This window comes from Serinus canaria, chromosome 1 (assembly GCF_022539315.1).
Source record: "Serinus canaria isolate serCan28SL12 chromosome 1, serCan2020, whole genome shotgun sequence".
NCBI lineage: Eukaryota > Metazoa > Chordata > Aves > Passeriformes > Fringillidae > Serinus > Serinus canaria.
The window spans coordinates 77,238,931-77,383,109 of record NC_066313.1 but is presented as its reverse complement, the minus strand read 5'-3'; the positions used below and the strand labels follow the sequence as shown (position 1 = coordinate 77,383,109).

The 144,179-nt window shown below is 39.7% G+C and overlaps 6 protein-coding genes across 10 annotated transcripts in view; 2 read left to right on the top strand and 4 right to left on the bottom strand.

The window, feature by feature from the left end:
- The window catches only part of SLC10A2 (solute carrier family 10 member 2), a 9,152-nt gene extending 2,664 nt beyond the window's left edge, over positions 1 to 6,488 (top strand). Inside the window, exons 3-7 of the mRNA XM_009085340.2 lie at positions 1,742 to 1,860; positions 2,994 to 3,082; positions 5,192 to 5,367; positions 5,934 to 6,091; positions 6,364 to 6,488. Of these exons, the coding sequence (XP_009083588.2) occupies positions 1,742 to 1,860; positions 2,994 to 3,082; positions 5,192 to 5,367; positions 5,934 to 6,091; positions 6,364 to 6,488 (667 nt within the window). The remainder of the gene's footprint in view (positions 1 to 1,741; positions 1,861 to 2,993; positions 3,083 to 5,191; positions 5,368 to 5,933; positions 6,092 to 6,363) is intronic.
- Positions 6,489 to 67,189: 60,701 nt separating this feature from the next.
- LOC103812303 (protein-lysine methyltransferase METTL21E-like) lies at positions 67,190 to 82,162 on the bottom strand. The gene is made up of 5 exons (XM_009085339.4): positions 82,030 to 82,162; positions 80,247 to 80,331; positions 71,122 to 71,279; positions 68,530 to 68,647; positions 67,190 to 67,614 (listed from the first exon to the last, which is right to left on the bottom strand). Exons 2-5 carry the CDS (start codon positions 80,314 to 80,316, stop codon positions 67,190 to 67,192), a joined length of 771 nt encoding a protein of 256 aa, XP_009083587.1. The 5' UTR covers positions 80,317 to 80,331; positions 82,030 to 82,162.
- A 1,716-nt stretch (positions 82,163 to 83,878) lies between these two features.
- On the bottom strand, positions 83,879 to 98,942 carry ERCC5 (ERCC excision repair 5, endonuclease). 3 transcript variants are annotated; one of them, XM_050969776.1, is made up of 16 exons: positions 98,808 to 98,942; positions 98,535 to 98,635; positions 97,703 to 97,878; positions 97,106 to 97,221; positions 96,916 to 97,008; positions 96,029 to 96,146; positions 94,981 to 95,124; positions 93,934 to 94,141; positions 92,523 to 93,671; positions 91,920 to 92,152; positions 91,430 to 91,549; positions 89,751 to 89,964; positions 87,807 to 87,951; positions 86,782 to 86,982; positions 85,855 to 85,939; positions 83,879 to 84,515 (listed from the first exon to the last, which is right to left on the bottom strand). In XM_050969776.1, exons 2-16 carry the CDS (start codon positions 98,620 to 98,622, stop codon positions 83,982 to 83,984), a joined length of 3,624 nt encoding a protein of 1,207 aa, XP_050825733.1. In that variant the 5' UTR covers positions 98,623 to 98,635; positions 98,808 to 98,942; the 3' UTR covers positions 83,879 to 83,981. The 3 variants fall into 3 exon arrangements, with proteins under 3 accessions (XP_050825733.1, XP_050825737.1, XP_050825738.1); XM_050969780.1 differs by having other exon boundaries at positions 85,903 to 85,939; positions 98,808 to 98,898; XM_050969781.1 differs by having other exon boundaries at positions 96,029 to 96,089; positions 98,808 to 98,894.
- Positions 98,943 to 100,303: 1,361 nt separating this feature from the next.
- On the bottom strand, positions 100,304 to 114,509 carry BIVM (basic, immunoglobulin-like variable motif containing). 3 transcript variants are annotated; one of them, XM_030234012.2, is made up of 11 exons: positions 114,487 to 114,509; positions 112,732 to 113,332; positions 111,691 to 111,817; positions 110,678 to 110,773; positions 110,489 to 110,593; positions 108,595 to 108,689; positions 107,294 to 107,426; positions 104,986 to 105,057; positions 104,038 to 104,121; positions 102,767 to 102,863; positions 100,304 to 101,793 (listed from the first exon to the last, which is right to left on the bottom strand). In XM_030234012.2, the coding sequence occupies exons 2-11, from the start codon at positions 113,219 to 113,221 to the stop codon at positions 101,503 to 101,505; spliced, it is 1,590 nt and encodes a 529-aa protein (XP_030089872.1). In that variant the 5' UTR covers positions 113,222 to 113,332; positions 114,487 to 114,509; the 3' UTR covers positions 100,304 to 101,502. The 3 variants fall into 3 exon arrangements, with proteins under 3 accessions (XP_030089872.1, XP_030089871.1, XP_050825750.1); XM_030234011.2 differs by lacking the exon at positions 114,487 to 114,509 and adding an exon at positions 114,395 to 114,479; XM_050969793.1 differs by lacking the exon at positions 104,986 to 105,057 and having other exon boundaries at positions 114,487 to 114,508.
- Positions 114,510 to 117,484: 2,975 nt separating this feature from the next.
- Positions 117,485 to 126,452, top strand: POGLUT2 (protein O-glucosyltransferase 2). The gene is made up of 10 exons (XM_030235058.2): positions 117,485 to 117,692; positions 119,102 to 119,307; positions 119,701 to 119,906; positions 120,662 to 120,739; positions 122,759 to 122,931; positions 123,857 to 124,094; positions 124,671 to 124,880; positions 125,244 to 125,333; positions 125,870 to 125,974; positions 126,202 to 126,452. Exons 1-10 carry the CDS (start codon positions 117,520 to 117,522, stop codon positions 126,217 to 126,219), a joined length of 1,497 nt encoding a protein of 498 aa, XP_030090918.1. The 5' UTR covers positions 117,485 to 117,519; the 3' UTR covers positions 126,220 to 126,452.
- A 979-nt stretch (positions 126,453 to 127,431) lies between these two features.
- On the bottom strand, positions 127,432 to 132,548 carry TEX30 (testis expressed 30). Its single transcript, XM_050981834.1, has 5 exons — positions 132,475 to 132,548; positions 131,226 to 131,456; positions 130,173 to 130,224; positions 128,885 to 129,096; positions 127,432 to 127,795 (listed from the first exon to the last, which is right to left on the bottom strand). The coding sequence occupies exons 1-5, from the start codon at positions 132,490 to 132,492 to the stop codon at positions 127,622 to 127,624; spliced, it is 687 nt and encodes a 228-aa protein (XP_050837791.1). The 5' UTR covers positions 132,493 to 132,548; the 3' UTR covers positions 127,432 to 127,621.
- Positions 132,549 to 144,179: the final 11,631 nt, after the last annotated feature.

Below are 144,179 nucleotides of genomic sequence, written 5' to 3'. Positions count from 1 at the left end.
TTAAGTTCAAAATTGCTCCAATGAAATCAATGGTAAAAATCTAAATTTATAATGCTATGAACATGAAGAGGATTTCTGTTCCATGATGCTGACAAAGGGTGAAGTTAATAGAAAATGCCTTTAAAAGGTTATTCTTCACGTAAAGACCTCTACCTTAGGTCAAAGGCTTTTGGTCAGTACCTTTGCAACAAAGATGCAGGGACCACAGGATACAGGAGTACAGCAGATTGTCAAGGCAAGCATCTTCTCCTCTCAATAGAAGAATAACATTAGAAGTCATGTGGATGGCTTCTGGAGCCACCACAGTATTATAGAAACCTACCCATCATATCAGACAATGTTTTGGTTTTAACTGTAATGTTTTAGGATTATACATTACAACCCATGGTCACTGTCTATACTTCTGCTTCAAAACATCTCTGTGCAAATAGACCACAAGTTAGAAAAGGAATTAGTTTTATAATTAGCATTAAAATCATAGTCAGGTGAAGTGTGATGTTTCAATCTTTATCAGTAAATCAAACCCAGCTGATATCCTCTAATACTCCCCCATAGAGAAATATCTCTTGATATTTCACAAAAGCAACTGCTTCTGTGGAAACAGGGACTGGGGTTAGAGGATGGCCAGACTTTGTAGGTGGAGGTACATTCAGGGACAGTATAAAGATACAGGAAATACAGGTCTAGGAAACATGAGGGTTTTTGGTTTTTTTTTCAATTGGGACTTCATCAAACCTTAATTGTAGCCTGTAACTCTTTTTCACTGTAGGAGATTTCTATAGAGCCTCTTTTGCCAGAGGCTCCTGCAAAATCCTATTCAATGACTCTAAAGCAGAGAGTGGCTGGGACCAAAATGAATGCAGATATTCCTGTGGGTTGTGCATTAATTTTTCTATATTTCTCTGGATCTGCTCAGTTTTTTGGGACAGGATCAGTAGACCCTTTTCTGAGAACAAACAATAAAGAGAAATCTGAAGTGAGGCTCAGAAGAAAGCTTCCAAAATCTCTTAACTAGAACCCTCTCTCACTATTTTTATACCAGAAAAATGAGATTTGCATGCATAATTTTATACACTTTATTCCAATTCCAACACCTTAAAATAAGGAGTTTCCTCCTTATTTTAGATGTCTTGCCTTTTCCTATTTCTTCACTCCTGTAGCAGAATGCATCTTTTTGTACAACAGAAAACATAAATATCTTTGCAAAATGCAGCAACAATCCTTATGCTAAGCCTCACTGAGCAATTCTTGGCACCTACTTTTTGGCCTAGAGCAAAACAATCAGAAAAGGGGATTTTATTATATCACATATCATAGACAATGCAATGGATTTCTATGCTATTGACTTGAGAGTGAAATTTTAACACTCTAGAACTGCTGGTATAATGGAAAGCTCCATTTGATGTCCATCTCTGCCCCTGTTCCCTGCTTGCTGTCCTCTCTGAAACCAGCCAGACAGGCAGCATGGAGACAATTTTGCCAACAGTCCTTTCTGCTGGCCACCTGTCTGACTGCCTCCTTTGTACCAAAAGTTATGGTTCTGTGGCTGCAGAACACCTTGACTTTTCATGTTCTTTTCTTTTCAGCAGAAGCCATTCCTTCCATTTAGGTTTTCTCTGACCTGATAAATTGTCTGTAGCCAGCAACATTTCTTGCACAAGGTGTGAAATGATAATAAGAAAATGAGAAAGACTATGGGCTAGCATGAGATGAACTGTCACTGTAACCAATTTCTTTGCAGCATCAGCATGACAACTTGCTCCACGCTGCTTGCAATGGGAATGATGCCACTTTGTCTCTTTATTTACACCAAAATGTGGACTGATGCTAATGCAATTGTTCTCCCCTATAAGAGCATTGGTGAGTCCAGCAAAACAGCACTTTCCCTTCTGTCTATCCTCCATCCAGGGACAACCACCTCTATATCATCATCCCGCAGTCAGGAAGAAATCACCTCAGATTTTTTAAAAATATTCCTCTTTCTACTTTTTATAACCTTCATGGGCATTAGGCATCAAAAAACACTTCATATCATCCACAACTCTGCAAAAGAAAGACTTGAAGCCATTATAAATATTGTACAGATAATGATGACAAGATTGTGCATGTTTTTCTTTCCAAACGGCTTTGAGACCTACATGGTAGTGGGATAAAAATTTAGAATAATTAATATAGGAATAGCTGCTTCTTCTGGATGAAAGTGTTTATAACAGCTTTAAGACACAATCCTGCAAAGTGCTAAATGCTGAGGCCATAACCTGGCAAAATACTTGAGCACACATGGATAATTAAGCAAGTGATTAAAGCTGCTGAGTCTCTTTGAAAAGCTGCAATCTACACTGCCAGGAGTGGCTTCATTTGACTTCCTGTCTAAAATCTCATTCAGCTACAAAGAGAAAATAGTTAAAGTATTTAGAAATACATGCTCCAGTGCTTTGCAGAGCTGTGGCCCTAGTGCTTATCAAGTGCAGCTCCATGTTGTGCTAATCTTAAAAGCCAGCAGAATCACTTTCACATTCTTCAACTTCACTTCCCATTGTCCTTGGGGAAAAACAAAAATCCAAAACGTCGCTTGTGCTTTCAAAATAAATCCGGGGGGGGGAAGGCCAAAACAAAAGAATCTCTAAACGGGTTGCTGATACGGTACAGTAGCAAAACACCTGCAGACAAAATGAACATTTAATATAGCTACTCACATCCCAGGATAGTGATGATTAGCACACTCAGATTTCTGTCTGCCTTTCTGCTGCAGGTGAATGAGCATGTAGCTCAGCAGAATGGCAATTACTTCAACAGGCTGCCAAAGATAATAGAGCCTATAGAAAAGCAAGTAGGCAGGTGTGGGTAGAGTGTGCATGCGTGCTCCAGGGCGTGCACAGCAGAAACCTCCCCTGAAGGGCTGATCCAGGCCCACAGTCACTCATCAGGGTGTCTGTCTTGGGGTGAGCTCTTGCACCAAACAGGGTCTTGACTTCTCTTTTCTTTTTTTACAGGACTTTCTCTGGTGGCTCTTGTAATTCCTGTTTCGGTGGGAATATTTGTCAACCACAAATGGCCTAGTAAAGCAAAAATCATACTTAAGGTAGGATATACAAGGCTGAAGTATAAGAAATTATGGACAAATTACGGAATCCCTGTGGGACCACTGAAGCAGTACATTGCTATTCATGATATTAGTATCTGACTTCATAAGACCAGGAAATTTTTCAGCAGAAAACAAATGAGGTGCTGTGGAAATGTATTGCTTTTCCCCTGCACAAACATGCATGAGTTGCATGCACTATTTGAAACCATCATAATCTAAAGAACCTACTTTTGTCTTTGGCTGCAACTATGTTAGTAATTGTGTTCAGTAAATAATGTAAACTGAAATTGGAAGGAAAATCATTCAGGTCCATGGAAAGCAGTTTTTCTCTGCAAAACAATAAAAAATAAAATCATTCTGGATCAAAATGCCTTTCTCCTTTTAAGAGAGTTTCCTGATTTTTTGTGAGTCAATTTTTGAGTTTGAAGCCAATTAAGCCAATTTTTATTAAAAACTAATAAACATAAAATATTCCAACTCTTACATTAACCTTAACAAACTATTCACAAAATACAGCTACCTTTGCAAGATGGTTTCAGATACATAAAAATATGGGGATTTTGGAAAAAAACTGTTCTCATCAAAATAATAGTAATAATAATCCTGCCACATCCAGGGTGACAGCAAATTAATCATTCTATACATTTGGTTTAGGTTTAAAGAGATCTTCAGATGTGCTGAGAATTCTTGGCCTTTGCTAACCATTCTCAGTTAACAAATAGATTATCTAAATTTTCTTAAAGAAAACTAGTCTGGTCCCTTGTTTTTCTGCCTATATTTGGTATCACTTCTTTGCTATTGGCTCAGACAGCATAGAGCACAAGTAAAGTCATTTTAAGTCAATGCATTTTCATTAAACTGCCAGCTTACCACATTGCATTTTTAAATGCATTCCCATCCTACTATTTCTGTTTATTGAGCTGAAGGGAAAGCATGGACTTGTACCCACATGTAAAGAAACTCTACTTGATCTCTCAGCAAAGCCCCATTTCATTTCCTCTTACTGAGTGGGTGAGCAACCCACAGCCTTGAGAGCTTACTTCGTGTAGGACAATGAAGCATCAAGTGAAGATTGAGCCATAGCTGTCAGATTAAGGCCTATATAGTGAGAAATTCAGACAAGAGAACCAAGACAGTGTGCCAGGTGAAAGAAGAGCTTGTCATGGCCAGACCGTGTTTCTTCTTCCGAAGTACATGTGGTTAACAGCTCAGCCAAACAAAAGCACTTGTTCACTCAGTGCTCTTAAAAATGCTTCAGCCAAAGACTGATGGAACCACCTTGATGGCAATACATGTTTTAGCTGAGAAATAGATCCTGGTAAGCTTAGACTAAGTGTGTCTCTGAGATCCCTGGCAACATAGCCTGTAATGACAGACGTTCCACTTGGGTATTGAAAAGAGAGTGAGTTATAACCTTTTAGGCAATCAGTGGTAAAGATCTCAGTACATTCAGTCACAAGAAATAGGATCAAGTGCAGTGCTTAGGTCTGTGTGGAAGGGCTATACAAGCTCATAACCAGTTTTCAAGCATGAATTTTTAGCCTCATTAAAGATTTACCCCTGCACTTGGCAAATAATTTCCTAGCACTTGCTCACTAGCAATCCAGCTTCTAATTAGCACACACTGTACTAAACCTCAGAGTGATTCACCAAGGGGGGGAAGGAAAAGGCAGTATTCTACCTAATAGGCTGTCAGTTTCTAAACAACTCTGGGGAAATTTTTCAAATGTGTGCACCATTCCTCACTCATATCACATCTATGAAATTATTTTTACTCTCCAGCCCTAAGTACAATTATAGTCAAGGCTTCAAAAGACTAGTTTTACAGATATCTGCCATAGAAACATATTGAAGCTGTGTCTTAGTCTAGAGCTGTAGTCACACCTTGAAATACATCATACATCTCCTGTTTGTTAAAATGGCAACTATCTCATCTCTCTGCCTGCTTTGAATTGCTGCAAACACTAGGGTTTGTGTTTAACACGACATTTCAGTGACTCATGTTTGAGACCATGCTTGTTTCCATTAAATTTCCTTGAGGTGTCATTTGTGCAGTACTCTGTGATTCTGTGATTCTGACTCAGTCCCTCTTCTTTTGCTTCACAGGTAGGTTCCATTGTGGGAGCAGTGCTCATCGTGCTCATTGCTGTGGTTGGGGGAATACTCTACAAAGGCTCCTGGGTTATCACACCAAAATTATGGATCATTGGCACCATATTTCCAGCAGCTGGATATACTTTAGGATTCTTTCTGGCTCGTCTAGCTGGTCTGTCTTGGAACAGGTAATGCATAGCCTTTATTCAACTGTGTAAAAAGATTTTATTCAGGGATTAATCAATGTTGAGAATGCTCCCTAAACATTAGTTATGTGACAGAGTCACTGGTTCACTACGCCTGCTTTTTGTGATACTCTATGCAGACAAAACTTTTCTCACCCACATTTATTTACAGATTCTGACTATAGCATTTCCTCCAGCCCTTCATATGTTTTTTTTCCCTTTGTGTGCCAATGTCTTGCACTTCAAGCAAGGGAAACAGACCTGACTTGTAACTGGTTTGGAACTGCAGTAAAACCTCTCATGTAGATGCAGCAGTCTACAATCACTGCAAGAGAGGGAGACAGTCAGTGCCACATATGTGCCTTGAGGGTGGTTCACCATCTTCTACAGATGGTGAACTGCCAATAATTGGTGGTACCATCCATAGGTGGAGTGTTTTGCTGACTATGTCAGCTGAAGGAAATTATTTTCTTAGCTATCCTTTACATTTTTTGCTTATCCAGATTAGCAAAAAGCATAAGGACCCGCTGGATGCTATTTCCCAACTGTCTCTGTATTATTCCCTTTAGGTGTCGCACAGTGTCTCTGGAAACAGGCATGCAAAACACTCAGCTGTGTTCCACTATAGTACAGCTCTCATTCACTCCTGATCAACTTGAACTGATGTTTACTTTCCCACTCATCTACAGCATTTTCCAGCTGTTTTTTGCACTAATAATTTTAGGAGGTAAAGTACAGTAATTTTATTTTATAGCAATATAATTATCATTATTATCACCAGTTTAACTTTTCATGTATATTAGGAAAACAAGAAGGGATAAAAAAAAATGAAATGGATTTCAAAATGAAATTGTAGCTTTAAAAAGACTTTCTGGAGGTGTTGAAATGTTTTAGCAATATAAGGAAAGAAATGTTGCATGGATATATGTTACTACAACATCTTTTTCAGGCAATTTTTATCATTATTTTATTTAATACTGTCCATATATTGATCCTCAGGCTACCGTCTTTACAGAAGACGCCACGTCAAAACAAAGACAGACGTTGAGAAAACACCACAAAAAGAGGATCCAAAATCAAGTGCTAAAACAAATGGAGGATTTGTATCAGATGAGATGAAATAGACAATTACATCTACTTCCATCAGCTGTGAAAACAAATAATATATGGTTTATTTAAAACAATTTTTTCATGGAAAATTCAGTTTTTTCATGGAAATATTAAAGAAGAAGTTCTGCTGAGATTGTACGGCGAGACTTTAAAATTATTAACTTAAGAAAGATCTATTTTGATTTTTAACTTAGTTTTTGCCACAATCATAGAATCTGGTTTTCAGGATAATTACCTAAATTATGGGTTATTTTACATTTTATTATTATGGATTATTTAACAAAAAGCAGAATAGAGGTGGGCTATTGCTAAAAAGAAGCGGATATCTGCAATCCCAACTCCAGCCCATGATCCTGCAAATCCACCTGCTAGGCTCAGCCCCACGCAAAACAAAAATAATTCTTGTGAAAGCATCTGAGCAGGAACAGGAGTTGATATGGAAGATCTGGTAAGGCTGAATATGAATCAAGCATGAAATTGGACCAAGCCAATAATGAAATAAAAGCTTCATTTAGGTCAGTCTGGGCAGACTAAAGCACTGTATTAATTGCTTGAAGCATTAATTTATTCTAAAGCTATAATTTTAGCAAGTGCAAGGCACCTTATGACTCCATTATTTTTCCCAAAGTAATAGAAAGTAAAAGAATGTAGCAGCCTTACCTCTTAGGTCTGGGTCTTTTAGGTGCTGGAAACAGGAACAGAGAGACAAAGGTGAGGCCTTAAGCCTTGAGCAATTTTAGTGACAGCAGTGACAGCTGCATACAAAGGAGCAAGAAGAGGTTCTGGAAGTGTAAGAAATTATCAGCTTCTGCACTGAAAGGAAGGCATTTGAAAATGGAGCAAAAAAATGTCCCTGATTCATCCAGGACTGCTTCAACCAATCATAACATGAGACAGCAATGCTTGGAAAGAGTTATATATTTTTGTTATTTTATGAGCTAAATAAATTTGAACCTGCCAGATGTATATGGCATGTAGACATTGGTATAGTTGACAATTTTATATCAACCACGAATAGAAATAATTGGATATGCACATACATTATATATTGTTTGTTTCTGAAAATTCAAGAGGAAATCTCCCCTAATTTTGTGCAGAAAATGAGTACAATTCTAAGAGAAAGAGTGCAGTAAATTCCTTGTGGCTGCAAGTTTTTAAGGACACACTCAGTAACATTGGTCCTGTAGCTGTTTTGTAAAGAAAATATCCAGAGAACTTCTGGAAAAAGAGTGAGAGGTTGGCTGACTAAAAACTTCAAGAGTGATCCAATTATCAGCACATGGAAACAATATACCTTTCTGTCATATTCAAGTAGACCTTACAAGGTATGGTGTGTTCATGTGCAGGTTTTTTACAAACACAACTGAAATTGTGGAATTTAAGCTCCCAACGTGCATCTTTCCACTGCTGCAGAAGCATGCCCAGTACTAAACAAAGATTAAATTATTGTTGTCTACCATATGTTAGGGAAAGGGCCTCAAAATGTTCCTGAGTTCTGTGAGGCTTGAAGCTGCTTTACTTTTGGCAGGGAGATCAGAATGATCATAACTTCCAAGGAGGAGTTCAACACTCAGAGGGTGTTAGGACACAACAAGCTGTTCTGTGTTTTATGGAACAAAGACTAAACAAAACAATGTGGCAAAAACTGTTATGTTATGGAGAAATTATAAATTTTGAAAAAACACATTCATCAAGAAAAGGATGAGCTGTTATTTGCAACATCTGTACTAAAAGGTTATTGTCTCGCTCCTGCATCCATCGAAAAATGGACAGTGGAACTTAGGATCACGTCTTTCTTACACACAAAGCTGCTACTCTTCCCCCATGCTTGCTGAACTTCAATGTTTCTGTGTATATTTCAAGCAGATCTTGAAAATGTGTTGAAGAATAATAGTTTGTCTTGCTTATACTCTGTGTGTCTGTGTGTCTGTGTGTGTATTTAACACAACTGTAAAAACATTTAACTAAATAAAGTGAGAAACTGTTTATAATTTTGCCCACTGGAGTAATTTAAGGTGAAAATAATTGAAACCAAAACTAAACATGCATACAAAGTTTATAGTTTTGAGATGTAACAGAAGCATCTCATGTTATGGGTCAAATGGATATGTTTAATGATCCTAGAACCATAGAAGGTTTTGGGTTGGAAGGGATATGGAAATGTCATGTAGTCCAACCTTTCTGTGATGAGCAGGGATATCTTCAACTAGATCAGGTTATTCAGAGCACCATCCTCCCTGATCTTGAATGTTTTCTTGTAAATCTCCAGCTGTAGAAGTCTGGACAACACCAGTATCAGATTGCTTGTGGTGCTGGGGTGGGCTATCTCACAGTGGTGTAAGGAACCATTGGGGAAGATGTGTCCTCTCCCCAAAAGTTTCCAAAAAGATGTTTGGGTATATATGGACCTATAAATGCTGGGATATGGGCTGTTCAGTTGCAGGGGTCTGGTGGCCTCCAGATAACCTTGCAGTGATCATCAAAATACTGATATTGTCAAAAGAAAAACCCTGGACTGCTGAGATCACCTTGTTCACCCTGCTCAGTGTCACCTCCTCACATTCCACAGTATAAAGAAAGGCTGTATCTCTGAGTCACTGATGCTTTTTAAACAATCTTCTTTGCCTGGAAACAACCTGTGGATGGGACATTGCAGCTTGTGCAATTTAAAAGAATCGTGCAGCGTTGTTCAGGCTAATAAATACCCATTTTAATTAACTCTTACACATACTGGCAATCAGGAACTTTCCACTCTTAAGAAGTTGTACAGGCTCTAGGCTACCACTGCAAGTTTACTTTTAGATAATCATTCGTGTCCAGAGTGCCTGGGTAGTCCATGACTTTGCTGCAGTTCAGGTTCTCAAGCTGTTGCAGTTAAAATGCGATGAAGCATGTCTAAGGACAAACACCCTATAAGCTGAAATGACACTTGAATTAATGCCTCACTCATCCCAAGGTCTGTAGGATAAGGCCTGCAAAGATGCAAAAATCACACTTGCCAAGCCAATCTTTAGCCATAAATCTGGATCACAGAATCACAGAATCACAGAATCAGGAGGTTGGAAGAGACCTCCAAGATAATCAAGTCCAACCTATGCCTAACACCTTAACTAGACTATAGCACCAAGAGCAATGTCCAGTCTTTTTTTGAACACATTCAGAGATGGTGATTCTACCACCTTCCTAGGAAGTTCTGAACATCTATTCTGATTCCTTATTATTTTTCTTTTAGTTCTGTTAATAAAGGTTTTATATATCCTTCAAAGTTTTGAGCCTACTTTGCTCTCATCCTAATCCTTATCTTGCAGCAGAAAATGAGTAAATAATTCCAGTGGGTGCACTGGTGTTTGGCCAGTGCTAGACCCACTACATTAATTGGTGCTTTGGCCAGGAAACTCGGATTGGCAAACCAAAACCTCTACACTTAATTGGTGTTTCTGCCTGGCTGAACCAAAACTGCCAAACAAACTAATAAGGTTTTGATGTTCAAAACCTGCTTTTATAATATCTGCCAGTCAGTATAATTTTTTTCAGCCACAAAAAAGAGAAAGAAGCTTTTTTATTTTTTTTTTTTTGTGGTCCAACCAATTAGCATACTGTACTCTTGATGCAAATCTAAAAGAATAATCAGTATTCCCGATTTCCCAGAGTACAGACCTTCACTTATTGGTATCTGACCAGAATCTGCTCTCCACAGATTAATTCTCGCTTGCTTACATCCAAAATTAAAGCAAATAGAGTTTAACGGTAACCAACCAGGCCTGACTGGATCTTTCAAGCCAGAACTGAAGGGCAGTAGAAGTAAATTTCTTCTTCTACCTTGTAAGAAATATTAATTCTGCTCCAAAACATCTCAGTTAAACTGAACATTAAAATAACTTAAAATATCAAATGTAAAAATAACTTTTACTTGCCAGGATATCTGCCAATCTTCAAACTGGAATTGCAGAATATGGATAACTGAAGGTTCTGAAGAAGACCTAATTTTCTTTTCATTAATAGATATGTGCTGAGGAATTGTATTACCCTGTCCCTCTAATTTCCATTAAATTTAGCCATTAACAAGTAAGTTTCCAGAATCAACATTTCCTCCTTCCCTAGAAAGAAGCAGTCAGTGCTGTCAGTAGGAAAAAAAAAGATATGTCTGGAGAACAAGCCATCACACTCTTCAGACATCTGATTTAGGACAGGGAGAATTCTGGATGGAGACAAAGACATTGTGAAGAATCAAGCATGAAATTCAGTTGCCTGAACACAGGACCTAGTGTGATGTGAGGTGGTGCCCTGAGTTGTCCTGCCTGGATTTCCACTGCTCAAGCAGGAAGTCACAAGTATTCTGTAAGCCCTGTGTCCCGCCTGCACCCACTATGGCCCTACAGCAACTAAAACAGCACCACACACTTGTTTAATCAGACTAATCCTCCTTGTGATTTGTAATTCATCCTTATCTGCAGGGTTTCCCATGATATGTATTAATTCTTCCACGGTCAGATGAAAGGTCAGCACTTCACATGGCATAATTGTTGTAAGGCCATAAGAAGACCCTTGTGATATATTGTAAAATACTTCAGAATTTATAAAAACAAACACCTAAAGTGTTACTTTCAGTTGCCTCTAAGAACTGACCAGAAGTATATTTCCTTAAGAGATTTCTCCCAGCCTTGCATCTCCCCCTAGAACTACACGGAACTTGAAAAGGTCTAGAAATAAAATTCAGTAAGGACATTTCAAATTATGTCCATGTAAACAAAGAACGTACAAAAAAGTATTAGTGATATATCTACTTGCTCATAATGGACTTAATGTAAAATGATTCAATAAATTACCAGTTTCTCTCCAAAGATCATAAATCAGTCTACTACCTTAGTAGTATTAGTAGTAGTAAGTTGGATTTAGGAGAGCATGAAGCTTTAGAAATATTAAATTGAAATAAAGGACATCCATCATCTTTTGGACTTCAATTATTTGGGGATTCGGCCATGGGGAATTAACTTTTGCCTTTCTAACCACCAGTTGAAAAATCTATTGCAATCACAGCAAATACTTTAAAATTCCAAAGAAAAGGGAGGGAAAGCTCAAGACTGAAAAAACCTCTTGACTGCAGCAGGGAGTGGATCAGCTGCTTTAAGAGTTTCATGTCCTGCTTACTACATATCCTAGATATTGTTATGAAAAGGTTTCTGTTCCAGGCAAACAGAACCCAGTTAATTTCCCTTAGAGCACACAAGGCTCATGCACCGTTTCTCATTCGCTGCTATTGTTCCTGGCTAAGAGAAATATTAGCAATTACACACCCAGTGTTACTCAAGCAAATTCAACATTGCTTCATATCTTATAGATTAAACTTAATTGCTTCAGATATACTGATTAGGTCTGCTGATCAGGTATCATTAAGGTAATTTGATACATTCTTTCAAATACGACTGCAGACCTTCTGTCTCCTTCTTCTGCAATGAGTTCAAGTATTACTCATTTGGGAGTTTTCACCACAGTTTTTAAATATGCTTTCCCCCATCTGAATTCAGACTAGAAGTGAGGAGGTCATATTGAGATGGTAAGGCCCTGATTAAATAATTTGATGGTACAATTAATTCCCCACAAGTGGAATTAACTGCAGGGGATTAATGAAAATGTCAGGGTTACAGGTTGTGCTGGTGATGTGTTTCTAATGTCAGCAGTAAATCTGCTGTAGGTAAAGCACAAATTCTTTCCATGAAAGGCTTTTTCTTTAAAAATATACCCTGAACTCATAAAATAAACCACAGTTAGTATGGAACAATTTTCCATAAAAGTGCACCTACTGAGGAAACCGACAAAACATACAGCTTGCCTAGAAGAACACATATTTCAGGTTTAAGATATCCAATGATTGCTAAAAAAAAAGATAAAATTAATGCACAAGATCTAAAAAATAGGCTTAAGTAAAAGATGAAAAAAATATTGATTTACGGACTGTAAATTCATTGCTAGCAATTTAATATGATGCTCAAGGTAAAGATCATAGGATAGTCTTTAATAACAATTTGCTGGAAGCTGCAGAGATATGTGCCCATACCTCTTACACCCTTTTCTAAGGCACATACTTGTATCATTGCCAAGTTAACTGAAGATCTGAGGTTCTTGTGTTTGTTTGTGCAGTCATCTCCAGTAAACATTAAATCCAAGGAAAAACATAAGCTGCTTTCAAATATTTTGCCTGTTGAAAGGGAAATAATATCTAAGTAGAAGGATGGAACAGGCTATACTGAAATGAAAAATGCAATGATGTGGGCAAAAGGAGAAAATTCAAGTAAAATTATTTTGTGAAGACATACCTAGCTGTCTGTAGAGGAACCAGTCTTCACATAGATTACTTTCTCTCTATTCTGTATCACTTCATCTGTTCTGTTGTATTTTTCAGAAATCTTCCACAGAAACCATTACAAACACAAACTAAAACCTGCCACAGTCAGAAAATACAAAACAGCCAGACTGTTTACAATATCAAAACCACAAAGGATGTTTGGATATCCACTGAATATGGTCAGACTAGTTTACAATTGAAGAGAACATATCCTCCTCCAGTCTTTGCAGTCACCCAGGAACACAGTGGTGCTACAAAATGTGTAGATGGTTCAGCTGCATGAGTTGGGAGGCGTGGAATCAGGGATGGCTGGGAGAGGAATCTGTGTTCAGGCAGTGGTGAGCAGAGAGCACTATTTCACCCCTTGTGCTCCAGCCAGCTGGGCTACACCAGCTGTATTTGTACCATCCATGTGGGCAGTGGAGCAGGATAAAGCAGACACAGTCTCTGTGCTTACTCTTTTCCTCTTGGTTCCCTGCAGACCAGAGCCAGACAGCAAGCCACTACTCAGGCTTGTGTGAGCAAGAGAATAGGCTGGGCTCAGGCACAAATCCAAGCTAACGTGACAGTAGAGATGAAAGTTTAGGCTATCCCTTTTCTAGTAAATAAACTGGGGAGCAGTCTCTGACCCCAAAGCCAAGCAACACCATCTCATTCACATGCACAAAACTCCGCTCTCTTCCCTCACAAGCAGGAAAAACACATTTCTGGCTCCCTTCTGGGAACATTCCCCTTCATCAGCCCTAGCCTGGCGCCACTCAAGAGTGCCAGGTCACAAGAGCTGAAGCTGTGCCAGGAAGGGTGCAAACAGTCACAAGACAGCCCTCAAGCCTGTGCCCTCCTCTTGGCTTATTTACTGATGTAGATGTGACAATACATGCCCAAACCCATTTTTTGGTTTTAAACACTCAAAATTGTCTGGCTTTAGAGGGGGCAGAAAATTCAGGGTAAAAAACATGTATTTTCCCCTATTGTTTCCATGTAGACTTCTGGCAGCTCTGACTCATGTTGTTAATGATAAATTAAGCTTTAAGTAGATATCTCAGTCAGAGTAATTTCAGCTTCTGTGGAAGAGAGCCTCCATTTATACAAAGAAATGAACATGTTCATTCCAAAAGAATACCATATCTTTGATGTAGTGTTGGGTTGTGGGTTTTTTACAGTTTAGTCATGGTGCCATTTACACTGCACTTTGAACATTACATATTTTTATTGTAAATAAATTAATGGCTATGAGAGGGAATGAAAGTGATCCCTGGAATTAAGTTCTCAAAGAAGAATTTCTACTTTTTTACTGTGTTATGAAGGCTAATTGCATAGCATGAGCTATTTATGTTTAACTGCAGAGAACTACAGGGCCAGGTTCAGAGATGATGTGCTGTCTTTAGGCAGGTTTTTCAAAGACTCTGTGACTCACACATTTACATTAATATTTACTCCTGCATGTGCTGTAAGTTCACCCCAGCCAGCAACCAAGTTCCATGCAGCTCCTTGCTCACTTTTCCCCTCTTAGTGGAATGGTGGGGAGAATGAAAGAAAGGTAAGATTCTTGAGATTAGAAGAGTTTAATAATTGAAATAAAGCATATTAAAAATAATGCTAATAATCATTATTATTATTATTATGTTTTATTTTTATTATTACTGTAATGAAAATGGGGGGAAAGGAGAGAGAGAGAGAGAGGTGAATAAAACTCAAGCAAAACAAGTGATGCACCATATAATCACTCACCATCCACTGGCTGATGCTCAGCCCATCCCTGAGCAGTGATCATCCCTCCCAGCCAGCTCTCCCCAGTTCATACACCAAGTGTGAGTTTCTATTGTATGAAATATTCATTTGCCTGGTCTGGGCCAGCTGTATCAGCCATGCTCCCTCCCTCCCTCCCTCCCTCCCTCCCTCCCTCCCTCCCTCTCTCCCTCCTTCCCACCTTCTTGTGCATCTCCTCAATGGCAGAGCACAGGAAACTGAAAAGTCCTTGACCCAGGGTAAGCACTACTTAGCAACAACTGAAACATCAGTGTGTTAACAATGTTATACTAAATCCAAAACACTGCACTGTACCAGCTCCTAGGAAGAAAATTAACTCTTTCCCAGACAAAACCAGGACAACATTATAAAAATGTTGACAGTGGAGTTGGAAGATTAGTGCTGTGAGACTACTCTACTACTGTCAGATACATGAATACCACTGCAAAAGTGAAAAACTCTTTGTTGCACTTAATGTTAAACTCTTCAGAAAAGATACCTGAATTCCAGAGACATATTACAGTTTTATCTAGGAGTTCTTCAGACATTTAAGTAATACAAGCATGCAGACTCTGAAAGTGCTTATAACATCATTCAGGTCAGAAACAAGTTTACTCCAAAGCCCAGCAAAGACCTGGAAATGAGGTCTTCCATCACCAGTTGCTCCTCAGAGCTTCAGTCTCAGTCATGTTCTTAGCAAACCTACTTGAATCCCAGAGCAACAGGGTGTTTCTGCTATTTTTTTTTTTACATGCAGCTGTTGTTGATGACCCATTTCCTACTTCCTTGTCCTCCTCTCAGTGTGCATCAGCCAAATCACCTTTGCTTTGGAAGAGTAGGGGAGCAGAGGAGCAGAGTTCCATTTCCTCTTCCATCCAAGGAGATTTAAATCACATTTCTCAATTCCCTCAAACAAGCTCAACCACTTAATTATTTTTATTACTCTTGTGCTCAGAATTTAGCAGCATCCTTAGCACAGAGCCTTTGAACCAAGATGTCCTTGCACTTCTGCTCTCAACAGGCTTCCACTGTGTCTCTTCTCTGAGGGACTGTGAATTCTCAAAGCAGAAGTCCTGTGTTTCTAGCAGCATAGAAACTTTCCCTAGGGGTAGTAAAACTGCTTACATTCCTGAAAATGATGGAAGAGTGCAGAGAATAGTTTGTAGGCACCCAGGGGAATGTGCAGAGCACTGTATGGTACTGCTCCCAGACTCCACCAGACTGAGCAAGCAGCCTATGCAGATTTTGATTTATGCACAAAATTAGATATGGAGGCATTTGTTGAGGCCTATGTTTTATCCCCTTAGAAGAGAGCAATAATGCTAATGGTCCTTGCTGTAACACAGGACTGCAAGATGCCAGAGAGACAGGACAAACACCACCCCCTGCCTCTGGGGCTGCCCCCCAGAGACCCTCTTCAGCCAGAGGGAAAGTAACCATGAGCACAGCCCAGCTGGTGGATGGTAGGAGAATGACCAACAATCCTACAGCTGCATCCCAGAGCTATGTGTGTCACCAGCAACCCATGTTAGCCATGGCACCTCAACTCCTGGCACATTCCAGTCTGTGGGAGGAGTTTATCCCCTGCAGAAGGAAATGTTGCTACATGACAAGGTGGCCAGGAAGAAAGCCTGCACACAGGGCTGCAGTTCATGCCCACTGCTGGTTGTTTTTGCAGTACTTGGCAGAATTGGCAAAGGCCAGCCCCCAGCACTGTGGGCTTGAATCAGGCCCTGTCCTCTGCTTTAATGGTGTATACAATGAGACAATCTTCCTCCTGGCTGTGCAAAGGTACCTGGGCCTCCAATTAAGATGTGCCTGAGCATGTACCAGACCCATCACAGATAGCCCTGGTCTCCTCAGGAGATAAATCTTCCACCCAGAAAGGCACTGTTGTACACACCAGCTCTTTGTCAGCAATCGACAGATAATGGCGTGTATTTCATGGCACTAAACAACAAAAAATAAATCTAGACACAGCCAGAGAGGTGTAGAGAACACTTCTGTCATACTTCATGCAGATTGGCCAGATCACTAGCAGGAGGTGGACAAAAAATTTATCCATTCCAGAAATACACATGTGAATATACGAGTAAGTATGAGCATAAAGGGCAATACAAGGAGAGAAAAGAAATGAGGATGATGTCAGATATCAGATATCAGTGAAGTGCAAGAAGCTGAGCAACCAGATTAACTATTGATGGAAGTAAAGTCTGAGCAGATAGAAACAGAATGGATATAACACAAGGAAATTCAGGAACATTGATAGCAACACTGCAATCCAACCAAGAAGTTTTTGACATGAAACTGACATGAGGGCCCAGAATTAACAAGAACAGTTTTTAGACAAAAACAGCATGTGAAACCTTTCACATTGACACCAAGAACTGCCAAAGAATTAACATTTTTCCATATTCCTTTTTTTTTTTCTATGAAAATGTACCTTCAAAATTTAGAGATCAAAACAGATGACGAAGTAACAGCTCCAAGTTTAATATTCCTTCTGTCTTTAACTACATGCTGAATCAAGTAGGGTGTGCCACACACTTTTGCCAGTGAGTCTCATCTTTACAACTTCAGAGATAAAAATGTCTTTTCTTATCAGATAAATTTCAAGAGATATGAGACAAGAGCTCGTCTAAAAGATGCACTTTGGATTAGAAAGTGAGCAATGGACAACTGCTAAATGGTAAAGAATCAAAAGAAAATAATTTATTTTCTCCTTCAGCCTGTACCCTGGTAATTATACAAATTACATCAGAAAAAGTCAGATCCATGTAGTGCACTGCTTCACTGACTGTGACACAGACTGAGCTTCCACAGAAAAACAGTGTGCTGCAGCAAACAGAATCTATTTATTCTTAGGGAAAAGCTTAGAAAGCAGCTTAAACAAATATATAATATTTTAGCACAATTTTACTGTGTGCTCATTAAGCAGTACATTGCACAACTGGTTTTCTCTTTCCTCCCTAACTCTAAAATTAACCTTGTGGAGGTTGATCTGATTTTTGTGTGGAGAAAGGTTTTGTACAGATGATTGGAATTTGTGCATTCTGAGTTTAGACTAATTTTAGATCTCAACACAGATAATTGAAATCCTTTATTGCATTTTAATCAATCCCTTGACATTTTCGCCTAAGTGATAGTGAGTACTCCACCTCTTAAAGCACTATACTAAAACTTACTATCTTTTCAGAACAAGAGTAGATTTTGGCTGCAGAGATTTTGATGTGAATTCCGCATTCTATCCTATACCACCAAACTAAACAACCTCAATTGTCTTTAAAAAGCAAGTAACTGTGGAGTTAAACTCATTGGTCATCTCAGACCTGTCACTTGCTATTTCAATTGGGAAACAAATTTCTATATTGCTGCATTTGTTTTTCCTTCCTTCCAACTAGCTTACATTATTTTGTCTTGTCTCCTATTTTTCATTCTATGTCCTGAAACTTAACTTTTGAAATCATGTGAAATATTTACACAGAAATCAGAAAATATCACCATTTAACATGACATATGATGGGAGTGGGAAAAATGAGCTCCAGTTTCATTTTGCATAATCAGTTCCTGAGATCAGATGGTTTCCCTGCCCAGCAGGATGTGCCAGCACAGTGTGTTCAAATAAAAAGAAGACCATAAATATTATCTACAGCAAAATGTGTGAAAAAAGTTATTGCTTCTTTGCATATCTTGTTCTTGAAAACTGGTACTAGAGATATGAGATAGCAAGGTGGAGCACAAATCCAGGCACAGATTGGTTTAATTTTTAGCTCTGTATGACATAGGTGTAGGGTTTGCTGATAGTGTATTGTCAAGATGCATCTGCTTCTACTAAAGCATTTTTATTTACCCAACTCAATGAAATACCAACCCAGACAAACCAAGAGGAAACAGATATTCAATCAACCTCATGAACATATCCTTGGCCAGACTGCTGTGGTGGATGTGAACACAAGTTCCTTCCCTCACTGGCTTTGCCTGCACTGCAAGATGTCACCCTGCTTGTTCACACAGCCCAAGGGATGATCATCCCACATGGCCAAGGGTCACAGAATCACAGAATCATTTAGGTTGGAAAAGACCTCCAAGATCAAGTCCAGCTGTGAACCCAGCTGTGCCAAGTCCACCACTGATTCCTGAAGAGCAGATACATCCCAGGTACTGGGAAAGATTCTCCTCATTCCTCTTGAGGAAGACATCACTTCCTTGGGCTTAGCTGTAAACAGAACCATACCCTGGCTATATAATATTAAATTTGTTGATGTGGGGCCAGTTTCCAGAACAGTGTGAAGAGTGCTGTTCAATCTGTGTATTTCACAATTACTACCACCAAGAAGATGGATGACATACTCATTCCCTTCTCCTACCACCAATAAAACCATCTCTAAACACTCCAGTTCTTGGGGGCCATTTGACTCCTCTTCATTTGCTCCCCCTACATCTCTGTCCATGCATCACCTTGAATGCTGAGGTTTTATTGCAGGGCCTGGAATGTCATGCCAGATCGGAAGATGGTGCGACACCATGTTTGTGATGACGTACACATCTCAGAGAAGACATTTTGTCTTCTTCATATCTAATCTAAATGCTTATACTGCAGGCATTATTATAAGTGTTTCATTATCTTATGTAATAATCTACAAAGATTGCAACATGATTTTTCCATTAGATTCCATTGCCATTTCTTCTGGTTTTGCTGACTCAAATGACAGAAGTCTCCTGGGAGTGTCTTTAATTACACATGATTTTCAATCTGAAGAAGTTCAGTTTCCCATGCCCTGTATGGCTATAGCATCTCAACGTCAAAAATAAATTCCTTTTTTTGCTGAATTCTCTCTTCACTGGTACTGATACTTCACAATTGATACTTTTCCACAGAATCCACTATTCTAATTTACTGTCTTTCAATCTTTTATTTACCAAAAGAATCAAGATCTAAACATTTGTGCACTTTTGAACCTATCATCTAGCCCTACTGCATGCATGCCCTGACATAACTACTGCAGAAGCCTTCAGTTGCACACCAGTTGCCCTTTCCATTTTCTTCTGTTAATTGCACCCAACCTCATTGCCTATCAGAGCAGGTACCTGCTTCTTTTAGAACAATGAATGAGCTCTGCACAAGAGTACAAAAGATACAACCTCCAGACTTTGGAGAAATTTACTTGTAGGGTGGCACAGACAGCAGGCAAAGCCAGGCAGCTGGCACTTAGTGCTCTCATGTTGAGCTAAGGCAAAAAGAATGGGAACAGGTCCATTTCCATCCAATTATGTTTTATGTTTGCAGACCTGTCCTTCAGAGATTTTGCTTTTGTCTTTCATGTTAATTGGCCAAAATGGCATAAATCAGACCTGATCAAAAGCACTCAGTGCGCACTAAAAGAGGGAAAGTTGAGAGGGGAAGGTCAGACATGTAAAGGTGTGATACAGTCAGTGTGAGCCAAGTTGCTAAAGGGTTAGCCCTCTAAATGGCCAAGTTAAATAAGATACAATTGGTGCTAAGTTAACTTCCAAGAGATCCCAAGTGTGGGCTTATGAATGCCTGGAGGGACACGTTTGCTTCAATTGTGCTGTATTTAACTTGGCAATTTAAATGGCAAAAGTCCTTTCTAACTTGGCTCTTGATGCAAATATCACACCTTTATATGGCTTAGCATCTTTTGTAAAGCAGATTTTTTTTGTTCATGTTAATTAGGTATTGCCATATGTGTGTATATGATAGTCAGACATACAGGCACACACATAAAATACATGCATCTATTAGATATCAATGAAAATTCTCATGGGGTAGGTAAAATTTTCCTACTTCTGGCATGTAACATATACTCACAGGTTTAGTCTTGAGGAAACTGTTTTTTCTTAAAGCAAGTTGCTAAGGACCTAGATAGTCCAGGGAGAAAGGGAACTGTAATGAAGGCTTGTAGAAAGAGATCCTTTCTTATTTGACTTGTTACTTCTATTATCTGGTAATGTGGGGGGGGGAGAAGGAAGTGGGGAGGGAAGTGTCTAATTAGAATTTCAAATGAATCACCAAATAAAGAGAACTGGCTTTTGCAGTGAGATACCTTTTCCTGATATCTCAATTAAAGATTGATGAACTAAAGATTGAATGAGGTCACAATGCAGTGCTAAGGTGGGCATTGTACAGGTGTTCTCCATCATGGGAACCAAATTCAAGTGATTAAGGGCTAAAAAGGTAGTGGGATTAAATTCTGTTTTAGTAAATCCTTCCCTAGAATTGACATGACTGAGGACAGAAGCTGTCTATTTCTCACTTCATCTCTTAATTTTTACTGTGATATGTAATAACCTCCACTAGTATTTGCTGTTTTAGTAACCCAGGTGTTCTTCTCTAGCATAGCAATAACAAAGTAATTGGAGGTAAATTGATCTGTATTGATTTTTCTAGAATGCCAACCTCATTTAACCTCAAATTTTAAATTGTACATTGTTAATTGTGTGAGCTTAAATAAAAGCACTTCAACCTTCTGATTTCTAAAGGAGCACTTTTCTCTGCTAACAGGTATCCTTTTCAGATAATACAAATTTAAAAAATACAAGTTTTATGTTTTAGTTTATACTGATCCAAATGAAGGAGATACAAGAGAGGAGACATGGATTTACAGGCTGGGAAGCTGTGTTTTCTGTGAGAAACCAGATTTGTTTGGGCACCTTTGCTCTGGAAAATATTTTTTTCCATGATGAGCTATTCCTCTGTTATTTATCAAGTTTGAAAGTTAAATTTCACTTCCCCACCTTGTCTCAACGAAAATACTGAAGTTAGAAGGCAGATTACAGGTTGATGACACTGCTACAGGCTGTAAAAGAAACTGATTTGAAATGAGATGCCTTGTTAAGTGTTCCAGTTCTAGTCACTTTTATTTAACCACTGCATTCTTCAAAATAGGCTAGGAAAGCATCATCTCAAAATGGCTTTATCAATGACCTTTTTTAGGGTTGGGGAAGTATTCTTGTATCAGTTCAAAAAGCATGTCATATTTGGATGATATCACAACCTACAAACAGTAGACTGGGCAGTTTGTGTTTCTAGTCTTGCTGGAGACATCAAAAGAAAGTAAGCAAAGAAATCTGTTTAGACAAGGTACAGGATTTCATTACCTTTCATTGTGTTTTATTGCGTTGTCCATATCATCAGTTATAATCCTTGCTATCAGTAGAATGTCCAATTACAGGAAGCTTCAGATACCAATTATTTGTTTAGGTGGGCCATTGCAGTTGCCTAATGCACAGTATTTCAAATAGAAACGTGTTTCAGATAGAAACATGTATTTCAAATAGCACATAATATGCCCATTTGATATTTAAGCAGTCATGGCTGTTCCAAAGCCATAATCCTTTACAAAGCAGCTGATGTGGCAGCATCGTCCTCAATATTTTATGCACAGACAAATAGACATTAGGAAAATGGTTTGAAGGACAGTTTAGGAGCTGGGTTCAGTTTACTGCTTAGTCAAGTGGTTTTGGGACAACCTGGCAAGTTATTTAAGACTACACCCAACAAACAAACAACAGGGTTCAGGGACATGCCAAGGTCACTGCCTGAACTCCACATGTGACACAGAGGGAGAGGAAGGCAGTAGAAAGAGAGATTCACAGCAGCAGTTTCTGGAGCCATGAGGAAAGTGGCAGCTTAGCATAAGACAGTAAGCTTCAAATCAGTGGAGAAATTAACATACCCAAAATTACTGAAATGAGGAAATAAGACTCTCAGACACAGATATCAGCCTCTTCAAAATTATGTAATAAGATGTTAATGTACAAATATTCTGCCTTTTTTACTAAGGTTTTGTGTGTAAAATACATTACAGCTGGGGAACTGTAATAAATGTATTGTGTTTATGAGTGATCCATACTCAATCTTTTTATAACTTAGAGTACTCAATGTTACAATTTAAGACAATATTAAGGCTCTAATTTACTCCTGTGTGGAAAACCAGTAGCATTAGATTCCTTGAAACTAGTTGAGGAAATTTTACTATATTATATTACCTTAGAACTTATGAAACTTTAATACTCATCTTTCACTTTTTGAAATCTTAATTTGTAAGTCAAAAAAAAAAAAAAAACAAATTTTATTGTTTAAAAAAATAGATATAGAAAGTATTATCTACCCTGCTTAAGAACTCTAATGAATGTCCCTCATTCATTAAGAACCTCCAAAATTAGTACCACACAGCTTGGGGAACAAGGAGGTAGTAAAGAAACAGTAAACTCATTAAAAAACAAAACCAAAAACAAAACAAAAACAAAAACAAAAACCTGTGGAGTTTCTTAGGTTTGTGAATCCAACACTTATTTTTTCTAATCTTCCAATTTTTGGTTTTTTAGGCTAAATTATCCTCTCTGTGATTCAGCAAAAATGGGTAAGTGTGAGCTTTAGATAGGCAAGCTAAGTTATCTGAAGATAACATCTGTCTAGAGCTATCTAGAGAAAAATTGGGTCCTCCTACATGATTTTGCTCTGTCTAGCAGAAAGGGAACATGAACATGGATGATCCTCTGATCTACTCAATTGAGTCAGAGAGGTGAAATGGAGATGGTTCTTCCTTTTTGACATTCACTTGTCATGAATGGGCAGACAGGCAATACAGACATATAAATGGTGTGAGGCACAGTATTCTCTGTAATAATCACTGGACATTTTTTTCATTTATACCTACTACATCACAAAGCAACCATGGCCTAAGGAACTGTTCTGAAGGGATGCCTTGTACCATCCCTAAATATCTTCAAGAAATGGAAGATGTGTTAAAGCAGAGAGCAGTGCCCTTGCATGTGTCAAATTCAAACACTGGAGATACTTCACATCAAATGGTAACAGCCATAAAGCATGGAGAGAGCCATCTGTTTCCCATACTTGAAAGAGGTGTTGAAAAGGAAGCTTTTTTTTTTTTCACTTAGCTAAGATTATGATTTTCATGAGGCCGGAGTGTATGCCGAAAACAAGCAGAAACAAGATGCCCTGTCCTTGGGAAGGTGACAATTTGAACTCCTATTACTCTGATGTGACTGGAGGAAAAATAATATAGGTAGGTGAGATAAACCTCCTGAGTGCTATAGTTTTATATCAGAAAATTAGGTGTGGGCCCTATTGTTAATCTCTAGATCCTCGCTATCCAGTGTTTGTGGGAAATGTGCAGCTTGGAGCATTGCCATGGTCCTGCGGTGACAGTGAGAGACTGCTGATGCCAAGCCACGAAGGAGTGCTAGAAATAACACCTGCTCTCCTTCAGATGGAGATAACTCTGTGAGAAAACTGTGACAGCTGTTAGAGATATGGGACACAGCTCTGATGGATAAGAGCATTCAGAGGGCAAAATTTGCTCTAGCAGTTCTGAGAGCACTTGATAACTTCCGTAGCACAATATGGCAGGAGATCAAAGGCAAGTATCTTCCAGAAGTCCTTTTCTGTCAACAATGTACTTGGATGGTTTCAGCTTTCTGTAAAGAAACTGAAAATAAAACAGAACCTAAATTATCTGTTCCCATTGCTTGGCAAATGGCCTCATGAGATATTCCCATGGATCAGGAGTTCATGTTTGCTCTACCATTCTGCCTCCCTAAAAGAAAGGCATCAAGTCAGCATTGGTGATATTCTTTTTTTTATATTAGAAATATATGTATATTTTAAAGTATCTTACAACAAAATACAAAGGGAGTTAAAAAAAAACCCAAACAAAAGGGTTGTTAGGGCCAACAAATCTTTTGGGGTAGCTTAACACAATTACAATATCGGAGACACTCTTATATACTTAAAAAACAATCCTTGCGCAGCTTACAGATGGAAAGAAGGAACTTCTTTCATGCAGCCATTTCTAGACCTCCATGACCAAGTCAACATGGCATTAGTATCAGCATGTTTTTGTATGGCCACTTTTCCCAGTGATATGTATAGAGAAAAGTTTGCTGTCTTCAGAAACTCTAAAGACCTTTGTGGCTTCAAAATGAGTAGAGGATAAGGCAGTACTTTCATGGAACATCTTTTCAGTTTCTAAAAGAAAGACCATTTTCTAAAGAATCATATTCTAGCAGTAAAGGGAAAACACCTTTGTTATTTCCTAAGTACTGACAGATCACGGCTTAATGTAAACCTGTGTAAATATATGTCATGGTTTGACTTTGGCACAATGCCAGTGCCTCCATGAAAATACTTCCTCCCTGGTGTCTGCTGTGAGATGTGATCAGAAATAGAGCAAAGCAGGCTCTAGTTTAAGAATAAAAGGGAAAAAACTTTATTAAGCTACAACTATAAAAGAAAACGTACAGAACTAAGGATGAAAACTTTCTAAAAACATTCCTCTTATTCTCGCTAAATTTCTAATACATCTATCTCTCATATCATCAGCTCTCTATCACTACTCTTCAGATAATCAATTCTCAGTTCATCAAGGAGAGAGGAGTTTCTCTTGTATCATAGGCTTCTTCTGGAAACACAGTTGAAACTTCTTGTGTTTCTATGTCACACGTGGCACCGCCTGGAGATCATTTTGCCATGGTGACATTTTCTTTCTATGCCTAGTGCTCTCACCACTGTGCATGGACCACAGCTGCTTCTAGGGTTTTTCTTTTATAAAGGGTGCTTTGCCCAGTAGAATATACTGCTAACATCAGCTGGGAAACTTTCCTTTTTTTATCCCATTTGTAGGAAATGAATATCTAATCTGGTAAACTCTGAGGTTAAGTACATCAGAAAGCGTGTTAAACATTAAGCGTCTGATGATGTTTGAAAACCACGGTCACTAGTAAGAGCTATAAAAGGATTCCATAAAACCACATTTTAAAGAAAACTTGCGTTGAAGCCAGGTGAAGAAGCAAAGGATCTCATAATTATTGCTTGTTGAAGCAAATTTTGGTTTTAAAAGAAAAAGAATTTTTTAACATTAAGGAATTATATTTTCACACATTTCCTACCTAGTCATTCACTGTCAGGCAGCTTGTAGACTTATTTTCCCCTGTGATTTCCCATGTTCCTGTGAAACACAAGTATTCCACTGTATGCTATACAATGACTACCCTAATAGGCTTCGACACAACCATTCTTTCATTGTTTCAGTCACAAAGAAATGAACAATCATACAAAGAAGAGGATGATGATGTCCTAAAACCACATGGTTCCATCAGATACCCAAAGCTAAGCCCAAGCCATGGCGGATGAGAGAAGCACACCCTGGGTAGGGTGAGCCTTGAGGCACAGGGCCATGAGTCACTGGGCACCACATGGCATGGAGTGTGCACCACCCTATGAGACCCACGCAGACGGAGCTACAGAAACTGCAAAACATAATGCTGGCTGTCTACATATCTCTGTAAATATAATGCTTGGAATTTATTACCCAATAAAACCTGACCAAAAGGTTACTATTTGAAGGACAACTTTGCAAAAAAAAATACATGCATCAGATACAACTTTTCTTTTCTGTATTTTCTTCTTGTTTATATTGCAGGATTTTATAAAGTAAAGGAATGTTTTCACTGTAGCCCCTAACATAAAAATAAAGACCTTTATAGGATTCTCACACAGCTGGTATGAATTCTTGCTCTTGTTTTGTACTAGTTAGTTCATTGTAATGATGGCCATTCCTCCCAGTTTGTGCCTCTTATGTTGAAGACAGAATTAAGGCAGGCAGGCTTAATTATGTTGAAGACAGAATTAAGGCAGGCAGAGGTCCTGCTGTGATAATTGTTCACCACCATGGAGCTGTGTTGAATCCCGTCTCAGGTGGAATTCACTGTATCCTATAGCAAAATAACTATATGGTTGTGTTTTTTCGTGATGTTTCTCCTCTTCAAATAGCACGTGGGACAAAGGAAATTCAGGATCTGGTCATTATGTGGAAAATCTAGACAGCATACTTTTGGCAGTGGGGGAAATGAAAGAAAAAAATTCAGCAAGAAAGGTTTCTGTGAGGATAGAAGCAACAAAAAGATGTCTAAGGAGACTGAGATTTTCATGTTTTAACTGCAGAAACTATGCACCATGTAGTCACTCAACCCACTCAATCCCAAGTGGGATAGGGAGGAGAATCAGGGAAAAAAGGCAAGGCCCATAAGTTAAGAGCAGTTTAGTAATTGAAATAAAGTAAAATACAATAGTAAGGCTAGAAGAAGAAGAAGAAGAAGAAGAAGAAGAAGGAGGAGGAGGAGGAGGAGGAGGATTGAAAAGTGAGACAACAAAGGAGAGAAGGAAGAATAAAACCCAAGAGAAACAAGAGAACAAGAGATGCACAACGCAGCTGCTCACCACCCCTGACCAATGTCCACCCCATCCTCCAACAGCTTCTGACTACCTCATTTTATGTACCAAGAATGAGATTCTGTTGTAAGGAATATCCCCTTTGCCAGTTTGGATCAGCTGTTCTAGCCATGCTCCCTCTTGGCTTCTTGTTCATCTCCTCACTATCAGAGTATAGGAAAACGAAAAGTCTTTGATTTAGTGTAAGCACTACTGAGCAAATACCAAAACACTGGTGTATTGTCAACATTATTCTCATGCTAAATGCAATAAAAAAAGACACTGTTGTGTTCAGTTTTTTTATTGCAGCAAGTAGGAATAAAATTATCTCTATCCCAGTTGAAACCAGGACAGAGAGGTAAGAAGGAGAAACATGAGGTCCTCAATCCCTTTTTTAATTTCAATTTTCACTGGTAAGAGCCCAAGGGCTACAGGCTAGTCCGCCTTACCTCAGGCCCTGGGAGAATGGACTAAATGTGTTTAGGAGTCTTCTCCAGTCATACAAAATATAAGATGACTGCAAACTATCAACATTAATTTACCAAGGTCAGATCATGCCTGATTAACCTGACTTTTTTTTGTGATTAGATGACTGGCACTGTTATAAGGGGAAGGGCAGTGTTATGCCACACACTTTGACTTTGCCAAGGCCATTGACACAGTGTTCACAGCCTCTGTATCACCAAATTGGTAAGATATGTGCTGGATGAGTGAACAATAACGTGGGTGGGAAGTTGGCTGGACTGCTGGCCTCAAGGAGTTATCGTCAGTGGTGCAAATTTCAGCTGGCAGTGAGTTAATAGGGACATCCATCAGGGATGGATGCTGGGGCCAACACTGTTTCGTGTCCCCATTAACACTGTGGGTATACTCTCTGCAGTATACTCTCTGCAAGTTTGCAGATGGCACCAAATATATTGCTATTCAGAGCGATCCTAGAAAGCTGGAGTTTTGCTGGCTGTCAGCAAAACTTTTAATATTTTAATAAATGATCTAGATTCAGGACTAGAATGCAAGTTAAGTAAGTTTGCTGATGATACTAAATTGGGAGTGGGTGTGAGCTCTCTTGAGGGTAGAGAGTCCTTACAGAGAGATCTGGATATATTCTGGGTAAAGAGCTGGCCAATCAGCAAACATGTGAAATTCAACAAGAACAAGTGACAGGTTCTACACCTGGGATGGATGTAATCCTGGTTACATGTACAGACAGGGGAGTCACAGGCTGGGGAGCAGCCCCATGGAGGTTTGGGCTGACTGCAAGTAAAATGTGAGTCAGCAGTTCCCCGGCAGCCAAAAGTCAAACGTACTCAGAGGTGCACCAGGAACAGCATCACCAGCCTGCCAAGGGAGGTGATTGCTCCACTCTGTGCTGCACAGTGCAGCCCACCTTGAGCCCTGTGCTCAGTTTGGGGCACCTCAACATGAGCAGAACACCAAATGATGATCATCCAGAGGTGTGCAAACAAGCTGGTGAAAGGCCTCAAGGGCAAGACTCAAAGGAGTGGCTGAGGTCACTTGGCTCATTCAGCTTGGAGAAGGCTGAGAGGGATCCTCAACACAGCCAGAAGCTTCCTTAAGGGGGGCAGTGGAGGACAGGTGCTGATCTCTCTGCTGACCAGTGATAGGATACAAGGAAATGGGATGAAGCAGGGGGAGTCCAGACTGGACATTAGGAAAAGGTTCTTCACTGAGGGGGTGACTGGCCACTGGAACAGGCTCCCCAGGGAAGTGGTCATGGCTCCAAGCCTGTCAGAGATCGAGGAGAGTCTGGGCAATGCTCCTAGTCAAATGGGTTAGCTTTAGGCAGTCCTGTGAGGAGCAGGGATTGGACTCTGTGATTCCTATGTGTCCATTCCAACTAAAGAAATTCCATGAAAAATAAATGCAGTCCTGCATCTCGAATGGCAACAACCCCATGAGATAGTACAGGCTATAGGGCACCCATTTGGAAAGCAGCTCTGCAGGAATCAACTTCAGGGGCCTGATGGATGAGGGAAAAATGTATCAGCACCTGCAGCAAAGACCATCAGCATCTTGGCTGTAAAGGTGCAGAAAACAGATCTAAGGAAGGACTTATGTGAGATTTAGGAAGTTTCACACTCAGTCTTAATTGTCTGCAATGAGACAAGTTTTTGGTGGGCAGCCTTCTGCTGCGGTACTGGTGTCAGAATTGCAATGGAAAGGGTTCCCCCACTTTTGATTGCCTGAGTAGCTAAAGGTCTTACATAATGAAACCAGGGGTATTTGAAATATTGAGGCTCCATGCCTTTGATTTGCCCTCTACTATGAGCCTGAGCCACAGAAACTCTGCTAGACACAGCTGACATTGCTGTCAGAGCAAGGAAGTTGTAATAGGAGACATAGTCATACTGTAAATATTTTATTTAATGTTATTAATTCATTCTATTTTAAATCATTATTTCAATGTCTTTTGCTACAGAGCATCATTATAATTTTTTTTTTATTTTTGTCTGCAATGAGATTTAAAGACACCTAAATCCACTAAACTTTTATATGTTTAATTCTGTGTTGGATACATCAGAAATGGGGACTTAAACAGCACCTACTCTGTCCTGTATTTCTTATGGTGACAAGCAATCAGGCTTTGCTCTCCCGGCACATTCAGTGAGACTCCAGTCCCCCAGGATCCCTGAACTGCCAGTGTCTAAAACAGACATATATTGGCACTGCAGGTATTTTCTACCTGGCTAACTTGACAGCATGGCAAGTGTCAGGACTCAATGCAGAACTCCCAGAGGATGCTGATCGTCTCATTGACACACTTGCAAGGGAATTTTGTCTCTCCATTCCTCATCTGTCAGAAATGCTGTTCTCATTCCCCATTGCTCTCAGACAAGATCCTAGTTCAGCTACAAATGCATGCAATTGCTACTGCTGCAGTGTTATTGGTGCAAAGCCTAAGGGATGGGAGGTGGAGAGCTTACATATCAATAATCACTCCTAAATCTCTGCACAAGTGTGGAGCTAAGAGCATATTAAGGACTATTAAGAAGCTGAACCTCCATCTGTTTGAAAACACGTGCTTAAAATTAAGGTTGTTAAAATAAGAAGCCACTTTTGCATTAAATAAATTTAATTTCACCTTTTTCTTTCTTAGAAGACTTGACAATTTGAAGTTTAGCCTAACCAGTACATGAAAAGTGATATGATGTGCTGGAGTGGGTCTGAGTCCAAAGGCCTATCAGCAGAGACACCAAGAGCTCTGAGCTTTTCCAAAATCACCTGTAACTGATCATATGCAAGACAGACATCTTTCATTCTTAATCTCTCTAAAATGCATTTGTTATACAAAAAAAAAGGACACATTCTTATCTTAAAGGCATCCTTACCACATCAATGTACCTAGAAAGCATGCAGATGTTCAATTAACAGAAATCATTCCGTTCCCTTCTGCCAAATTTATTGATGATCCTTAACCAGTGACAATCCAATAAAAAACTATCCTATGAACTGTGTAAGGATATTCCCAAGAACAAAAAAGTAAAATATAAACATACTTTATTGTACGTTATAAAATGAGTGAGAAAGACTTTACTGAACTACTGCAGCTTATCACAATCTTATCTGCTTAGAGAATCAGCTGGCATGGCTTTCCCTTAGAACAGCAACAAAAAGCACTGAGGAGCACAGAAATAAGTTCTTCTCTAGATGAAGAATTTGCTTTATAAATCTGTAGAAAACTCAAACTTTTGAAACCTGAATATCAGAAATCAAGGGCCCACATAAATACATAAGCCTGCCTGAAGAAGTGACCTGGTTTTTAACTGATAATGAGCATCCACTTCTTCCTTTTGTTCCTTTGACCAAAAATTCAACATATACCATGAAATTTGGTGCACCATGCACATAATAAAGGTACCTGAAAATCAGACCACTTGCACTTAAAAATGTAAACTTTTGCCCTGAGATAGTAATATCATCTTTCACAGGTACATACTATAATTTCTGTCATATTGTTAATAGTATGCAGGGTATTTATGGTGGTGCTACAAATTCCTCTCTATAAAGGAATTCTTCCTACTTTCCTTCTGCTAACTTGCCTTCTAATAATTTCCCAAGTTTCTTTTTTCTTTAAACTTATTACAAGATAAGTGATGTACAGAAGACATCATCATACTTTTTCTATCATAACTGTTGTATTTTGGGGGTTTGTTTCTGTGGAGTTTTTTTGTTTGTTTGTTTTTTGGGTTTTTTTTTTAATGGAAATCAAACGAATCAGTACCAAGATTGAGAAGATATAAAAATGAAAACATTTTGTTTGGTTGGGTTATTTTTTTAACATATGGTATCCAGGTAAAGAATTCCAACAGTTCTTGTTTTCAGTAAGAAATTTCTGTTTCATCAATTGTTAGAAAATTTGTCACCACTTACTCTCAGTCAAATACTATGGCTTTCTCACAACACTGCTTTTTTTCTTCTCCACCACACTCCCCATGCAGCTGACTGTGCATTTCCCACACAGAGCTGTGCTGGAATGTCCAGGACCTTTTATTCCCAGCAACCATGGGGACAGTTTGTCACCTCTGCCAAAACATTCTCTCTGACTTCAAGAAGAGAGACAATGACATGGTAGTGTTCAAGTGTTTGCACTTTCTTCTGCAAGAGTGTCCCCTTTCCTTCCACAATAGTTAGTAAGGCTATAGCATGTTAACTTAAGGTAGAGGAAACAGTGTTTTTTCTTAGGAGGTGCCAGCACATTCATTTTCAAAGCTCACATTTTCTCCCTTTTTCAAAAAGAAATGACTGGGCAGCATTCTTGTCAAAGCATTTTCCTGACCCACTCTTCTTTTCATAACTTCTACAGGGCTAATTGTCTCTGTGTCACAAGGCTTTCAAGGTGTCAGTACTGAAGTTTTTATCTTTCTGCCCATAAGCCTTAGAACTGGTGATCCTAATAAATCATCCTGAATTGTGCTGCAGTACTCTCACAATGCTATATATAGTTCTTTTGAAACTTACAGAACATTTTTTAAGTCAAGTTCATTGTACTGAGTTGTTTAAAAACCAGTTTAGCTTCTCAAGCTGTAACCTTGAAACAAGCCCAAATAATACTTTAAAATAATTTCTCAAATTAGCTACCTATTACAAATTCACCACAGATTTCATACCAAGTGCAATGTAATGTAAAATGTTCAAATGCTTAGTTTTTAATGCAATGGAAAATTTTTCAATCTATAGCAGTCTGAAGATACAGAGTGGTTAAAGTACATCACTCTTGAACTATGAACAAAGAAAATTCAAAAATTTTTAATTAATTTCTATATTATTGTGGGGTTTTTTGAATGATTGATTGGAATCATTTATGTAGTGCAAGAGCAAAATATCTTTGTCCTTCAGATGAAAATAGGAGTTATGGTTATGTTTTCTGACAACAGTTTTATCACTTTGCATAGAATCTTCTAATTTTACCCATGTAGTCAAGAAAAAGTTGTTACACTTAAAAACCTGGGGGATTTTTCTGCTGGTCATTCATCTGAAGTATTACTTTTATGTTTTGACACAGTGAGCTCATTTTTTTGTTTCCACCTGAAGACTTTCAAAATCATTTTTAGGAATTCATATTACTTGTGTCTTCATTCTTCAAATCACATATTACTTGTGTCTGCATTCTTCAAATCACATTTTTACAGCTCTGGAAATTTGCTGTTAAGAAGTATCATTAAAACTGTGTCCACCACACAAATCATCATGTCTAGTTTGCATTTCTTATTTAATGAAGCAACCATTTTTGATTCCTAGAAGATTAGAGATGTTTTGGAATAGTTGGTCCAATATTAATTGTGGTCTTTTTCTACTGTAGCTCTTCCTTCATGTCTCTTTTTGCCTATGGATAGTGCAAAAACAAACCCCTGAAAAAACTTTAGAAGTAGAAACAAGCATCAAAATAATTCCCATAAATTATTCAAGTCTAAATCCAGTGTTCTTCTGCCACTAAAAAGTTTTACCTCTCAACTACTGGCACTAAGATGGCACACTGTCAACCTGAAAATCACTAGTTTTTTTTTAAAAATATTCTGCTTGTATATAGACAGTCATTTACACATGTAGATATAAGTTGAATTCTCAAACAGCAACAAATAGAAACATTGATTTATGCAAGGTAGATAACAGAGTTAAAATTCCTGCCATTGGATCTAAAACAAAAAAAAAAACCAAACCAAAAAAAAAAACCACACACAAAAAAACCCATCAAACAAAAAAATCAGCTACTGAAAGGGAGAAGTCCACCACTTGTTCCTCTCAGAGTGAAAGATTTTGTCTGAAAGGAAGGCCACCATAACCTTCCTGCAAGGATGGATGGAAGCTGGTACTATCTCTGGGCAGAGCCAGGTAGGCTGCTGGACAGCTGCCCCACCAACTAACCTGTGGCTCCTGGGGGCTCTGTACCCTTCTCCATCCCATTCAGAGGGATCACACCAGGCATTTGAGCTAGAACTCTGTGAAAGGATGGAGAGGAAAGCCCCAGGGGACTTCAGTGTGAGGGGCTCAACACCTCTGAATTGTGAGTAGCATTTTTTATGGTTTGTCATTGTCAGGAAAACAAACAACTGGTTTTTTAATGTTGCAGTGGCATTTCAAAAGAAGCAAAATCATCAATTGCCACATCCCCACACCATAGACTAGAGGACAAATTGTATGTGTGTGAATCAGCACACTGCTGACCTGTTACTACATTTAAACATTTCAGATTCTTATAATTCCCAGTCTAGCAGAAACTTTCCTTTCTCTCTAGCATGTTCTGGCACTCTTCCACTAGTGTGTCTTCTTCCATGCATTGAAATTTGCTGATGTCATATCAGGAGAGATCGGAAGATGTTTGCCTATGACTCAGTGCAGAAGGTTGCCTTTCCCATAAACCTTCCCCCTTCCTGTACTTTTCTGAAACTGACCTCCTTAACCAGCAGTGAAGCTGACAGTTATGAAACCTAGAAGAAAGTTCTAGAACTAAAACTTTCAACTTGATCATAATTTTGTGAAAACATGTTCACTTTCAAATGAAATATAAAAGGGTTAAAGACTAACTTTTAGTGTACTATTGGTATATATAATTGTGCCAAGGAAAGGAAAATTGAAGAGCAATATTAATGTAGAGAAAGCATGCCAGATTGAATCTTGATCTCCTACTGGTGTGAGAGAGTAGCCTCTATAACTGATAAAACTAAAACCTTCATCTGCTATACCTCTGTCTCACAGTAACTGTAGCCATTTACATCATCCCACAAAATATTCCCCAAGACAGAGATGGATCTTTTGATGTAACCATCTAGGTCTCTACTAAAAAAGAAGGAAAGGTGATTGCAAAGGCCGCAGTTCCACTTAGCAAATATTGTCACTCCTTTTGAAACATGTACAGGGACATGAAATATCAGATACTAGCAAAACAGACATGGTACAAGCATTTGCCTTGTCATTCTGGAAAATCACTGACCAGCAATGAACGTGGTGGAGAGCTTTTCCACCATCTGCTTTTGGACACTCAGTATTTCAAATAAGCCTGTTTTTTCTAAGTTCCCTTTATGCATAAGGGGATAAAATTATTAAATTTATAATATAATAAAATTAGCACCACTTTGAAACTTATCCAGCTTCACTCCAGAGCCCCAGACAGTGGGAGCAATAGCTGCATTGCTGACTGCCACAGGCTTTGCTTTTGTTCATGCCAAGTGTCCCTCCTGCTGAGGAAACATGCCATGGCAAGATACCACAAGGCAGGTGTATTTCTGTATGCAGCCTCAGAGCCAGCCCTCAAAATTATATTTCTTCTTTCAATCACTCCTTAACCTCTCTCTCTAAAGGGAGTCTATATTTAGACTAAGAGGGAGACTTAGACTGAGTACCTAAAGTTTTAACACCCAAAGTTAGAACATGTGAACTATCCCTGAGCTTCAAGAAAGGCTTTCAGAGCCCATTCAGAAAATATAGAGAGAAAGTATAACATTAATTTGAAGCTTCGTTTCACAGAATAATTATTTTCTTATTTCTTCATCCTCTCATGGATGCATGAAAAAAGAAAAAATTTTGGGATAAATTTCTTTCGTTCACTTTAAGGATATGTTGTCAAGCTAATCATTACACAAGTTTCAGCAATACTGCCTGCACTGTGCTATCCTGATTTCATCAACTGTTAACTCTATAAAATCAAAGCAGGATAAAGTTCAAGATATGCACTGATAAATGCTCAGTGAAATAAAATAGTACTATAGCTACTGTTCATTGGAATTTAGAGAATTTAGAGGTCAGAACTGTCCAAGGTTTACATTCTCAGACACATTACAAGCATTGCCTTTGACAAAAACAAAGCTCACATACAAAGACTCTATCTGTCTGTACTGTTCACAGTGGTGAGAATTTAAAACGAATGTGAAACTTAATTTAGCTTCACTGTGCATCTCGTGGTTACAAATGCAGCACCACTGTGCTCTAACCTCATCAAAAAGTGCTTCAAATTAGCTCCTTCAAAAGAACAGTCCTACATAATTTTTTGGCTTTCATACCCGTGAGATCTGGAACTTGATGCATGGGCCCCTGGGATAAAAACTAACATTTGTTGTGTGTATTCTTTTAGACACGGCATCAGCTACTTGATATTACATACTCACAGCTAATTCAGGATAAGTGTTAAGGACTAACAGGTTTGTGTACAAAACAGTTATGATTAACATCCTGTAAGATTTAGCCATTATTGAGAAGTATGATGTTAAGCAATTAATTTAGTGAAGTTAAATTTTAATGTTTAAAGCTGACCTAATTTTTCAGCCTTCCGAACATTCTTATCACAGTGATCATTAATTTCCTAAGGGGTTTGTGTTCATTTGCACTGCTGTCTGGCTTTATCCCATACCTTGAAGTAGGCAGAATTGTTACTATTAAATTAAATGAAAGCAGATCCAGAGTAAGTTCACTGCCTAATATGTTTGAAAATAGTCACTTTTCCTTCACTTTACCTATCTTCTATCTTTCTCTCATATGCTAATTCTCATGCATCTTTTTCCCCACCATTGGAAAGGATGATCTTTTTCTCTCACTGAAGCAAAAAAATTTCTCTATTTCTCTTTTATTTTTGTTGTGAATATAAATATATTCTTTATGAAAGGCTGAAGAGAAGCTACCCATACAGGTGAGTGCATTGATGACTTACTTAGCCAGAGATCCCATAGAAACATGGGGTTGGAGTGCAAGCACCAGCCAAGATGTCTAAACCAGCAGAGATGAATTACACTGTGAAAGTGGGGATTTCTCTTCATTAACTGGAAAAAGAATTCAGGCACTTAACTTTGAGGGGATTCAAGTTGGCAAAACAAGTGCTGCCCGGAGTAAAGAACTGATGAACATTGCTCCGTAATGCTGTCAGGAGTTCAAGGCCACTCAACTGCTGTTTAAGTGCAGGATAATACAGGAACCAGAGTGAGCTGCACAGGCTTATGATGGATCTCTTCATTTTGTCATCAAATTTCTTCCTTCTGGGAAATACTGGACACTTGAGCTTTGGAGTCCTCACATAATTGGTGCTGGATAATATGAGACACTGAGACTGGCAGATTTCATGGGACTGGTGACAAACAGCATGAAACAAAATTATTTCCTATCAGCTGAAAATGTCTCAATATCCTGTAGGCAAAAAAAAATTGACTGAGTCATATGATCTTTTTATCATTGCTTGAGAAATGCATCTGAATTGTTTTGAGACCACTGTGTTTTCATTAAAAGGAGATTTCTGTATTGTTACAAAAAATGCATATCTTTGTAGCAGAAGGGTCAAAACCTCCTGATAGGGCTGTATACTGCCTCCTCTAATAATATTCCTGTAGCTTTCCACAAACCCATATTTCACTTGACTTGAGAAACTAAGAAGTCTCAGTTATCTTCAGTCATTTTTTTTCACCTCTAAAGACGTAGAAATGCATATCCAGCTCAGCAAAGCAGTAATCAGTATAGCATTTGGGTACCTGAGAAACAGTAAGGTAGGTAAACTAATTTCTCTTTTTCTCCTTCAGCAGCACAAAGACAGCAAGGGTGGTATATGGTTTCTATTGAAATGCTAAATCATCACATATTTCATGACCTTCCACTCTGCATAAAGTATGCTCTATAAAACAAGTTTTTGCTGATACACACGTCTTGAACTGTCGTGAAATGAAAATCTACGCTGTATACCCAGTTCTCTCCTCAAGGAAAATGACAAATTTGAATGCAGTAAGGGACAACACTGGGATGGTGCAACATTTATCTATTTAAAGTAGACTCAGAACAGCAAAGCTACATGTATGCTTACTTCAGCAGAAAATACAGGGCCAGAAGCAAATAACTTTTGGGGCTGATCAAAAGCACTTAGAGCAATAAATGTTGCCATAATAAACTTTCTGAAAAATGAGGATTCAGACACAGATTCACCCTTACCTGATGTGTCCAATGTCTACAATCTGCATCTAAGTTAGTCATCCCAAGTGCCTGGTTAGAGGGTGTATTTTCAGACATGATTTGTCCATTCTACACCTAACTTCATATTTAGGATGGGAGGTGTTGGTTTCTTCCTTGTTTAGACTGGAGATATGTGTTTTCCTCCCTGTGGCCTATGAGGGACCCATCCAAAGACGTCTCTGTATTACACACACACACCTGACCCCTTACTGATGCTGAACTTAGGTACCTTGCACACCGTGATTTGTCCTTCTTACCTTCTCCCAGGCAGTACTCTTGAAACTGCGCAAGGCACAGAGAGAATCAGAATTTGGGAATATATTTCATCTTGGGTCATGGGTGACAATTTGCCAGTGACATGGTCTGCGAGTGCAGTTTACAGGGTCACAAATATCAGCTTTACCTGTACTGCCCTCCAAGGACAGTGGAAGACCTGGAGCTCAGTGATGCCTCCCACATGTTCACACAAACTGAAGCTCAGAGTAACCGTAAAGGTATCCTGCCTTTTTGGTGTTACCACAGTGTTAAAATTAGTGCTGAGTTTCATGTTAATACATAAATATTTATAAACATTTCATCAGAATTTTTGTCCCATGTGAAATTTTCTTTAAGTGGCTTTTAGGTTACTTTTAAATATAGTGTCACATTTGGGGGGCTGTCTAATATTGCAAACACATTAGCAAACTGAGTGCTGTCTCTTCCACTGGGACTAGGTGAGAATTAATCTCTTAATGCACAATACACAAAGCCAAATTTAACTTCTAATTTGCCTTGTTCCTTAACATAGGAGCAAGATAGGAAAAAAACACTTTGGAAGTGCCTGCTAATTGGTGCATTTTATGCTCACCAACAAAACCAAGAGTGCATAGACAAGGGACTGGTTGGTTTCTGGAATTAGTGCCAACATTTCAGAGCTTCCAAACTCCAAGAGTTGTTTTGTAGACGTGAAGTTCACGACTTACCTCCATGCTGGGTGCTTGCTACTACTGGCCCTGATTACTGGTACTACTAGTAGTACTACTGCCTAGGTACTACTTGCTGCAGGTGACAACTGCAGAAAACCAGGGGAGGTAACAACTGCTCTACCCAGATCAGAGAGATGGAAAATAAGAGGCATTTTGTGAGAGCAGAAATTGCTCTGAGGAGAATCTGGAAAAGGTCTGATCATCATTTGATGTTGTTAAGTCTGGAGAATGACGGTGAAGGAGATTTTGTCTGGGAGTTCTGTTGTCTTTGGGCAGAAGCTCTGCTATCAGGCTATTGCCCATGGAGCTTGTCTTTGTGGAGGTGACATCAAAGCTAATCCTTAGACCAGAAAGTATGGCTTGCTGGGATGAAATTTCCAACATATGGAGAAGTGAGACAGAGGAAAGGGTTTCTCAGCAGTCATTCTCCTTTTACACACTCCAAGTAGCCTTTTTTGCCACTCACTTTTTTTTCATGTTTTTGCTTGGCTTTTTGTTTGGAGTGTTTTCTAATTTAATGAAGAGACTATGAACTGAAGGAACGGTCTGCATTTTGCTAGTGTTACTCTGTATTGAGTCCCAAGAGGGAAGGGAGTGCCAAAAGTTAATTTATGCAAGTTCATTAGCCCAAGGTTTTTTCCCCTCTTGTGTGCACAGGACTGACCTTTCCCAGAAGCTGCCTTGACTTGTGCCTGGTCTGTTGTCACTACCTCCTTGATTCTCTAGTTTTTCATGCTGTGGATGTGTTTTTCTCTGCATTTCTGGCACCAGCAGCAGATTCACGCCCTGCATTAAATTCACAAGCAGCAATTCACAATCTTAGCATTCCGAAAGGTAAAGCATGAGCATCAGTTTGTCAGATAAAGTCAATAAATGCTTGTGATTCAGCAACAAAGGCCAGCCATGTAAACAGAATCCCAGCAGGCAATGCCAGCTGTAACACCCTTCATCCTGGGATCATGTCAGGCCAGGATAAAGCTCAGCCTCCAGAAAACTGCAGTCACAAATATGCTGCTTGCTGGATCAGCAAGAAGAGTTTTCCTTTTCCAGGAGACCATGGTAAAGGAACATTAGTTGGCACATGCCCATCAATCACTGTGCAATCAGGATATAACCAAACCACATGCTGGCTAATAACACCACAAACAGAGGGAACAGCCTGATCAAAGTGTTTAAAGAAAAATATGTTTATATCATGGGTCACCATGAAACAGCTCCCAAACAGAGTTCACTAACACCTTGTAACTCCAGCTAAAGGTGATCTTCAGAGCCCAAGGTAGTGAGCTGGAGCTAGCTCAAGGTTGCCTTGAAAGTTATCTTTCCAGTGCTGTTTTATCCCAGCCACAACCTTGAAGAGAAGTGGGTTAAAGTGTCAAAGGCGGCCTTCTAGACCTGCTGCAAGCAAAGAACTTTTTGAACAGCTGCTAGAAGTTTCCACAATGAAATGGAGAGGAAAAAGACAAGCAGAACAACCTTTTAAAGAAAAACAGAGTATTTTCAAAAATGAGGACACTGTGTGGTAGCATTGTTTTTCTCTTCAAACTCCCCTCTCTCTCTCTCACATCAACTTCTTACATATGGTTATCAATTTATGTCTGAAATAATGCATCAAATATTCTACATCTTATTTCACTCCCCTTACTTTTAAGTATCTGTCCTTCTCCTAGCTGCTGAATACATGTGTTAACAGTGGCATATAATTTTGTAAATATCATTTTAATATGGACATCTAAATATCTGATTATTCTTTAGCTATAAAAACCCCCAAATAGCTTTTCCAATTTTCCAAAAATTTGAGTTTTACTGTCCATAATTTTATATATAAAAGTCCGTACATCTATTTGCCATTTCAGGTTATGTATACATATTAATAATAAAAATATTATAAAAACAATTCAACAGCAAGAGCAATTCACAAGTAATAGGTGTTTCTTAGTGATTAAATATCAAATGCATCAAAATTAATAATTAGGAAATTGTTAAAATACAGTAATAAAGGCTTGTGTACTCCAAAGTTAGAAGCTGACAGACTAGAAATTATTGAATATCTAAAATTAAAATGCCAAAGCTGGATCTGCTAAATAATGAGAAACCAATTGACTCAATTACTTCAGAGGAAATGAGTTCAGCAGTATAGAAATAAGCAATCAGGTTGATGGGTATCAAATAGAATATTTTATAAATATTTTTTGGAGAAAGAAGTCTTTCAGAAGGGGAATATATCATGTAGTAATGCATGGCCAATGAGATGAACTCTTACAGCTGTGGTTTGTAAGATGAGTGAGCTAAAACCTCATTCAGAGTGACAACATTTCCCCTGTTTAATTAAATAATTAATTTATTCTGCATCTAAGTCCTATCAGGTATCTTAAAACAGGTCACAGATAAACTGATTCATAGATATCAGATTGATTCACTCCATGACCAATTTATGACTGATAATTTCTGTAAATTATCTAATTTATTACAGCAAGTAAATAAATTAAACATCTCTTCTACAGCAATCCTGGCTGATACATAGAAAACCTTTAAAAGGCAATTTACTCATGACCTGAAATGAACTGAATTTCCAAAATGTCTTACTTACTAATTCATTATTACTATATTCTAATGTCATTGCAACTGTTTTTTCTATTTTTTGCCCATGCATCCAGTGAAGATGGAAGGAGAGCTTTTGGCCCTCCCTCCTTAAATATTTGTTTTGCAGCTCAACAGGAGCAGCACTGAGGAGAGCAGTTCTTCCTACTTTGTTTATTTCTTCTTTAGCTGATGGAGAAAATGAGGTATTTAAAAAAGCCTCAGAAGTCCTGGCTGCTTAGGCTGAGTTATCTCAGGTTTCCCCTGCCTTTTCTGTGATGAGTTGGAATGCTCATTATGTCACACAGACACATGCAAGGGATGGAGCTGTGCCATGTGCCAACCCTTGTCAAAACAAGCCTGAACAACAATGCCCTTGTAAAATGTGCTGTCATCCTGACATTTGCTCTCTAGAAGGGGGGGAAAGGCAATGGAAACAAAAGGCTAGTCTCACAAGCCTGCTGAAGGAGGCAGCACAGGTCGTGGGCAGCAGTCTGACAGTTACAGCATGCACATTCTGGATGTGTGGGACCCACCTAAGGGATGTCCCTGCTCCAGAGGAGTTTCATAACAGCCAAGCTGTGGGCTGCTCCTTTATGGTGTTGTAATCCCTCCCCTTGATGCCTCTCTGTTTTGTGTCATGTTCTGAAATACTCCAAGCAGAATGAGAATGAGTCAGTAAGAGGGAAACTTAAGCCCCAGTCCCCTTCCTAATTTGGTTCATTTTCATTCTTGGCCTATATTTACAAATCCAAGTGTCAGCAGAAGAGGCTGAGGCAATGTTGTCAGGGGACATGTGTGTTCACCCCACATCCCTGGGAAAGACCAGAATGATTTTAAGCAGGAGAAGAAGGTGAGCCTTTGACTGCAACAGTCTGAGTGAGGCAGAGATGTAGCCCCAGGACAGGGAGGCCAGCCCTGCCTCCAGCAAGCTGGCAGCTGCTCTGAGGCAGAGTGAATAAAAACAATCCATCAGCAAAGGGAAGCAGAGCAAGGTGGCATGATGTAACACAGCCTCAGTCTACCAGCCAACTCACCGTTTTCAAGGACTAACAGGCTTCCAATCAGAATTTGAAAAATAAAGAGGATAAGACATTGAAATACTATCAGCAGGCAAATCACAGTGGTCTGAGGAAGAAGAGGCAGCGTGTTTCTCCTCTTCTGGCAATGTGATATCTGTCCCCTTTTTGTCTTGGCATTATAAGAACTTAACCCTGAAGACAAATGTGGGAACAACCATTTCAAAAAAGATCAAAGTAAATTCCTCTGACTTTTCCTTACAGCATGCTGTCATTTTTATGTAACCCAGTCTTTCAGCAAAACTGAGACAAATATCCTGAATCATTATCAGCCACCTTGAAACAGTAGGGGCTTTTTTTTGTAAATATGTTATTCAGAGAAAAACACTTTGCCTAGGTCTAATCAGAAACTAATTAGAATCAGCATACACTTTCCTGCACAGTTACCGTGTCATCTGGAACGCGAGATGTACAAACCCAGATCTAATCAAACTGGGGTGCTTAGCATTGGGAGCATTATCATCTGAAGAGTCTTCTGCTGTCAACAGAAAAAGAAATAGCAGCATGATTCAACATACCTAGTACCTTGAACAATCCTCTAGAAATTATTATTGTTCCTCCTTGACTACAGAAGGGCTCTGAGAATGTGATTTATTTGCATGAGCACTGGTAGCCAACTCTATTTTGGATGGCACAGAGAATCCACCCAGCCTGCACCTGCCCCTTTGGGAGAGCACAGACTCTCCTAAGCCTCATGGTATATCTGTGTGGCCCAGACAGGTGTCTCAGGTACCCCAGAGAATCCTGAATGGCAACCATGAGCTGCACCTTAGCTACTTCTGCATGCTTCAGGTGGGACCTGAAGTCATCAATGGTGAGCCTAGGCCACTGGGACACTGCTAGAGGCTCAAGTGAAGAGCATCAAAAGCTGGAGTATGGCTTGAGAGTGGCAATTGAGAGAGTCAAGGAGCAAGGGAGCTGCTCAGGACGAGCCATGAGCATGGAGCTGTTTGCTCTTGAGTGAGGCGCTCCTGAACAGCAAAGGGACTGCTCCGACAACAGCGTTATAAAGTTTACATGTCAAACTCTGCCTGAACCCACTTCCAAATTATACCAAGCCATGAAGCCATCAGACACATAAAAATGCAAATTCCATTATCTGCAACATTTTTTATTCAACAGCTATTGACATTATCACAGTTATATAAAGAGCACTTAAAGAGAAACAACCAAAGAAAAAGCCAGAATGTGCAAAATTCTGATCTTTGGCCACCACTAAATTCTTCTCTGTCAAATTTTCTTGCCTGATGAACATTCCCTTTGTCCTTTTGGTGCTCTCTTTCGGATAAAGCTAATATTTTCTTGTATCTAAAAAAAAAAAAAACTTCAGTTTTTCCATTACTCATAGAAGTAAGACGTTCATATGAAGCAATTCATTTTGCAGCAACACACTAGACTTTTAAAAGGAGATATGAGAGGTTTTCCATCTTATGAGGATCGATGTTGTTGTGCAACCAAAAGAAATTTCAGTCAATTTTTCAAACCATCTGAAGTCCCATGTATTGAAGAAAAATCATTCAGCACATATAGTTTCAATTCAACTGAAATTTATGATTTTATATGACTCCAGTGATATTTGTAATACTGGCCACCAAAGACTGTCACTGATATTTTGCCAAGCAAAATGCAACAATCTTCCAGGCTAATTGCAGATTTTATTTAAACAAATGTGCAAGATATTTCACTCTTTGCACAATTGAAAACTGTTCACCAGATTTACAGTCAGTAGGTAGTGATGTATAGTATACATTAGGGAATTTCAGAGCATATCAAGGCACAGTTCTATCCTGCCACAGCACTATCCAACTCAAGGATCCTCAGGCACGTTACTGAGCTGGAAATCTATGCTGTCTGCACAGAGAAGCAGTATCCTGTCTATACTGACTTTTATTTGGGCATCTATAGCAGATACCTCAAGTCAGGTCCTGAATTAACCCCCACTTTGTGTAATTCTGAGACCAGTAGAGAGGTGGATAGAATGTTAATGCTGAAATACTTGTGGACCAACAAAGACTGACACAGAAATAGGAAGAATGACTGCAAAGACTTTCATTCATTTGTTTAAAGTAAATATATCAGTGTGTTGGTCCTCTGTGTTCCGGAACACCAAAACACCGCTCGGAAATTATATTTAAAACAACTTCATTATTCACAAATGCTTCAGCATGTTCAACTTGTTAGGACCCCTGTGTGTCTGATGAAGGTGACTGTGCTTTGACCACAAGGTGCAAGGATGGTTGTTTGTCCATCACACTGAAAAGTAGAAGGAAGATTGTTGGCACGTGACATTGACCAGGCACAATCTGCAGAACTACCTGAAGAACAGCAGCTTTGCAGTGGTCTGGCCTTTTTAAACTCCAGCCTGGGATAAGAGAAACAGCTAGATGCAGGATTGTTCTTAAACAACAGAGTTGTTGCTGGTGGAACTAAGAAAGAGTGTCACCTTTGATGAGAATGAAGGGCAGAGAGACTTTTGAGAAGTCGCAGGAGCACCGCTGTTGGAAGCCAAAGAAGAGAACATGATGAAAACCCTTGAAGATGTCAGACTGTATACTGTGAAAAAAACCACAGTTTTGCAGATATTCTCTGCATGGGCACCCACAAATCACCCAAACACATTGGACACAAGCCCAGCTCCATGCCCCAGGACCTTGGCTGGCCTCCAAGAAGCACCATGAGCAATTGGATCAGGTGAACTGCAGAAGGTAAGAGAAAGTATAAAAGAATGTGTAAGTTATCTGCTTGCAGTGAAGTTTCAGCCAGCAAGAATACTGATGCACTTCCCCTTGCAACAGCCACATATAAGTAAAATGAATCAAGTATTAAATGTTAACCTGCTGAAATGCATATACTTAAAAACTGTACATTAACTTTTAGTTGTGGCATTTGTGCCCCATGACAAGACAACCTGAGTAGATTTAGTTTTGCCTTTTTAAATTATTATAAAATTTCCCTAAAACTTGTTCCTCAGACAAACAAAAACCTAAGGGGGAAAAAACAAGGTCAATCCAAAGCTAACAAGAGCCCAACAAAAAATCCTTTGAACAGACCTTGAAGCTGAGTGATATACCAGAGCTACTTACTAGGGAGATAGGCAGTGCATGTGCTTGATGACAATAATAATGCTGTTATCAACATGAAAATGTTGGGTTTAAACTTAATCTCTTCCCTGATAAACTCTACTTTCACCAGCCCAAGGATTTATAGCTAAAAGCCTTTCAGACACAAACTTGGGACCAAACTGTGTATCTGTTTGTCCCATTTCTATAAGGATTTGAAGACAGTGCATGTGAAATGCAAATGCTTAAATTCCAGACACCAGAAGCCAAGGAGCAGAGCTGAAGGATCTGAGAAAGTCCCTTAGGAGCCATACAGTGAGTAAAATGCCAGGGCAGCCAGCTGTGCTGAGAGCTGGCCCAGGGCTCAGCAGCTCTCCATGCTCAGAGCAGCAGCTGAGGCAGCAGAAGTGGGGGTGGCAGTATCCACCCAGCTGCAGCAAACCAGGGGAACAAAAGTAATGAGCAGATATTTAGCATTCACACAAGGTCTACAGTCTTGGGAGGAAAATAAAAGCCTTGTGCTAAAAAGTTCAAAAGTTCAAAGACAGTCTTTCAACTTTTTTCACCAATATATGAAAATCCTTTTTGCTTTTCCTTCCCTAGGATGCATACTTATTTTGAAAATCACATTAAAAAGTCTATTTCTGCTTCCAATTTTTACAGGGTTGCAACATTTTTTGTTAAATTATCGCTAATTATTGTAATCAGTCATAGAAATGTCATTTCATTTTTGCTGATAGAAAGACATGTTCAAAACAGCTGAAATCAGAAGTTTGTTTCTTGTACATACACATTCCAGTAAATTATCCATCATTTTAAAGTTTTCCCCAACTTAGTGAAGTGAGAGAATTCCATGAACAAATCTGGTGATTAGCATGGGGTGAAAAAAATCTAAATCAAAGGTGAGCCACAGCTACACCAGGAGGAATGGAGTGACAAAGGTAACACTGCTTCCCACAAATGGGGAGTCAGTCATGGAGGAATCAGTCAACATCCTGCAACTAGGCCATAAATGCCTGAATACACGCTCTGCACTGAAATGCAAAGGTACACAGAGCTTTCTCCAATGTCTAGGGAAAGAAATGGCAGTGCCTTTCTTCCACTTTTGTATAGCCTGTGATGAGGAGAAAAATTAGTATATAACACTTTGAGAACAAAATTCCTTTCCTGACAGTAAGAATAGAATGTACAAATTATCATGTGGGTTTTGTTGTTGGTTTGCCAGTAGTAACATTCAGGTTGCGACATGCAGCTTTATAATACAGTAAAGTTTATTTTGTATAGATTTTTTTATTAAAAATTGCCTCCCAGGTTGCTTTGCTAAATATTGGACTAGTCTCAGTTAATCAATAAATACCGCTGCAGGAGAGAGAGCTGTCAGATCTGTAAGCAAGGAAAACAGTTTCCAGGTGGTTTGAGCACCAGGAATTGCCTTCCCCTTTCAAATGTCCACTAATGCGTGATTAGGATGCGCTCTTGGAATAAAAAGAGTTTGCTAAAGATAATTTTGTTCTCTGTGGCATTTAACCTGATCTGCTTCAAACCAGAAGCTGTCACCATCCACATACTTGATGCGAGAGAGCCCTAGAGCAACCAGGAGGAATTTGGACCATTCAGCTGAGGAGGGAAAGCCATAGACTTCCCATGACAGCTGTCCAGAGCCCATCAGTAACAGTGCAAGGGCAAAAAAGGGTGCAAAAAAAGCTGTGCCCTCATTTTATGTCACTGCTGACCTTTTTGAGCACTTGCCTAATATGCAGGATATTTTCCTCCAGGCCCAAGTGTTCAGGGATTTATCTTCCCAGTTCTTCTAGTTAGACATGGAAAAGTGAGCATTTTCCCACAGTAGTGCTTTTGGAGAGAGATTCCCCCAATGTAGAGACAGCAGGAATAATCCCTTTAAAAAGTCCCTCAAAGCATACAGTATAAATCCATGAAAATGGATCTAATCTGGTCAACAGATGTAACCAGCCTCATATAAACAAAAGAGATTTTCACTGTTACTCTCACATTTTTCATGATACAATACCTGCAGATATATGTGTAAAATTTTCATAGGCCTTTTCAAATTAAGGCAGAACTCCTGCTGCATCCAGGAATCCTTCTCCATCTACCTGGGCTTCCTTCTGCCATGTTTTGCCATGATCCTAGACATGCACAGGTTTACAGCATGTTTCAGAAGAGACTTGGCCTCAAGAATTACCTTTTAAAAGGTATCCTTTGCAGGCAAAATAGGCAGCAAGGGAGTCACATAATATTATATTTTCATGTAGATTAGAAAAGTATCAGCAGCATCTTCATTCAAGCCCATTCATTTTCAGATGATAACCCTCTGTGGTTTTAGGTTCTTTAATTAATTTTCCAGGGGTCAGTGCACAGACACAATTTACTAGATCATAGTTCAGTTCTATTTCAAGTACAAAGTCTAACAGGAGCCCATAATAAGTGAGGTAATTTCTGAGTTCCCCAGACAGAGGAGGAAAGATGAATCTGACTCCATGTTCTTAGATGTTTAATTTATTATGATATTATATTTTATTAAAGAATGCTATACTAAAACTATAACAAAGAATAGAGAAATGATACTTACAGAAGGCTTAACAAGATATCAATGAAAAGCTCTTGGCTCTTCAGAGTCCCAACACAGCTGGATTGGGATTGGTCATTAAGACAAAACAATTCACATTAAACCAATCAAACAACCACCTGCTGGATAAACAATCTCCAAACCACATTCCAAAGCAGAAAAACATAGGAGAAGCAAGTGAGATGATATTGTTTTCCTTTTTCTCTGAGGTTTCTCAGCTTCCCAGGAGAAGAATTCTGGGCAAGAGGATTTTTCCAGAAAATATGACAGTGACAAATAAGCATGCTCATTCCAGTTTCCCTTATGGTGCTACCCTTGACACTTCCTATAGCAGTGCATTTAAACCAAACTAGGCCAGCCCTATGTGATCAATTGTTTCTACATTGTAAATCACCAAGGGATTCTTTACAACAAAGCTTAACATTTGAAACTGTTTGTGAGGGTTCCTCATTTCCCTCTTTTAATTAATGTACCCTTATGCACACATTCAGACTACTAAGGAGAGTTAAAGTAGGCATTTGCACAGCCACAAAAGCAAGATCCCAGAATGTGAAGTCCTTGGACACTCTGCTGGTGCCCCTGCTAAGGTTAGCCTGCTTTTTCTGCTGCCAACCACAGCAGAATAAGAACTTAGAGTAGGAGTAAATGGCAAACACTGGAGGATGGATTAATAGCTCTGTGGCACTTTGAAGTCTATATCCAGGAGTGAAAATGAAGTGCAGTTAAACGCCAAGTATCATAGAAGTCACCAAACATAATTCTTCTCTTCAAAAGTGAGTTTAGAAGTTGAAGTGGGGAATTAACTTCAGACTGGAGGTCTGTATTTAGACTTAGCAAGAAATCATTGAATAGAAAGAATGGCAACCCTGAGACACAAATGAAATGAGCTGCCAAGCAGATTTTTCACAGTCATGATAATTATTTTTGAAATCTCACAGCTTGATTTTCTCCAAGTAGAAAGCAATTCTCCTCACTATTCTCTTTCATGACAACTTGGGCATCAGCTCCCACGAAACTGATTTTCACTTGCAGTGGTATTGTTAATTATTATAATGAGATATGCAAGTATCTAAGGCTCAAAAAAAAAAAAATCCAGATATGGTGCCTCATTGTCTATTTAATTAGAACACAATAAGTGTAGAACTTAGCCTTTTCAATGTTTTGCAGACAATTTTCACACGTGGTAAGTCTGTTAGAAATTTCATGCATAGCTAGATTTAAAGCTTCCCTGATGTTTGTCAGATACAGCTGAAGTAGTGATTTTGTGTTGCAGCTATAATTAGGTGGCATATTGCCATGATTTTCCCTTTTGCTCTCTTCTTTTTTGAAACTCAGATGTCAAAGCAAATTATTGATCAGCTGTGAGATGTAAGGTCAGTTATAGGGAAAAAAATTAAACCTAAATTTTCATTAGTTTTTCATTTAAATTCTCAAGTTCCTGAAGCATATTGTCATGCAGACAAACTGGCTCCCCCACTCAGATCCTTTTCTTCTCTCATTCTCAGGCAGCCTGTCATTGAAATGTTCTCACCTGGGAAGTAATTGCTTTTTTCAGAAGGGATCTCGGTGACTGTGTGTCCTCCTCACAAGAACTATCACCCATTTGGGCTTTTTGATTCTTCTGACAGCAGAAAAGGCAAGAGCTGAAAGGAGAGATAGTCTGCACAGTGTTTGAGAGATGGCCAGTGCTGCCTGGGTGCAAGCAAGGGGCACCCCAGGAGGAGAGCAGACCATGGGATCAATCCCCACTGTCCCAAAGAGCTGTCCACAAACCTTTGGGCAGCAGTTGGCACCTTGTGCTGGCAGATGCTCTCACAGCTGCTTCTCAGAGATCATGCCGAGACATGGTTAGAGAAGCTGACTCTCCTTTTCTCCACTTCTGCATAGTTTTTCAAAATCAAGGGCAGGAGGGAGTGGTAGGGGATTTCAGAAATGTCCTTCTGCTATCTCCAGCTGTGCCCACTCTCCCAGTGCCCAGATGAGAGACGGGGTGGCCTTCTCTGGACTTGCTCTATCACTTCCCTTCACCCCCAGCAGCAAAGAACACAACCCATCTCATCTTCAGGTAGACATTTAAAGCAGAAGAGGTGAACCACATTTTGTGAATTTCAAAGGTGCTTGGGAAGTCTTCTATGGAACAGAAAATGTACAAAAAGACAATGCAAGTGTCTGAAATTATGCAAGATATGTCCCACTCCAGAGTCCAGAGATAAGGATTTAATTCTTCCCTGCACACACTGTGCTAATGTTTTGGGAAATATACTTTCTTTGGTACCTTTCATAATGACAGACACAAAGTGGAAGTGAAAAATAATTTGCCTTTGCTTTCATTTTCAATCTCTTTTCTGCACTTTTTAAAGCCTTTGTTCTTTCTTGCAGAAGCTGAATTGTCCCAGAGGGGGGAATTACACCACCCATTCAACAACAGAATTCTGCATTTCTCCTAATATCTAAGTATTAAAATCTAAATGCTTCTTAATAACAAAATTGTATTTTATACTATATAGCAGTTATTTTATTAAGGTAATTATATTGGTAATGTTAAATAATAATACCCTTAGGAATACATAAATCTCTGATTTCCAGCTTAGTTTGCAATTTCTTCTTTTTTTTTTTTTTTTTTTTTTTGCATCTCAATGGCTCAGATAGTTACACTACTGATAATTTGAAGGTTTCAGCAGTGTTAAATCAAATCCTAACAATCTTGAGACTTGTCTGAAACCCAGAAGTAGTTGCCTTTCTTTTCTGCTTCTGAGCTGATTGATTCAGGCTCAAACTCCTTTAAGTTGTACTGGGTGGACTGAATGCCTTTCTGCCTCCTTTCTTTGCAGTACCCACCTCTCTGGTGTGACTGCACTGACCAAATGTCATGCTCATTTTGCAGGGTGAAGGGCAGTGGCAAACAAATCCCAAGGAAAAAAACCTTACCACAAAGTTATGTGATGTTTAAGCAGTTACAGTATGACAACACCACCTCCCTGAGCTGCAGCTGTTATTTCCCACTCCAAACACAAGCAGACTAATGATTTGCCTCCTCGCCTTTTTCTTCATACCTCTGCAGCTTGTCAGTGAATCCTGTACTATTTCTAACATTAGTGCTGTCTTGCTTTCAGTCTCCTGCTGAACAGCATGTCAGTAGGTGGCAGCCCATGGCTCATTAAGGCGGTTCTGCGGTGCTAAATTCATAGCACAGTCTGGATTTACAGCTTTTTCAGTGGACAATTTATTATTTTAATGCCTTTTTCCACCGTCTGTTATACTGGGAATGATGGAGACTAGCAGTAATGTGTCTAAATCCAAATTTTACTGCAAATTGCCCAATTTTATGTTCTCTAAACTGTGGCCCACAGTCAGACATTATTATTCACCATGTACAATGTGTAGGGAAAGATTGGCTGGATATGTATGATCATGCATTACTGCAGTAATTCCCAGGGGGAATTGAAAGGAGCAGTTCAGGACACACCTCTCAACAATTTTTCAACAAACGTGGAAAGATCTCTGATTGTTTTTGAGAAGGAATGAAAAATAAAAGATGAAAATCCTCTGTGATCTTTTCATACTAAGAGGGGACCTTTCAGAAGCACGTCCAAAATTGTGCACGTAGCAACAGCTAGAAACAAGCCCTGTTAATTGCACACCCTCAGTGACTCAGGAACACAACATCAACAGCAATCAGAGAAAATGCCTCCACTGCCCCTGCAAAGCAAGTAAAGAAGGGACATGAATTTTTGCTGAAACAATGGTACACACATAAGTGTGTGAATGGTTGTGGGTATGTGTCCATCCGTACCCTCTTTCTGAGTCTTTGTCACACCCACTGTTACACGGTCAAATCTTGTCAAAGTGCATTGGGAGGATGATTCATCCTCCCTGGTGGATAGCTCAGACCTGACAAACTGTTCATTTGAGGGTGGTTTTTTTCAGTTTATAATGTTAAAAATAGGAATGTGCAAGTTGCCTCATAGGATGGCCACATCACCAAGCTCCCAGTGGAAACAAGCTCCAGCAAAGCAAGGTGCAAATGCAATAGAGCATTTGCTGGGTGGAAAAAAGACCCTGAGGACAGCCCCAGAAGGCAGGGAAAAGAGGAAGAACAGGAAGGCAGGTCGTCTGTCCTGGCATGTCTGTCCTAGAAGAAAGGGAGCCAGGCTTAGAGAGGAGGCAGTTTCTTCTTTCCTTGCCTTGTGTAGAGCTGCTGTGATAGATAGTGAGCAACACTTCCCCCTCTGTGTGAGCATGAAGCATGGAAACACATTCATTTTTAGCATGGAGATGTCCTGACAAACACCATTACAGAATTCCTGACTTAGCTGGCAATGTTTTCAGCCTTGCAGCAGCCAGAAGAGAAGACTCACCTCCTCTGATAAGCAGAGGATTTCATGCAGCCTGTATGACTGATGTGCCTGAGCCCTGAAGCTGAGCAGGGCTCTGACCACAGCTTGCATGACAGTGACACCTGCACAGCCTGCCTGCACTTCAAAATCACCCCAGCAGAGACAACATATTCCCAGAGAGCTCAGAGGAATAAAAGGGAAACAACAAAACAGGTAACCAGGACTGAGCTTACTGAGGGGGAAGAGAAAGTGAGAGACCAAATTGTTCTTTCAAAGGCAACCTGCCCTGAAGGAGCCAAGAAAGGACTTGGTAAAACTGCTGGCACAGACTGACTTATCCAGTTGTCACTACCACCCCCTCTCTTATGTTTCCTGACCCACAAAAGCACAAGCTTAGCACTCAACCAGACTCCGAAGCAAACATAAAGACTTGCTCTAACCTGCTCATCTCCCCCATCTAGAAGTTGGGTAGATTATTCTGTTGCCATTTTGCTCAGACTGATATTGATAGTGATAGGAAGACCATGAGCAAGCTGAAACCTCACAGACCCAGCAGGTTTTGGTTGTTGTTCTCAGATATGCCACTGGGGCAGACCTAGGTCAGCATGAGATGGTGGGTGCCACACAGCCTTAGTGGAGACTGACCTGTATTTTAGGCTCCTCAGGGAGATCTAGGAGGGGAAGGCAGCTTTTCCCGAGGCTGTCTGGTATCCCTGTCAAACGTATGGTAACAGGTCAAGCAACAGTCCTGGAAAAACTGGGAGGAACTGGAAAACAGATTGGAAACATTGGAGTGCCTGAGAAAAGGCAGACTTCATAGCACTCAGCAGGAAAACCATATTTGACTGACAAGAAAGCAGTGGCAGGAGTGCAGAGGCTTGCCCAAAATCACTCAGGCAGTTACAGATAATTAGCAAAGTTGAGCTTCAAGTACATCGTCCTGTGTTTGGTCCTGCTTCTCCCAAAGATGTTGATGTGGTATTAAGGACAGACTGATGGATAATGTCTTTCAGATGCCAGGTCTCCTGTTTAAAGCATGGCTGGTTTTTGTAGAGTTGTCAGCCACAGTTTTTAATCATGATCTAAGGAGCTGATTTTCCAAATTAAATTGCGAGTTAGGATCAAATGTTTTCTTTTCTACAAACTTCCCTTTGAACTCTCCTACAGTGAAATACTTGTTGCAAACCCCTTAGAAACTACCTTCTCTTCCTCTGAAATGCTTATTTGAGTCTGATATTCAAGTTGAATGGTAGAGAAAGGATGTAAGCACAAAACATTTTGAAAGCAACAGTTGGTTGGTGAGGTGTTAGATAAATGATTTCTGGTTTCACTTTGAAGAAGAATGAAGGAGCTTTCTCAGTAGTGAGCAGGAGCACCAGTGGCCACCTGCACTTGGGACTCTCCCTTCTATGTGTCCCTCCAGACCCATCCACACATATTTCTCCCTCTTCCAGGGAAAACTGCTGCACCTGGAGACTTCCCCATCCCTACTTCTACAGTAGCAGCATCCAGACTCAGCTCACGCTCTGCATTCAGCCCTTTTTCCTGGCAGCCCTCATCAGGCCTTTCTGAACAAAACTTGTACTACTGCTCTCTGCTTCTCTCAGATGTGCCTCAAGCACAGACTCATACAGCACAGGGAAAATTGTAGACCGCAAATAAGGTCTTTTCCCACACTTGACTTCCCAAGAAATTAGCCCAGAAGGCTAGTAAATCAGATGAAAATCCAAAGTCAGCATTCTAAATGTCTCAAATTTCTGCCAGCTGGAAGCAGTAGAGCACATACCTTGACCCTGACATGGTGTCCTTTGTACCAGCCTCTCCCTTCTCTCCGTAATCCCATGACACAAGTTTGTGACAGAAAGGATTTAAGAAACATTTTTGTGTCAGAGGGGTTGTACCTCTTAGGGTACCAGTGCCTAACCACAGGACTAGCTATGAACCTATTCTCCTATTTCTCCTATGAACTTATTCCCCCATTTCCCCACCTTCTCCACACATCCTTGCTGGCATTTTTACCTGACACACCTATTGTGCATGGCACACATGCAATGAACTCTCCTGGAATAACATTTCTCTGTTGCCCTCCGAGCTCTAGCTCAGGACTCAATCCTAATCATGTATTCAGTACATTTTTGCACATAGTGAAGCCAAATATGTTGGTGTTAAGCTCCTGGCAGCTCCTTAGAGGAGTGAGAGCTGCTGTGCAAGTCCATGAAGACACCAAATAACTCTAGCTGGTAGCACCAGCCTTACTTAGCATCAATACTCCTAAAAGAGGGGTTAATGGGCACCAGTGACAGCCCCATTCATAACCTTTTGAGCATTTCTAACAGGAACTAAAGAGGCTTTTTGGACTTTCTGTCACCAAATAATAAGGCAGTGCTGATCTGAAATGGAAACATCAGGGTCTTAAGCCCTTTCCGAATTTGTTGCCTTTTCCTTGAAATACAGACATCATGCACTGCAGTGCTGCATGCCCATCCCTACCCCACGCACCTTGCAGGGCTGCTGTCCTCTGCACAAGCCAATTGCACTCATGAGATGCAGGCTGCAGTGTCAGTATACATGCAGGGGATGAATCCAGGGGATTCCACTCCATTATTTGGTGGTCTTTGCTCTTAATACACCACACACTATTCTTGCAAGCCCGTTGGCCACACTTTGCACAATCAGTGTCTAGACGTGTGCTTGAAGGTTATTTGCACAAAGTATCAGATGTCAGTAAATGTAATAAACAACCAACACTTAAGCATGCATGAATTTTCTATTAAATTGGTTTGTTGCCACCTCAAAGAAAGAGATGTGAGTGAACACAGCTTCTCTTTGAAATGCTCACTTGAAACCTTTTCTGCCGTGCGGTTGCCAGCTCACCTCCCTTACAGCAAGCATCTTCCCAGGAAACAGGCAGATTGCTCCTGAGATCTCCCATGTTCCTGATAGCACAGCTCATCTTACTCACCACAGGGCAAGACTGTCACCTAAAGGTGGGTTGGGAAGTGCCAACCCTCATTCCCTCCTATGCTTTCTTCTGCACAACTGAAAGGAGGCAGAGAGGGGGAATCCCCTCAGAGCTAAAGTGTAAAAGGAAACTGAGGCTTGTGCCTTGCACAGGAGGAACTCAGGCTTCAGTGATTTTAGTAGATGTCAATCTACTGGAGCAGATCCTTATTCTCCCTGTATTTTCCCTCACTTGTGTTTTTCATATTAACTGTTTATTGACTATCTTTAGCTAGAGGCTTTTTTTTGGGTCAAGAGCTATAATTTCTAGTGATCTACAGATCTCTGAGATGCACCTGTTAGAGTACAAGTGACAGGAAACCATTCTGGTGCAAGAACTTCACAAATTCTGAGTCTTTTAAAAGTTTTTGCATTCTTCAGCCATATTCTTATGCACCATTTGAAGCCAGGGACTGACTGAGCATATGTTAAAGTGCTCTGCTGCAGGAAACCATTTTGTGTATTACTGCCAAATTTCATTCTTCCCGAGCTGACTTTAAACTGGATGGCTCGACAGCTGATGGCAGGACTGCTGCAGCAGCACAGAGCTCAGGGCAGGATAAAAGCCATGAAGTCTAACCACCTTTTGACATAGATTTTGCAGCCCTTTTTGGTGTCACTGCTACACATGCAGCAGGTAACAAGTTTCAGTGAAGGCAGCTCAGTGCTCGTTAGAGTGCCAGTTACAGTGCCTGCATATGCATCAGTAACCAGGAGTAATGAGAGCTGGTTTTAGGTCCTGGTGCACCAGGGCTTGCTGTAGGCTGAGCATTTAATCTAACTGCTGGGAGGCAGATGTTGCACTTTTACCATCTGGTGGGGCAAAGAAGGACAAAGGTGAAATTTTGAGAAACCACAAAACCCCAGTTATTATGCTTCCTGTATCCTCAGGGTTTAGATATCCTAAAGAGGTGGCCAGCAAAGGGATGCAGATACTTCAGAGAACAGTCACATGAAGCTGGAAAAAAAATCATGGTTGAGAAAATCTTTCCCTATGTAAAGATGAGAGAATGAGCATTAGCTTAGTGCCTTCTCTCTCACACTGAGCACTTAAAATCTTCTCAGCATGTAGAGGAGCACGTGGGAAGTGGAATCCTACAGTATTTGCTCAAAATATATCCTAAACATGCACAATTTGGAAAAAAAAAAAAAAGGTGTAAAAAGATGTCACATTTTTCAGTGGGTTTTGTTTTTGTTTTATATCCCAGAGTCTTCACACTGCAAACACAGTAAAGAAAGTCCCAGAACACTCAATCTTCAAACCTTTTTCTGGTCAGTTGTTAATTAATGTTTTTTAGGGGTTTGGATTTTTGTTTTGGCTTTTGGTGGGGGTGGTTTTGGCTTGGCTTTTTGTTGTGTTGTGTGGGTTTTGGTTTTTTTTCCTATAGAGCTACAGTGACCTCCAGTGGCCAGAAGAAGCCTTTCACGCTTCTGGACTTATTTTTGGAAAGGTAAAACTATCCCTGATTATTATCTATGTGTGACAGGTGGGTCTGGAAATGGAGATGGAAACTGGATCCCTGTACTTCTGGATCAAAGCTGAAGACTAACTATCATCGTTATCTCGAATTAAGTAACAGGAGAAAAGTTTAAAGTATTCATTATCTAGACATTTCTTTAGCTGGTATGCTTTTAATTAAACAGAGTTTGTTTATCTATCTATAAATCCTTCTAGCAGCATTTCTGCATCTAGAATTTAGTTTTAGAGGGATAAATTTCACACCTTCTCATCAAACATGAACCCAAGCAGTAAAAAAAACCCCATCAAATATTGTAAAGTATGGAAAAGCAAATTCCAAGTTACGAGAATGAACAGCTAAAGTGTGAGAGAAAAGTGCAGAAACACATATACTAAGCATTAGCTACTTTCTGGTACTATAATTCAACAACTTTATCTATTTCAGCTTTAGATGTGTGCGACAGCTTTGTTCAGTCCCACGCTGGACTGATGAACTGTCATGGGAGAAGGGCTGCAATGGTGTAGCCCCTCTATAACCCACAGCCTGCTAAATCCTATTCTGTCAGTAGCCCCTGCCTCAGAGTGCAGACAGATTTTCCAACCAGCACACTCAGCCTCCTCAGACACGGCCTGAGGTGGGAGATATCCTCTTGTCCACCACTCGTGTTTGTAAGTGACATCCTTCATTGTGGTTTCCAGGTTACTGAAGTACTCCTGTGGTTTCTGAGGATATATACTGCTACAGTCAGTAGCCTGATTGCTGGTAGGCATAAATGAAAAAAGCCTGGGTTTAAGACAAGCTCAAATAATGGAAGAGCAATTCTCACTGGTCCTTTTCCAAGTGGTGCTATGGAATTTACACGTGCATTCACCACTAGTGGTAGCACAGCCATTTTTCTCTTCTGCATATACAGGCCCCCACTCCCCTCCACACACCTACCTGCATATTGTCATGTCCCTCCATCTCAACACCAGATTTTCAGGAAAACCCTCTAGGCCTTGACAGGACAAGTGTTAAAGTACCTACAGAACTTACATATTTAAAAGGCATAGGTATTCCTTCTTTTTGTGACAAGAGCTTCCCTACAGGTTCATTCATGGTGCAGGTGGCTCCCATCAACACATCCCCCTGAGAGATGAGAGGGTCTTTGTTGAAAAAAGACTGAAGGACAATGAAACAGAGGTGTTATCAAACTGACATGTCCCAGTAATATCATAAAACTTCAGGTAGCATCCCATAATGCCCGAAAGGGAGGCAGGAGAGTCAGAATCACTTAGTGACAGAATCCACTTTGAATTATTATAGTACCTTGTCCCATCTTTGCCTCAAGATGGCAAGGCTTCCAGGTCTTTCAGCTGCAGACAGATACAACCAGGATCTTCCTGAACAGTCATGTTCTCCAGTTATTTAAAACCCACCTTTACATCCAATTTTATTAAAACACTATCACAATCTTTCTCTTTTCTGTTCATCATTCAGCTCAGTTGCAGCTAAGCTTTGGGAGAATGCAGTGGCAAGAGACATACCCACTGCTCAGTGTTTGGGTGTCCTGAACTGATCCCTGGGAGGGCAGGCTCAGCCCATGGTGGTGCTGTGCATCTCTGTTGGCACAAAGTGTCCCTAAACATGCAAAAAAGGTGCTGTGATTCCGTTCTAACCTCTCAGAGCACCAGCACGTTTGTGTGGGGATTGTATTTCCCAGGAGAGAAGGGGCTGTTAGCTTGTTGGAAAGAACTTTCTGGCTGAAGGAGGAGACACCTGCCACTGTCAGCCTGGATTGCAAGAAACAGCAGAAGGGGGCATGAACTCCAAATGCTGAGACAAGGTCAAGTGAGATTTCTTGCATAGCAACAGGGGTGCTACCTCCTGTTCCAGTGACCCTCAGAAGAAGAAGTCCTGTAAAAAGAGACTGAAAAGCAGGATTTGTGTTTCAGCAGAGACACAAATGGCATAGGGGGAAGGAGAGGAGAGGAGAGGAGAGGAGAGGAGGAGGGAGAGGAGAGGACCGCAGTGGAGCGGAGAGGATGACGAGTGGCAGAGGAGAGGAGTAGGATGTAGGAGACGGATGCTGACGATCGAGGAGAGGAGCAGGAGAGGATAGGCGAGGATGAGGCGAGGCGAGGAGAGGAGAGGAGAGGACGAGGCTCGAGCGGAGAGGACGTAGGCAGAGCTGACGCGCTGACGACGCGGACGAGGATCTTGCAAGACTCGGACGAGGAGCAGGACACGGAGGAGGAGAGGAGAGGAGATGGAGAGGCGGATGGCGCGGAGATGGAGATGGAGAGGCGAGGATGAGGAGAGGATGAGGAGAGGAGAGGAGAGGAGACGGAGGAGAGGATGAGGAGAGGAGAGGACGAGGAGAGGATGAGGAGAGGACGGAGAGGGAGAGGAGAGGAGAGGAGAGGAGGAGGAGAGGAGAGGATGAGGAGAGGAGAGGAGAGGAGAGGAGAGGAGAGGAGAGGAGAGGAGAGGAGAGGAGAGGAGAGGAGAGGAGAGGAGAGGAGAGGAGAGGAGAGGAGAGGATTTTTAATTTTCATGCTTGTCTTCAATATTATCTTGGTGAAATATTAGCTGTTTGCTTGGATATATCCAATCCCTTCAGTATTATTTTTGAAACTCCTTAGACAGATAGCAGAGAGCCAATGCCTTAAGAGGTCTTACAAGTCTTCAAATCCACTTGTCATCAGTGTCTCCATCTCTCTATTTATATTGCACAGAATTTAAACACCATGGTAATCCTCTAGTTTGCTTAAATTATGTATCCCCTTCTCCCACTAAAAGAAGGAGCAGGAGTCTCTTGATCCAGACTGGGAAGTAGTGGTGCAGGATTTTATGTATTTGTCTAGTGGTTATGGCACTTATTCAAGAACATAAAGACTGAAGTGCAAGGTTTTTTCTCATCATGGACCTAGATGGGAACAATCTCTGCTTTGGTTCTGCATCTGGACTGCTCAGCATCCAGGGAGGTAGGAGTTATGGGATCATACACCAGAGACCAAAGGCTAAGCTTAGCCCTGCATGACAAATGACAAAACCCTTTCAGGTGGGAAGACTCAGCAAGGAGTTTCCCAATAACTCTCTAAATTGAATGTACATTTTATATCAAACTTCTATGAGAAAGAAAAAAAAGGGTGAGGCCACATACATGAAAAAGAATCCCAGATCTGTTCTTTCCTCCTCTTTCTATACTCTGACATCCTTTTTTCCCCACAGCTATCACAACCTCTGGTAGTGCTGAGATTACAAGTGGGTGTCCTTATGTACTAAATAAAAGGCAGATTCCTCTTCACAGGCTGTGTCAGACAATTTGTCTTCTAAAACTTTTTCCTATTATTCAGCTGCTTAAGGCTACTGTATGGACTATCTGCTAGGTGGTTACTGAAAAATGGGCACTAGACTGAAAACAAATTTCAAATGAAGCTGGGCTATTTTACATAGCTCAGAAGTAGTTTGCATATGATTTCCTATCTCTGCAACCTTTTGCAAGCTTGTTTAATAAATTTTTTTCCCACTGCATTTTCCTGATTAGAATTTGCTGGGACTCTACTGACAAAGTTCGTTTGCAGTATAAAACAGTGAGTTTAGCAACACACATCAGTTTCAACTAACACACTTTGACTGAAGATATTTGGTTTTTGTGCTTCTAGGAAAATCTTCAAGATTTCAAAAGCTGAACATTCTGGGTCCAATGTTTCATCTGAGCCAAAGTGTTTTGAGCACTGGGTTCCACCCATCCTGGGAGAATGAGCACTAACAGAGGTCCCCAGACATTAGGTGTGAACAAAGATGGTTTCTGCCATCCAGAAAGCTGCACAGTTACCCAGAGTGTTCATACACTTCTGCCAGCTGATACAGTACTGCTTGACTGTTGGCAGGAGCACAGCCAAAATTTAATGACCCTTCTACTCTGCTGCCGAGGTTGAGCCCCTCGGAGTGCAACAGTCATTGCTGCACACAGGGGTGCAAAAATCACAGGCATCCCACAAGCAACAACATTTTCTGTTTACATGAACTGCTTTTAAGCTTAGAAGAATGTGAGTAAGGTCAGTAACATGGAGGAGGACAGATGGCCTATAGCTAATTTGTTATAATAATCATCTGGTGATATATAATCTGGATAATCCAATAAAGTAATCATCTCATACTAGAGGTTAATAATCTCTAAAAATCAATTTATTTCTCTAAAAAATTTATCTAATTATGACCTTCTAGGACATAAGCATCCAGGATTTCAATGCATTTGGACTTAATTCCTGGATAGCCGCTAAGACTTACACTCTTACGTAATCCTGCTTTAATTCTCTATTGATTTCCAATTACTTTTCTTCCTCAGAGGTAGTCAGAGTCACACTGTTGTATTTTAGGGTCTTGTATTTCAGGTAAATTGCTGTGCTGTGATCCACAGGGCTTCAAGAAGGACAGGAAAAGAGGACAAAACCAGGAGTGGATTTACATTCTATGAGAAGAGATTCAAATAAATCATACATACCCAGCTATTGGTTAGGCAATGGGTGAGCCAAAAGCTTATGGGTAAATCAGAGAGACCAACACACACACCTGCTGCAGACTATCCCATAGAGAAAAGGCAGTGGGCAAGCCTTCTTTAAACAGCCTGAGAAAGCATCAGGATTGTGGCCCCTGGCTCTCACAAGGACTTTAATCCTCCCTGATGTATCTTGGAAAAGTAATTTGCAACACTTCAAGCAACTCAAGAGGTTTCTGGAGTGCTTTGAGGTCAAAAACCAATTTTTTGGAAGCAGATGCTGGACTGGGCAGACCGGGAAAGTGCTCTGCTGGATATTCTACTCATAAATAATGGTCTCATAAACAGGTGGAGCCTGTGGCTGCATTGCCTGCAGCAACCCTAAAATGGGGGTTGTATGGTCCGAGAAAAGAGAAGGCGACAATTAGAAGAATAAAGATTCTATGACATTAAAAAGATATTCTAAAGAATTAGATTTCCCAAGAGAAGGCTTCAATAAATGTGTAGATGAGATCTCACTGCAGAAAACCCTGAAGAGCAAAAATATCAAGAGGTTAACTAATATTCAGGAGCAACTTTTTCAATGATGATTGGTCTAACCTATCATGTGGAAAACCAAGAAAACTGCAGTAAATAGCATGTATGAAAATGAATACATTCTGACTGAGCTAAAATGAAAAAAAAAGAAGAAATACTCAAAAAGTAGAAACATGGATAGGCTACCAAGGAGGCATAAGAGCTTGAACAGGCTCGAACAGGCAGTGCAGGAGTTGGGAATGCTGAGGCTGGATAAGAAGATATGGATGTGAAGGGTTTTACACAGGAAGAGCAGAAGGAAGACAACTGAAAATGTGACTTTACTGCTGAGTGGGGTAGCGTATAAAAAAGAACATGACAAAGGCTGAGCTAATCCATTCCTTGGTCTTTACTGGCAAGGCCAGCTCTCAAGATTTCTGTATCTTCCTGTTTAGTGACAGAATCTGACGAAAGCAGTAGGTTTAGGAACAACCAAGCTGGGGTCCACTTAATCCTTCTGGGCACACAGAAATCCATGGAACAAGGCAGTGTCTTGAGGATGCCAAGGAAGCTGGCTGATGTCACTGTAAGAGTGCTATCAACTCTGAAAGGTGACAGAGGCAGCTCCCAGTCACTGAGAACAAAAAGCAAATATTAGTCCATATTCAAAAAAAACTAGAGGGAAGCTCAAGAAGACCACAGTCCAGTCTACATCCTCCTATCTCCAGGCAGGCTATGCACTTAACACTCCTGGAAGACACTTCCAAGCACATATGTTTGCAAACAACCAAATTTGCTAAGGATCTGAACCAACTAACTGCTCTCTATGGCTGTTCCTGTGGAAAAACAGAGCACAGTGCTTTTTCTTCCATCACTTTATCACATTTTTTTCCTATAGAGCCTTTGTACCTCAGTTGTAGAGATGCAGATGGATGAGTGGTTAAAAACTCAATGGGCCTTTAAAATCAAATCTAGTGAACAAAAAAAGCCCAAGCAAGCAGTCTGTAGGAGTGACAAAGATGGGGTCATGGCAGAGACTGATGTCAATAATTTCCATCAGTGAGATGGAAATTAGATGCTACCACGACATCAAACAGGGGAAGGGCAAAGCTGCTGCTCAGAGGGACTTTGGCAGATGGAAGGAACAGGCCAATAAAATCCACATAAGGTCCAACAGAGTAGCAGAAGGCAAGAGCACCGTCTTTAACTCATGCCAACTCATGACTTGACAACCTAGAGACTGCATGTGCCACAGAGGAACTAGATGTCCTGTTGGAAGAGGAGCAAAGACAGTGCTGTAGCCTTGCAGCTGATGCAAGTAAACTGCACTGGCAAGAGTGTGGCCAGCAGGTCATTCCAAGTGATCATTGCCTTTCCACATGGCATAATGGTGCCCTGTCTGCAGGACTGTGTCAGCTTGTGGAAACACTAGTAATAGGAATCTTAACCAACCAAAGAGAATGCAAAGGAAGACTGAAAGGGTTAAGGGTCAGGAGGAAGCAAAAGGCTGAGAGCACTAGGTCTCTTCAGCCTGAGTGGTGGATCTCACAGCTGTCTTCTGCTACATGGCAAGAGGCTTATAGAGAAGATGAAGCTGCAGGTGCATTACAAGATGACAATAAACAGATGCAGAGTTGCAGCAAGAGACATTCCAATTGGATATGGGAGGTGGGGGGAAAGAAATTAGCAGGTTGTTCAGGTGTATTGTGGAATCTTCTTTCTTCAAGATTTTCACGTACTACTGGAGAAACTGAGCAAGCTGTTCAGACTTTGACTATGGGCCAGATATGACCAGAAGGTAGGACTAGATATCCTTCAGAGGTGCCATCCAACCTGAAGGATTCTGAAATTCCAGACAATCCAGTACAATCTGTGTATTGTATGTTTGGATGGCTTAACTACACAAAAGGAAAAATTGTTATTTTATTCTGACTTATTGCTGAGTGCTTATATTTTTAGGATGTTTATAATTTATCTAGAGTGACGCAGAAATATTTGGTTTTATGCAATAATAAAATTAATTTACTTTTTTCCTTAATGTAAAGAATTCAAACAAGTTGGAGCACAGGAAATATTATTTTTACTGTGAAAGAACTTTGATACTGGACTTTCCCCCGTGAGTGAGATTTAAATCCCTTGACATTTAGCTCAATTTCCTCTTTGCTTTACACCTGTGTAACAACATTTCCCTGAAGTCACATATCTGTTATAAGAATGAACATGTCAATTTCTTAATTATACCCATGGAGCAATGACATCTCGACAGTTTCTTTCTTTCTTTGTCACTGAACTTATCTTGCGATTACCTCAAGGTTACCAGTGCAGTAGCAGCAGCTGAATAGGGAAAAGTCCTGCACCCTTCAGGTCTCCAGAGTTCAAAGGGTGTTGGCTGAATTGGTGACTTCTAAATTGGTGGCTTCTAAATGCATGTAGGTTTCAAGGTCCTGGGTTGTTTGATATATGTACTATTTCTTCAGATGACTCAGCCTCCTGACATACTCAGTGTGACTGGAAATGAAGATCCCTTCAGGAGGACACACCTGGTGTTCTTTGGTCTTTTTTGCTCACCTAGCACTGACTTGTGCTTTTATAATGACCAATATGAGTTGTGCATCATTCAACTACCATTTGGGCCAGGGGTAGTTATTTGGGTATTATTAGCAGTTGTATTTCTTAGGCTGGGGCTCCATTACTGCTTCTAAATGAAAATTAGGTTTGCACAGTAGATCTGTACTGCCATTTGAATTTTTTTTTCCTAAATTTTCAGCAGCTGCAGCTTTTTCTTACAGCAGTTATAAGAGGTAAAAGCCCAAGTGGGTGGGTGTAATAATGCAAAATAACCAAATAACTCAGAGCTGCAAAACTGAAATGCAGCAAGAGAGAGACAAAACCAAAATATGACCATATGGAAACTCTACAACATTGAAAATGTTTGTTTCTTTAATTCTGAGAGGGAAAAGGCAAAGATTTGTAAAAAAAACATGATGAAGATATAAAATAATCGGCAAAGTAAATCACTGTAATAATTCTACATATACTTTATTTACAAAGAACGCTTCATTAAAATATTAGCACTTGAAAAATATTGTTTGTGGAAAATTTTGCAAATACCATCAAGTCGCTTAAACATACTGCTGCTCTTAGGTTGAAATACATAAAACCCATGGAATAGATTGAACCTATACATCTAAATTTATCTCTTAAATTAGTTTGATCATAACACCCTGTAAGAGACTGTAAAATCCTCCCAGCATAGGCAGATCCCCTGGCATCCTTTAAAAGTGGAGCTCTTTCACCCACAAATTTAACTGACCTTCTTGCCCCCTGACTTTCAGAAACTACAGCTACAAATGCCATCTGTATTAGCAATATAATGCACTGAATGACAGTTTGATCCTTTATCTGAGCTATTAGAACAAAGAAGAAGTGGTTATTAAAATTATGACTGACTTTAGGGGTCGGTAATACTTGACATTTGTGTGAGACTTATTCTCTGAGAGCAGAAATAAACTCCATAGGCAAATGCCAAATACAAGCTCACCCTCCACTGGTCATGGCTAATGACCTGCCTGTCACACCAGAGGACAAAAGGTGGCTGTACAATGGAGCAGCCACTCACCAGAGATTTCCCAGGAAGCTTCACACAGCAGAGCTAGGCAGACTTGTGAGAAAGAGAGCTGATGTTACATTCCAGTACATATTAACAAGCTGTTGGGCCTAAAGAGCTGAATCCTGACTCCATTTGACAAACACATCTCCTCCTGAACTCAGCAGAAGCTCGGCAGGGGTCAGTCTGTGGCTCAGACAGGAGGGCCAGTCAGCAGGACAGCTGTTTAAAGGTGATCACACTTGACGGCTTTGCTGTAGTCTTCCTCTTTTACCTTCATCCTTTTGGAGTTCACAAGGTCATTTCACTAATTATAGTGACAATCCATTTATCCATGAAACATTTGTAGACTGAGATGTCCTTTTGGGTACAAGGATTATGGTTACAATTGCAGAGGATTCGATGATTGCAAGCAACTTCAGGGGAAGGAAGCAGGGAGAGGAACTCAAGCCATGGCAGTGATCCCTGTTTGTTTCTTTATTTGCTTACACTAAACTATTTCTATTACACAAGGTAGAAAGAAAATTATTTCCAAATATTTCCATTCTGCAGTCTGCTTTTCTACAGCTGTAATTATCTGAGGACGTGGGCACAGTAACTTCTATAAGGAGGGATAATACTCCCTGTCAGCTGGTATAGAGTGTAATTTCTAGCTATACTGATTGATCCAGTAAAGGATTCCACCTCTACAAACTTTCTCACAGGAAATTTACTGATGAGATTTAATGATTAGATTTTTGTCTAATAACCTTCAAGCCAAAATCTCACATTTCTCAGCAGGAGAGGTCAAAAAAGACTTAACTCCCCTTCTTTTGATTTTCCCTCTGGGCTAAGACATGCTACTGCTTGCTTTAGTTTTATCCTAGGGTCCCCCTTTGTGTTTCACCAAGGATGCCCTAGGATATCCAGCTCCCACTGGAAAAGTTTTGCAGATCAGCCTCTCCTCTCTGCAACACTTCACATCTAACAGCAGGCACCACTGCTCAGCTGGGACAAAAAGTCCATTCCACCTCACATTTACCACAGTTCTGCCCCAGAGTTGAGACAGAGTAAATGAGTAACATGCATCTGCCACAATCAAAGACAAAAGCAATAGCATGTTCAGGAAGTCAACAATAAAAAATTAAAACCTCCATGGGAGAATACAAATAGGAGTTAAAAGACAAATACTGACAGACTCCAGAGCCTCCACATTACAGGGGCAGTTGCCTGCTACAGTAAAGGTGATTAAGCTCTCTTCTCTAGCCTGAAAGAGATTTGAAGGCCTCCAAACAAGCTACAAACAGAATCAGAAAGTATGGTGTGTGGAAAGAAAAATTTTAATTATCTACCCAAAAGAAAACTCTTGGATAGGCCACTGAAAACAGGAGCATGCAGTACTGAGTGTCTAGGAGGAAAATATTTTGTTTGCCCATACTAAAAAAGCAAACAAATCTCTAAGTCTATCCATGCCTCAGACAGACCATGACAGGCTGATTTAGTTCTCTGCCTCCAGCCACCAGCAGCCAGCAGGGCAAAACTCCTTTCCTGATGGCCACTGTCCTTTTTCCATTGTTGCTCCCCCAGGTTCAGATGACCATAAAGGGCAGCTGGTTGTCGTACGCCTCTAATACAAGACCTTTGTTCAAGCAACAAAACTTTTAAATCCCTCTTGCCTCACGTGCTCTGTGTGTTGAAGAATCCCTAAATTTAAATTTAAAAATGAAAACATAACCATTACATTGAGAGTAAGTAATGTATTCCATCCCTTTATCACAAAAATGTGTTTTCCAGGTGGTGAGGTTTTTTCAGCTAATTTAATGTCCTATTAAAAGTATTCAAAGGAAGGAATAAAATGATAGTGAAAATGGGGAAATATCAAATTTAACACCAAAACTTTTAAATACATTGATTTATAGTCTAAAGTTTTAAATAATTGTTCAAACTTATAAGAGACTGTTCAGAGCTGTAATTGAAAATTTGTGGAAATATTTATTATATGACCCATAACAATCATGGTAAGACTTGTAAAAGTTATTAGAGTTGTCAGCTTAGCACATAAAAGTCAAGACAATGTCACAGATATATCTCTTCTGTGTATATCACTATTGGCAAATTGAATTTAGGAATTTATAGGAATGCACTAGGAATTTGATGATTTGTTTTACCTATCTCTAGAAATGTCATTCATGTAAAGTGTCAGCAGCTACTAAAATGGAAATTATTAAGGAGAGAAAAAGCTGCAGAACAGCTGCAACTGTCACCTCCCTATACCTCTCTTTCATATCTTCAGTTTGGAAGGTCTGGCTTTCATCCTGCCTTTCCTCATTGCTTTATACAAGGCTATGTTCAAACTGGGAAAATTAGAAATCATCTCTAAGTCAAATAGTGTCTGAAATCTGTCCACAAATCGGTTCTCTTTCTCCAGCCTAAATTTCATGGCCCACAGAATAACAGTATCATTCTTGCACAAGTGATCAAAAGTTAGGAGGAGTTCATCCAGGAATGGATGGTGGTAAACTACATCAGCAGCCATAATGTAGTCAAAGTGACAGGAAGACCTAGGAAAGTTCTTTTCCAGATCAATTCCCCAAGACAACTCCTTAACACATGGCTGGTGTTTGCATTTATGCTTTGTATTTTGGAGAATGTTGTACTGAAGGTTTCCCAGTAGTTCTGGCAAATCTGTGGCAGTCACAAAGGCACCTGTGACACAGAGGAAACAAATACAACATTTGAATATATAGCTACACTTGAGTAAAAGCCCACTCACAAAAGCCACCTCAGAAGGAACTGGTTTTATCAGGCAAGTCTCACTGAGGGCAATAACAAAATGCAGTGGCTCCCAATACCTCTTAAAAATTGTGCTTAAAATAAATATTTTCTTCCTCATAGTTCTACTCTACAGATTGGCATCTAAATGCAGCTGGTGGGGACAAATCAGATACTTCCTGTATCTTGATATCATCACATTGGTTAAAAGTACAGTGGCTGACTGGGGATTGATGAATAGCATTACTGAATCCAAGAAGTCAGCACGAGATATAAGCATTACCTCAGGTTCTTCCCTTCTCACACAAGAAGAAGCTTTCTCAGACTACCAAAAGCTAAAGTTCTGTTAAAATGCAGAACCCACTGACCTGGATTATTCTTGGAGATGAATAGGGTGCCATGAGAGAAAACACAACAATGTCTGTAGCAGAGAGATCAAGTTGCTGAAGGAAAATACTGAAACACAAATGGATAGAATTGGATAGAAGGTGACCTGGCATCCAACAGCTGTCTGGTCAAAGGAAGGGGATGCTCTGGTCTTACCTACATCTGGCTCAATCTATTTGCCACTGATACCCTGCAAAGCCACTAATTTTTTATTCTGATTCCCAGTTTAACATGGTTAATGACAACATATCTACTGGGACCTCCTTTATTGTATCAATACACTCCCAGAAAAAAAAAAAACACCAAAGCATGTTTCCAAACCAACTTTTTAGAATTTACTGTTACTTGCTCTTGGAAACTTTCAAGCTACAGTCTCTTAGAAGAACCAAGCCACACTATTTGTCCTCCACTATTCATCTGAGAGGTGTTTCCAAGAGCTTAAGAGAAATATCACATACTCACCCAGCAAACTGGCTACTATGGAGACCAAGCCAGTTCCAGCTCCAATTTCAATCACATTTTTGTCAACCAAATTGCATTGTTTAGAATGAGTTTCCAAATAATAAGACAGAACAAGAGCCTGTAGGGGAGAAAACCCATGAACACACTGAACAAAATAATGAACTAAATCCCTTTACTAAATATGAATTGTCATCTAAAAGCATGCAAAAAATTTGTTGTCTGTTCAAATGAGCAATATTAATTCAAGCACTGTCCCTAAAGGACCACAGCTCACCATGATCTTTGGGCTCTGTAGGTCACAAAATAAAGGCTACAAAAGGCCTCCATATAGGTCTGTGAATTATTACAGACAGAAGGAACAACTACAATTAGATAATCTGTCACAACACATGACATGAGTTGTAAAATTCCAGTCATCAATTCCTGCTTATAACTGGACTTACTTCTGGTTGAGATAAAATATGTCCTTCACAAAAACATCTTGATATAAAGACTGCTTCTGAGAGAAAATCCACAACAAGCCTCTTTAAGTTCTTCCAATAGTCAGTTATTTCTGGCAATAATTAATTATTGTAAGGGTTCAAAAGAGACAAATAGATTTACCCCCTTTTCTTCTGGTTCAGTTTCTTTGCAGTTTCTATTTGCTTACCTTGTTAAGCTTAGCAAACTTTCATAGTAAATATAGCCACAAATAACATTTACAACAGACCCCTTACACATGTATGTATAAAGTGATTAACTGATCAGTTAATCTTAAAGTGATTAAAAATCTTCTTCAGCTTTTCTGCCCTATCTCACAATGACCAGTGAGTTTTAGATCACTGGTAAAATGGAAATTGTTGATTTTATTTCTCTCATAAAGATAGTTTCCACATTTACTTCCATATTTTTCTCAGACTTTGATAGTTATATAATCTCTATTGACAAATAAGATGATTGCTACATCCTCTCGCAATACAGATGACCATTTGGAAAGGCAATAATTAGCAGCCATCTCTGGCACAGAAAAATTAGTTTTGCTTTTAACTAATTATGAATGAGAATGAAAGGAGCAGGGGGACTGCTGACCCAGTGTTAACACGCTAGAAAGTAAAACAAAGGGGTTTTTTCTACCTCTTAATTCAGAGCACAGAAGAGAAGGTAATCTGAATTTACACATATCATTTAATCAACAGCAGTGATATAAAAATCAGTCTGTGAGAACCAGGAATAATTAAAGCCAGGTTCCTAAAGTCTGGGTCTGATATTTGACATTATATTGACATTATATTTGACCTTATATTAGGATTTCCTCCTCATTACATTAATTCCTATAATTCCTTCCCTCAGGGTTTTGCTGTACTCTGTTGTAGAAACTGGCTAGCAGAATCAAAGTTTCTGAAGGTTAAATCAGGGAAACTTTGAAATCTGCATTCCTTTCCATGAAACATGCAGAAACTTTACTTTCCTTAAAGCTTCTGCACTCTCGAAAAATTTGGCTGACATTTTTCAGAAGATTTCAAGTACAGCTAGATGGAAGTGGAAGGGAGAACATCAAGAGACAGAGATCAAAGGGTTGTCTTCCTTCCACAACAAAACTGGCTAAAAAAAATAATGTTTCCATTAAAAAAAAAAAATGTTTTTCAGTGAAGTCCATGATTTTGTGTGAATAATTGGTAGTCAGCCAAACTTTCCACGAAGACATACACTGCGGTCACCAAAACATAAAGTACAGATGACTGGTACAGGTCTCCTAAGACCACGAATATCATTTGGACTTCAAAGCAGAAGAGCAGGACAACTATCCTCAGCTGAATTATGTTCATACTTCTAAAAAACTGTATGATCCTAGGAGGCTGAGGCAGTTGTGAAAGAAATGGAGCATCCTGGGTCTCTCCTTCAGGAACACAAATTTTATCATGTATCATGGCACCTCCCTGGAGATTTCTTTCAGTCTTAATTACTTCAAAACAGTAAGTTTGCTGCATTGTACATATTCAAAACCTGAAGAAGAATACTTGCATGGTGAATGTGTTGATGGTTCTTATATCAAGGGCCAAGGACAATGGTTCTCTCCAACTAGATTTCCAGCTGTTTAAGAAACTGAAAGATCCAGCTGAACATTTTCCCATGTCTATCTATTAACAAGGTAAATTTGTTCCTTACATGAGTAGGTTGAATAGCTTCTATGAGTGAGAACACCTTGTGAGCTCGTATCACAGTTGTTTCTGCAACCTGGATCTGCCTGCTACAGAGCCATCTGTATTTATAAAATGTACAGAAATGCAATCATCATAAAACTGCCATATTTCTTTCAAAATATGCTTGTAATTAGCTAATAGAATTAAAAGCTACTGGCAAGTGAGGAGGGGGCACAAGATCATACACTTTGGATGATTGGAACATGCACAAGAAATACCAAGTAAGCTTTGAGAAACATAAATCCACACAAAACCAGGTTAAATTCAAGTTTGGGATTTGCAGAACAGAGAAGCACAGAATTATTTCCTTGGGTTTATAACACATAAAAAGTAAATTTATTATACAAAACAAATCTTAAAATGATAGATAGCTCCAAAAATTAAAAATAGCTATACTACAAAAATATTGTACCGATGGCCAGACGACTGCCCCGTAACAATCAGTGGCTTCTGTAATTCTTATCTCATGGCCAGCAAAGTGAAAGCCTTCCCAGGTCTTATAAGCTATATGGTCAGGAAAGAAACGCCTCTCCATGATTTCTGCAACTATCTGTTCATCTTCTCTTTCCCCTGGAAGCAAAAGTACAAAAGGTGAAAGAGGCTGAGCGGACTGATAATAAAACTATCAATTCATATTGAAAAGCTGATTTGGAAGCAAGAATATAACTTACATCTGTGAATAAAATAAATTTCACTGGTAATGGTTAGCATGGCACACAGCTATTCTCCTGAATTCTAATTGAAATTTTCAGCGTGTGACTAAATAACTTCTTTCATGTCTCACTGAAGCAACCAAGTTCATAAAAAGTAAAGAAGGGGAATGTTAGCATACATTGTTTTCTATTTCAGCAACCCAAAGGAAATTTTTAAACTTCTTTTTCCCTTCGAGAACAGCTGCCCTAGTAAAGACACTCAGCCTTATGCACCTGGATTTTTCATTACCCTCTGTATCCTTTTACTGTTCACTTTCCCCATTCCCCATAATCTGGTTCTTTCTGACAGTAAACAAAAGGAGCCAGAATATCATTTATAAGTCTGTCACAAAACTTGTGAAACAGATCCTAGCAACACAAATTATGACAGACAGGAGTGAAAGCACTCGTGTTGTCAGGAAAGCTTATCCACCCACCCCAACAGAGCTGTGTCAGAGGGATTCTTTCCAGTTGGCTTGATATCCTGAATGCCATCCCTGTTGCTAAGCAAAGACTATTTATGATAGCTAACAAAATCCTGGATAACTGTTCTAACAGGAGAGGATTCATTCCTTTTTAGCGGAATACCAAGCTACTTTCAGTTTTGCCATCATCACACAAAACTGCACCACAATGTCAGAAAGCAATATGTAAGTGAAACTGTCTAGAGCATTTTCTTAGCAAAGTCTAGAGTCATTCCAAGTTTTCATGGGAATTTTGCTTTCACAGACAACTATGGTCTGTTGGCAAACCAATGAAAGAAAAACATGTTTACAAACTACACCTTCTAGAAAGCATGTTAGAGATTTAGATAATTCAGTTACCATCTTGTCCAAAACAGAGTTTCTGTATCAAGCCTGCAGCTCCCATCAAAATCACAGATATTAATTTTGGGATCTGTTAGCTCTGGAAATGAAACCATTTATGCTTTCATCAATATAAAAGACTTTGCTCAACTAAAGATTCTTCACATTTTCTTCCCCCTTGAATCACTGCATTCACAGGACTTAAAGACCCCAAGTGTTGTCATTTATATTGTCCTATGCCTCAGTATTTTTATTATGATAACTTATAGACAAAGTCACTCTTCCTTCCTTGTTCCAAGGAACAAAAGCAGGTGTGAACAAAGAAAAACATTATACCACACAGAAAGACATCAAGAAGCTGCTCAAACTTATTAGCCAGTGCTTTAAGCTTGTAAATTAAAATATCAGCATCACAGGAAAATAGAGGATACCAACAAATGAGGAAGAAAAACAAAAAATAATTGAATTTGTTATGTTGATGCTAAGACACAAAAACCCAATAAAAACAGACTAACCAACCACAGTACTTGTAGAATCTATTGCAGGGGGAAGAACCCTAATCACAGGATACAGCAAAATTTAAAATAATATCATGCATATACTACTAGGAAAAAAAAATCATAAATTTTATTAATATAAATAAAATAAAAGGCCCAACACTGAAACTGTGGTATTTTAAGATGTTGGGAAACAAGCAGTATGCTTCAGCCTTTTCAAGCCTCTGATGTTAACCTGGGAGAAAACACATGCATCACTGTGCCTGTAATCAGGGAGCTCTTGACAAACATGAGCTAAGTACCAGGGAAATGCTACTTCAGGGTAAAATTAATCTTTCTCTTATGAAAGAAATAATAAAAAGCTGTCTTATTACACATATCATAAGTGTATTTAATAGATCATTCTGTTTCCAAGCATACCAGATTTTCAAGCATACCTGCTTTTAATCTTCCCCAGTTGCTTAGAGCAGTCTGATCTTGTTCTGTGATCATTACAGGCCGTGGAAGTAAAAGCTATTCTTTCTATTACCTTTCAATTACAACCATTTTTCTTGATTTTCCTCCTTTGACATCTGTTTTGGATCCCATTTAGTTGAGAAGCTGGTAACTTATTAGGTCTGAACTTATAAAGCTCCTGCGAGAAGATCTATAAAACTTTAGCAGTATTACAGCTGCCCCTCTAGCACTCAATAAACATTTCCCACCTATTCCCTACAGGATCAGCAAACTTTCTACTCCAGGTTTGCATAGCACCTGCACTAACAGAGTTTGTAACCACTCTCTTCCTCAGCACTGTCTGTACCCTGAAAGAAGAATCTCAAATCTGCTGATCAATAACACCTCTTGAATTTTTGCTCATCTTATCATTTTGGTAAACTTCCAAGTGGCTTATCCGGAGAAGTTTACGCTTTTTTTTTTCCCCTTTAAGAAAACATTATTATTTTGAAGAATCAAAAATAATATATGTTTCATCAGAGTTACCATATGTTAGACAAGGCCCAAAGGAGAAACTTTATCAGAACCAGGACATTAATGATCCTGACAAAGAGTGCTGACAAATAAGGAGTGCAGAGTTTTAGTCAGATTCATTTATTTTGTACATGTTTCCTTTTGAACAGCAAGAAACATTCCTCTGCTGCTTCTTATCTTTCAGAACAACTTCTTGTGGGAGTGCACAAAAGGAAATAAGTTATTTCTTCTGTAACTGCCCTCAAAGCATTGAGAATAGAAAAATGAAGAACTAGTGGGAAATGTTTCAAGTGACACAAAAATTGAGGTAAGAATAAGTAAAATCCAAGGGAGGCGAACTCTTTTAATATCTGAAAACATTAAGGAAATTCTGCTGGTACTTTGATCAGACTAGTTCCTTGATAGCAGGTGTAAAAAGCTGAACAGGAGTTATTCTCCTGGAAGTGTTTACCTCTGTGTAAGTGAATATTCTCTTGTTCAGAAAAAAAAAAAAAAAGCCCTGAACTTCTGAGTCAATGAATGGACTCAAATGACATTTAAAAGAAAAAGATATTGCCCATCAGTAGAATAGGGTAGGATAAGAGAAGAGGAGGCTTGACTGACCTGGCTATCAATTCTTGTAAGAATGGAAGTGCATAATGGGCATTCCCAGCAATACTACTGGAGCACAGATACTGAACCATCAGAACTGAAAAGTCTGCCAGGATTGGCTCCTCCCTTCTTCACAGAGCCAGAAGAAGACAAACACCCAGGCTGTGTTTGACAAGATGGGTTTGCTCTCACCCCTCTTCTTTGACGTGAAGAAGTGTGGAAGTGGTACACACACAGAATTATTTTCTTCAGCCTATTCATGTTTGCATGAGCAAACACAGAAACCACTGGAGTTTCTAGTGCCAGAACCTTATTTACAGTAATATGAGGCAGTTTGATCCAGTCAAGGTAACATATAGAATTTGAGATCATTTTTCTTAGTGAAACATAGTGAACTTGTGTACAAAAAGTTACCTCTACAGGTGCCCCAAATCCTTCAAGAATACCTTCAAGTCTCTTAAGAGTTTTTGCCTAATAGGTTAATTACTTACAGTGTTCTTGGGAATATTTTAGATAAAGCATTGCTTATTGTGTAAGTCTAACGCCTTTGGAGCATGTTCCATGAGCTTCCCTGATTTTACATTAATATCAGGACTGAGGGAAAACCTCATGTATTGTTGACACATCTTGCACTGAATCAATGACTTCAAATAGCCTAAACATCATTCTCAAATGCAAAGCAACTGAAATGCAAAGTTTTCCAAAGAGATGTACTAATCAAGTGGAAAACTGGAGTTGTGAAGCCAGTGGCAGGTTAGCTAGAGAAATGTGTGTCAAGCTGCAAAATCATGTGTAGGGAACCAGAGGGTTTTGCTGACACATTGTCACATCATGTTAAACAAATGTTAAATTGCTATGTTTTAGAACAAAAACCTAAGTAAAGAGAATCATGTGAGTTCTGCTAAGAGAAAATTGGAAAAGTCCTTTAAGTAGGGAAGGGAAGATAGAAAGAAAATTACGGGAAATAGACCAGGTTAGAATGGAAAAAAATTGCAAACTGCAGCATCTTTTTTCTATAAAATTAAGGCAATCTTTATGTGCACAATTTTGCTTAGAATTAATAGAAATATTACCTTAGAAACAAGCTACCTGATCAGCTATTTACACCATTTGTCACATAAAATCTAGATACCTGAATAAAACATAGCTCAAAAAGTAAAAGGACCCTTCCACCATGAAAGATGTGAAGAATATACTAGCACTCAACATCTCCATTTTCAGACCTCATTCACAAAAAACACATAGAGTAACAAAACATACTCCAAGTATTTGCTAGAGGATTAGAAAAAGCATTCATTCAGAAAAAAGTATTTTCACCCATTGATTCATGGGAACAGCCTACAGGAAAGGAAAAAGCATATGAGTCTCTTTTGAGTGTTGGCCTGACTCTGCTTAATCGCAGGAGGTCAAATGGTGTCACAGCCCAATGTCATAAGGAAATAAGATCCAGTCATCTGCTTCTCGCCTGCTTTGATGGATTTTCTCCAGCTGGCAAAAGGAATGAAATCCAAGTCTTCAGCATGAACTTGCCCTGACAAAGTTCAGCCCTACAGTAACATCTTCTCCCATCTTCAGAAGGAGTATACTCTCACCTGTAGAGTTTAGATTTAAACTGTACTATTTAGACTTGTCCTTGCAAATATTTTAATACCGTGCATCAATAGCTGTGAAGATGATTCCTCTATGACTTATCAGCAATTGCCTCCACAAAGGAGGACTACCTGTGCTGATATTACTGATTGAGTGACCCTAGAGAGTTTCTAAGACATTCCAAGAATTATCCAGGACCCTTCACATCACCCCCTACTCTGGACGCACAGGAGTGGAGTCATCCAAACTAAATATTTAAGATGTATTTTATTTATATAATGTGGAAATAATATGCATAATAGATATAGTTTATATTTTAAAAATATATTGTCACTATCTATACATCCCAATGTCAAGAGGAAACCTGCAAAAATATCAGGAAGGGAACAAACCTGCAACTAGTTCTGTGACTGTAAGGGATGACTGGAGAAGAATTACATTACTTCCCTGATAGAAATTTTCCAAAGGCATCCCAATAAATCCATATGGGTATTTCCAATGGCGCAGACCAAATTTATACTAAAATTACATAAAGGAAAACAAATAGTAAAGGACTCTGGAGTGTCAGAGTTTTTACTGAGCTACTGACATGTCAGGGTCAGAGCCCTAGTCCCACAAGCACTACAGATGGCTCTGTGGAAACATACACAATCCTGAATCACAACATAGTTCCTAAATTTCTGGCAAGATCACTTTAGTGTCTTTATTTCCTTTCACTTACTTCTATTTTATTCCATTTCAGCCTAAGGGCTCTCAGAGGAAAGTGTTAGGAGGGAAAGCTAATCGTGCTCTTGACTTCACAGAAGTCAGATGTAACCTACACCTCTCTAAGAATATAAAGCAAAGTACCTTTCCAGTATGACTAAACTGCACAGTTAATTTTTCCTTACTTCATCCCTACCTACAAAAAGGAATATCATCACATAAGTGTAGGCATTCTACTACATTCATTACAAACTCTGTCTGCTGAAGTGATGGCAATGAAGGCAGGTATTGCATTGATCAGTCTGAGATACCATGTGAGGATAACAAAATGCTTAAAACTTGATGCTTTGAAATGCAGAAATACAAAACTGCAACCCACAGGCAGACTCTTCTCAGCCAGGAGACAAGATGCACTTAGCCCAGAGCATGAGGACACAAGAACAAGAGAAGGGTTTGCTCATAGTATACAGTCAATGTATTCACCCAGGTTTGAGAGGCGTGTTTTCAGTTTCAAATTTAAAACACTGATATCCCAGCCTTATCCAAGTCAAAGGTGATCTAAAAACCATTAAATGGCTGAAAACAGAAGTACTGTAGTCATTTTATCCCATGAACACATAATGAATTCCAGTTTGCCAAGTACTTCCCTTTTTACTTCATCGTGTTTGTCTGTCATTGAAAACATCTCCAAGTCTAGGCTCAGCAGCTACTTACTTTCTAAAAATAACTAAATTGTGTCCCTTTGACTGCAAAGCAGACTCTGTTCTTAAATTAGATGGTCTAATATACATTATAAAATGTGGAGAGTGCAGTTCAGACCTGGCTGTTAGAAAGAGGGCACAGCCAGATAGATTTATTATGAATGGACACTGTGTGAGACAAAGGCCCTCAGAGGCTGGATATCCTTGAGAAGTGGGAACTCTGTGAAAAGTAGCAAACAGGGTGAAAAAATAGGACGAGAAATGAATTTCTGCACGTAGCCAGCTAGCTGCAAAGATAGCAAGATAAACTACAGAAATGCCAATTTCAGAGGAGCTGACCTAGGAACTAACCAATAATGAGCTTGATTTTTGCAATATGCATGAGGTCATTATGAAATGTATTTAACCAGAACTATATGGTAAATAAACGAGTTTCGCTGATGAACCATCTGGTGTCCGCATTTCCCTTCATTCCGACAAATAGGAAGAGACCTAAAAAAATGCTGTCTGTATCCAGCTACCAGTAATTCTTGATTTCTAAAATATTCCTTTGCATAAAGGACCTGAACACCAACCCATGCAGTCATACCACTTTTCTTATGTGGAAGCTGAGATATATTATTTATTGTCAAAATGCAGGTACTGCAAAGACTAAAGAAGTGAAAATAGGAAAGATGTTCATATCACTGAGAGGGAAGAATAAGTTGCTGACTTCCCTACAAAGGTAATGTATGCTTTGATTATTTGAGTGTTACCTCCAACTTCTGTTGTATCCATACACAAGAGTTCACTTGAATTTAGAAATGGCTTAAGCAAAAACAGTGTGTCTACTTATTGAGGGGAGAGAAAGACAACAGGGAAGTTTTAAATTAATAAGATGAGCCAGCAGGAAACCAGGATTACAAGAATCACACTAGAAGGATAAGAAGCAAGGAAAAGTCCAACTACAAATCAGGCACTCAGTTGTGAAGAGGCAGACTTGGGGTCCATCCTCAGGTCCCAGGATGTTTTTCACATTTTACAACAAACCCTTTGAAGTCAGTGAAAAAGTGTCAGTGCAGAAGAGAATGAGAGAGATGAGAAGTATCTCTAGAAGTAACCCAGGAAATATGAACGAGGTGCTACAGCACTACTTCCTCCCAGCTGAATTATCTTATATTGTAAGTTACAGGGTTAGGATGCTTTTCACTTGGCTCCATTCCAAGTATGCCCCATTTAAGGCACCACTCTGGACTCCATCAAGATGCTTGAAATGATGGCCAGAATTGCCCTCAATTAGGACATCTGTCAGGCAGGGCAAGTAGAAGGAGTACCTCCCTTCTAAAATGCCAGGATTTATGAGAAGGTTACTAGGTCAGCATTTTCTTAGGTATTTATGGATTAAAAACTGAGCCACAGCCAAGTGAAGTGAGATGACGGACTGTCAAGGACAAGTACACCTTGCAAACTTGTTCTTCTCCTTTTGTCTCAGAGATAAAATTATTCTGGGGTGAATTTACATAATGCAACTAGGGTAAAGTAATTCAGTTTCCCAAGAAATTAAGACAGGAGTGGTAGCATCTGGTCTCAGAAACATTTAGCCAAGGAGAGTTAAAGCTAATAGGAGAAATGTGAGGAAAGAGAGACATCTAACAATGCAGATGTGGAGAACTGATTGTTTAAAGCCACAAAAGGAATGATCAGACTGGGTGAGGACTGACCTGTGAACTGAGAACCGGTAGAAATGGGAATCATGAACAAAAATAAGGAGTTCTAAACTGGAGAATGTATGACAAGTAAATTAATAAGCAAAGGGGAAGGCACCAAATATAAAAAGCTGAGACTGTGAGGGTGGTGCAACACTGGAAGAGCTTGCCCAGAGAAATTATCTATGCTCCATCCCTAGGAGTGTTCAAGGCCAGGTTGGATGGGGCCTTGAGCAACCTGGTGTACTGGAAAGTGTCTCTGACCTTGGCAAGTGGTTTACAACCAGATGGTCTTTAAAGTCCTTTCCAACCCAAACCATTTTATCAGTCTATATTCCTATGACTGAAACTTGCAAAGAGACTGAACTGGAATAAGAACCCTGAGAAATAGATATTGGGACTGGGCAGGTGAAATAATGAAATAGGAATGGGGAAGGCAGTAGAGAAAAAGGATGAGAACAAGGAAGGCACAGGCTCAAAGTAATCGAGAGGAAAATCTCCATGCATCAGGTTCAGCACCCTTCCACCTCCAGAACCTGGCACGGAATTTAAGATGGCAAAGTCTGTAAAGATATCCAATTCCTGTCTCCTCATTCTCTTAGATTAATGTTTATAGACATGGAAGACAACTACCTGGCTCTACATAGACCACAACTCAGCTGAGATATTGCACAAAAATATTATGAAAAAGAAAATAACTATTCAAATGTCCTCCTTTTGCACTCAGCTATAGAACATAACTAGATCCCATTGCAAAACATATACATTTATCTTAATACTTTGTCTACTCCTGGCAACCACTAAAAAGGGGACTATTTATGAAGCTTTAGAATCCTCAGAGATGCGCAGCCATGAAAGTACTTAAGAGAAAACACTGCCAGCAGCCCCTGAAGGTATTTGAAGGTAGGGTCTGAGGCTGTCTACGCAGAAATCAGGCTTGTAATAACCAATTCTCCTAACTGACAGCCTGTAAACAAACCTGTCTGAAAAGCTAGATCATAGTCACAGCTTCATTCTTTGGAACCAGACACAGACAAGTAACTGGAGGACTGATGCCAGGCACCAGCAGGACGCTGCCAGGACAAGAGAATGCAGGTATAAAACACTTGAAATACCTCATGCATCGCTAGCATACTACAACAGTGCTATCTGTTGCAGTTTCTGTACAAATGCCATAAACACAGTTCTTCAGAAAATTATTAATTAGAAGATAACTCATTGTCAGCAAGACACTTTGTTCCTTATACTTAATAATATTCTTAAGTGCAACAAGGAAACATACTGAAATAAGAAACATTTACCATCTTGTCTTTTGAATTCTCCAACCCCTTGATTTTGTAGATGATGATGCTGTGATGATGTCAAATCCATATTATTCCACAAACCCTAGGACAGAGAAACACAAGTCTGTCTCAATAAAATTACTTTATTTCTTCTTTCACACATAAGCTTCATTTAAAAAAATAAATTACATGTATTATGCGACAATTTACTTCTCTTGATAGTAAAGACATGAAGACACATTAGTATCAATATTCAAGGCATAAAAGTACAAGACACAGCAAACTAGTTCAACTGTTATATTCTCACAAAGGAAAAAGAATAGATTAAAAAAAAACAAAACAAAGTTTTGATTAATGTTTAGATATATTTTATGAAATTTTAAAGTTAGAATCAAAATCAGGTATGGTAGGCTTATAAAAGATTGAAAGGAAAAGTAGAAACAAATTCCTGAAAGAGAAGAAAAATTGCACCAATATGATCTAATCTTGTTTGAATTAACTGGTTTGGAAGAGAAGGAAACAATCTAACAGTATAAGCTGTGCATGAGAATAAGGGAGCAGGATCTACAAATAACATGCTGAACAGAAAGAATGCATGCCTATATGAACAGGAGCATGCAGGAGAAAAAACTAGTAGGAAAAGTGGGACAGAGAACAAAGCAATTTTCAGCTGTCTGCAGACAACAAATAGTCTCCAATTCTTGATATTTTACAGTCAGAAAGAACACTGAATTCACAGGAAAAAACAAAACAAAACAACAACCTAAAGAAAACCACCCCAAAACAAAAAAACCCCACACAGTGCTTTGATTATTTTTAATACTTTGATATGATTTTTACATATCCACACTCTCATGTGGAAATTTGACAGATTTTTGCCAGGATGGTTACAGGTAGCATATAGTTAATAATCTACAGATGTTTAAACACCCAATTGGGATGCAGTAAATAAGGCAATGACTAAAAGAGTTTCTCTCCATAGTGGGACCAAACAATAAAAAGAAAAAAAAAAAAAAGAAGAAGAAAAGACAGTCAAAATAAAACTATATTCTGAATATCAAATCGTCCTCACAGTGCAAAGTCTTAGGTAGGTTTTTCTCTCAAAACTTCAGGATCAAGAGGACAGTATGGAACAGCCCTCTCCTGTTTGAGAGGATGTACCTTACTCTCTTGACTTCACACCACAAAAGGCACACAGGTTTAGCATTTAACTTTACTACTACAATGCCAACAGCCATTATCCTGTTTGAAGGTGAAAATAATTTAGGGGCTTTCTACACGTCACCATAGCACACAGAACAAAAATATTGCCATTATATATATTTATGTCTATACATTAACTTAGCTATAGCAACATTAGGCAGGCAACAGAAAAGAGACTCAGTAAGATCCAAAGTCTTTGTATGCATCTTCAGAATAATAAGTGCATAAGAAACTACAGGGATATTAAACAGAAAATGTTACATTCTTCAGCTTGTTGTCTATATCAGAAGTATTAAAAATGGCAGATTTTCTTCCCATTAGAAGACAAAATAAAAGGTAAAATCACCCTACAGGAAAAAGCCTTTCCATTTTGTGGTCCTCTACATTTTTTATGTCATTCTAAAAATATCCTGAGGTGCACTGAACTTCACAGCAACCTAAAATAGTCCAACATGGGCATTCAGAGTGCGACAAGCAACTAAACAGAGCCAAACAGCTCAGTTACTCTGTTTAAAGCGAATTATATAAATTAATTTAGCACAGAAGACAGAGACAAGTGAAACACCACTGGCATCCACTGCATTTTGGTCAACATTACCTGAATTTCTCACAGATTTCCAAAGATGGTGCTCCAACAGCGAAGTCCTTATCTTGCCGGTGGCTTCCCCCGCTAACGGGCGCAGGCAAAGGCATGTTCCGAAGCCTGTGTCACGCATTGCCAACATCCCCACACCGGGAGCAATCACAAATCCCGACAGCTGCAGCCCCAGGACAAAGAGGGCACCAGGCAGCCGTTATGTAAGGGAGCAATTTTGTAACAGCAAGAGACACCACCCCCCCCTCAAGGGAGCTCTAACCACAAAGTAACCAACTCGGTAGCACTGTTTACAAAATAAATAGTGGCAGGGTGTTAGCAACTCCTCACTGTTACTCTAAAGTAACTGAAGAACACAAAGTCATTCTTCAGAGCCACAAGGGACTTCCAGGAGAAAAATTTACCAAGGGGAAGGAGTGCTTTTGCAGCTGCGGTATAGGAATGCATGCTCCTGTTGGAATGCAAAACCGTAACAAGGTACAGAACCCTCAAAATCCTAACCCCACGACACTGCTGTCACCCTGCATAAACACAAACATACCACTGCTCCATATCCAAGATGTCCAGTCACTCAACAGATCGCAAACACTGTCGTGGGACCAAATACAGGCATCTAAGACTTCTTGCAATCAATTCAGGACAGGAGCCGTCTCTCACTTTACACATTTTTTAGAAAAATTAGACTTCAACCTCAACTGGGTTTTCTAGGTGTTGCCAAAAATAATAAATTATTGTACCAAAACACTAAACAAGCCCTACAGTTAAGTTAGTCTCTGTATCATAGTTAGCAGAAGAAATTAAAGAGAACTCTTCTACTTTTATTAAAAACTCACCAGGACCTGATACACACTTTCAAAGTAAAATTCAGTAATGCTAATGAGTGATTTATAAAATAGTACTGTAAACTGGCTGGCCAGACTGAGAATTTGCTTAAAATGTTATATTTTCTAAAAGTAGTATCAAAAGAGATGATTTTCACCCAGTATAAACTGTACATGAAGTATTAGACTCTCCGCAATTGTAAGGGCCAAATCCCACCCAGTTCACCTGAGCTCCTCGCCCACTGGGGGAGGATAATGTCTCATACAAAACTTTAACGTATGGATTTCAAATGATGAAACAATGAGAAATGCAGTAAGAACACAAGTAAGATGGGTAGAATTCTGGGCTTTCCCTCCTTAACACCTAGAAGCTGGAAATAATTTTACATTCAGAGAAGAGAGGCATGTGAGAAGTCTGAGCTTCACATCACCTCACACAAATTAATCCAATATGAGTGCTGTAACCAGTAGATACCTCTGAACATCACCTTTGCAAACAAATACTGTCTTTGGACACAGCCAAACTTCAAATGGAGTTTGTAACATGTAACTCCAAATCTAGAAGCGTGTCTTTTATGTTCAGAATATGAACAATTACTGCACATCAGATTTTACAGGGACTTACTGTACTGAATGTTTTTCCTTGAGATTTTTTGAGGGTTTGCATCATCTCTATTGAATAAAAATATTACTTGGGGCATAAAACTTTCAAGACAAGCTTAGGGAAGAAGAAAGGCAAAAAATTCAACCTATTTTACTTCTCCCAACACCTAGAAAGAACCCAAGAAATTTTCAGAATTTCATTTAAATTTGAAGTTAAGGAAGCAACTGATTGCAGGTGGTTTTAACAGCTCTATCAACTCAATTAGAATGCAAGTAAATGGACAACATGCTTTGGCTCAATTTTAAAATCTGAAGCCTGGAAACTTCTATCAAGTGAAATCTAGGTCTTTCTGAGTAAGTGTGCTAAAATAAGTGTTTTGTTTGGAATCACTTCTACTTAAGTTCTGGACAGACAATGAATGACAAAATACAGTACAAATAAGGATAATTTATTATATTTTAAAAAGAATTCATTAGAATATTTACAAAGTTCAAATCAGAAAAATCAGTCTTTTCAAGTAATTCTTTTATTTAAGACATTTTCTTTCTTATTCCTCTCTTGCTCCGTGATTTCTTTTTTCTGCCTTCAAACACAGGTTTGGCAGTCACCATGACTACATTTCCCAGGTCTTCATCCTCACCACTTGAGCTACTACCACCTTTCTTCTCTTTATGGTCTGCTGACTCTGTTGCAGATGTGTTTTTTCTCCTTTTGCCCTTGCCTAAATCTCTGCCTTTGGATTCCTCCACTGAGGAGTCACTAGAAGATTCTGAAAGATGCAAATTTCCAACAAAACCACCTCCATATAAAAATTCTTTTCTGGAATCTGACTGTTTTCTTCTCTTTCCACTCTGTACTTTTGTTGCTGCAGCTTGATTTGCACTGCCTGTGGTACTTTCCCCTTTCCTTTTCCCAGGCTCTTTAAGTTCCATTTCCTGGATTTCATCATCTGCTTCCTTTTCCTTTCTCTTCAGACAAGTCACAGCTCTGCGCAGTCTCTGGCTTTTAATAGCTTGTTTTTCATGCTGTTCTAGTCTGAAGAATGAATCGATTCGAAGCTGAGTCTATCAAAAATAAAACAGAAACACAGTTGAATGTTTTTGTGGGAATCCAGTTGTTAGCTATATTATAAAGATCTGAAACTAAAGCAGGACAAAGGAGTAATTAAATTAATACACATGCACACAGATGTGAACAATAAGACACATCATTATAGTAATACACATACTTTATAATAAATTAGGCAACAAGAACCTTTGTGAAATTCATAATTAGCAAACTCCAGTGAGATTTTATAAATATTGCACTGCTGGTGATTAGACATATGTTGCTGTTGTCAACCCTAATACAGAGAATATCTGTAGTGCTCTTAAGTATGTCCTTAGAAACATATCCCTAGCTTCCAGCTGTGAAAGCAGAATGTTTACTACATAAATGCTATAAGTGCACTTTGCATTTCTGCCTCCAAGTGCAAGAACACGCAGGCGCTTGACTCAGGTTCATTGCACCACATGCTGAAACAGTATAAAGACTGCAGAGTAGAACTAATAGTCCTCACACAGTGTGGATTTGTACTATTCAGTACAGCTAGGCTTTTGTATAGGCCAAGCCAGTCCTCTACTTTTTCCCTAACATTGCCTGAGAGACAGACTCTACCAAAGGGTATTCCAGTCAACCTCAAAGTATATGCATGTAACTACGGGGCTTTCACTCCACTCAGTGACACAGAGAACCGAGAACACTGGTTTAGACAATGTATCTATCTTGTGTACGGCAAAAGGAAAAAAGAATCTAACACTGGGGATCAATTTTACAATCTACTTTGACAGCTACCACAGTGGGCATCACCATTCACTTTCAAGTGTTAACAAAGTTGACAGAACATTTACTTGGAAATTAGAGTACTATTACTAATGGGCACTTGCTCAACAGTTCAGTCTGCACTCTTCCTCAAAGGATGTGTACAGTGTCAAAAGGGCAGTATCACTCCACCAAAATCTCAGGGGCACTTTTATATATAAAGTGTTTATGGAACACTGTCTTCTAGAAGTACTGAAGTTGCTTGAGCTACCTGTAGCTTGACTGTGTCCAGAAAAAACAGAAGCCTTGCTGCTCAATGACTTGATAGCAGCCTCAATGACTTGAGATAGGTGCTTGATAGGTAATGAAACTTGAAACCAATGTCTGAAATTATGTAGAGTCCCTCACAGCATACTCGAATCATACAGAAATGAAATCTAGAGAAGCAAGCTTAGTGACTTAGAAAAAAATAAATACATAAAAAGATTAAAAACCAAAGCCCAGCTTCTAAGAAAGATATTTTACTTCAAAGTCTTGCTGTTCTTTTTAAAATGCTTCTCTCACAATTTTCCAGTTACCCTTAAACTACAGATAGATTTTCACCTGCTGCAAGTTCAGCTGTTTCATCACAGGCAAAAGGATTCCATCTACCTTTGTCCTGGTCCAGCCAAAGTGATCCTTGCAGAATGTGCAGAAAGTTAAGGAACTTTACAAAATGGCTACTACTGGTATTTTGTAAACACATAAAATGAAAACTCCTGAAGTAAACAATGTCTGGAGGAAAGTTGCTCCACTTCAAAGCTTTTTCTACTACAAAATGAGACAAAAGACTCTCGGTTAAAACAACGTATCACATTAGTTGCAGAACTTTTTCTCTAACATCAACATTTTCAAAAGTGTCTCTCAGTGAAGACAGAACTCATTCTGGCTAAATGGTATTGCTATAACACAAAATGCCTATAAATAAACCTTATTTTTACACTTGTACTGACTGGAAGTATAATTTACTGTTTAAAACACTCTTAGCTATGCATTTATTGCCATCTACTTTTCAATAGTTTGCTGCAGCTCAGACTGCAACTGAAGCAAAAAGTAGACATTATTGGAAGAAATGCAGGAAATAACTAGAGTAAAGTGCAGACTGAAACACCATTTCTGTCTAGACTTCAAGACTTACTTGTTAAAAAAGGCAAACATACAGAGGGAGTGTGCAAACAATCCCACTTAAAGAGGAGAAACAGGCACAGGACAGTTACAGAAATATAATTTCACAACAAAATAGTCAGTTCAGCTACAAGATTCTCTTTGCATGTTATGTGAGGCAGACCACTCTTTCAGGAGGGCAAGCAGCCCTGACTGCCACACATGCATGGCTGCATTCCCTTCTATTCCAGAGCTGTTATCATTTTAGGGGAGTACATGCAGATAGGGCTTGGGACCCCTCACAACAAAGAGATGTTAAAAACTTGACATTCCATTACTGACTGCTTACGAACTTTGAGTACTTTTAGCCAACAAGTAAAAGGATATTCTCTGATCTGCTCTACATCAGGCTTCCCCCAAGTGAATGAACCCCTTGACTCATCCACCACAGGCTTCAGGTATGCTTCTGCCACTGCTGGATTTGGGAAACCTGAATAAAGCTGTAGCTCCCGCAGTTTCTTCTTGACTTTGGTGTCATGTGGATTAGGCATCACTTTCTTGTTCTTCTGAGCCTCATTCCACCACTCACTGAAAAACAGAGAAAATTATTAATCTGCCTCATAAAATAAAATTTGAAATATCAAGAGCCACCATGCTAATTTCAATAGCCTTAGTCTCCTTACTTCAATTACTACAAGAGATGATGAAAAATGTCCAAATGAAAGATGGCCAAAGGAACAAAAATTTTTAAAAGCAGAAAAGACAAAACATACACACTAAATACAGTTATTGTAAGCCAAAGTAGCAAATATCTCCTGGATTCCCCATAAGCTGCTAACTAGAAGCTCCTACTTTAGCCTCACTTGCAGAGGATGTTCACCACACAATGATCATTTTTAGACTTTTTTGGTATGCAAGGAAAAGAAAGGGAAAAAAAAGACCTCTAACCATCCTTGCTATTGCCAATACAGCTGCCTTAGCCCTCTTCAAATCTTGTTCTTGCCCACACCTTACCTGCCTGTCTCCTTCCAGATCATTCATTCCTCAGTCAAGTCCCCTTTCTCTATGAGCAAGATACAGCAACCTCCCACCAAACCAGGGAGAATGAACCTCTGCTCCGCTATGGATCCAGTAAACTCTCCAATAAACTCTGAGAGAGATGCTCAATTCTACAGCTGTTCTGCTCTCTTTGTCTCACTGTGATTGCTCTATCAACGTGTCACCTTATCTACCCGTGATTCCAAATAGTGATATAGTGGAGTCATGTTTTACAGCGTACTTAGTCCCATTAATGATGGTCCCATTAATCAATGGTGGCCATATGTTTTGCTGCATGCTTAAGCATCAGCAAACCATATTTATTAATAATCACAATATGGAGATCCAAAAAAGCAAATCATAACAAAGCATACGCGAATTTTAAGAGAGGTTCCAAGCCATGCCCAGGAAATTCATTTAAAATCTCCATCGCTGTAACAAAGCCAACATTTGGGATACCCTCAGTGTAGTCACTTCCAAGCAAGTATGCCAAATTAATTAGCTTACTTCTATCCAACCCTGAAAAAGAAAGTATATAGATTCAGTATCTACTATTTTACAAAATAAAAAATATTATCAGAAAGGCAAAAACTGAAAGGAACACAAAGGCATTAACTCCATAAAATTATATTTAAATCAACAGCAGAATTTGCTAAGTTATCTGCTAAGCAGTATATATACTCCTGTGCTAGCTTAAGCACTAATAATTGTGCACATTTGGCAAATGTATCTTGCCAAAATGAAAATGTTACAATGTACATCAGGAGGAATTTTTTTTCATGGAAATGATTGTTAAACATTAGAATGGACTGTGCAGTGAGGTGGCAGAGTCACCATCCCTGGAAGGGTTCAAGAAACAACTGGATGTGTTACTCAGTGCCATGGTCTAGTTGACAAGGTGGTCATCAGACAAACATTTGGCTTGATGATCTCAGAGGTCTTTTCCAACCTAAATAATTCTGTGATTCTGTAATTTTAAAATTCATGGTTATTACAAGATGGGTTTTTTTTACATTTATTACATCCAGTTACTATTCTGTTCTCATCCAATGCTGACCTGAATTAAGAAATGCCAGAATCAAATAAAAACATTCTCTTTGAATTCTAGTCCATAATACCAATGCCTCTGCTTCCTAGAAGCGTTCCTCAGCTGTGAGTCTTTTGCTCTGTGCTGGTACAGTTACTAAGTAGATCAGAAGAGCCCATGAAACAGCCAGAAAGAAGGAAGAACTCAGCTGACCACTTCTATTTGATAGGCTATAAGGTCTGAGGCAGTCAGACTGATTTTGTGAGTGACCACCTCCAAAAGTCTGGATTTGAAAAAAAATGTTTAAAAATTCCATGCAGAAAAGAAAGGATGTGAGTCTAAACACACAAAGCAAGACCATCATCATGCTAGTCACGATATCCATCAGCTGTCCAGACAGAAGAATTTTTGCAATGCATGGGAAACAAGAAGCACAAGACTGCAGAGGAATGTGACATAAAGACTGATGATGACTATTTTTTCCCAATAAATAGTTGGCTTATGTCATTAAAACAATTTAAAAATCGCAGACATGCTTTTACAGCAATCCTTTTCAATTAAGCTACAGTAGTATACTTAAATAGGGCAAAATTATTTCATTCCATTTGCTGGAAGAAACCAAAGCTACATTTTTCACCACATAAAAATGTTATGAAATTTTACATGCTACTATTTCAAAGTCTGTAGCCTCTCAAATTGAAAATGTCAAAACTGATTTTAAAAGAGTTATGCTCAAGACATAATAACAAGTTTAAATTGGCTCATATTTTGCCTAATACTTTATGTGACACTGAAGCTTAGTAGTTCAACAAAATTGGCAACAATGTGATTAGACTAGCTCAAGAGCAATCAGATAGAAGAAAAAAATCTTTCAGTGTCAACTATATGTTAAATGTTTTACACATATTCCAGATCCACTTTTACTATATTACATCTCAGTATGTCCAAAACTAACTTCTTTTTCCAGAAGACTAAAAATCTGATGACGTGAGAATGCAATTTTCCTACCACATCAGAAAAGTCATACTAAAATTTACTCAGAAACTGGTACAATAGTTCATATCTCCAGCCTTGGTGATCATTACACTAACTCAGCATATTAAATGCAGGTGGCCTGAAAATTCAGGGGGGTCATCTGGCAGTAAAACTGCAACCTAACTGAATAGCTTTACAGACTCTCCAAAAAACAGACATTGAATAAGAGACAAAATTCTGTAGAAAATACAAAGAGACAGATGACAGAGCTGTCTTATTAAAGACTGTGCTTAACAAATCAATACCTGAGGCTTACCTAGCTCATTCTGAAAGTCAACATACTGATAATATTCTACATATTTGTTCTGACTGAAGAAATTTTTATAAACATGTCGTGCACCAAACAACCAAACATCACTGTCATCAGTGATTGTCCCTGAGGTCTGATCAGTAAGGTCCAATATGGCACACTGTGCCTCGGCCTCTGTCGGAGCTTCAATATATGGAATGCCAAACAGACGGAGCAGCTCCTGGAGGATGGAAGGAAAACAGGTATAAATTCATCTGAAGAGTTAAGTTCTAATACACTTTGGCTTGACTCAGAACTGCTAGATTCACACTTGGGAGTTATTCAATATTTGACAACAAACCTTAAACTTCTGTTAAAAAGTGCCAAGCTCAGTTAAGTCAAGGGGGAATCCCCACTTAACTCCTCTCAGGCAGACAGTGCCATGTAAGTCAAGCACTACTTGAGCACACTTTTACCACACAGTTTGAGAACCTGCCTTCTTAATTACACAAGCATACTTAAGTATTGTTTTGCACAGCAAGGAGAAAACTTCATGCATTACAATTATGTGGGCTTCATGAAAGAAAGATGCAGGTTAAATATTAAAAGTAAAAAAAAAAAAAAAAATGAAAATTATTTGGTCATCACCTTATCTAAGAAAGTAGTATGAAAGCATATGAGAAACATTCATATCAAGCAAGAAACAGTGGGAAGACCAATTATTCCTTGGATAGTATTTTGATATGCCTCTGTTTTGATGCATTTTTACTTTTATGGGACATATTACACAACCTCAGTTAAATATCCCACACACACTATGTTTACAAGCTTGTGCTAGGTACACAGGTCTGGATTATATTCTTCACTCAGATTGCTTTTGAGGCTTGATACAATCATTCTCAAGACTTTAAATTTTTATGTAATTAAGAATAAAAGCACAAGATCAAAAGACTTACAACTATAAAAGTGTGCATATGACTATATGGCACATAATACTACAAAAGCAATCTACTGACCTTAAAAAAAATCACCAGAAGAAACATGTGCAAATATTCAACCCAGATGAAATACCATTTTAAAACTACTTAAACTGTTCCATTAAAAAAATAATATAATCATTTACATATTTCTCAGAATTAATTTGTTAGCACAAGGTTATTGGGGACACTATCACTAGTCTACTATATTATGGGTTTGCTAACCCAAACACATTGTATAACCCAAACCTTGAAACACTGATACAGAAATATCAGGCTTATTCAGGTGTTACTGGTAAGATTCCTTCAAATTGCTTACTCAGGGCATAACTATACAGACTTCTTGTAATTTTTTAACCTTTTAATCCCTAGGTGTAATCACAGTTTACCTAACACACAGACTGCACCAATTCTTTGCTGCTGAACAAACATAGCTTCCTAATACTTTTTTGTTCATTTTGCACCTTTCACAAAAAGAGGCCAAGATCAAACTGGGTTAACCTTTAAAAGCTGGTGCTTAAAAGATATACTGATTTATCCATAACTATACTATTATTTAATTCAAGACTACCTCAAAACTTTCAATATTTTAAAACAAGCAAACTGAAGTAAACAAGCTCCAAAGAAGGAAAAAAGTTGACCTATAACTAAGCAAAATTACTAATAGCTTTTGAGTAAATGACTGGGATGGAAGAAAGAAACATATCAAAATGACTCAACAAATACTACCTGGCTTTCCAAGAACATCTGTCCTGTTACAGAAGCAGCAACACGTTCCTGCTGCTGTTTTTGGGACTGAAGTGTATTCTGCTCAACAGAAAGGTTCTTTTCTAATTCTTCTAGCTCTTCCTGAAAGTATAAACCAAGATTTTTATTATTTCAACAATTCAGGTATACCTAGGAGAGTAAAGCAAAGTCTCCCACTACAATTATTCTAGTAGTAAATGTTCCATAATAACTCTAGGAAGTTGTTACAGCTTCTCTAATGCAGCAAATTGTAAGACCAGAAATGGTCTAGTCATCAATTTACCTTGAAGTCTTCCTTTGATTTTAGGGAGATTATAATTAACCACCTTTAAAGAAACATCAGTTCCCATACAGTTAGTTAGCTATGTGAGAAAGCAATGAAACAATAAGAAGCTGTTCAATAGTTTTCCTTAACAACTATTTGGAGACAAAGCACTCCATTACAAGTTCAAAACAAGAAACAATGAGTTACCAAACTGATGTCTTGCCACTCATCCACTGCACCTTTACCATCAGCTTCTCCTTCAACTTTCTGAGTGTTTACCAACTGCATCTCATCAGACTCCTTCAGCAAGTCCAGTGTGAAAGCATCAGGTCTGTCTGTCTCCACTTCTGCAAGTGTCAGCTCATCACCCACTTTTTCTTCATATTTAGTAGGAGACTCAGCCTCATTACTGACCTCAGCATCCACTTCAATAAAGCTTCCTATCAAAGGAAAACAGAGACTTGTACACGTTTTTAACTTGGGCAGTGACTTTTTTTTTTCTATATGCAGCAAAAAAATATAAGGATTGTGAAATTACATAAACCAAGTGGCTGACTGGTTAACACACCAATTAAATTCAGTGTACTCAACATGCTTTCCTGACTCTCCATATTCTATAATCAGGTTTCAATGGTAAAATGCGACACCAGGTGGAAAAAACACTGCTCAGATTTTCTCCCTGCCTTTGATATATGTGAGAGTGGATGCATTTTTAAGCATTTCTTACTAAGAGAAAAGGTTACCTTCAACTGACTACAGATACAATACTGTCCATTTTCTTATCTTTTTACACAATAAAAAAGCACATACCATCTGAATCACTGTCTTCAGACTGTGACATCCCTTCACTTCCCACCTCAGGATCTCTTGTTTCTGGAAAAAGTCTAATATCCTCAGATACATTCTCCTCTGTTTGTGAAATTACTGCCTGTGTATTTTCAGAAATTTTCAAGTTTTCCTCATTTTTAGAAAGGTATTTTGTTTCCGTGCGAATCAAAGCACCTATATTGGTTTGCTCGGGGGAACAGCTTGGCTTCTGCAAGCACAAATTCATATCCTTCTCTCCCAGAGACTTTAAGTCCATTTTGGAACCATTTTTATCTTTGTCCAAGTCTTCTTTATCTTTTATATTATTGTTAATATAAGAATAATTTTCAGCTCTGGATATACTGGTATCATTTGGTGAAATATGATTTTTGGAATCATTTTCTTTCTTGTCTACACCTTCTGTGTCTTTTATAGTATTGTCAATATAAGTTTGAGCTATGGATATACTGGTGTGCATGGGTACAATATGCTTCTCCAAATCATTTTCTTCTTTGTCTATATCTTCTTTGCCTGTTCCAGTATTTTCAATAGCAGAATTATTTTCATCTCTGAATATTCCAGTATCCTTGGGTGTAATATCACTTTTTTCCAGCTCCTGACTCCTCTGTTTAAATTTAGCATCTTGCATAGCCACTTGGATTGATGAATCAATTGTAGCTGTAGGAATGTTTTTTCCCTCCTTAACTTCAGGAATCTGCTCTTCCTCATCTGAGCTACAGAGCAGAAAATCCTTCCCTTCTGGTTTTTCTGATAGCACTCCACCAGTTGTACCAGTAACAACTTCCTCCCCTTTATCATCTTCACTCAGAGCTTGCTGAATTGCCCGCAGTGTTCTTGGAGACACGCTGCCTTCCTCTGACACAAATTGGCCCACGTTCATTTGTCCTGTGTCCAGTTCTTCTTCTGAGCTGCTTTCCACCATGGCTGCCTGGATAGCAAGCAAAGTCCGAGGAGAGGGGGGTGCTGCCACCACACTGTCATCTTCCTCTGTCTGCTTCTTGTCAGATGCAGACAGCTTTGCATTAGCAGGTGATTCATTGATTTTATTTAATTTAGTCAATTCATGCACTTTTGATGAGGGTCCTGCAGTAGTTTCCAAATCTCTACTCATAGCCTCTTTCGTTTGAATACCTGAAAGGAAGTTTTGTGTGAAAAAATACTGCTTTATAAAAACATTCCCTTTTACATAATGAACATCATTATACAAAAATTATGAAACCACTTTTCTACAGATTTACAGATCACAGTTAATGACGTATAACAGTAATGCACATTTCATACAAAGTAGTGGGTATGTGCACCAATAAACAATATTCAGGTTTGTCTTAAACCTGCCAGTTTTAAGTGTGTGCACTCCAAACAACAGGTTTTACAAAATTAAGACCCGACATACCCTTTATCAGAATATAGTGAGAAGTCTCTTCAGAGACCACCCTCCTTGATTCCACTTCTTTCACAAAACCACCTTCATTTTCATACTGTGTTTGGATTTCACCAGAGTGCTGTTGATTCATTTCTTTTTGTACATTTTCTATGCAGCGATTGAGGTTGCTTTTTTTAAGCAAACCCCTAAGCTGGTACTGGGAAAAGTCATTGGAGTCCTCAAAAAAACAAAACAAAACAAAAAACAAAACAAAACAAAGAAATCAATTGAAATAAAACACCCCTTTTAAAGCAAATTCATTTCCCACATTCTGGAAGCGTGGGAATTCTTTCAAGAGTTCCTTTAAGCAGCTAACATTTGTCTTTCACTGGCTGCTGCACTCAACAAACAACAGCAATACTGTCCTGGCAACATACAACAACTCTGAAAGGTACCAGTAGTTCTGAGTGCTGGAGAACATGACATCTCAATTTTGGCTATCATAGCTCATCCCCATCTTATAAAAAAAAAGTAATTAAGACAAAATCCACATGTGGATGATTTTAAAATTATGGTCCTTAGTTTACACTTGGACAGGAGCCATCATTTGATCTGATGTATATTGCACTTTCAAAACCTCACTGTAGAAGTGACACTATAGGATTCCCCATTCATGTCTGAACAGCATCAACAGATCTGCCTAAGTTACAAAAGCCTTTTCCCAGCTGCCAGCTCTCTAACAACCTCAGGGTATGGAATTCAAGCTGTGTTCATCCTGCCTGGTTCATCCACACCAGCAGCATGTTATGCAATCTTTGGCATAATGCTGATGAGGCACAAAACACAGCACAATTTTTAACATTTTTGCCAAACTGAATTAGCTCTGCGAATTTCAGTGGAAATCAAGAGATAAGGCTGTTAAGAGTAATTATCTCATTGGATTTTTTTTCTCCTCACGTTAACATGTCTTATTAAACAGTCCAGGGTGTAAAGCTTTCCAGATGTAGCACTCTTTCTTCATTTGCATTAATGGCAACAGCTTCATTCCAATGCCTTGAAAACTATTCTAAATATTACCTCTGGCATTGCTTCAAATAATGTTCTTCTTCGTTTTGTAAGTTCTTTAATATCAGTCAAGATCTCATGTTTTATTTCTGGAGGCAGCTTGTGGAAATCTTCTGATTCAATATCTATAGAATAAGGATTTTCACATAACTGTTCCTATAAAAATGGAAAACAAGAATACATATTTTATATTACAGCACAACAAAAATAATAAAATATTTAGAGCATCATTACAAGCAAGACAAAAAAAAAGCCAAGCCCTCAAGAACTTTGTTGCTACTTCCCCACATAGGGAAGAAAACATGAAAAAAAGTAACTACTATGTAATAAAATAGCACTAAGTACCTCATTATCGATGTACACTATACAGAGAAACTTGGTTTTATTATTTTTACAAAAAGATACTTAGTATAAAACACAGAACCAGTCATATAGCCTCAGCTACTCAGATTTTGTCCTTCTAAAGAAGTTCTCCTTCTGAATGAGAACTGCTTCAAAGATAAACACTCTTTCCAAGTGTGTTTCTTTTTATTTTTTTCTATTGGTGAAAGCAGAGATAATTTTATTATTTATTATGTCTTCTTAGGTTAAGTATTTCTCTTCTCCTCTTTCAATCAAATCAGCACATCAGAAGCAAACACAGAATTTATCAGTGGAAACACAAGGACTTAAGGGCTTCAACTTCAGTTCACATTTGGAGAAGCACTGGAATTTTATTACATCTGCTGATATTTATGTACATACACGTGCTCAAAGGCACGTGTATGTACATAAGCCAATGTCTTCTCCATATGTTCAAAGGAAGTAGTAAAAAGAAAAAGAAAGGCTATCACAAGAATTTTCTGTTCTGCTGCATTCTAGTGGAGAAAACACATTTCTATTTCCTCATTAATAGGAATTCTTAGGGCACTGAAAATTAACTTGTTTTCTTATAAGTAATGCCATAATAAAACCTATATCTCCAAATAATTGGATTTTATAAGCTTTTTGCTTGTCTTTCAAGAGCAGCCCATGAATGAGAGAATTGCACACAGTAACAAGGCAACTATGTTGCACTTACTTGCAACATCTGTTTTTGGCTCATTCTCATTTGCCATTCTTTTTCTTCCTCCTCCTCTGAGCTAAAAATCACAAAGAGAAAACAAATGTGTAGATATTTACCCAGGAAAACAGAGTTCCTATTTTAAGCAAAAATATATTAGTCGTGCCTTCGCTGGTCAAGCACAAAAATTTGCAGCATCAAACACAAAAACACGTATATATATTTACATACACATTTATATCTGTATATATACATATATATATATATATATATATATAAAATATATATATATACACACATATAAATACACACACAGGTGATAAAGATCTGAGCAAAAACTAAGAAGGCAAACTTATGTCAGTTAAAAGTAGATGGAGACAACTGCTGCTGTTGAGATCATGACACAGTTCTTACTGGGTCAGTATTTGAAGTATATAAAAGTACAGATGGGCATAGAATAACCTACAGGGCAGCTTCACATTCTCACTTAGTGTTATTTAAGAAGATGCCACAGGTGTGACAAGTACAGACAAAGCCTGCCTCTGCTGAACATGTCAACACAAAACAGAATCAAGCTGCCACACCCAAGCTTGAACAATCAGTCCCATTTAGTTGTATGGACATGGCCATAGAGACTGAGGTAGAACTTTGATTGTCATACATTAATCCAGGGTAGAAATTTAATCTGTGGGCTGAAAGCTTCTTCTGTTACTTTCCCATAAACAACTAGGAGGCTTCTATATCCAAAAAGAAACTGAAATAAAATATAAATTAAAGAAATATACTTAATATATATATTACAGTGTCTCATAGGTTAAAGGTCTTTCATCAGCATTAAAAATGGGGTTTATACTTTTACTCAAGTTTATTAAAAACCATTTAAGCTTTTTCTTAATTCTACCTACCTATTCTTCTCTTCATCCTCTAAAGTAGGCAATACATACATATCATCAATTCCTTGTCTTCGAACTTGTGTAATACTGGGCAAAGCTTCATTGCTTAGGGAAAAAGAAAGAAAAAATAAAACAGCAATTAACAGGTTCAGAAACAGTTACTGTAACTTATAAACAAGGGAAAAATAATTTTTATTCTTGCCTTTTGCCTGTAATAGCAGTTTTGATAACATGTCTCTTCAAAAGTGTTTTCAAGAGTTTCTCTGTAGTTTTCCTGGAATCATTGATGGCAATGTCCTTTCTTTGTCTTCTCTTAGCCTACGAAAATAAGATTAACACCAAAGAGATTTTGCTGGAGACTGAAAATGCACATCCAGTGAATCCCTGTTAAAATTATGTGTGCTGAGCCTATGAGCTACTCCTAACTCATTCTACACCAAGGGGGACAGAGCCTTCAGAGCCTCTAAATCTATATCCATTTCCCCTGTGGGTACAAATGCCTGCAGAGCTGCATTCAGGTCCACTCTGGAGCACAAGCCAGGCTTCTGCCATCATCCACTTCTCTGCAACCTGGCTCCCATGCAAATCAAACCTGCCTAGATTAAAGAGCTGCTGCATGCTCCAAGAGCTAACCCAGGCTGGGACTGCAAAGGACACCCGCAGAGCACTGAACTTCAATCCTCCACCCCCACAGCTCAGAAACATAAGTAGAAAAACAGGAAGGAAATTGAAAATGGCTGTTTATCATCAGCAGACATAGAGCCTCTTTTACATCGCAGTAACTCACAAAGGTACTTACCAAGGTTTGTCTCTTCAGAAGAGGTGCCTCTCCATCAAAAACAAAGACGGGTCGAATCCGGAAAAACAGTAACTTGCAGAGGCGATGAAACAGAGTGAGCAGGTGAGCATTCCGTACAGAAATGCCACCATGATCTCTGGCTCCCTTTATTGCTTGGTTCAACCAAATACTGATATCTTAAAGAACTATTGAGAGGAAACAAACGTGCTCTTTTACACATATACCACATCGAGAGTTCCTATAAGGTGCACTGAGTGGCTTTTGCCCATGGCTCCAAGCATGTCTTATCAAAACCAAGAACATCCAAACAGCTATGAACTTGGAAGGAAAAAAAATCATTGCCCATATTGCCCTGCATAAAAAGCAGAGTGGAAGCAAAAGCACAGCAAATATCTCCCCAGTTATTTTTACAGGTAAATGACGGGTCACTTCCTTCCACATCTTTCCAGCATTTAAACAAGTATATAGGATAGGAAAGCTGATGCATAAGCATAAGACTTCATCTTGCAGTCCTACTGAGAGCAGCACATTTATTTATAAAGTGCAAAATTCTATAATCCAACACTTGCATAAGGAACCTATTAAAAAAAGTCTATTTTTTAAAAGATGAAAATAGGAGCTTAGTATTTCACATATTGTAAAGCAAAACTTCCACTTACCAAAATGTAGGCAACTTAAATATAATAATAATAATAATAATAATAATAATAATAATAATAATAATAATAATAATAATAATAATAATAATAATAATATCTCTTATAAATAAGGGAAATAGTTAAAACAATCTCCCTTGCAACTTAGGTTCTCCAGCTTTACTTTTAAAGGATACCAACAGCAAGAATTTTCCCTTCAAGCGTTTCTGGGTTTATGGGTCTCCCGGTGCATTCAAGCAGCTTCCAAAGTCCTTGAACTCCCATTGTCCTTCCTTAGCTGCTTTGAGAGAAAATGTATGAGGCACAAAGGAAGGAAAAACCCAAAGATTACGCGGCCCGCGACTGCTTTATTAATTCAAACGGAATAACGAGGCAGCCGCTCGGGCCGGGATAGCTAGGGACATGGGTAGGGACAGGAGCAGGGACAGGCGGGGGTCGCGATCCCTGACCTGCGGCGGGGAGCGGATCCCGGCGCAGGGACGCGGAAGGGAGGGACGCAGGCCCAGCACCGCGGCCTAGCCGCACACGGACCGCAGGCCCCGCCCGGCGCAGCCCCGGGGCCGCCGGGAGTCGCCGCGCGCGAGGCGGAGCCGGCGCAGGCCCGGCCCGGGAGCGGCCGCCCACACCCCGCCCTGCACACCGGGGCGGGCCGCTCCTACCGCCCCTTCTCCGGCTGCGGCTCCTGAGGCCGGTGGGCTCCTCGGCTGCCTGGAGGAGACTCTAGTACCTAACAGCAGAGAATAACAGAATCTATTATGTTGGAAAAGAGCTCTAAGATCATCGAGTCCAACCTCTGACCGAAAGTCTCTGTCAAATGGACCATCTAAGTGCCACGTCCAGTCTAAACACCCAGGAACATTAACTACACCAGCTCCCTGGGCAGTCCCTTCCAATATCTGATCACCCTTTCTGTGAAGAAACTCCCTTATGTCCAGCCTAAACCTCACCTGCTGCAGCTTGTGGCCATTTCCTCTCATCCTGCCACTTGTTACCTGGGAGAAGAAGCCAACCCTCACCTGGTAACACCTTCCTTTCACGGGGTTGTAGAGAGTGATAAGGTCACTCCTGAGCCTCCTCTTCTCCAGGCTAAACAACCCCAGCTCCCTCAGCTGCTCCTCACAAGACTTGTGCTCCAGAGCCTTTACCAGATCTATTGTCCTTCTCTGGTTGGAGAATGGAAAAAGCCTCCAGTTCCAGAACAAAATCCCACAATGCAGACCAAAAATAGTTCTATTTCTCCCACTCCCAAACATGGTTTCCCCTGCAGCCTTGTGCTCTCTCTGTTCTGCCCCAACCACAGCCCCAGTGCACCCCACTGGAGGTACCCCACCACTCGAGAATCCCTAGGGAATGCTCCCTGCAGCACAACCCCAAGGACATGCACTTGGCTCCTGCTAATGCTAGAAGAATCCATATACTACATACTCTGTGGATAAAGTGTGGTAGTCTCCAGCCCAAGAGCGAAACAATTGTAAAACCAGAATTTCATCCCAACCTACTTAAGTAGAACAGCGAGCTATCATTAGAGGAGAGACCCTGTTTCTCAGTGCAATTGTCATTATCAAGCAAAAGTTAAAAGACACACATGGAACTCTGGCCATGTAAGTCCTAAATCCCCTAAAGAACACAACTCAAGTACTCTAAACAAAGCTGAGCCCTCAGCCCAAACACGGCTTGCAAAAACAGGGGCTGAAAATAGCTCATCCAGAAAATAAAATTTCAAAACCTATGAATTTTGTTCAGTCACGAGGCTGCAGGCTTCGAGAAATTCAATAGCAGAAGTCACAGCGGCTGCACTGAGCACCACTTTTTATGACCCAAGGGATCTTACCTACTTTGCTAAGCAGTAGTTGCAACTCTGATCTGCCGCTTACCTACTTTGCTGAAGACCTTCACTAAATGCAGGGCCATCATTTCCAAGACAAATGAAAAGCAAACAACAAGATAGAAAAGAAATTTTATTGAATGAACAAAAGTCTAAAAGTCTCCCATTTTTGGTTAACAAAAGCAGCAACCTACAAAACCCCTGCATTCCATGACAAATATTTTTATGTCAAAAAATTAATCTTTGAGCAGGTATGAACATTTGTACACAGACCAATACAACTGTTGAGAGGTGTTTGGGTAAACAACTGGATTTTTCAGGGAAAGAGAAAAAAGGAAAAAAAAGAATTCACTTGGGACACCTGAAAAAGCTTGAATTGTGTGCTGGCTGAGAGGTATATCATCGGGGCTGCCAGCAATTTTCAGCACTTGCATCCCCTTCACACAAAATGAAAAAAGCAGCAGACAAAGGACAGAGATTAAGACTGAACAAGGAAAAGAACTGCCAACAGAACTCAGTGTTCAGCTAGCTCATTTGGCTAATGGTAAATGCAGCTTTTAATATTGAATTTCATAAGCTTGTGTTAAGTGAGTCCATGCTCTCAGGAGGCTCCAGGGTAAGAATTCAGCCACTTTACCCACAGAGCAAAAATAATAGAGAAGGTCCATCCTCAAACAGTTAATTCCTCAAAGTCAAAAACAGGCAACCAGATAAAGGAAAAGAAGCTGAGACCTGCTTGACAAGATATGATTATCTGACTGACAGAAGTCAAATAGGAATTAAACAGAGAATGTACATTCTCTTTGTAAATCCAACAAGGTTTTCTAACCTATGTGATTTTTTTTTTCATTTGCACTGGATATGGGCAGCTTTACTAAAATGAAGTGCTAAAAACAATGGCAATGCTTACTTTTATCCTTATACCATTTGCAGAATAACCCTTTTTTTTAATAATGTCATACCATAATTTTTCATGCTTTTGAACAACAAATATATTCAATGAAGTCTGTTTATTACACTGACTGATTTCAACCTGCTCTTTTCACAGATCAGGACATAGTACAATTATTTCAAAAGAAATGATTGATTTTGCTATCATATCCACCTTTAATTGCAAAATTACAACAATCTGTGCTTATCTGTCACTTTATACATCAGATCTCATCTATTGCAACCATATCAACATATTTATTTAATAATTATGAAGCTGTATCTTATACCATAATTTCTATTCTTATGTGTTCTAGGACTAATAAATACCTAATATTTTTTGATTAAAACTAACTTTAATATATCAACTCTATCATCTAAAGTTAATTTTAATCATTTCCATCATAATCATTATAACTCTGATACCCACTGTTCCTCCTCTCCCGATGATTAGATTTCTTCCACGTGGATTCTTGATGAAAGCTAGCACTGAAAGATCGACCCAGTCGCCCATGTTGTTTCTTAGATATATTGTCTTCACTCTCAGATTTGGAAATTCCTTGTCCTTGTGTTTGGGATTGTTTATTCTGTCTAACATTCCCAAATGGAAAATTCCAAGGACCAAATCTTTGCCAGTTAAGTCTCTGAAAGGCAATGATGCAATGAAGATTTCCTCCAACCTAATGAAAGTAAAAGAGATTCTTTGTTAAATATACACCACAGGCACATTTCTAACACACACAGATACTTGACATCAACATTTTGGCAAGTAACATGATACTTTCAAAAAGAAAGCAAACAAGGAGCGCCACAACATACAAACCAAGAGAAAAAATAAATTCAACAAACAACAAAACACCACAAAATCATATACAGAAATAAATATACAACTTGCATCAATCAGTTATGATTATTTCCCAGATTCAATTACTACTTTCTTATTCATCTTTTTAATCTTCTTAAGGTATCAATTATATCCTTCATAGGCCAGTATCACTTATCTTCTGCTAGTCTTTTTTTTACTTTCTAGCTATCTTCTCAGCAATTATCTGTTCTGGTCCATTCTGATCTTGCTGACACAGTCTTCCATAGGGTCTTCACATCTGAAATAATCTCTTCAGTCTATTATTTCTCATAGAGTTTCAATTTGCAAATCACAAACACATCCTCCACCCATTAGATACAGCCCTACCTAGAGGAAAGGAAGCCACATGCATTGACAGTATCTCCACTAAAGGAAGACACACACATGCATTTATGCCTGATCCTACTCAACTGTACTTTCTTTCCTATTTAGATGTTATTGGAGGCTCATACCCCAAAGACTCTGTAATTTATCTGCAAAACTTTCCTATACTCACTGCAGCTACATTTTAAACCAACAAAGTTAAATATTCTTACCAAGTACATTCTGTATACACAGGTATCCTGGTTCATCCTGGCATATATCAAGCTACTGATGTTTAATATCTTATCCAGCAAGTAAATCTAAATGACTTTGGTATGCAAGAACCCACATTATACTTTTGTCTTCAGCAACACTTCATAACAGAGCAAATTCCTTTAGTGAAGTTATCTTACACTGCTGAAGTATGAGAAAGTTTGCAAAAAAACCTACCATGAGTTTCCTCCCATTTAGTGAGTTTACCTTACCTTCTTTGTTTTTCGATGTTGCAATCCTCTCTCAAGGTGTCGAATATCTAGATATTCTGGGTTTTGAGTGTTTAGGTCAGTGACAATATCTGTCCACCTACAGAATAAAATCATTACTACTCAGCTGATATTTATGAAACCTCAGCTGCACAAAGACTCATGCACACATACACAAATACACAAATCAAGTGCAATTACAGACCTGTAGCTTTAAAGTGTCTTATCAGTGATTCATTTAAAGATAAATGAATGTGTAAAGTTACAAAAGCCTCAGTATTAAAGACATTAAGCTAGATGTAAAAGTGTCACTTTTAATCAAAGCATTCACAGTGATTATTCCTGCTCTTGGGAAACACCTTCCAAAATGAGTAAGAGCACCATGAGTCATAGTTACATTCCTTACACTTAGCAATTCATCAGTTTGGAAAAGAAAGAAGCAAAGTGTGGTTCAGGCAAGGAGAAACATTAGCCTTTTTTAAATTTAAACCTCTCCTACACTTTTGTATTATTTTGTTCAGTTCCTTGGTTTCTTTTGCACACTAAATGTGCTTTTACCAGACAGCTCTCATCATAACTCACTCCTACATTTTATTTAATTCTAAACTATCAATTCAATCATTCCCAATTCACTCAGCTTTTCAAAGATTCATAATTCCTTCTAGCCCAACTGAAACACATACTTTCACATTCCAGACCTCCAGCACTCTCTAGTTCTCATAGTCTATACGTCTAGTTAAGACACCAACTTTGTTTGAGTCAAATCTCATCTTAAATGTACGGTTTGAATGCACAGATAAGCAAGTAACACAATAGAGTACAGGCTGCACTTGCACCTGAGCTAGGAGAATATTCTGTGCACAATCTCATCAGCAGAAGAATATTCTGTGCACATCCCAGACACAGCCTGTGGATGTCCTCAGGTCCAGTGCAAACTCCTCCAAGGGCCATGCAGTCTGTAAGTCACAACTGGCACAACAACAGCAGAAACTGCCTTTTCTTCCTGGCTAATATGAGCTGTGTCACACTCAAACAAGAGATGAGGGCTCTTGGCAGCCCACATATGTTCTGACAGGTGATATAAAACTGCAGAGCCAGCCTTGATGTCAAAACACACAGCTAGTCACTAAAGCAGCATCTGTTTCTATTAGATACATATATAGACACATGTATACAATTCATTCCAGAGAACTAAAAAGTCACTCAGTGACTCTTGAGAACTACAAACTGTTTTGAGAGAAAACATTCTTTTACATTCTTACCAAGTAACATACCTTTTACAATGTATTGTTGGATGCTTTCTGCTGGGCTCTCCAATTAAGATCCAATATTCTACTTCTTGCTGCAAGACACGCCCTCTGTTCAATAGAAGATACAATCCTAGTAAGATTTATTGTGCATATTAAAAAGAAAAAGATAATATCACTCTCTTGTTCTTTTTAGGAGTTTCTAACATTTAAAATTGTTTCCTCAGCCAAACTAAAAACCAGCTCCTGTGCTATAGTGCTCACAATTGCGTACAGGGAACCTTTTGTTCCACAAGGCCTGAAAGCAAACCTTGGGGATGCTACTACATGTCATTTGAGAGGAAGACAGATTTTCACTAAAAGCAGTTTTATTTGGATGAATCATCCAAATGGTACATGATATAAATATAAATATATAAGAAACAATACAAATAAGAGTTGTGAAAAGCCACATAAATGTGGTACAAACAGCTTCCTCCCCATCTGTGATGTCTAACAGACATGAAAGAGTCCTTTCCACTATTTTTAAACTATACCTTGGCTGGCAGTTGTTACTAAGAGCTGTAGGGTAATCTGTAAGAACAAAACTGGCAACTTCCAATGCTTACTTCTAAACATCCAATACCAGATACTAAAATCCAAACCTTTCAATTAATACCACTTTGCAATCAACTTCCAAGAAGCTCAAAGCCTGCAGTAACCTTGTTAAAGAAAATTTCTGACAGGTTTAGGGCAAAACTGACGAGATACACAGGACTACTCTGTGACTTCCTGCATATAATTATTTCATGAAAAAACTACATCAGTTTCAACTGTGACAAAACCTGACATTTTTCTGCCTAGGGTATTAGACAGCATATGGCATTATTGCTTGGAACAATTTGTTTACTTCCAAAAAATTCCCTGTAAAATAACAATGTATTCCATCAGTGCACAGATGGGAAACCAAGACACGGGATAGATTGATTGACTTACCTAAAGTCACACTGGAAGTCTGTGGTTGAACTGGGAACTGAACCCAGGTCTCCCGAGTCCAAATCCAGCAACCTAAGATCATACAGGAAGTCTGTGGGTGACCTAAGAACTGTCTCTAAGCTCAGCCTAGCAACCTATCCACCCACTTCTTTTGGGACCTAAAATGTTTATTGGCTTGATTTTTAAATAAAAACTTTACTTTTTAAGTAGAGTGCAAAAACAGGCAAACAAGAACTGCTCCAGAATCTACTGGTAGTCCTCCTGAAAACAAAGCTTTTTTTTTTCCTTAGTAGGACCAGAAAATTCAAAGAAAACAGGATGCTCATCTGGTCTGACCTCCAGCCTACAGTAAGGCTATAAAAGCTTATTGAACTTAATATTTCATGCTACATTGTTAGAAGAGAACTGTTGTTAAGAAAGAAAACTACTATCAACTTAAAAATAACATCACTAGTGACTAAGAATCCATTTCAGCCTGTGGGTAAAGAATAGAAGTTGCTCTCACTCATTACTAAACAACATAAATTTAAATTAGTTAAAAGGCATGTTATGTTTCCACACACTGGACCATATTATTTCTCAGATTGTATTTTTGATCTAGTAAACTTCTTTTTTTACTTTGGTCTTCTAGTGCAGATTCTTTCTAACTGATTAAGTAAGAGATTAACATTTTGTTAAACTGAAGTAGACTGATGTGCTGGATTTCTGCTTGGGGAATATATTTTTACACTCTTCTCACAAACTTGGCAAGTCAGTGAACTCTCAATAAAAAACTGTATTCATTTGTTCATACATTAAAAGCTTTAATTAACCCTATCATAATCTTCACACTGGGAACGAATTAGATTTGGATGCTTATGTTTTACCACGCCAATCAATGACCACTTTGAACTTCAAAAGCAGAGCTAGCATTCTCTATTCCTTGATGTGACCCTACCTCAAAGTCAGACTGCACAGCAAGCAAATAGGCAGAAGTTCACCTTATACTAGTGACCTACACTTTTCATCATTTAACATTCCCCAGTTCTGGTATCTGCTAATTTTCTCAAGGATTGACTACTTATGCTCTATGAGAATACTAATAAATACTGACCAATGGCTGAACACAAAGTCCAACAGAATCCTTTAATACATACCATGTTCGCAACCACTTTGAGAGAGGAAAAACGGCTTAATGTGACTCAGTGAATGAGGTAAAACAAACTACTCTCCTCAAGAGAGTGCACAGAATGCTGTACAACACATAGCACCCTACATCAAACAGCAAGGTAAATACCTTACAAAAGCTAATATGTATCTCAAGAATTAACATTTTCAAAGTTAAAATTTGTAGTTTTAATGCAAGACTCTCCCCAAATTCTGTATGAATATTAATGCTATTGCCTTTTTTTTAATCTGTATTTAATTGAAAACTCTATCAACTGTTGTGTTATATTATCCTAGTACTTCACTCTGACAAATCTGAAGGTATTATACAGGGAACTGTATTTTTATTCTAAAATAACTGGCATATTAAGCTTTTAGAAGTACTCCAGCATTTCAAGCATTGTTAAAAAAGCCAAACCTAATATCTTAGCCCAAAGATCTCTTCTAGCTTTTCTCCCCCATTCCCTCCCAATTCCTGGTAACAAATTCTTCACATATCTTTACTTTTCTATGCCTTACATGCCAGTAGTTGGAGTTTATGATCACCATTATTAGTCAACATTATTACAACAAAAGTACTTAACCAGCATCCTGTGATACCTACACAACCCCTGCTATTGCCATACTCAAGCACTGGTTTCTAAATGTAAATTTCATCACATCCACCTCATGAAGGAGTAATATCACAATAGACTTTTTGCTTCTAGTTTATAAAGGAAAATCGCAACATACACACACTTTCTTTGTTTTCCCTTCCAAGCTCTCTAGAAACAGACTCTCCCCATAATTACCAGGCTTTTTATTGTTTAGCCTTAAAAAAACCCCACCTGGCCTTTTTTCAGACCATATGTTTTTATTTTTCAGATTAGTTACCTTCACTTGCCCTTCAATAAAATAACTACCTTCTCTCTACATGGCTAGAAGGTCTTAAAAAACCAATTTCTTAATACCACTTAAACGTTTCTGTTTTTAATTCCCTCAATGTAGTCAGTTTAGTCATGTTACATTTTAAGTCAGTCCCTTCAAATCACAATGCGATGTTTTTCTAGCTCAGACAGATGCCTATATGACACAACCTGAACCATTATTTATGGAGAAAAATTGTATAAATTTTTTTCTGTATATTTCTTCCACTAAAATAAGCATAAACACAGTATCTTACCTATAGGCTTTACTAGCTTTTACTGGGGTTGCTTCAAATCCAATTGGGCAAAAATAATGGTTTTGGCAATGGTAGATGTAGGCCATTGATTCGTCTTTCAGTCCACGTGTTAGCTTTGCTAGGGCCCCTGCAGCTACACAGAAAGATCAGGTTACAGGCCAGGGTGCTTTGGATCCTGTGTAACACAGTCAGCAGGAAAAAATAAAACTATTTTAAAAGCAGCATAACTACTTGGTTGTTAAGTGTGAGGACATGACCTGACAGGCACGCACAAAATAGACTTTTGATTTTGAATTTATTACTTTTTTGTACCAGGCAGGAAATTAAATACTGTCTGCTGCACATTCTGTACCAGGGAAATGCAAAATAAAGTATTATGTTTAGATCAAAATCAAACTTAAAAAAAGAACCAGAAGTATCTCTTAACCCAGGAAATACAGACTGCAACAGAAAGCAGTCCCAGCTGCCCTAGGTCAGATGTGGCACCCATTGATGATAATATTGAAACCACTGAAAACACTCAAACATTTTGGTGTCATGAGCCTCTTGGAGCTTCCTAGTCTCAGGAACACAGAGAGGCATGCAATGTGACCACAGTGCTCAGTTTCAGGAGAAGACTAGAAAAGGCACTGAAACATGACAATTTTCAAGCGGGATGTCAAGAAAAAAAAAATCCATTATAATAATATCTAAAACTTTTCAGCGTGATTTTGTGCTTTCAAAGAACCTGTCAGTTAGAAGGCAATTAGCAAGCTATACCAAAGGCTAATAAACGGCACATGAAAGTAAAATTTTTTAAACAGCATACCTAAAAAGTAGACCAAAATGCAGCTTCACAAGCAGAGTAAGAATCATCACCTAACTTTAGAGAGAGATGTTAGCTACAGCCAGGCAGCACAGGTAAGTTCATTACCTTTAAAACTGGGCTTTTTAAAAGCACAAAACATTAAGTAAGCATAAATTCTTTTTGTTCTCCCAGTGGATGACACCAAAGAAATCTTCCCACACACCAACACAGAACTGGAAATGCAGTTATTTCCCTGGATATCTTAAAATTCATGTTCTGTGACAGCAGAATACATGGCACAGAATGTATTTTATCATAATAAAAAGTATAAATGAAATTTTTAGCTAAATAAGAGGAAAAGTAAAACCAGAAAAATCAGCCAACTTGGAGCTATTTGATACCTCATATTGGATTGGAAGTACTACTTACAGACTTTGTCCTGTCAAATGCTACACACTGCAGGATTTTTCAATTTATACACTCTAAGATGAATACTTTAGCATTAGCTACGTACCAGTTTCTCCAGCTGTCTTGTTCTTCCCATGAGGTTTATACAGAACATATGAGCATCCCTTGATATGGAAGTGATCATTTATTTGCCTAAACCATCTGAAACAATAAGCTTAAAGATTATAGTAACTCAAGAGTTATAAAATGCAATTTCATTTTTCACATGTTTCCTGTGCTTTGACAGTTTAGGAAAAAAGTTTTGGTGTGCTACTAAGTACCTACCTCACTAATATTTAGACTGTAGATGATCACAACACCCAATACAAAACTTAACATATCCTAAGGAGAGGCAAATACACAGAGCCTTTTCCTTCATTTTGCTTTTCCAGACTTGACATAGATACATAATAACCAAAGATCTGAATGTGAAATGTTTGTCCTATTGTATTTAGCCTAGTCACCTCTAATGTTCATTTACTCAGCCTTTAGAAAGACACACAAATTCTGAGGTACCAAACTTCAACAGTGATTTGTAGGGTACACAAATGAAATCTAAGACACCAGAAGGGACCCTCCAAGTGAGACTTTCTGCTTAGCCTGTTGGGTTTCTCTCACCTAAATTTCACAAAGCCTGAGCATTACAGGAGCCTCATACTGCAACTCCTCACCGCAGCACTAAGTGAGGACAGGCCAGCAATTTTTCCACACCAGAAGATTCAAATTCACATGTTTGAAGATAATACCTCAATCATAAAGCTATGTTGGGTAATGGGGCTGGCTTCCAGCCCTCCTGTTTCCCAACCTGCTAAGCACTTCAAAATTATTGGACAAGGCAGGGGGAAAAAAAAAAAAGAAAACAAGAAGATTGGTAACTTCTCTGCTGCATAGAGAATGCTGAAAGAGGAAATCAAATAAGAATTATAAATTAAACTTTTGTCTGTAGAGACTGTTGACACTAAGAGACAGAACATTGTATCAGCTTGGTCTACAAGCGTTGCTATACGATAGAGTTGCTACACCCTGACATACTCCTGAAGAGATACAAATCCTGGATCTGAATTTCCTACAGCAGGTAAGGAAATTTTCCTGACATTTCCCAACGATCTAGCCAGTATGCTAGATGGAGAATAGACTGCTGCCACATTTTCATATCCAGCACAACCCTGATCTGCCAAATACTATATATTGTCCTAGAAAAAAAAAAAAAAAAAAAACAAACCTAAATCAAATACAACTTATGAAGCAAGCAAGAATACTACAAAAGTTTCTAATCTCACCAAAAGGTAACAAACCAAAGCCCTGTCAAAATGCTCAGCACTCTAGTACAAGATGCTTCTTGGCTCTGTTTAATCCTAGAATGTCTTATTAATTTAATGCAAAAAAAACCCGAACTACAAAGAATTTAGGTCCAACCTTTAAGTATCAGGAACCAGTACAGCAGAAGTGACAAAAAATTTCAAAGCCTTTTGTGACTCCAGCCCCATGTTTTGGTTCCTGAACAGCTCCAATGCAGCAAGGATTCAGCACTACCTCATTTTCAGTTCTTAAATTACATTTTACATTAAGCTAATAGTGTATCAATTGTCTTTGCAGACCATTTCAGTGATATTAACAAGCATTTAACATGCATTTTCAAAAATAGAAAAATAAGTGTAAAGAGAAAGTTTTCTAACCAGGAGACCAGACTCATTAGAGTATTATATAACAATTACACAAACTGAACCAAAAACCAAATAGAATTTCACATTGATCTGACCTGTGTAACAACATCACACCATTCAAAATGGCCTGAGCAAACAACTCTTTGAGAAGTTTCATTGTCAGAGTACTCAGGTATGCTTCATTATTTTAAAACTTAAGAGAATTATCATGTCAGCCCCTTTGTTTTTAAGTAAATGAACTACTACCATATTTTTAAAGGTTCTATCTCTTAGCTGCATCAAAAGAACCAAACATACCTCATTAGAGTTGTATTTCCAGTGAAGGGACCAAACCTAATCTCCTCAAATGGGGGCTGAAAGCCCAGTATATGCAAGGCTTCTTCTTGAGTGATGGGGGGTAAACTTAAAAAAAGCAAAAGTGTTGTAATTAGAAACATAGTTTTGACACTCCAGAGGCAAAGCAAAGCAGTCTATGTGTGACTTTACCTTCCAGCTCCCAGTGTACTATATAAGAAATTCCAGCAAGACACTAAGGATGAAATTCCACAGGAAGTCTTGTATTGAGGTCGGCTAACACAATACCTTAAACAAAAAACCTCAAACATATTAGTAACACAATCTTGACTCACATATATGACAAACCTGAACTACTTTTTTGTATGCTATGTCAGTAAAGTGCCATGTTATATTGAATGTTTTTATGTCATCTGTATTAAAATAAAAAAAGCAAACAAAAAATCCAAAGCAACTGTACCTTAAAAACAAAAATTAAGAAATATGTTAATCAATTTCTTTGCCAGATGCCACTACCCTATTTCATATAAATCAGTCAAATTTCTAACAGCCCCATGGGAGTTTTGTACAAATGATCCTGCAGGAAAATATGATTTTGTACTAATATAATAAATGGTTTTACCTGGTCCCTTCTAACACGTACGCTTGTGGCAAACAAATTCAATTTACTAATGAATATCATTCTGGGCCACATATTCCCTTGCTTAACTCCAACTTTCTGGTGTCATAGACAAAGTTAGAACCAGACAGATGCATTAAACTAATTGAATTAGGGAGCTATATTAATAAAATAATGTTTGTATAGAAATTACAGATTCTGATCAAGTATTTCCCAGCAAAAAGTAAAATCAGAAGTAAAACATATTAGTGGTATGTTTAAGGTTACTTTTTGCCTGACCATGCTACTGAACTTGTGTTTTGTTTTGCAATGAATTCCCATGTAAGTTTTTCCCTTTGCTGAAAGCAAAAGGCATGTTTAGAAAGAAAAGCATTTTAAGAATTTCAACAGATGGGAGGGAAGCTCTAATTTTTATTCTAGAATGCATGAGATAGTGTGTGTATGCTTAATATCTCTACTAAAAAAATTATAAAGACATTATTGAGAAGTTTGAACTCAGGTAACTAGCAACAGTGTTTACTGAGAAAATACATGGCTAGTATAGTTCATAAATTCATAACTTCATAAATGAATTCATAAATACTACCATCTCCGCAGGTCCAATACTTTTCTCTCCTTCACATCTTCAAGAGCTGAACGCTGAGGACACTCCCTGTATTGTTTGCTTTTTTTGTCCACGGATTTTTTCTTTGTACCTTGCTTCTTCATGTTGCCTGCAAACCAAATTTCAGAATCAAATGAACGTCTAGTTTGCTATTCACAGCTTTCTTCTTAAGTACTTTTACTAATAGCATACAGCTCAAATAGACACACCAGTAGTGTCAGTAAGCATAAACTGGGACTAAACATTAAGTGAAAGAAAGCTCAAATACATAATCTAGATTGTCAACAGGTTTGCAAAACTGCCATTAGCTCTGTAAACAACATGGTGTTTAGATCATGAACAGAATTAATGATGACCTTCCCAACTGTTTAGAGAGATAAGTCAATCTGATTATTCTAATGCATTAAATCACCCATCCCAGAAATAGACTCTGAGACCAACATGGACCTCCCATCTCCTAACACTATGTAGGTACAAAACATAATGAAATGCTTGATTTTCACTACTAGCCTTGCAACCAGCTGCAGTTGCTGACAAAAACTTATATGCAAATCCATTAATAATAATATACACCCAAAGTCTTTTCCTTTTTATAAGCCACTGTGACAGTAGAAAATGGACAGTTGGGCCAAGTGCTAAAGCAGAAATACTGTTGTCCTCTTTCGAAGCCATACATCCAGATGCATAATATACTAGGTCCTATTAAAACAAAACAAAACAAAAAAACCCACTCCAACAACACAGTGGGAGGGCTGGGGGGGAGGGGGGGAGGATATCAGAAACCACCCCAAATACTACACAGTTAAGCAGAAGTCAGCCTTGCTTTGGATCCACTTTCCCTGGCAGTTACACTTGATTTTCACTCCTTCTCTCTCTCCTATCCTGAAGAGCAGGCTCCTTGAAATGAAGTACAGGCTCTTGTGTAGCACTTCCTCACAGGACACATGAGCTGGCCAGCTCCCTTCACAAACAAGCTGGAAACACGAAGCCCTTTTCTTTCACATCAAAACATCACCACCTCACCTGCTTTGTTCTTCAGATTGGAGTTCCCGCCATTGAACTCAGATTTGTCTATTTCCCATGCCAGTGGAAGCTTTCCAAGCTTGCCAGGCAGGCTTTCCAAGTTAGCATCCTCATTGTAGATAATCTCTGAAGCACCAGTTTGAACGCTGAGTAAGTTAGGTGTGTTATTCCCAACATTTAAGGCAGTACTACTTGATAGGCAGGCACTAACTGAAGCACTTGGACTTTTACAAATAGATGTGACTCTGTTTAAAAAAGCATAGTCTGAGCAGATGGTATAAAACTTTTCTCTTGTATGAGTCACAGGACATCCCCATGGATAATGCCCATCTTCCCTAGACACCAAAGATGCAGTGGAGGCGTCTGACATGCAGTATGGCTTCACGGGATCGTGAAGAGAAGCTTTCGGGGATTCTTTCCCAGGTCTGTTTTCAGTGTTTCCATTATTTCCAGAACCATTTTCTTTTTCATCTTCTGAAATAGTAGGCATTGAATGATACTATGAGTATTGCACAGCGAAGAATGTTTTTTCTTTATGTTTTAATTACAACAGGATTTTCATCATTGCCTCCATTGCCTCTGCAAGGTATCAACGAGGTACCTGAAAAAAAAGGTTAAGTTAGTACAGGTGTCTCATTCAGCATAAAATATACACAAAGCTTATCTTTGAACTCATAACCAATAAAAGCTGAAATACCCTTTGAGATACCACAACACAACACGGTGTCTTTCCCTAAGCCTCTCTAGAACTCTTAGAACTCTACAATCAGCACTTTTTTATCATTTGTGAGGTGCCAACAGCATACACTGCAGTGATATCATGATGAGGACATCATAAGTAATTGCACTTATAAACCAGCACATGAATAAAAAAACAGAAAAGTTACAAGCTTTCTACATGTTCTTGGTTGTGGTTGCTCTCTTCTATTCCTTACAGTCACGATATACAGTGAAATTCAGAATAATTTGTACAAATTAATAAATCATCATACAGCAATTTAAGGTCTTAATTCTGCTGAATCCTGCAAACTTTGGCTGCAAGTGAAGTTCAAGCATACAACTGCAGTAACTATAACCTTATCGATTATAAGTTGACAACATCACCCCGAATCTGTTCCAGTGCTTTCCTCCTATAGCTGTTAAAGGTTCCCTTTTATTTTTACGTGCCTCTTATTCTTCAAGATGTGAGAAAGAAAAGCAGGTTTTGTTTATGGCAGCTAAGAATTACTAAAAACAAATTTAGACGGCTGGCTGGCTTGCTTTAAACGATCATTTTTAAAGGGCAAGCTGACAGCGTGTGTGTTATCTGTCATCTCAGCAGCTCGCACGTCTGCAGACACGCGCCGCAGATGGGAACCTGGCGCGAGGGAGGCAGGAATTCCGCTCCACAGCCTCCTCCTGCAACACTGGCTTCGGGCCGCTGCCCCGCACCTGCAGCGCCCCGGGAGCGCCTCCGGCTCGCCAGAGCCAGCCGGGTTACGCTTGGCGGAGCGCAGGGATGCCAGCACCCGCCCCTCCCCCCGCGCTGCCGCCAGTCGGCTCCAGAATGAACAGCCGCGGGCTGGGGGAAGGGGCCCCCCGGGACCGTGGGCTCGCTCCCCTCCTGGGCGCCTGCGAGGGGCAGCGGCGGCGGGGCGGCGGGGCCGCCCTCGGCCCGTGTTACCTGCGCGGAGCGGGGCTCGCCGGCGTCGCCTCCCCGACCGCGGCGGAGCGGGGACGCGGGCGCGCCGGAAGCAGACACAGCCGCGCGCTCACCTGCGCGCCCCCGCCGCCCCCCGCCTCCTCCGCCGCCGGCCCGCACCAACTCCCGCCGCCGCACGGGGACGGGGGGAGGCGTGGCGCTGCTCGGCGGCCGCGCTCCCGCTGAGGGCCCTCACGGTGCCTCGGAGGAACCAGTGGCGAGCTCCTCCCGGCTGGGCCGCGACTGCGCCTCGGCGCCGTGAGTGGCGCCTCTTCGGTCGCCCTCCCCCCCATATGCGCCCTCATGGTCTCACCCGCTGGTGTCCCGCGGGCGGGCGGGGGAGGGAGGGGAGGAGCAGGTCGGGGATGGGAAGCGCCGCCTGCGTAGGGGCTCGGCACGGAATTGTGAGAAACAGACTGAGGGAGACGGGCCTGCTCAGCCTCGAGAAGAGGCGGCTGTGAGGGGATCTCATCGATGTCTATAAGTATTGAAGGGAGGGTGCCAAATGGATGGTGCCAGGTTCTGCTCGGTGGTGCCGAGCAATAGGACGAGAGGCAGCGGGCAGAGACCGCAGGAAATTCGACCTGAATATGAGGGAGTACTTATTTATTGTGCAGGTTACCGAGCATTGGAACAGATTATTCAGAGAGGTTGTGGAGTCTCCCTCACTGGAGATGCTGAAGAGCCGTCTGGATGCAATCCTGTGCAATGTGTTCCGGGCTGACCCTGCCTGGGCAGGGAGCTTGGACCAGATTACCTTATATTTGCACCAGGGTTGGTTCCCCTGACAGTAGTAAGCACATGTGTAACAACAATGCTTCCGTAAAACTGTATGAAGGAACGAAATTTTTATTTTAGGTAACACTGTCTGGAATTGCTGACAATATTTGTCATCTCATCCTTCACTGCAGTCAACATGAACAAACAGTACACTGAAGATGCAACTGGAGCTGTTCTGCTACTGCCACAAATATGTAAAATTAATTAATTTTAAAATATTCAGATTGATTTTATAACAAAGTCGTTATAAAATTTTAAATAAAACATCAAAATATATGATGTACTGCTGACAAAAGATTCACTCCTGGCAATTACAACACTGTGCCTCAGTCCATAGAGCCTCTACTCCCAGCAATGAGTAGAGAGGTGGTGCAATTAATAGAAAAAAACAGAATCTAATATCTCCTGAATTGCTAGTGTTATTTGATGGTTCTCAGTGGTTAGGCAGAGCTGAATTGCCAAAGTGCTTGAGCAATTGAGGGTACAGCCATGTTTGCCATCCCCTGGACACGAGAAGCCCTAGATCATATTCTGTAGTTTATGTGGCTTCATCCTGAGGCAACCTGCTCCTTGTAAAGGAGAGCATCTCTTATGCCTTTGCCAGCTGGAAGCCTGTTGAGCCTTAGTCGGCCAACAGCCTTTGATATAATTAAATAATTCTGCCTCCAAAGCGTTTTTGTCTGAGCCAAATTATAGGCATTAGGATAGCAGCGATGTTGGCTTTGCCAGCCAACACTAAAATTAGGTTGCATGATTTATCTTATAACTTGTTTGGGTGCTGACAAATAGTGCCAAATCTCTGCATGGATTCCCTGAGCTGCACTTATGAGGGGGAAAAAAAAAACGGAGGAGAGAACATCAGGAGGGTGGAAGTGTGTCACCTTTATTTCATCACTGCCGTGCTTTTTTTAACATGTCAGTGCCATCCTGCTAAGAGGAGGAAGCATGATCTGTGAATTCTACAGCTATCAATTTCCTTTTTAATTAAAAATAACTTTGAAGTTCTCTCCCACTAGAGGAGACTGGCTTCTCTCATACAGCAAAATATGAGCTTGGAAGGAGTGTGATTTCTGCCTGTAAAACACATCAGGAGAGTAAAGACGGGGAAAGGAGAGGAGCTAAAGAGTCATGGATATACAATAGGGTATGTGTGAATTTTTAGACTGGAAATTGTAAGTCTTCTAACTGCTGAATGTCCTGAAAAACTCATGATGGTTAGAACATAACAGGGCAAAAACTGTGTCTTTAAAAGCTGGAGCTTGGTAATATTTAAGGCATTTTGTAATGACCTTGTTGGTTAGAAAAGACTCTCTTCATCAACCCAAGTTGTCATTTCTCAGCTTGAAATTTTCTTCAAACAAGTGCTTTTTGTGTGCTTTTCTCTAAGCATATTTGCAGTATTTCAAAATGTAAAATACAAAATCTTTTTGAAATTCATGAGTCCTTGCTGATGAGTTTCAATTTTCTTAATTGTTTGCCTTAACAAGAGAGAAGCAGTCAGGAGCCAAGTTGAAAGTATCTTAGAGGTCTTTTCCAACCTGATTCTGCATGTAGTTGAGAATAGCATTAGTGTTTGGGACTAGCTCTCTGCAATTGGAGGCTGGATTATTTGACAAAGGGCCATAGAATCACCAAACGCCTGCACTGGGCGATTGCCCTGGTGGCAGCGGGTGAGGTGCCCCCTCACTTCTGCTCCAGACAATCCCAGACCTGCACTACCAGCAGCCATACATCACAGAGTCACAAAACTATTAAGGGAGGAAGGGACCTCGGGATATCATCTAATCCAACCGCCCAGCCAAGGCAGGGTCACCTGGAGCAGATGGCATGGGAACACAGAGGGTTTGGAATGTCTGCAGAGAGGAAGACACCACGGCCTCCATGGGCAGCCAGGGCCTTGCCACCCTCAGCGCAAAGCTCTTCACCTCCAGCTGCTCAGGGGAGGATTTTGAAAACGCATTTTCCGGATTGCAGACTCCATTTCCCACCCTAAAGTTTGGGAACGGAGTGAAGGGAGGCTGGGGAGTGAGGGTGAATAGCTTCAGCTCATGGCACGGGTTTAACAGCGGCTCAGAGCGGTCCGGGTGCGCAGGTCAGGTCAGCGGGCAGTCAGACCCACCTGTCCCCGATGGTTTCCATGCGCTGGGTCGCAGTAGCTCCTGGCGCTCAGCCGGCGCCTCCCAACGGGCGGTGCCTCCCGGTAGTGCCGCCCCGCCATGCCGCGGCCCCGCCCCATGGAGCCGCGCCGGGGGCGGGACTGCCCGGCGGCGGGCCGAGCGCAGGAGGCCGGTGCCGGCGGTGTTCGTCCCGCGGGGGCAGCGCTGTCGATGCGTGCGCTGTGGCCGCTGTGCCTCGCCCTGGGAGCCGCGGCGGCGGCCGCGGGCGGGGGCGGGCGGCCGAGCGCCGAGCGCAGCGCCGTGTGGGGGCCCGGGCTGCGCGCCGCGGCCGCGCTCCCCGCACGGTACTTCTATGTGCAGGCCGTGGACGCCCGAGGGCTGAGGTGAGGGCGGCGGCGGCGGCTTTTCGGGGAGATTCTGGGCAGGGTCAAACCGAGAGGTTTGCGATTTGCTCGTAGAAGATGCAGGCTAAAAGCTCCCCCTACCTGACTTTGCATATCCCTTGGCAAGAGCTGATTAATCCTTTCAAGGAGTATCTAATAACGGCACGAGGGGATGAGATAGGAAGATGAAAACGTTCAGCAGCAAAGCATACGTGTCAGTCGGTGGAAAAATTCATTATTTATTCTCCTTTGTCAAAACTTTAGCAGTGACTATTACATTTAATTTGTTAGGCTCAGGCATCCCTGTTTCCACTGTTTGGGTACATTAGTATTTCTCCTACTTGCAGAGGCACAAGATCAGTGGAATCATTTAGGAATTACTCCATAGACTAATAGGTAAATTTCTTAGGAATTAAATAGCACGAGGAGCAATGGCCATAAACTAAAATACAGGAAATTTCACCTCACCATGAGGAAAAACTTTTCCTGAGGGTGGCAGAGGATTGAAACAGGCTGCCCAGGGAGGCTGTGGAGTCTCGCTCTCTGGAGACATTGCAAACCCCCCTGGACACATTCCTGTGTCCCCTGGTGCACGGTGACCTTGCTTTGGCAGGGAGGTTGAACTAGATGATCTCCGGTGGTCCTTTCCAGCCCTAACAACTCTGTGATTCTGTGATTTTCAGAGGATACTCATTGCTTTCCATTTATTTAGGAAAACTAGTCATGCAACCTAGATAGGTGCTCAGGATGCTCCATCAAGGTCATCCAGATTAGATGCACCATGGCTTGTGTGAGTACAGAAGCTGCCAATTCATCTTAACTTGGATAGTAAATATTTCTTGCATTTAATTGAACTGGCAGCTCTTGAATATGTCTGGACAAATTTTAGGCAAGGTGCAGTAAGGAGTTAGAGCCCAAGAGCCTGGTCACTGGAAGAAAGGTGGAAGGAAGTTGACAGCATTTTGACTGCACCAACTTTGTTAAAACCTCAATGATATGTGATAATTTCATTATTATTCAGATTATTTTATTTGGTTTTATGGGGATTTTTCTGTTTTGGTGAATGTTTAATTATACCAGAATATCTCATTTATACATTGAATTACGTGATCCCTCTATAATTTCTTTTCCCTGTTTTTTTCCCATATAAGCTACCATAATGATTAAGAAATGTAACTTTGTTCTTTACTTCCTTAAATAATACCTGGAAAATAAGGTAATCTGAAAACATTTTGCTTCTGAATGTAAAATAACAGACTTATTAACCTGTTAAAGTGAACATTTCGATGTGCTTGTAGAAGCCTAACATGGCTCACGGGAAATCTGTTGACTTGAAAAGGAATGGACCAGCTAAGAAATTTGTTGTATGTTTCCTTTGTTTATTAAGCTCCCACTTATTCTCTGGGTAGGTTCACTTCATCACCAGGTGAAAATGCATTCCAGGTGAAGATCACCGCTCCTGAAGAACAGTTCACTCGTGTTGGTGTGCAAGTATTGGACAGGAAAGATGGTTCCTTCCTTGTGAGGTACAGGATGTATGCGAGCTACAAAAGCCTGAGGATAGAAGTCAAAACTGGAGATAAGCATGTTGCAAAGTCTCCATATATATTAAAAGGTGAGAGGCACCACTGCACACAGGTTTCCTGTCATGGCTGACAAAGTGTGTCCCAGTGTGTCTTCTACTAGAACCATAGGATTCTTTGGGATCTCAGTACTTCTCTGGACTATCAAATCCCATTGGAATTATGGATTCATTATATGCATCTTACACATAGTATTCAAAATAAAAAAAGGAAGCAAATGCTGTGAAGCTGTTGACTAATAAATACAGGTAGAAGGCTCACACATAAGCTGATGACTCCATTAGAGTTAATAAAAATTTCAGACACATCCATTTAGCATTGCTGAAGTTTTGGCCCTAAGCAGGGAATGTTTGACCCTGTTCTGTGATCTCAACAGCTCAATATTATGACTTATTAAAAGTAAAATAATAATTTTGTCCCAACAGGACCTATTTACCATGAAAACTGTGACTGCCCTCAGGAGGAAAGCAGTGCATGGCTGGAAGAGATGAACTGCCCTCAAACCATTTCACAGATTCAGAGAGATCTAGCAAATTTTCCCATTGTTGACCCAGATAAGATTGCAAAAGAAATTCCGCAGAGGTTTGGACAAAGACAGAGTTTGTGTCACTACACCATCAAAGACAATGAGGTATGGAATCTGGTTGATCTGAGGTCCATATGGGAATTTGGTGGCAAGACATAGGCAGTTTCGTTGTTCCAAGTTGTAAAAGCTTCTTGTAGTGTATTCTTTAAGAGCAAGACTTTGCTTGCTTCTCTGTCCTTGAATACTTTGCAGTTTGTGTATGAGCTCAGCAATGTCTGAGCTGCTTTGTAAGTGCCTTTTTGTCCACGTTACAACTGAAACACAGCGAAAGCAAATTACTTTCCAGGCAATCAATGTGAGTACTGGGCACACACCCAAGTCTCCTAAATGCCAATTCAGTTTCCTGTTCTCTGAGCAATACTGCTGTGAGGTGTCACAATCATCTAATTTGAAGTACATCAATAAATTACGTCATGCATAATTCTGAGATACCACTTTTAGTTGAACTGAGGATCAGAGCTACAATTCTTTATAACAAAGAATTGTATATACTGTACTTATTTCAGTGGAGTTTTATATGGAAATTAGAAGAGTGGAACACCACAGAAATAGACAACAGTTTCTGCTTCCATGAAGAAAAGCAGAAGACAGTTTGTCTCAAACATCTGCAAAAGCAAGCAAAGCTTGTAATTTTTTTTTTCCATCACTTTTCTGTGATGAGATTTCTATTGCTTCCCAGCTGATTCAGAAATCTATACAGCCATATAATCTGAGTAGTTACTATGTGATTAAAAGAGCTCTGAATTGTGCCAGCCTTTCTCTGAAATGAAATCACCCAGTAAAACTTTGTTTATTTTCAGGTTTATATAAAGACATATGGAGAACATGTTGGCTTCAGAATTTTCATGGATGCCATACTGCTTTCTTTGACCAGAAAAGTGAGTACATCTGTACAGCCACTTTCTGCATGTCCTAATTTATAGAAGCCTGGCCTTAAATACATGTCAGTGTATTTGTTGCTGTTTCTGTTAAAAAACTCTTGCTCATTGATTAATTATGGAAAGGTCATGGATTTTCCTTGTTTGAAGCTGTCATGTTCTGGAATGCCATCTGATTGAGTATCACAAAAGTTAATTGAATAAGCAGGCTTTTATAGGTGAGTTTGATAAGCCAGGACAGGGTGTGTTGGTTTGGGTTTTTTTCTGTAGAATAAATAAATCATCCTGTAGCATCTAACAGAAAATTCTATCTCTGCAGGTACATTGCTGCAAAAATCTGAACACAAGTTAACATAACATGTTAAAGAAATAGCAAGTAACCTTTCCACTATCCTCAGGATTAGTAATGGATCAGTTATGCTCCTCTGTCTGCCTTTGGGTGTCATGCTTTAAGGATTGCTCTGTTGATAACATTGCTGAACTATCATTGCACAGGAAAATGGGAAAAATTACTAAATGTACAAATGCACATTTGGGGATTGTTTCATCTAACACTATCTACAGGACGACACGATGTCTAAGGGAAGACATGAATGTAGAATACAATTACCTAAAAGATTGTTCTCTGGAAGATGGAAGTAAACTGTTCTCGGTGTCAGTAGTGTTGGACAAGAAATAATGGAGTTAAATTGCATCTAAGGACTTCAGAATAAAAGTTGAAAAAGGATTGCTAACTCCAAAACAAGAAACTGTATACAAATCTAGAAAACACAGTTTGTCTCATTCCCACTAAATAAGAACTTTTATTAGGATAGTTTCACTGTGTGACAGTAGATAGTTGGTTGGAGAAGAAGATTCAGGCTGCTGATGGATTCTGCTGCTGAGGATGAGTAGAAAATACAATTTGTAGGGTTTATGCCTATTACAACCATTAGATGGCACCATAGCAATGAAGTTCAGTGCTGAGCATTAGACTCTAGCAGACACCCTTTGAAAGGAAAATAGTATCTTCCACCATTTATGGCAAATTATTAATTTCTTTTGTTTTTAAAGAGGCAACTGAGAGTGATGTATGGGAGATGTATATTTTTTAAAAATGAAATTAAGAGAGTGAACTGAGATATGCCATTAGTTCTGCACTGACCTTGTATGTGCCTTCAGGGTTCTGTAAAACGCAGTCATATATCATGTTTTGCCTTTTGCTCTCCAGACTGAACTGTCCCACCATTTTCAGTGCTTTCTCACAAGGCAGCTGGTCCTTTCTTTGGAAAACTACAAAGTACCTTTCTTTGTACATTTTCTACTTCACTTGAAAATACCCAAATCACACACAATGTTTAATGCAGGGGTGCATCACAGTTTCATAAAGCAGCAAAATTATGCCCTCTCTCCTGCTTCCTGGCATCAACAGTATTTTCCTTGCCTTTGGCTGTGACAGTGATTTCAGGTATGGTTCCACGCTACTAAATATTTTAAATAAGTGACGATGTTATGCTTAATAATTAACTGAAGCACTGACTAAATGTGATCTTCTAATCATGGCTGTTTATTTCTGTTTCTTCTGTTGGATTTAGGCATCCTGCAGACACAGGGTCAATCAGATCACTGATGTGACAGAAAACTGATTTACCAGCGAGTATCAGTTTTCTATATAGTAACAAGGTGATCCAGCTTACCTTGGAACTATACAATTACTGACTAGGTCCTAGTGCTAGCCTGATAAACAGATTGTGTGGCCAATCATGTAAAGTATAACAGGAAACCATCCTCTAAAAGGTACTCCTATGCCTTATGTGACTTTGTGCAAATATTTTTTAAAAAATATTATTTTGTAGGCTTTGTTCTGTGGTCTCAGTACTTCCAACAGGTTTCTAAATATGAATTATTTATTACAGGTACATTAACTACATTAGACACCTGGCTATTTTTCCTCTTAGTGAGGTTGTTTTCATAATGCAAGAGGCCAGCAGAATATTGTTTGTGCTAAACTGCATTTGTGCCTACTTTGTTTCTCTTTAGGTGAAAATGCCAGATGTAGAATTTTTTGTTAACTTGGGGGACTGGCCTCTGGAGAAAAGGAAGCCCCCACAGAACTTGCACCCAATCTTCTCATGGTGTGGATCCAGTGAGTCAAAAGACATTGTCATGCCAACATACGACTTAACAGACTCAGTTTTGGAGACTATGGGACGGTAAGAAATGGCTTAAACTTTTCACAAAATTCACCATGAATGATCTTCCATAGAGATCTGTATGGTAACAGTATATTAACTATTTTCATTTACTCATTGAGACACTGGCAACCCAGGTAGGCAGTGACTGTGTAATCAATATATTATGATACTTCACTGTTTCATTTAAAAAATCTAAATTTATCTAAACATGGTCAAATCACTGAAAACAGGACTTTAGAGTGTTTCAAGGCTAGGCATTTTATTTGTTTGCTTTGTTTCTCCCCCCATGAGCTTGTTAACAACTGGCCAGGTGTCTTTCTTTCCTGATTTTGTTAGAATTTGTTTTTTGTGTACCTTTCAAATCCCAGCATAGCTATCAGGAATTTTCAAACTAGGAGCTACCAACTCCCACATTGATTACTGACCATAACTAGCCTTAGCAACTGCTCTGTTCTGTCTTGACACACTAAAAAGACAGCTTGCTTCTAAGAAATCTTTGCAATCTGTCTTGAACTTGTTTATCGTTTCACTGCTTTCAGTTCAGGTTCCTTTTTATTCTTCACGACTTTTTCTAAATTTGCTATCCCTTGCCCTCCCAGTTTATGTTTAAGTTCTTAACATTTTTAAGGACATGCAGTATGTTTTATTGAGCAAGTTACACTACCTTGCATCAACCTTATGCACTTTTACCTATTTTTTTCCTTGGTATTGTTTCCACATGCCATGTTATTGAATGATGCTGTCATGCCACACACCTGTGAACTTAACATACACTATCTGTTTCTATTGCTGCAAATGACTGGTACAGTAACACATGATGGTGTGCTCATGACTTGCCTTCATCTTTGCTCTCTGCCTATGGGTACTGTGAACTCTTTTAAGTAACTGCACTTTAAAAAGTTTCCAGTAGGCTTCACTATTAAACCACTTCTTTCTGCTGCAGAGTCAGCCTGGATATGATGTCAGTCCAAGCAAACACTGGCCCATCGTGGGAAGACAAGAACACCACAGCCTTCTGGAGAGGACGTGACAGCCGCAAAGAGAGGCTTGAGCTTGTAAAACTCAGCAGGAAATATCCAGAGATCATAGATGCTGCTTTCACAAACTTTTTTTTCTTTAAACATGATGAAAGCCTCTATGGCCCTATTGTTAAGCACATTTCATTTTTTGATTTTTTTAAGGTAAGCCACTAATCATTTTTCATAGAACTCAGTTCTCACTGTTTCCCATTATAAAATAACTTAGTATGTATTATTGAAAATAAAGTGATTTTTAGTTTTTCAGGACACCACCAGTAACAAGCATGACTAGACATCCCTCCAGTGGAATTAACTGCTATGTAGCTTCTACCCTCAGGATAGTAATGTCTGATTAACATCTAAAGGTTCTGTAGAACCTTGTGTAATCTATATAACTTCAAGTTCCTTTTTATTTCTTTTTCCTGATTCAGCGATCAGGACTACTAACATAACTAACATAGTGGGAAAATCTGTGGATGAAGTGGCACATCTACCCTCACATCCGAGGATGAGCACCTAAGAATTCCCGGAGAACTTAATTGATGAAGCTCTGTGTACCCTGCACTGTGATGAATTCCAAACTAGATAATAAAAGCTTCTTAGACACTGATGCTTGCCTAGCCAGTCCTACCTGTCTCAATCTCGGCAAGTCAGTAACACCAGTGCCCTCAGAATATAACCTAACCAAGCCACTGGGATCTTGTGGTTTTTAATAACTTCTGGTCCTTTTCTTTCCAGTATAAATATCAAATTAATATTGATGGCACAGTGGCAGCATACAGATTGCCTTATCTACTAGCAGGAAACAGTGTGGTGCTAAAGCAAGACTCCATCTACTATGAGCACTTTTATAACGAGTTGCAGCCATGGAAACACTACATCCCATTTAAAAGTGACCTGAGTGATCTGCTAGAAAAACTACAGTGGGCTAAAGATCATGATGAAGAGGTAAAATACACATTAAGAAGTATGCAGTAATGTTTCTAGAAGAGAATAGAAATTGAATTTCTTTAAAACAAAGCAAAAAATAAACACTGAAAGAACTTGAAATTTATTTTCATCAACTCTACAAAGAAGAAAAACACTCAAAAAATGCATAATATTGTCCCTAATTTGAAATCAAATTGAACTTCAGGAAAAAAAAAGAGTATCTTCCTAACAGTGCCTTAACTTTTAAAAAGAATGTTTTATTTGAGTTATCCTAAACTGTCAACTTCATTTGTAACTCCACAACCAACAGTAGCACCCTGAAATAAATACTAGTTCTGGGCAATAAAAAAAAATAAACCAAACTTTTATTTTCTTTGACAGGCAAAAAATATTGCAAAATCTGGACAAGAATTTGCAAGAAACAATCTCATGGGAGACCACATTTTTTGTTACTATTTCAAGCTTTTCCAGGTCAGTATATTTTTAATGGCTACTGGCACAGAAATAGAAATCACACAGCAAGAATTTAGGGCAACAGAGCTGCTGGAAATTGGCCAGTCTGATACTTGAAGCCACGAAACAAGCAGCAGCAATTAAAATCTTAATTCAGTTTTTACAAACGTTGTATTCAATTATATGCTATGAAACCCCTTAAGACTATGCTGGCTGTTTGAGAGGCAGTGGGATCCCATAAATCTTGATCTAATCTGCCAGAATATGTTGCCCACAATGATCAAAGAATTCCACATCAGACGCACACCCTGTGAACCACAGCTGAAAATATCTGTGCATTAGCACCAAGATACCGAACTCCAGGGCGGCACCCGAAGGGGCTCCCGTCTGCAGCTGGGTGTTCCTTCACCCTGTCTGTGACAAGCTGCAGGAACAGATGGTGTAGCCCCGGAGTTTTTACAGAATTGCTCAGCTGATTTGGTACAATATAGGCAACTAGACGTACAATTTATAAAATTTATGCATTAATGATACCTTCCTTTTTTTAAAACTAGGAATATGCCAGCTTGCAAGTGAGTGAACCAAAAATCAGAGATGGGATGGAGAAGGTGCAGCAGCCTGATGATGATCTTTTCCCATGCACTTGCCACCGAAAAAAGGTACAGTCCATGCAGAGTTAAATGAAAAGTGCTGAGTGTCTTTAGTTCCTGCTCAGCCCTGCTGGAGCAGGGCTGCTCAGTGCCCCACAGTATCAGTTATCAGGCCCGGCCATTAACACCTATCGAGCTTAGAAACACTTCTTGATGTATTTGCAGGACTAGAGGACTAGACAGTGAAAAATAGGCTTCCAGTTAACTGAAACATGTTTCTTCTTTTTTGACTGCAGGCCAAAGATGAACTCTGACAGAAGTAAATATTTTTTTTCAGTATATACCTAAATTCAGACTGTCTTCTTAAAGAAAGAAGAAAAATCTGGGTTAGTACGCCTGTGGATATTTTAAAGTTTACCATTTCGTGATCTAGGTATGGAAAAAAACAAAGCACCCCTGATTTCCTTTTTATCATGCAGTGGTGGCAGAGCCTTATTCAAACACATTTTTATAATTTTTTTAAAATAAAAACCATGTTTGTATCAGTCATGTGTTTCTGTCCTGTGTTACCTTAGAAATGCAGATACTTTTTACTCATGCTTGTATATAGTAAGTCTTTTCATAAACATGAAACTGTTCTGCAAAGAAGGGCAGATAAGAGTTGTATATCTTCCCTCTATCTGTTTATCTATCCATCCATCCAAAGGCTTCTTTCTTGAAACCATAACTTTGCCCCTTCTGAGAGAATCTCAAAGGCAATGCTGTGGCGTTCATAATAAATCTTGCTAACCTGAAGGAAAACCACAGTCCAATACTGCTGTAGGCTTGGTTATACCAACAGGTTACTCACAGCCCATAATGAGAAGGGCTGCAGCTGCCAGTACACACAAAGCATTTCAGCCACTCTCCTGTGTTAGAGCTCAGACAGGGATCTGAGATCCTCCTGTCACAATGGATGCAGAACTGGTTCCTGCTCCAGGAGTTCTTCCATCACTAAACCAAATTTGTCTATTGGTTTTTATTTATCAGAGGGTCGCTGATAGTCCTTTACACAAGGGATCAGTCCTTTACACAAAGAACATTAGTGAAGGGGACTCCTCAAAACCGAAAGCTGTTCTTTGCTCCATGTGCCCAGCTGTGCCTGCATTACCTCCTCTTCCTCCCCAGAGGCAGAATCTGGCTCCATAAGGTAGCAGACATGTGACCAGCCAAAGATTCCTCTCCTTGCTTCACAGGTTTGGAAGCACCTGGGAAGGCCAGCACACAGCACCAAGGCAAAGTAGTACACCAGGCTTGCCAGCCTCAGGGGATGTGCTGGCAGAACCCTAAAATCGGTAGGTTTTAATTGCAAGTGAGTACAGCATCAGTAATATACTCAGAAATTCCCTAAAGATACACTGTTGAAGTAGATTTTTTCCACTATATTGCTTCAAATATTAGTCAAAAGCATTACTTAATCCTCTGCATTCCAAAGTGTTGTATATGGATATTTGCATAGAAACACAGAGAACAATGCTGCCATGATATATTTTCTGTACTTCTGGAAGTTCTTTATTATTTTGCATTTTATTTCATTCATACAAAGCTTAATTTGCATTTGTACTTATACCTCTGAAAACACCAGTTTTAAGAAAAATATGCCTCTAAACAATAACAAATCCCTTATTTGCCACATTTAGGAAAAACTAAATGAAGATACTGCTTGAACACTGCAAATTATTTCTGCTGCAGCTGAACATTCTCTCTAAGCCAAGAAAAAACTTGAGCATTTACTTCTTTCATGACATCGTCTGCTGTTCGTCCTTTGACTGCCATCCCATGGTTTGCTTTATCAATCCAATAGATTTTTCTGGGGGCTTTCATTTTGCTCACCACACCTTCTAGTAATTGCTATGGAGAAAACAAGAATGCAAATATTAGAGAATATGAGAACTGCTACAAACTCTGGATAGGCAGCTCCTAAAAACCAGATAAATGGATCTGTGTGCACATGAAAAACACCCTGCTAGGAAAATGGGATGTATTCTCTATTCGGGATATGAATAGTGGGATCTGCTCAAAGCTTCACCCTCATTCAGAGAATAGCAGAAAATTAAACCTCGAAGGAGTCCATTTTTACTGTCAGAGGGTAGTGCTGGCAATAAAATGATAGAATTGAAGTCAGATTTGTCTTCAGAGGCTGAGTAGCAATGTAATTCCTTAGGGACTAGCTTTGACACTGTTGAAATTTCTTAGCAAACAGATCTAAGAACCAGCTCACAAAGTCAAAGATTCCCCCATAAAGAGGGCACTCCAAGGACATGCTGGTAACTAGCCTGACTTATTTTGGCAACAAATCCTCACAAAATCATTATGACTCATTAGAAACTGTCCAAGCATGGAAAATGACAACTGCACATAGACTCAAATTCACACTGGCCTGTTCAAGAACTGCAGACACCTGTTTGCAAGGAAACAGCAGAAAAGCACTGTTTCCCTCCTTCTGTACACCTGCTCTTCATCTCTGCACAAATATCACTTTCTACCACAGAAGCCTGACTTAGGGGTAGAACTGCTTTGCTAGAAGAATTTGCCATGAAAATGTGACCAATGTGACATTGATGGCACCACACAATGGGTTTTGTAACTTGAAATGGTTAAAACAAAACAGAAAATAGCTCACTCCTTCCATAGACCACTTTTAATTTTTGCAATCCTATCGAAACTGTTTAAATCAGGTGTTTCAGTGACCCAAAGATGAGCTTGCTAAAGTGGAAGATCAAGCATGGTCCATTAAGTATTAAGCAGCAAAAGGATTCCAGCAAAAGGATTTCTGCCAGGCTTCCTTGTGTCTGATGAAGTTTTCTACCCAAGGCTTCCTTGAGAAGACAGTTATTTAGGCAAGGCTGTTAATTAGGTGAGATACACCTAAGGCTCACCGAGGGTCATTGCTGCTCCTCCAGACTGCCCTTTCATAGTAGGATTTACAAGAGTACTCACTTTTTCACACATCTCATCTGCTGATCCTGAGACAAACAGCACTGGACATGTGATCAGTAATAAATCCTCATCCCGGAGCTTGGACTGCAGTTTTGGTCGATGCAATGGGTAAGATAAACACACGAGACCTTGAATGAAGCCATCATCATCATCATTACCCTGGCTCAGCTGACGTATCACAGAGACAGCAGCTCGCGAGCCCATGGAACGGCCTTTCTCCCATGCAGAAATAAGGAAAAAATATTATCTGCTGTCACCTCATCTACATTCTGGTTTAGTAAACAACTCCCCAAACCAATCCAACTGAGTGTATTTCAGTGTCACAAAATGCTAGGGATGTTCTACTTCATGAAAAACATTAATCCTAATTTCAACATTTTCTGCTAAGATATTTGTCTAGTTGTAACATTTACACCCCTGTTGAAAAAAGAACGGAAAAAGAAAGAAAAGAAAATATAAATGGATAGGGATCCCTTGCAATACTGGAAGGAAGAACACCCCAGCCTGGGGACAAGGGAAAAGAAGGACTGGTCCTACACTCCAGAGCCTGGAAATCTGAGATAGCCATGATAGTATCCTGTATCATTATTTTCATGCAACCTCAATTTGCTCAAATTCAGAACAAAATTCTGTGCTTGATTTCACTTGGCTCACAAAACAAGTCCAGCAAGTGTTACGCACACCTTGAACTTCAGCCTAAAAGTAAAAGTAGAAGGGAGGGAAAAAAGTGTGAACTTGGAACTTGAGGTCAGCTATTAACAGCAAGGGAGATTCAATGTATCTCCTCAAAGATGAGGCATATGAGTGGACAATGCACTGTAACTGAGTGTTACAAGTCACTAGTTCTTAGAGCAGCACAGACTTGGTTCACTTAAGAGAAAACAGAATTTCCCCTATCAAGATATTCCTAACCACCCCCACTTACTCCCCTTTCCCCATAACATAGCTGACTTTTTTTATCTGGGTTTTAATTACCAAAACCTGTTTTGGGAAAATTGTTTTCCATTTATCAGTAACCAGAATTATTCAAGATCTGCAGTTAAAAAGTACACATAGATAATCAGAAAACTCATGCCCTGTAAATTCTAAGTGGCAAGGAAGTTTTCTCCCAAAGTACCTGGAAAATACAATCTATTGCTCTTTCTTTCCTCTTCTGCAGTAAGATCTATGGCATCATAAGGAGGGTTCATTTGCTTTTCACCAAAGTGGGACAGACTTGGAATACTTACAGATTGCTATTACTACAGACAGTATAAGAGAGAAAAATTATTGAAAAAAAAAACAATACCTGCAAGGAAAACACCAGAAAGTTTATAATCATCATGAAGTTTTAAGTATTCCTATAGAAATAAGAGAAAGAGAAGCATTACAAGTCAGAATTAAGACAGCTGGGAAGCTGGGGGATCTCTTCTGTTTGTAGCTACTACACAGAAAATGCGAAGCTCTTTCAGAACTGCATATTAAAAGAACAGGTACATACAAGGTGCCCTCTTGGGTTTTATCACATAAATGGTTTCATGACATTTTGCAGCAACAACATAATCAATTTCACATTAGCTCTCAGCAAGTCTAAAATATCAGATGGCCTAAAAAGATACCAAAACATAACTGATTACTATGTATCAACTCAGTTATAGTAACAGACCCCATGCACACTCTTGTCCCATCAAAAGGAAAAACAGTTTTGCAAAAATGCCCTTCACTGAGGTTATGTATTTGTGACACAATCAGTTAAGTCCAATAGAAAAGATAAAATTCAGCAATATTTTTTCTGGTTTTAGGAGATAACTAATCAGATGCTATCTTAGCAGATGCCTTAAAATTATCCTTACATAGCAGCATATTAACATAACATTATGCTTCTTCCAGAAAGACTGGAGATGCCCATGAAAGACAGTAAAGTCTGACTCCAAATTAATGTACATACAATCACAATGATATCATACAAAATTCCTTTAGAACTGGACTTTGCTCCCCTCTGAAAATGCCTCCTGCTCAATGCAAGCAGATCACCCATCATAAATTCTTCACCCAGCTCGTTTCCATCCTTAATTCTTTCCCTTTTTGCAAGTGCTAAGTTTTCCCACAAAACACCCTTGCTCTTTGTTAGGCTTTTCTTCTTCCCTGAACTCGAACCCACACCCTTGTGGCAGCTGTTCCAGCTGTTGCCCATCTAAGAACTGCTTTGATGTTTCTGTTCACACACAGTGCTCCATTTACCTAAGCATTGGTTCTAATTTTCCCACTGTTGCTTGACTAATCTCTGGCTGTAATTTAAGAAACCTGGAAGACAGCACCCATGGATCCAAGTTTTGGTCTAAGAATTTTTTTCACTCCTTACCACAACTGCTTTGAAAGCCTTAGTTCTGTAGGCAACATTTAGGCCTTTACAAGTAAACCGCAGGCACAGAATTCCATGGGATGCAAGATAGGCTGCCAAGGACACTAAGTGAGGGAAATTCATGTCTCCCCCAGCTCCATGAGTAAGAATCACTCCATATGTTGGTTTCTTCTCTGGGACAGAAAAGATAGCATCGAGGTATTTGTTTCCAAAAGGTACTTTCACTTTAACCTAGAAATGAAACAAACCCCAAAATTATTATTAAAAAAAACCCAAAATCAAACAAAAACCCAAAAAGCACCCCCAAAAAAACCAAGAGGGAGTGTTCCCAGTCCATACATCTACACATTATTATGAAAAAAAAACCCAATTAAGAAATAAATAAAAATTGCATGCCTGCTTTTATTTCTTCTGTTTAAGAGTACTTAATGACTGACTGCACCTGCAGTTCAAAGATTTTCTGTACAATAATGGGCAAATCATTTTATGACTCCACACCTTATGTTCTGCATTAGATAATGAAGCTTCAAAGCATAAACTGAAATGGTTCTGGCCCTCTCTATGTATCTATGACTAGCTTTTCCAGACCTAACTAGCTGCCTAGACCATAATATGTGACATTAAGGCACAGCCTAGCAAACATTTTGAAATCACACAGTGGTAACCAGTGAGTGAAGCAACAGAGGCAAGGACTGAACCTTCCCCAGGGACAGGGGACAGAACAGGTTCGGCCAGAGCTCCAGGGGGACACAGGGCCCCCATCAGCACACCCAGCTTGAGGAGCTGATCCAGACACAAGACCTGGTCATGTTCTGCGGAATGAACGGGGATTGGGCAACACCAGTGCTCCTGTGGCGGCTTCTGAGAGCAGGAAGGACAACCCGGGGCAGGGATAAATTCAGTGTCCCGAAGGCGCTCCTCGGCAGCGCTCCGCAGAGGAGCTGCACAGGCCGAGGGAGGCGCTGAGCGGCCCTGCCGAGCTGCTGCCCCCGGAGCGAGTGGTAGACACCAGACAAGGCAGGGGATGGCGGAGGACACGCGGGACAGCCAGAGGCCTGCACACAGCGACAGGCAGAGCTGCAGCCGCCACCAGCCACGGACACGCCGCTCCTGGGAAGGCAGAGGCGGCAACGCACCCACTCCACCCCCTTGCCCAGCTCCAGGGCCCCCTCAGAGGGAAGGGCGGCTGCCCCGGGCAGCAGGAGCCCGCTCATCCACACGGGTGGCAGGCCCACGGCTGCGGCCATACCTCCGCCCGCCCGCTCATCCCGCCGGGACGTCACCGGAGTGACAGCCGCCCGCGCCAGTCCCGCCCCGCGGCTCGGATGCCGCGGCGCTGATTGGTCAGAACCGGCGAGGCCCCGCCCCCGGGGCGAGTAGAGGCAGCGGCCTGCGCGGGGCAGCGGGAGCTGTGGGTGGGCACGGGTTTGGCCGTGTTAAATACGTAACACAGCCAGAAATAAATCAAGCCCCACGTAAATGGTTTTTATTCACCCGTGTGTACAAAAACTCCACGGACTGCTAGGTGGTAATTCAGCACGCATAAAGCAAATTGCATAGGGATTGCTCGGAAAGTCAGGTTTTTACTGAGTTCAAGGAGCGCAGATGAAATGCTTAGGATGAATTGCAGAATCGCAGAATCATTTAGGTTGGAAACGACCCCTGAGGCCATGGAGCCCAACCTGTGACTGAACACCACCGTGTCAACAAGACCCCGGCACTGAATGCCACATCCGATCATTTCTTGAACACCTTCCAGGGACAGCGACTTCACCACCTTCCTTGCAATATTTAGAAACACTTTCCGTGAAGAAATTGCTCCTGACGTCCAACCTGAACCTCCCCTGGCACTGCTTGAGGCCATTTTCTCTTGTCCTGTTGCTGGTTGCTTGGGAGAAGAGACCAGCCCCCTGGTTAACCTGGCTACAGCCTCCTTCCAGGGGGTTGTAGAGAGTGATAAAGTCACCCTGAGCCTCCTTTGCTCCCCTCCATCTCCCTCAGCTGCTCCTCATAAGACTTGTGCTCCAGACCCTTCCCCAGCTCCATTGCCTTTTTCTGGACTTGCTCAAGTGCCTCAATGTCTGTGCAGAAGTAAGGGCTCAGAACGGGACACAGGATTCAGGGTGTGGACATGGCAGTGCCAAGTACAGAGGGAAAGGCTAGCTGTCCAGAGAGACATCAGGCAATTTTTTTTGGCAGCTGTCAGCACACTTGATCTGTGTGACATTGACAAACAGGGGAGACACTCAATGGCTGGTTTTCTAGGTACACATCTGTCCCCAGGGCTGTGCTCTGTTGTACAGTACATGACCCACTGTGTTCAAAATGCAGCCTTCTTCTGGTGGGAGACAGCACCAACAATATTCAACAGTGCTCAAAGTATTTGTATAGTGAGTATTTCACAGGCCAATAAAAAAATTCCAAAATCCTCTATTGCAAGGTATGCAGCCAGAGCTCAAGTTTTCTTCCAGTGTTAAGAAGCTCACTCATATCAATTAAGGTGCCCTATTACTTAGTTGATTGAAGATGTCATCACCCAGCAGAACTTTGTTTTCCATATGTTCACCTGCTGGAAAATAAGCTTGCTCTGGCTTGTGCTGTGAGTGTCTCACAGTCAGCCTGCCAGCTGGATATTGTCAAGCACTGGGATTGAAATACTGCAGCCCTCTGAAAAGTGAACCTGGCAGGGTAGCTCAGGTTCTGCGCTGCTGTCTCAGTGACCATCCTGCCACCTCACAGGCCAATTCCCAGTTCAGGCATTATTAGTAAGTGTGAAAGACAGAAGTGAAGAACCTGGGAGATTTACAGGGAGATTTATTCATCTGGATTTCTACCCTGCCTAAAAGATGTCAAGCTAAAGTGGGATGCAGAAGCATTAAGCTGAGTGAAAGTTAGGCAGAGCCTGTGTGAGTTGTGCACTTTCCACTGAGCTCAGCCTTAGATGGTGTCCAGGCAGCTGCTCCTGGAGCTGCAGCTCACATCTGGGGAGTGCAGCAAACTGGGGAAATGTCAGATTAATTTGTCTTGATTGGAGATCGCACTATTCTAATTAGTAGTTCACACCCATTAAGCCTTTGTAAACAAGATACTTGGCAAAAGTGGACTGAGAAGATTTGTTTTCCCAAAGTAGTTACAACCTCAACCTAGAAAACAGGTATGCAAGAAGAAGGTTAAGAAAATCTTCCTTCATATTAATTTCTGGGGTTTTTTTTCATTACCACTTTCATTTCTATATGTAATGGATGTTTTTGTGCTCTGGTATAGTTTACATTTTTGGTGCTGTTTTGCTCCTTTCTTGGTCTGCTTTTTTCATTCTCTTTCTTTTAAATTTTTCCTCCCTCTTCAGTCTACCTGCTGTATTTGTCCTACTGTACTCACCTACTGTCTCCAGAGCAGTCCTTGAGGAATCTGTATCCCACCAAATCTATCCATCTAACCCCTTCCCACTGGAAAACTACTTTCTTATGTTTTCTCCATACAGCAAGCTGCTACTGGTTTACTTCCTGTTTTTCTCTGTTCATTTTCTTGGCTCCAATCTCCTTTCAACACTTGAAACTGTCCTGTGCATAAGCACAGTCTTTGAGGTAGGGTAGCTAATACCCACCAGAGTTGAGAACATCACAAATGCCGGGCTGGATGGGGCCCTGAGCCACCTGGTCTAGTGGAAGGTGTCCCTCTTCATGGCAGAAGGGCTGGAAATGGGTGACCCTTAAGGTCCCTTCCAACCCTAACCGTTCTGTGATTCTGTGGTGAAGAGAATGTGTGAGGAAGGAGAGAATCTGTCATTCTGTAATCCACTGGTCTGTGGTAATAGGGTTGGACCAGTACATTTTTGCCACGCTTTTTCTGCTGTAACTTTCTTTCTGGAAGATAATGACCCCAATTTTTGCTGGTATGTCAAAGGCAACTGAATTATAAATACATGTATTAGATTCCAACTCATGAGCAAATTATTTATGATGAATAATTTCTGGGTTTTATTGAGTTCTGCATACCTAATAAAATGCATTAACATGCAAATTCCTTATTTTTTTAATTTGGCATCATAAAGCAATTCTCATATCAGACTATTCCAAATTAGGTCTTTCTGAGTTTAGGAGGACATTTAGATAGATTCTTGTTGATTTTCAAGTGTGCTGAGTAACTAATCTGAAATCCAGTTGTATTCCATTCCAGGAGTATTGAAAATCCTTTTTTTTTTTTTTTTACACACCTAAATATTAATTAATACTGTAAGTTAAAGCTCCCCCAAAAACTCAATTATGAATCTTTTCTGAACTTCTGAATCAATGTTTTTAATTTAACATCTAAGAAAACACGGTTTCTTAGGAGCATGGCATCGTTTCATAACTTTAACCTTACATCACTCCTGGAAATAGAAGCAGATTCTGGAAACGACAGAGTACATAATAATCTAAGTCTGTCACCAAATATGAAAATCACTTGAGCTATGTGATTTGCCATTTCTCAATGGGAATATATGTCGAGCGTTATAATAACCTATGCACTGCTGTAAGCACCTCTGACAGATTTGATATGCCAAAGGCAGCTGGGGTTGGAGAAACAGTGGCTGTTTACCAAAGAATGACATTACCCCTGGTCTAAACTTGGGACCCGGTAACTTTCAGTAGCACATCAGACAATCCCTGTTCTTTTCTTTGGATTATAAATACAGCATTTCATACCAGAGACTTAGATTAACACACAATGGGAACAACAGAGATGACCTTTTGTGTTGATCTGTTGTTGGAATATATTTGTTTGGAGATATGTATAAAAATAATTATAAAAGTATAAAAACATATGTTGGGGGGGGTCTATATTTCAGTGTAAAATAAATATCAGCTTGAGGACATTAGGCTCAGAACCTTTTTTGTTCTTAAGCTTTTTATTAGAAGATTGTAAAAAAATTTGGGGTTCTTTTTAGGCTGGAGACACATATTTCCTCTAAAAGTTCAACTCTCCCTCTAAATTACAACTCTCCCTCTGACTTTTGAGCAAGAACCTTCTTTTTTTTTTTCCTGAGGATGTAGATACACATCAGCCCATGGACATGCTGTGTTCACAGGTATCAAAAGTAAGCTGAAAGTGCTCAGCCAACTATTACCTGATTAGCCAGAATAGTTTTCTTTGTTTAAAAGGGCTGATATCCATAATACTGCTTAATTTTTAGCTATTGCATCATACTTCTTGAGTGTCTGAAGAAGTTTTGAATTCTCCCTGAAAGAAGAAGCGAAGGGCAGGCAATAGGAAGAATCGCTTTCTCCAGGAAGGGTGAAGGAATAAGCCCGCCTGTTTTTAGTCTATTCAGACTTACTATGTGTGTAAGTGTGTTACTGACATGCAATGTAGAGTATATAAAAAAAATGCAATGTGTATGTGCTAGGCACCTATTTTTATGAAATTATGTCATGTACATGGTGCCTTTTGTAGCATTATATAGGTCACAAACTCTGGGAGCACTGATAACGTCAGGTGACAAATGTGCAGTGCATAAAAACTTCTCTCCCTGTGCACGAGTCTCTTTGGGAACATTTCTGGCTTTGTAGGTGTGGTGCTAAATGGAAGTTCCTTACTTTAATTAAGGAAGGTGTCATCATAACACGTGCTTCTGCATGACAAATTTGGATGCTATACATTTCTCAGAGTCTTTGTTCGAGAATTTGAATTCCCTCCTTGTTCTTGATAAATGCAACCACTTTGTTTTCCAGTGGCAGCTGTTACAGTTCTTGCGTGTGCTAGGACTGCACAGGGCACTGCTGGCAAGAGGTTGCTCTCATTATTCTCTCCCCTTGGCTTACGGTGAACTGGCCTGGCCAGGAGTCAGTGGAACAAACCTTTCTGATCTCAATGCTGAAAGGAAAGAATTAATAGTTTTGGCATGTTCGTACAATCTTTGAATGCTGACATCAATTCCATGTATGTTTTTGTTCTGAAGTTTCACTTTATCTGTTGCTTTTTTAAAAGGTTAGCATGGTTAGGGATGGTAAAGAACATCATTGCTGCTGCTAGAGTTTATTTTGCTGTGAACACTGTTTTAAGATTTAAATCTCTTTAACATTTAATTCTCAGTTCAAAAATCAGATCCCCTCTGCAGTTGTGCCATCAATCATTCAAGTAAGTTACTTGTCTGGAGTTTATTGATAGTTATAAACATCGTGTTACAGCCCCGAAATATGGGCATCTGTGTGTATTTTGCATCTTGCTGCAAGATCCTAGGCCATTTTCACTTCTGTTAATATGATTATAATGAGATGCAGGAAGTGACATTGCCCTTCTCTTTGCCTTTAATTCCCACATAGGCTGACAGAAAATTAAGCCCTTTGTTTATCCAGAACTTATCAGAATGAGTAACCGCAGAGTCTCTGCAGATATGTGTTTTACCTTCTTCAATTATCATTCCTCCAGGTCACTTCTTTCATTTAAGCAGACAGAATTACAGAACCACAGAATCATTTAGGCTGAAAATGATCTCTGAGACCATTGAGCCCAACCTTTGGCTGAACACCATCATGTCAACTAGACCATGGCACTGTGTGAGATCCATATTCACTTGCAGAATTTCAGGGATGATGACTCCACCACCTACCTGAGCACCTCATTCCAATGTTTAACCACCCTTTCAGTGAAGAATTCTTCCACATGTCCAACCTGAACCTCCCCTGGTTCAGCTTGAGGCTTTGTCCTCTCATCCTGTCACTGGTTGCCAACCAACCCCCATCTGGCTGCAGCCTGCTGTTATATAATTGTAGAGAGGAAGGTCTCCTCTGAGCTCCTTCTTTCCAGGCTAAACAACCCCAACTCCCTCAGCTGCTCCTGATAAGACTAACTTTCTAACTCTCTTTTCCAAAGCATTCCAGGAATTCCTTTCAGTCTCACATTACCTGTATTGATAAGAAGTACCTTATGTACTCTGGAGTCCAAGATATTTCTAAACAAGGGAGTACAAAAAAAGAGTGCAAGGAACTCTCTCTGATTTGTTCATCTGTTACAACAGAATATCAGTCTCAGTCGCATTACTCAGAAATGTTTTCTGGTTTTACAGAAAAGTAAAAAGTTAAAAGTTTTTTTACAGAAAAGTTGAAAGTTAATTTATGCTACAACTCTCTAGTCTGATAGAAATAAGCAGTGGAAAAATGTAATAAAGTCACCATCAATTGCTGTTCACAAAATCTATTACTCCGTAATTGGTTTCACACAATTTATCAAATCCAGTCTGGATATTGTTCACTTGTTAGTAGATTTCAGTGTACACAGAGAGCGTGTATTTGCTTACTGCATAAAACTGAAGTCAGACTGAAAGGTCTAATAATTACCTTCTTGTTTTCCCCTTTTATCTTACACACTGTCATGAATTTACATGTGTAACAGGATCTAGTTTGCTACCAGCTATATACTTTTTGATATAAACATTCATGCTCATATACATGCACACCAGAAGTGTTAGCATGCAAGGAAATGAGTCTGGAGACTGACACATGTGGCTGTCAGTGGCCCCAAGCAGAATTTTTATAGAACTGTAACTTCTCAGAGCAGTCTTGTAGCTCATTTTGTGTTCATAGGACAGCTCATACGTCCTCTAGCTGTGCTCAGGGAGTCTTAGGTGGACTAATACTTGCAAGGCTGTTGCCAGCTAGCTATTTTAAATCCTCCTGGTGTCATGCAAAGCTGCACTCAGTGCTCAACCAGCCAGTGAATTCATCTCAGTTCCTGTGCTCCATGCATCAGTGCTTGAGTTGTTAGCATCTTGCAGAATCATGAAATGGCTTGGGTTGGAAGGGACCTTAAAGATCATCCAATTCCAGCTCCCCTGAAAAGGGCAGGGACACTTTCCACTAGACCAGGTTGTTCAGAGCCCTATCCAGCCTGGCCTTCAACACTTCCAGTGATGGAACATCCACAGCTTCTCTGGGCAACCTGTCCCAGTGCCTCCCCACCCTCACAGTGAAGAATTTGTTCCTAACAGCCAATCTAAACCTAGTCTCTTTCAGCTCAAAGCCATTGCCCTTTGTCCTATCACTACATGCCCTTGCAAGTCCAGGTAAGTGGACATTCTTAAGTCTTGCATTTTGTGCCATATCTAAAGCCAATCTGAGTGTAGCTGGGGAGATGATATTTGACCACCCTTCTTTCTTATCTGCTATCTCCCTCCCAAGGAAAGACCAGCCAGAAACATTTTTCAGGACCTTTCAGTCCTGATCAAGTGTATTCTCCCCTCAATTCTCAAAAGGTAAGAATTTCTTCACATCTTCTAAAGCTTCATGAAAAGCAATAATTAAGTATGGCCTGAGTGATCTCTCCCCCACCTCTTCATGCTCTGCAGTTTTGGTTGTAAAATTTTCAACAGAGATGCATGGAAACTATAGCATTAAATGGTGACAAAACTAAGAATGCTCTTTGCTCTGACTAAACTGGGTTTTTGTGCCCTGCAGTTACTCAGCTGGAACTCAGTGGGAATTAATGGATCAAAGCTGTTATGAAACTGTATGGGTATGGCTCTTGCAGCCATTGCAAAGACTTTGATAGGCTGGAAGAGAAAACTCAGGAATGGTGCAGGTAGTAACACACATGTTGTACCTGGACTCATTTAAAATCCATAATTTAAACAAAGCTGAGCCTCATGAGCACTTCTCTGATATACCATTAAAAGTGTCCTGACCTATTTCTCCTCTAAGAATTTCTTGCTGGGTGAAATTACCCATGTAAGGTATCTGACCTTCACTTGAAGTTGTGTTGCATGTCACAAAGTGTGCATTTCTTGTACACAGGCACTTTGACAAGTAGAAGATTTTTCACGAGATGCTGCAAAGACAACAGATTGCTGAAGTCCGCATGACAGCTTTCAGCCCCAGACGTGTTTGGCTCTTCTCCTCAGCTCTTATAAAGCAATAGATTATATGACATGAATAAGTTCAGGAAGATGACAAGAAGAAAGATGAAGCACAGGATTTCATCCACTGCGAGTACTCTTAAGACCCTGTAGCATTACAAGACTTTTATTTATGTGGGATTTTATTTATGTGGGATTTAGGTCATCCCAAGGTTAACCTTTGAATTTCTGGATATGCAGCCTTGTCTTGATCACCTGAATACTTCAGCATGCAAAGCCCTTTGGAGATTGGATCTAAAACCAGATGTCTCTCAAATGTCTGTTCCACAATTAATCTCATTAACTGAAAAACAAATGCAAAAAAAGAAGATCATTACACTGCAGCATTCTGGGAAGACACTAAGGATAGTAACATTACGCTCACAAGCTGGAGGACTTGTTTTCATGGGGAATTTGTAGGTCTTTGCCAATTGCAGCAAATCACACAGAGGATGTCTGAGCAATGACGTCAGGCACACTGTGGAGTCAAGAGGCAAGTTGGTGATAAAGTCAGAAGGAGGCAGACTTGGCAAACTGCATCAGGCTCATGCCAGCTTGTGCCAGGACACACAGCGAGGTTTTGGCCTTGTGCTTGATAGCACGATGGACAGGTACAGAGCTAATGAAAGGGGTGGTGAAAAGATGACCTAGGAAAAGGTTATGTGCAGGATGGAATTTATGGTGCTATTTATTTTGTAGTTTAATTGCTGCTTTCAGCCCTTCCAATTTTAGATGCAGGTTTTACTTAGATTTTGGGCTTATGGGCTGCTGTTCAATTTTAGTGGGTTTTCTTTTGTTTTGTTTTGGGCTTTGTTTATTTGTTTTGTTGGTGGTTGTTGTTGTTTTTCCTCAAAGAAAATAACTGCAGGTTCTGTTTTCTAGAATACTGACCCTTAAGAAAATGAGCCATTTCCTGGTTAGGAGAGATTTCTAAGCCCTCAGTTTGGATCAAGATCAGATTTAACCCAGAGTAGAACTGTATCGAAATCAGGTTTAGGACCCAATGGCCGCAAACTCTGTTTATGAACTTGTCATTCTCTTAGATGCTCTGTTCACTTTGAGCTCTTGGCCCTGTTTGAATGCTGCGCTGAAGTTAGAGGCCCTCATGTAGTCAGGAATTAATTTGAATCTGCAAAAAAGGAGGTCAGATCAATTAATCAGTGAGGTAGGTCAGTTGACTTGTCAAAGAGTTGGAAGAAAGTAATGGTTTTACATTGATTTTGCATCAATCTGTTAGAATTCTTAAAATGTCCCTTTCAATATTTACTAGTGGAAATGAAATGCAGCAGAAGCATATCTCAGTAGATGCTTTGACATCACTGCAGTTAAATATTTTTTAAGTGGCAAGGCATTTCCCTAAGACTGCAGAAATGAGAGAATCCAGCTATGTCATCTAACCCTATCCCTGCCGGTGCAACATTATATGACATTTGCTGTGGTGACTGTCAGGAACTTTTAAGACCACGTTATGGCAGCAGCCCTTGTGTTTGCAGTAACCCAGCCCACAGAGGGGATGGAAGAGGCTGTGCCAGTACAGGCACAGCAGATAATTCTGCTTGGTCCCTGCAACTCTCTCACTCCTGTAAGTTTATGCCTCTATCAGAGTATCATTAACATCAGCTCTTTGTCCTGTGCCACTCTGCCTAGAGGAAGTGTGCAAACAACCAAATGTTGTCTTTTGAAATGGATTGCTTGTTTTCTCTTTGCACAATCAGTGCAGGTTTAATGTTCATATGATAAAGTGTTTATGTGCAAGGTCCCAGTCCCAGACCTCACCTACATAGTAATGAATGCTAGCTCACAAGGTTTAATCCAGACCTGCACTTAGAGTTTCACAGTGTCTCGCAAGAGCATTCCTCCTGTTGTTTGGCAGGACAGGCAAGTTTTCTGCAGACTGGCACACAAGTGGGCTCAGGTCAACCCTGACCTGAGCAGGGTGTGCTGAATTTTGACCAGGCAGGGCCCTCAGGTAACTCCAGCCAAATCATTCAAGGAGAAGCTGGAGGATGCAGCATGCAATTTTGGGTTCTTGTCTTTCATGGACTGATCTCTCTCTGTCCTCTTTCTGATTTGTTTCAGTGGAGCATTGAAGAGAGGAGTTTGGTTTCTGCCACTCTGCCATTCCTTGACACTTGCAGACCCATCTCCATATTTTGGAGTAGTAGAGCAGTTGGAAATGTCACATTGTCATCTCTTAAATATGTTCTAACATTGTTTGCTACCAAAGAAGTGAAACTGGATAGTTGGAAAGCAGATGATTAGCAGCAAAGTGTCTCTTCTGCCAGCCTGCTCTACTGGATATGCTCTGTGTGAGACCAAGGGGTTTCACCTGCAGACCTTGCCAAGAGCCGCAGATTCTGGGCAATCTAATGGCAGAGAATTCATAGTTTCATGAAGATCTAACCTTTGAGCTCCTGTGCCTATGGATTTTTGGTCTGACCTTCTTTCACAAGTTTTCTAGGTTATTGTTTGAAGCTGATAATGCCTCAAATATGTCAAGTGTTGCTTTGCCTCCTCCAGTTGTTACATCCTTTTCTTTAGCTTTCCAAGGACACTCACCTCAACTATCTTTATTTCTTTCTTTTTTTCTTTTTAAGGAGCCTTGACTTCTCCAGTGCCAGTAGCTTTTTTTTTTTTTTTATCACCTTGAAGAAGGTTTAGTCATGTGCTACTTGTGCTGACAGTTTCCCATGCTAAGTGCTGGAATTTTTAAACTGGACTATTCCTGCTCATTCCGTGGGTTATTGGTTCACCAAAAGCACTGGAGCAACCCCATGGGTAGCTGTACTGGTAAAGCTAACACATGCTGAAGTCAGGTGTTTATCTGCATGGATGGCCTATTGCTGGCTCTGCATCCTGAAGTCTTCCCAGAGCCTTCTGAGTTTCTCTCTTAGCCAGAACTGCAGGAGTGTAGTAAGTGTAGGATTCCTTCTTCTGCATCTTACAGATGTTGAAAAAGTACTGAGAAAAATCAAGGGAAGAAAATTACTGACATATTAATCAAGAAGGTTTTCTATTTCCCAATTTACTCCTTCCAGTCCCTAACCAGCTGTGAAAATAAGTGAATCTTTGGCAGATATATATATCTTCCCTACTCCATTTATACCACACTTGATCTTTTAACTAATCTTCAGGCAATTGATAAAAGGATTTTCCAAGCCACAAGGCCTGGTTAGAGCATCTTGAGCCTCAAGGGACCACAGGGATCATCCTTAATGCATTCTGTCCTGTGCAGAGGAGGCACAAATGGACACTTGTAATATGTACACATTGGTGAAAAATGTTCACAGCATTGGAACTTCCCATTCTTCATTTGCAGTGTTAATGTTGTGCTTATTGCAGCAAATAAAATACAGCAGGAAAAAACCCAGACCCAAACATCCCTGCTCATGTTTATATTTATACCATTTAATCTTTGGTCAAAAACTTAATGGGGTGCTTTTTCAAATACCAGCACATGGGAATACCCACACGAATGATGCACATGCAAAGCAGAACTTTTTTTTTTTTGAGCTTATACCAGAATTCTTACAAGTTCATGGCCTGCAGGATGGAGCAAACTTTCTTTTGGACAGTCTAGCACAAACTCAGCATTTAGGTCTCATTAAAGCCCCAGTCTGAGAGGTTAAACAGCATTAAATGTTGCAGGAGCCTCATGCCACATCTCTGCAATGGGAGTGGGTAGAGTTCATTCACTGTGAAGTAATGCTTGTGTTAATAGTTAGAGGTAGGGTGACCAGGAACCCATGCCTGGAAAACCTGTGATCTTGATGATTTCAGTGCCCTCTCTGGCATCCTGTGAAGAATCTCACATGACAGCTTTGAAGGTGGCTGGATCCTTTGCCAGTCAGCTGCTCCCTTCAGAAAATTCTTCCCCAGATATTCTCTGGATGAAAGAAATCCCCGTCAAAACACCCATCAGAAGGGAAAGAGCAGCAGCACTGTGTAAACAGCCTGGGGAGTGCCCTCATTTCAGATGAGCCTGTGAAAAACACTGCTGGGTCAGTAACATCAACCCATTAAGTGTTGCAGTGCTGGAGCTCAGCTTGAGCTGCTCAGTTCATTTCTGGGGTAGGGTTTGAAGA

Excerpts from the sequence above, each read along its gene's own strand:
- LOC103812303 (XM_009085339.4), bottom strand. The coding sequence starts at position 80,316 with ATGGATTTGACATCATCACAGCATCATCATCTACAAAATCAAGGGGTT. Across the intron at positions 71,280-80,246 it reads AGAATTCAAAAGACAAGATG|GGGAAAGAGAAGATGAACAG; the intron begins GTAAATGTTTCT and ends TTTTGCTTCCAG. Across the intron at positions 67,615-68,529 it reads CATAGTAGCCAGTTTGCTGG|GTGCCTTTGTGACTGCCACA; the intron begins GTGAGTATGTGA and ends TCTGTGTCACAG.
- ERCC5 (XM_050969776.1), bottom strand. The coding sequence starts at position 98,622 with ATGGGAGTTCAAGGACTTTGGAAGCTGCTTGAATGCACCGGGAGACCC. Across the intron at positions 97,222-97,702 it reads TTCTGAAGAGACAAACCTTG|GCTAAGAGAAGACAAAGAAA; the intron begins GTAAGTACCTTT and ends TTATTTTCGTAG. Across the intron at positions 96,147-96,915 it reads GAGGATGAAGAGAAGAATAG|GAACTCTGTTTTCCTGGGTA; the intron begins GTAGGTAGAATT and ends TGCTTAAAATAG.
- BIVM (XM_030234012.2), bottom strand. The coding sequence starts at position 113,221 with ATGCCTACTATTTCAGAAGATGAAAAAGAAAATGGTTCTGGAAATAAT. Across the intron at positions 104,122-104,985 it reads GACTTCCAGTGTGACTTTAG|AGGGCGTGTCTTGCAGCAAG; the intron begins GTAAGTCAATCA and ends TCTATTGAACAG. Across the intron at positions 101,794-102,766 it reads AACATCGAAAAACAAAGAAG|GTTGGAGGAAATCTTCATTG; the intron begins GTAAGGTAAACT and ends TACTTTCATTAG.
- POGLUT2 (XM_030235058.2), top strand. The coding sequence starts at position 117,520 with ATGCGTGCGCTGTGGCCGCTGTGCCTCGCCCTGGGAGCCGCGGCGGCG. Across the intron at positions 117,693-119,101 it reads GTGGACGCCCGAGGGCTGAG|GTTCACTTCATCACCAGGTG; the intron begins GTGAGGGCGGCG and ends TTCTCTGGGTAG. Across the intron at positions 119,907-120,661 it reads ACACCATCAAAGACAATGAG|GTTTATATAAAGACATATGG; the intron begins GTATGGAATCTG and ends GTTTATTTTCAG.
- TEX30 (XM_050981834.1), bottom strand. Across the intron at positions 130,225-131,225 it reads AGGCTTTCAAAGCAGTTGTG|GAATACTTAAAACTTCATGA; the intron begins GTAAGGAGTGAA and ends TTATTTCTATAG. Across the intron at positions 127,796-128,884 it reads CAGATGAGATGTGTGAAAAA|CAATTACTAGAAGGTGTGGT; the intron begins GTGAGTACTCTT and ends TTTTCTCCATAG.